Source organism: Triticum aestivum, chromosome 5B, assembly GCF_018294505.1.
Source record: "Triticum aestivum cultivar Chinese Spring chromosome 5B, IWGSC CS RefSeq v2.1, whole genome shotgun sequence".
In the NCBI taxonomy this organism is placed as follows: Eukaryota; Viridiplantae; Streptophyta; class Magnoliopsida; order Poales; family Poaceae; genus Triticum; species Triticum aestivum.
The window spans coordinates 565,041,228-565,185,406 of NC_057807.1; positions in this window are offsets into that span (position 1 = coordinate 565,041,228).

The window sequence follows — 144,179 nt, forward strand, 5'->3', positions numbered from 1 at the left end:
ATATTGCGAAGCTTAGGGAGGCTAGGTATCTGACCGCCGATGTCAAGCACATGCTTCCTGCTCCCGAATAGGTTATCCCCACTCCCAAGACTAACGAGAGCGTCGTATTTGTCTCCCACTTCCTCCGGGGCTTAGGTCTTACTCTTGATCCCTTCGTGAGGGGGCTCATGCACTACTACGGGCTAGATTTCCATGATCTAGCTCCGGATTCCATCCTCCACATCTCGTCATTTATCGTTGTGTGTGAAGCCTTTCTTCACATTGCCCCCACTTCGGCTTATGGCTCAAGACTTTCAATGTGAACCCGAAGATAATTGAGGAGTGACACACAGAGTGCGGAGGTGCCATAATAAGCAGGAACGCTGATGCCCCGTGGCCCAAAGGCTCCTTCTCGGAGGTATCTGATTTATGGCAACGAAGGTGGTTCTATGTCACAGCTCCCCGAGGCTCAAAGTGGGCGGCCGCGCCTGCCTTCCGCTCGGGCCCTCCAACTCAACTGGCATCGTGGGCCAACGTGGGACTAAAATGGGGGCCTACGAACGATGTACTAATGCTACAAAGCCGCATTCGGGAGCTCCTTGAGAGGGACATTAGTCTTGTCAGAATAATCCAAGTAATGCTAGTCCGACGTATCCTGCCGTGCAAATGCCGGCCTCCCCGGATGTGGGAATTCAATCCAGAAGGTCCGCAGACCATTCAACACTTCCTCGGTGTGACGCCCGAAGGGATGTATAAGTTGTTCTTCGGACCACGAATAAAGTGTCCGGACACCACCGAGGATGCGGGCCTAAGCTGCAATCACCTCGATACCCAAGTAAGTAACCCTATAATCGAACACCTTGCTTATATTTGTCATAGTATTGATCTGAACACTGTCCGCAACCAGGATTGGCTTAGTAAGGCGGAGAGGATCAGGTGTCCGGCCCCTCTTCCCGAAGGTTCGCCTGGCCTGGCAATGGCTAGGATCCTTGAACGGACACTAATTCGGGTGCCACCAGAGAGAGCTGAAGGGGAGAGCGTTGAGGCCAAGAGTGGGCCTCACACGTTGCACATCTGAACCGGGGGAATCAGCACCTCCATGAAGGAGGAGAATCGGGGAGGTGATTCTGGGGTTTCCTCCCCCCGCAGGAAGAAGAGGGCCGCCTCCGAAGATTTGGAGACGCAGGCGCCTAAACAAGGGAAAGGAACTTCGCCAAAGGGCCCTGCCTCGAAAGGCGTCCTCACCGCACAGTGCCCGCAAACGGGCCAGCCCTCCACCGAGCTGTAAGTTTAATTAAGCCAGGATCTTATTGCTTTTTCCTCTGAGAGTAATAACCGGGACCTGTTTTTTGTAGCCCGGCCAGGAGTTCATCTCAACAGGGTTCGTCTTCGGGGGATCTTCTTCCAGAGATGATGGAGAGTGAAACCCCACCTGCTTCTCCGCCCCGTGAGGCGGGCGACCCTAAGGTATCGTCACGGAAGAGTCTGGATCCAATGGGGCCGGAAGCTAACACTTCGGCCGCCCCAAGCCCAGCGCGTTCGGCTCTTGTGGCGGACAATGGAAAGGGTCCGGGAGAGTCTGGTGTCCGGCCGAACACGCTGACGGGCCTCCTGGAGTCAGTTGATCTCTTGGAGGATCATCGTACCCTAATGGGTACGGTGTTGGAGAAAATTTCCTCCACCACAAGCGGTTTAAACGAAGCTTTTAGGAGCCTGCTGAAAGGCTTTGAGGTAAGCTGCAATTTTTGGTTGAGCCGCACATGATACATGCGCGCTGTGTAGATAGTAGCCCCTGAGACTGCGGATGCCATCCCATGGCGGCAACCGGAGGATCAAACTCCCAGATAATGATCGCACTTGCATTGATGTGCAGGTTACTAAGGGTTCAGCAATAGACCAGTCCGCTGAATGCACCGAATTGAGGCGGCAGAGTGACGTTGTGGAGGCCGACGTCACGCTTGTCAACAAGCGATTCGAGGAGTCGCAGAGTATGCTTTCCTATATCCACATCTATTTTTGCAAGAAGGTTGAAATATTAATGTGATGTTATGTAGTTGCAGGCGGAGCTGCTGCCATTGAGGCCCTGAGGGCGGAGCTTGCTCTAGCCAAGGAACAAGCTCGGATTAGCAATGCGGCTGCTCTTAAGGAAGCCGAAGAATTAAAGCCCGAACATGCCGCTCGTCTCCGAAGCGAGGAGAAGATAGCCGAGATGGTTGTGGAGCTGAGGGACGCCGCCGGACGGTATGAGCTTCTCGAAAAGGAGAATCAAACAAGGGCGGCCGACCTAAAGAAGGCGATGGATTCGGCTAAAGAGATGCGCTCTCAGATTAGAGACGCACGGGAGGAACTTCGACAAGCCGGAGAAATCGCGGCCGGAAGTCCTTATGTGTTGCGGATGAAGTTTTTAGATCCAAAGTATGCTCCGTTGGATAAGCTATGGAGCGCCGCAGATGAGTATGCGGACTTGGCGAAGAGTGCGGCTGATGCGACCAAGTTATTCAAGGATCATGAGGATAACAAAATGGAGAGGCTATTCTGGTTGCAATTTAATGCTCCAGCGCGCTCCTTGCCCTTGAGTGAGAAAATGGCCGCTATAGCCGAGCTCCATAGGCTGTCCGGCCTTGCAATGAGGTCTGTAATAGACCATCTGTGGCCGAAGGAGCCGAAGCCGGACAGTTACTTTGGTTTGGTGCAACGATTATTTTCCGCCAGAGCGCAGATTGATGCTGTGAAGAGATCGGCGTGCATAGAGGGTGCACGGATGGCCTTTGCCCGTGTGAAAACATATTGGGCGGATATGGAGGCCACCCGTATTGCAACCCGGTATCCGGCAGGAAGCCAAGACCCGGCCGAGCACTATTTTGAGCAGGTCATAGAAGGTGCTCGTAGAATAGGGGCCCAGTGCTCCAAGAATGTCATGTTTGAGTGATGAAATTGTAAACAACTATGTGTTTGATTAGATAGGCTCCTTCTTTTTTGTTATATACTTTTGCCTAAAGGTATTATAGTGTCTCCTGTGCAGCTATTTATATATGCATCGTGAAAGTTAGCAGTCGTTGGCTTCAGCCCCCACACACATAATGCGGGGGTGTTTGAGAAAATATGCGTGAACACACTTGATCCAACGTCTTGGTCCATTAAGGAGGTGATCGCACGTCGAACCAGGCAACCGGACTATATAGCTGTAACACTTTCGCTTAGCCATAGGAGTTGAAAGGTGGGGTTACTATATAGCCCCTGGTACTTCCGCGTGCATCCGGATATGGTGCGCGTACTTGACCGGTAGACCAGTCCTTCGTTAATGCGGGGGAATCCTATAGATTACGATGAGTCCTCGAGTGGTTGATCTGTCTCTTGCTATATCATGACAGTCAGTTTCCGGCTTTCTCTACTGAGGTGCTCATCCGGAATAACCAGGGCACAATCGCAGTAGTTCTCCTTTGGCCGCCTTAGCCGATAGGACAGAATGTAAGGCAGCAAACCCAGGAGCTGGGCTAACCCAACATTTGACCAAAGACAGGATTCAGAGCTGATGCATATAAGGCCAAACTCGTGACGCCAAACACTCCTGAAGGTATTCGGACTTTATAACATATATTGGGCTGAATAATGCCCTTGATGTTGGAAATATGCCCTAGAGGCAATAATAAAAGTATTATTATATTTCATTGTTCCTGATAATTGTCTTTTATTCATGCTATAACTGTATTATCCGGAAATCGTAATACACGTGTGAATACTTAGACCACACAATGTCCCTGGTGAGCCTCTAGTTGACCAGCTCGTTGTGATCAACAGATAGTCATGGTTTCCTGACTATGGACATTGGATGTCGTTGATAACGGGAGCACATCATTAGGAGAATGATGTGATGGACAAGACCCAATCCTAAGCATAGCATAAAAGATCGTGTAGTTCGTTTTGCTAGAGCTTTGCAAGTGTCAAGTATCTCTTCCTTCGACCATGAGATCGTGTAACTCCCGGATACCGTAAGAGTGCCTTGGGTGTACCAAACGTCACAACGTAACTGGGTGACTATAAAGGTACATTACAGGTATCTCCGAAAGTAGCTGTTGGGTTGACATGGATCGAGACTGGGATTTGTCACTCCGTATGACGGAGAGGTATCTCTGGGCCCACTCGGTAATGCATCATCATATTGAGCTCAATGTGACCAAGGTGTTGGACACGGGATCATGCATTACGGTACGAGTAAAGTGACTTGCCGGTAACGAGACTGAACAAGGTATTGGGATACCGACGATCGAGTCTCGGGCAAGTAACGTACCGATTGACAAAGGGAATTGCATACAGGGTTTGATCGAATCCTCGACATAGTGGTTCATCCGATGACAACATCGAGGAGCATGTGGGAGCCATCATGGGTATCCAGATCCCGCTGATGGTTATTGACTGAGAGAGTCTCGGTCATGTCTGCATGTCTCCTGAACCCGTAGGGTCTACACACTTAAGGTTCAGTTACGCTAGGGTTATAGGGATATGTATATGCAGTAACCTGAATGTTGTTCGGAGTCCCGGATGAGATCCCGGACGTCACGAGGAGTTCCGGAATGGTCCGGAGGTAAAGATTTATATATGGGAAGTCCTGTTTCGGGCATCGGGACAAGTTTCGGGGTTATCGGTATTGTACCGGGACCACCGGAAGGGTCCCGGGGGTCCACCGGGTGGGTCCACCTGTCCCGGGGGGCCACATGGGCTGTAAGGGGGTGCGCCTTGGCCTAATGGGCCAAGGGCACCAGCCCCACATTGGCCCATGCGCCTAGGGTTTAAGGGGGCAAGAGTCCTAGGAGGGTAAGGCACCTCCTAGGTGCCTTGGGGGGGAGGGAAAACCCCCCTTGGCCGCCGCACCCCCTAGGAGATTGGATCTCCTAGGGCCGGCCACCCCCCCTTGGCACCCCTATATATAGTGGGGGAGAGGAGGGACTTCATACCTGAACGCCCTGGCCTTTGGTTGCCTCCTTCTCCCTCCCCAACACCTCCTCCACCTCCATAGTGCTTAGTGAAGCTCTGCCGGAGTACTGCAGCTCCATCAACACCACGCCGTGGTGCTGCTGCTGGTGCCATCTCCCTCAACCTCTCCTCCCTTCCTTGCTGGATCAAGAAGGAGGAGACGTGGCTGTTCCGTACGTGTGTTGAACGCGGAGGTGCCGTCCGTTTGGCGCTGGTCATCGGTGATTTGGATCACGTCGAGTACGACTACATCATCACCTTGCAAGCTTCCGCACGCGATCTACAAGTGGTATGTAGATGCAAACTCTCTCCCTAGACTCGTTGCTTAGATGAACTCATAGATGGATCTTGGTGAAACCGTAGGAAAATTTTTAATTTTCTGCAACGTTCCCCAACAGTGGCATCATGAGCTAGGTCTATGCGTAGTTCTCTTTGCACGAGTAGAACACACCTTTGTTGTGGGCGTGGATTTTGTCATCTTACTTGCCTCTACTAGTCTTTTCTTGCTCAACGGTATTGTGGGATGAAGCGGCCCGGACCAACCTTACACGTACTCTTACGTGAGACCGGTTCCACCGACTGACATGCACAAGTTGCATAAGGTGGCTGGCAGGTGTCTGTCTCTCCCACCTTAGTTGGAGCGGAATCGATGAACAGGGCCCTTATGAAGGGTAAATAGAAGTTGACAAAATCACGTTGTGGTGATTCGTAGGTAAGAAAACGTTCTTGCTAGAACCCAATTGCAGCCACGTAAAAGATGCAACAACAATTAGAGGACGTCTAACTTGTTTTTGCAGCGATTGATCATGTGATGTGATATGGCCAGAAGTTGTGATGAATGATGAATTGTGATGTATGAGATCATGTTCTTTGTAATAGGATTCACGACTTGCATGTCGATGAGTATGACAACCGGCAGGAGCCATAGGAGTTGTCATTATTTTTTGTATGACCTGCGTGTCATTGAATAACGTCATGTAAACTACTTTACTTTATTGCTAAACGTTAGTCATAGAAGTAGAAGTAGTCGTTGGCGTGACAACTTCATGAAGACACGATGATGGAGATCATGATGATGGAGATCATGGTGTCAAGCCGGTGACAAGATGATCATGGAGCCCCGAAGATGAAGATCAATGGAGCTATATGATATTGGCCATATCATGTCACAACTATATAATTGCATGTGATGTTTATTATGTATTATGCATCTTGTTTACTTAGGACGACGGTAGTAAATAAGATGATCCCTTATAAAATTTCAAGAAGTGTTCTCCCCTAACTGTGCACCGTTGCTACAGTTCGTCGTTTCTAAGCACCACGTGATGATCGGGTGTTATGGATTCTTACGTTCACATACAACGGGTGTAAGACAGTTTTACACAGCGAAAACACTTAGGGTTAACTTGACGAGCCTAGCATGTGCAGACATGGCCTCGGAACACGGAGACCGAAAGGTCGAACACGAGTCGTATGGAAGATACGATCAACATGAAAATGTTCACCGACGATGACTAGTCCGTCTCACGTGATGATCGGACACGGACTAGTCGACTCGGATCGTGTAACACTTAGATGACTAAAGGATGTCTAATCTAAGTGGGAGTTCATAATTTGATTAGAACTTTATTATCATGAACTTAGTCTAAAACCTTTGCAAATATGTCTTGTAGATCAATGGCCAACGCTAATGTCAACATGAACTTCAACGCGTTCCTAGAGAAAACCAAGCTGAAAGATGATGGCAGCAACTATACGGACTGGGTTCGGAACCTGAGGATCATCCTCATAGCTGCAAGGAAACAATATGTCCTAGAAGGACCGCTAGGTGACGCTCCCGTCCCAGAGAACCAAGACATTATGAATGCTTGGCAGTCTCGCGCTGATGATTACTCCCTCGTTCAGTGCGGCATGCTTTACAGCTTAGAACCGGGGCTCCAAAAGCGTTTTGAGCATCACGGAGCATATGAGATGTTCGAAGAGCTGAAACTAGTTTTTCAAGCTCATGCCCGGGTCGAGAGATATGATGTCTCCGACAAGTTCTACAGTTGTAAGATGGAGGAGAACAGTTCTGTCAGTGAGCACATCCTGAAGATGTCTGGGTTGCACAACCGTATGACCCAGCTGAACATTAACCTCCCAGATGAGGCGGTCATTGACAGAATCCTCCAGTCGCTCCCACCAAGCTACAAGAGCTTTGTGATGAACTACAACATGCAGGGAATGGAAAAGACCATTCCTGAAGTGTTCTCGATGCTGAAGTCAGAGAGGCTGAAATCAAGAAAGAACATCAAGTGTTGATGGTCAATAAGACCACTAAGTTCAAGAAGGGCAAGGGTAAGAAGAACTTCAAGAAGGACGGCAAAGATGTTGCCGCGCTTGGTAAGCCAGTTACCGGGAAGAAGTCAAAGAATGGACCCAAGCCTGAGACTGAGTGCTTTTATTGCAAGGGGAAGGGTCACTGGAAGCGGAACTGCCCCAAATACTTAGCGGATAAGAAGGCCGGCAACACCAAAGGTATATTTGATATACATGTGATTGATGTGTACCTTACCAGTACTCGTAGTAACTCCTGGGTATTTGATACCGGTGCCGTTGCTCATATTTGTAACTCACAGCAGGAGCTGCGGAATAAACGGAGACTGGCGAAGGACGAGGTGACGATGCGCGTCGGGAATGGTTCCAGAGTCGATGTGATCGCCGTCGGCACGCTGCCTCTACATTTACCTACGGGATTAGTTTTGAACCTTAATAATTGTTATTTAGTGCCAAGTTTGAGCATGAACATTGTATCTGGATCTCGTTTAATATGAGATGGCTACTCATTTAAGTCTGAGAATAATGGTTGTTCGATTTATATGAGAGATATGTTTTATGGTCATGCTCCGATGGTCAATGGTTTATTCTTAATGAATCTCGAGCGTAATATTACAAATGTTGATAGTGTAGATGCCAAAAGATTTAAAGTTGATAACGATAGTCCCACATACTTGTGGCACTGCCGCCTTGGTCACATTGGTGTCAAGCGCATGAAGAAGCTCCATGCCGATGGACTTTTAGAGTCTCTTGATTATGAATCGTTTGACACGTGCGAACCATGCCTCTTAGGTAAAATGACCAAGACTCCGTTGTCCGGAACAATGGAGCGAGCAACCAACTTGTTGGAAATCATACATACCGATGTGTGCGGTCCAATGAGCGTTGAGGCTCGCGGAGGATATCATTATGTTCTCACTCTCACAGATGACTTGAGTAGATATGGGTATGTGTACTTAATGAAACACAAGTCTGAGACCTTTGAAAAGTTCAAGGAATTTCAGAATGAGGTGGAGAATCAACGTGACCGAAAGATAAAATTCTTACGATCAGATCGTGGAGGAGAATACTTAAGTCACGAATTTGGTACACACTTAAAGAAATGTGGAATCGTTTCACAGCTCACGCCGCCTGGAACACCTCAGCGAAACGGTGTGTCCGAACGTCGTAATCGCACTCTATTGGATATGGTGCGGTCTATGATGTCTCTTACCGATTTACCGCTATCATTTTGGGGATACGCTCTAGAGACATCTACATTCACTTTAAATAGGGCACCGTCTAAATCCGTTGAGACGACACCGTATGAATTATGGTTTGGAAAGAAACCTAAGCTGTCGTTTCTAAAAGTTTGGGGATGCGAAGCTTATGTCAAGAAACTTCAACCTGAAAAGCTCGAACCCAAGTCGGAAAAATGCATATTCATAGGATACCCTAAGGAAACTGTAGGGTATACCTTCTACTTAAGATCGAAGGCAAGATCTTTGTTGCCAAGAACGGATGCTTTTTGGAAAAAGAGTTTCTCTCGAAAGAAGTAAGTGGGAGGAAAGTAGAACTCGATGAAGTACTACCTCTTGAGCGGGATAGTGACGCAGCGCAGGAAACCGTTCCTGTGATGCCCACACCAACTGAAGAGGAAAACCATGATAATGATCAAGGTACTTCGGATCAAGTTACTGCTGAACTTCGTAGGTCCACAAGGACACGTTCCGCACCAGAGTGGTACGGCAACCCTGTCCTGGAAATCATGTTGTTAGACAACAATGAACCTTCAAACTATGAAGAAGCAATGGCGGGCCCGGATTCCAACAAATGGCTTGAAGCCATGAAATCCGAGATAGAATCCATGTATGAAAACAAAGTATGGACTTTGACAGACTTGCCCGATGATCGGCGAGCGATAGAAAACAAATGGATCTTTAAGAAGAAGACGGACGCGGATGGTAATGTTACCATCTATAAAGCTCGACTTGTCGCTAAGGGTTATCGACAGGTTCAAGGGATTGACTACGACGAGACATTCTCTCCCGTAGCGAAGCTAAAGTCCGTCCGAATCATGTTAGCAATTGCCGCATACTATGATTATGAGATATGGCAGATGGACGTCAAAACAACATTCCTTAACGGGCATCTTAAGGAAGAACTGTATATGATGCAGCCGGAAGGTTTTGTCGATCCTCGGAACGCTAACAAAGTATGCAAGCTCCAGCGATCCATTTATGGACTGGTGCAAGCATCTCGGAGTTGGAACATTCACTTTGATGACATGATCAAAGCGTTTGGGTTTATGCAGACTTATGGAGAAGCCTGCGTTTACAAGAAAGTGAGTGGGAGCTCTGTAGCATTTCTCATATTATATGTAGATGACATACTCCTGATGGGAAATAATATAGAATTTCTGGACAGCATTAAGGCCTACTTGAATAAGTGTTTTTCAATGAAGGACCTTGGAGAAGCTGCTTATATATTAGGCATCAAGAACTATAGAGATAGATCGAGACGCCTCATAGGTCTTTCACAAAGCACATACCTTGATAAGATTTTGAAGAGATTCAGAATGGATCAGTCCAAGAAGGGGTTCTTGCCTATGTTACAAGGTATGAGACTGAGCTCAGCTCAGTCACCGACCACGGCAAAAGATAAAGAAGAGATGAGTGTCATCCCCTATGCTTCAGCCATAGCATCTATTATGTATGCCATGCTGTGTACCAGACCCGATGTAAACCTTGCCGTAAGTTTGGTAGCAAGATACCAAAGTAATCCCGGCAAGGAACACTGGACAGCGGTCAAGAATATCCTGAAGTACCTGAAAAGGACAAAGGACATGTTTCTCGTTTATGGAGGAGACGAAGAGCTCGTCGTAAAGGGCTACGTCGACGCTAGCTTCGACTCATATCTGGATGACTCTAAGTCACAAACCGGATACGTGTATATGTTGAATGGTGCAGCTGCAAGCAAAGCGTCGTGGCGGGATCTACGTGTGAAGCGGAGTACATGGCAGCCTCGGAGGCAGCACATGAAGCGATTTGGATGAAGGAGTTCATCACCGACCTAGGAGTCATACCCAATGCGTCGGGGCCGATCAAACTCTTCTGTGACAACACTGGAGCTATTGCCCTCGCAAAGGAGCCCAGGTTTCACAAGAAGACCAGGCACATCAAGCGTCGTTTCAACTCCATCCGTGAAAATGTTCAAGATGGAGACATAGAGATTTGCAAAGTGCACACGGATCTGAATGTCGTAGATCCGCTGACTAAACCTCTCTCACGTGCAAAACATGATCAACACCAGAACTCTATGGGTGTTCGATTCATCACAATGTAACTAGATTAGTGACTCTAGTGCAAGTGGGAGACTGTTGGAAATATGCCCTAGAGGCAATAATAAAAGTATTATTATATTTCATTGTTCATGATAATTGTCTTTTATTCATGCTATAACTGTATTATCCGGAAATCGTAATACACGTGTGAATACTTAGACCACATAATGTCCCTGGTGAGCCTCTAGTTGACCAGCTCGTTGTGATCAACAGATAGTCATGGTTTCCTGACTATGGACATTGGATGTCGTTGATAACGGGATCACATCATTAGGAGAATGATGTGATGGACAAGACCCAATCCTAAGCATAGCATAAAAGATCGTGTAGTTCGTTTTGCTAGAGCTTTGCAAGTGTCAAGTATCTCTTCCTTCGACCATGAGATCGTGTAACTCCCGAATACCGTAAGAGTGCCTTGGGTGTACCAAACGTCACAACGTAACTGGGTGACTATAAAGGTACATTACAGGTATCTCCGAAAGTAGCTGTTGGGTTGACACGGATCGAGACTGGGATTTGTCACTCCGTATGACGGAGAGGTATCTCTGGGCCCACTCGGTAATGCATCATCATATTGAGCTCAATGTGACCAAGGTGTTGGACACGGGATCATGCATTACGGTACGAGTAAAGTGACTTGCCGGTAACGAGACTGAACAAGGTATTGGGATACCGACGATCGAGTCTCGGGCAAGTAATGTACCGATTGACAAAGGGAATTGCATACAGGGTTTGATCGAATCCTCGACATAGTGGTTCATCCGATGACAACATCGAGGAGCATGTGGGAGCCATCATGGGTATCCATATCCCGCTGATGGTTATTGACTGAGAGAGTCTCGGTCATGTCTGCATGTCTCCTGAACCCGTAGGGTCTACACACTTAAGGTTCAGTTACGCTAGGGTTATAGGGATATGTATATGCAGTAACCCGAATGTTGTTGGGAGTCCCGGATGAGATCCCGGACGTCACGAGGAGTTCCGGAATGGTCCGGAGGTAAAGATTTATATATGGGAAGTCCTGTTTCGGGCATCGGGACAAGTTTTGGGGTTATCAGTATTGTACCGGGACCACCGGAAGGGTCCCGGGGGTCCACCGGGTGGGTCCACCTGTCCCGGGGGGCCACATGGGCTGTAAGGGGGTGCGCCTTGGCCTAATGGGCCAAGGGCACCAGCCCCACATTGGCCCATGCGCCTAGGGTTTAAGGGGGCAAGAGTCCTAGGAGGGTAAGGCACCTCCTAGGTGCCTTGGGGGGAGGGAAAACCCCCCTTGGCCGCCGCACCCCCTAGGAGATTGGATCTCCTAGGGCCGGCCACCCCCCCTTGGCACCCCTATATATAGTGGGGGAGAGGAGGGACTTCATACCTGAACGCCCTGGCCTTTGGTTGCCACCTTCTCCCTCCCCAACACCTCCTCCACCTCCATAGTGCTTAGCGAAGCTCTGCCGGAGTACTGCAGCTCCATCAACACCACGCCGTCGTGCTGCTGCTGGTGCCATCTCCCTCAACCTCTCCTCCCTTCCTTGCTGGATCAAGAAGGAGGAGACGTGGCTGTTCCGTACGTGTGTTGAACGCGGAGGTGCCGTCCGTTTGGCGCTGGTCATCGGTGATTTGGATCACGTCGAGTACGACTACATCATCACCTTGCAAGCTTCCGCACGCGATCTACAAGTGGTATGTAGATGCAAACTCTCTCCCTAGACTCGTTGCTTAGATGAACTCATAGATGGATCTTGGTGAAACCGTAGGAAAATTTTTAATTTTCTGCAACGTTCCCCAACACTTGACCCTGTGGTTCCAGTTACGTGCACTTATCTGTCGTGGCAAAAAGCCTAAAACGCCAGTGTCCCTTACAGGTGTATGAAATAACCAAGGGACGTTGAGCAATAAGAGACAGTAAAGAAGGTTTACGCACGGGCTTAATCTAAATAGAAACCTATGGGCGGGGCCCTGTTGCACGTCTGCGCCTGTGTCTCCGTTGTGCCGTATCCTGGAAGGGTGTCACACTGGTAGTGTCTGTGAAAATGAAAGAAAAAGAAAATGTGCGAAAAGTTAGTTATGCTCGAGAAATGTTCGAGATCCGGCCTATTAACGAGGCAAGCCGAACTGTGGGATTGTGTTACAAGTTTTCAGCCCCTCATATTATTTGTGGGTACACATGTGCAACCCCTGGCTCATGTTTATCCAAGCCATTGTGAAGAATGGTGTATTGGACTCGTCTAACCGTGTCCGTGGTCTTGACGACCGGTCATGCGTTCCGGTGGGAGAGGCCACCTAGTGTCCGGTAGCGGGAACTGCCGCATACTGTTCTGTGTTTCCGCTAACTGGGATGATGCCGCGTGGACCAGGCATTTTGAGTTTAAGGCAGGCGTAGTTTGGTATTGCGTTAAAGCAAGCTAAGGCCGGTATTCCAAGCAATGCATGATAGTCGCTCCTGAAGGGAGCGATGTTGAAGAGTAAGTTCTTGCGTCTGAAATTGTCACGAGAACCGAATGTTACTTCTAAAACGAGGGAGCCCCAGCAATGGGCCACGACGCCTGGAATTACTCCATTGAAGGTGGCGTTATTTTGATTTATTCTGGATGGGTCTATCCCCATCCTGCAGATGGTGTCTTGATATATATCAAATTAAGACTACTACCGCCGTCCATTAGGACGTGAGTAAGATGGTATCCATCAATTATTGGGTCGAGCACCAAGGCAGCCGATTCTCCATGCCGGATACTGGTCGGGTAGTCGCTGTGATCAAAAGTGATCGGGCATGTTGCCCAGGGATTAAATTGGGGGGCTACGAACTCTGCGTGAGTTGCGTGTACCATGTTTACTGTTTTGACTTTCGGTGGGAATTGTTTCTGGCCCCTAGTGTTCGGCTGGCGAGGCTCATCCTCGTCGTCGCTTGGTGATTCCCTTCCCTTGTTTTCGGCGTTTAACTTGCCGGCCTGCTTGAAAACCCAACATTCTCTGTGGGTATGATTTGCAGGTTTGTCGGAAGTGCCAGGGATTTGGCACAATCTGTCCAGGACTTTGTTCAGGCCGGATGGTTCCTCTTTACTGTCGTTAAATGCCTTTTTCCCTTGACCAAGTCGAGGCCCCCTGAATCCAGTGTTGATCGTTGTGCTGTCTGGACTGTCATTATTTCGATGTTTGTTCTTAGTGTGCCGTGGCTTCCCGTTGCCGTCTCGGGTTTCAGATGTGCCTGGGTCGCTGGTGCCTTTACGGGCCAACCAGCTGCCCTCGCCCACACAAAATCGGGTGATGAGGCTTGTTAAGGCTGCCATCGTTCTTGGCTTTTCTTGGCCGAGGTGTCTGGCAAGCCACTCGTCTCAGATACTATGTTTGAAGGCCGCTAAGGCTTCGGCGTCCGGACAGTCGACAATTTGATTCTTCTTAGTGAGGAATCTGTTCCAAAGCTTGCGGGCTGACTCTCCGGGCTGCTGTATTATGTGACTTAAACCGTCAGCATTTGGAGGCCGGATGTAGGTCCCTTGGAAGTTGGCCCTGAAAGCATCCTCAAGTTCCTCCCAACTTCCAATTGAATATTTGGGGAGGCTTTTCAGACAATGATGAGTTGGTCCTTTTAACTTGAGGGAGAGGTATTTGATGGCGTGGAGGTCGTCCCCACGAGCCATGTGTATATGGAGGATAAAATCTTCAATCCAGACCCCAGGGTCTGTCGTTCCGTCATATGACTCTATATTCACGGGTTTGAATCCCTATGGAAATTCATGATCCAGCACCTCGTCCGTGAAGCACAGGGGGTGCACAGCCCCTCTATATCTGGGCATGTCGCGGCCTGCTGCCGGCTATTGTTGCTCCCAGTGTTGATTCCAGACTGGTATTCGATCAGCATGGTCGTTGTGGTGACCATAATCCCGCGTCAGAGCCTGTCCTCTGGACCCATAGATGGACCTGGCCGCACTAGCCTTTTTGTCCAGGAGCTCTCGTAAATCGTGTGCGGTATCAGTGGTTGCTCTATCGCGGCCATGAGTTGGCTGGTCTGGCTGAGTAGCCGTATTTTTTTTGGGCCGAACAGGTGTTGCGGCTTCATTGTCGAATTCGGGTAGTAGTTTGCGCTTTGGGTAGCTCTTTGTGTGGCGATTATCGCCATGTTTTCTTTCGGTGTCCAGCAGCTTATTCCATTGTCGGTTGAGCGTATCCTGCATGGCCTTAAGCCTTTGCTTCTGCTTCTTCAGGCTCCGTGCTGTGGCCAGGAGTTTTCTATGGAGTTTGTCTTGTTTTGACTGTTCTTCCAGGATGATGAACGCATCATCAACCGGATTGTTATCTTCTTTGGAGGTAGCGTGATGAGTTCGGCCCTCTGAATTGTGATCGGGCGTCTGCTCCGGGCTGTGTTCGGCATGACCTGGTTTATCTTGCTCCATCGCAAGGTCCCTATGGTCGTTGTTGCCTTCGAAATCAACAGGAGTGTCATCCTGTTTTGGGTTGTTATCGCTATTTTACTGTGATTGGACCTAAGGCGGCGCCTACACCGTCGTTTTTGCTTTTTCCCGGGGGGTTTATCCTCCGTTGTGTCCTTTTTGTCAACATTGTCCTCTTTGGTGGTGTCCACCATGTAGACGTCGTATGATGAAGTGGCAGTCCAGTTCCGCGTGGATGGTGGTTCTGGATCTTCCCCTGCATTAACGTCCATACCGTCGATGTTATTGGGGGTGATGTCAAGCATGTCTGTTATGTCATCGAAAGTGGCTATAAAGTGGGTGGCGGGTGGGCTGCGATTTTCTTCGTCTTCTGTATCCCACACGGGCCGGACATAGTTCGGCCAGGAGTCTTCTGACAGAGAGAGAGAGACTTTAATGAGTTTAGCATGTCTCCAAAGGGTGAGTGCTGAAAGATATCCGCGGCAGTGAACTCCATGACTGGAGCCCAGTTGGATTCAATGGGCATGGAAATGCGCGGTCTGGAACACACGGCCGGAGTTGAGTCCGGTGGTCAGGAGACACAGATCCCTTTAGGAGAGGAGTCTTTGTTTGGCTCCAACGCCGAGGAGTATGCGGCCTCCGGGGCAGGGTCCATCCACCCATCCTTGGGAGGCACGACCCGCTCTGGAGCAAAGTTCAGAGCGGTAGTAGGTGAGATGTTCTGAATATTGTCCGACTGCCGATCTAGGTCATGCACATCGTGATTGTTCGACGCTCCTGACATAGGCCCGAATCCGTCGAAGATCAAGTCTCCGTGGATGTCGGCGGTGTAGTTTAGGTTTCCAAACCTGACATGATGGCTGGGGGCGTAGCTACCGATCTGCTCCAGATGGCCAAGCGAATTGGCCCGTAGTGCGAAGCCGCCGAACATGAAGATCTGTCCGGGGAGAAAAGTCTCACCCAGGACAGCGTGGTTGAAGGATGGAGGAGCCATCTAGCCTTGTAGCGACGACACAAAGGAACTCTTAATGAAAGCACCAATGTCGGTGTCAAAACCGGCGGATCTCGGGTAGGGGGTCCCGAACTGTGCGTCTAAGGCTAATGGTAACAGGAGACTGGGGACACGATGTTTACCCAGGTTCGGGCCCTCTTGATGGAGGTAATACCCTACTTCCTGCTTGATTGATCTTGATGATATGAGTATTACAAGAGTGGATCTACCACGAGATCAGAGAGGCTAAACCCTAGAAGCCTGCCTATGGCACGATTGTTGATGATAATGATGATGAGTCCTACGGACTAAACCCTCCGGTTTATATAGACACTAGAGGGGGCTAGGGTTACATGGAGTCGGTTTACAGAGGAGGAGATCTACATCCGGATCGCCAAGCTTGCCTTCCACGCCAAGGAGTGTCCCATCCGGACACGGGACGAAGTGTTCCATCTTGTATCTTCATAGTCCAATAGTCCGGCCAAAGTACATAGTCCGGTAGTCCGGATGCCCCCTTATCCAGGGCTCCCTCAACGGTCCAATACGTACTCCAAATATTATACACAAACTCCAACAATGCAGCCAAATACGAGGCTCTGTTGCATGGTCTTCGGATGGCAGTCTCCATGGGCATCCAACACCTCAAAGTGCACGGGGACTCGAACCTCGCAATATCTCAGATAAAAGGAGACTTTGATGCCAAGGATCCGAAAATGGCGGCTTATCGCAATGTCGTCCTCAAAATGTCAGCTCGGTTCGAGGGGCTCGGATTCCACCATGTGGTCAGAGAAAATAATCAAGCGGCCGATATCCTCGCCCGCATCGGTGCTAAACGCGACCCCGTCCCACCTAATATCTTCTTGGAAAGGCTGTTCAAGCCGTCCGTGGTATGGGAAGGGAATCCGGCAATATTAGTCCGGCTCTGAATACAACACCAGATTCTGAACCATCTGACGTAATCGGAGGCTCTGCCACCGAAATAACACCTTTGGCCCACGAAATCATGAGTGTTATCGCCCCGTGGACCGAGCCCTTCTTGGCCTACCTAAATAGGCAAGAGCTCCCCGAAGACCAAAATGAGGCACGTCATATTGTGCGACATTCTAAGGCCTACAAAGTCCATGAAGGAGAGCTCTACAAGAAGAGCACCACCGGAGTACTCCAACAATGCATCTCCGAAGAGGAAGGGCGGCAACTCCTAGCCGAAATCCATTCCGGACTCGGCGGGCACCACGCTGCAGCCCAGGCACTTGTAAGCAAAGCCTTGTCAGCCTAGGCACGCTGCAGGCCGGACTCGGACAGGTTTTTACTGGCCGACAGCCCGGGCAGATGCACAGGACCTTGTCCAACACTGCGTTGGTTGCCAACTATTTGCCAATCAGATCCATATGCCCCCTACCGCTCTCCAAACAATCCCCATAACTTGGCCCTTCGCGGTTTGGGGGATGGATATGGTGGGACCCCTTAAAGGGGGGAGCCATCAGAAAAAATACTTATTGGTCATGGTGGACAAGTTCACCAAATGGATAGAAACCAAACCAGTTAAAATGGCCGAATCTGGACCAGTGATAGACTTCATATCAGGGGTTGTACACCATTACGGTGTCCCCCACAGCATCATCGTTGACAATGGCACGAACTTCACAGCCGATGAGGTGAGAACTTGGTGCGACAAAATGGGCATCAGGCTCGACTACGCCTCTGTCTATCAGCCCCAAAAAAACGGTCAAGTCGAACGTGCAAATGGTCTCATCATGAGCGGCATCAAACCCAAACTATTGCGATCCTTGAAGGAATCAGACACACATTGGGTCGAGGAGCTCGACTCCGTACTCTGGGGGCTGTGGACCACGCCGAATCGCACCGCCGGATACACACCATTTTTTATGGTGTACGACACAGAAGCAGTGCTACCCTGCGACATAATCCATGGCTCACCTCACGTGTGCATGTACGAAGAGAAGGAAGACAAGCTAGATCGGCAGGACAACTTAGATGCTTTGGAGGAGGAGGTGACGTTGCAAAAGCCCGTTCCGCATTCTATCAGCAATAGGCTCGAAGGTATCAAAGCAGAGAAGTACGGGCCAAAACTTATAACATTGGCGAACTAGTTCTACGCCTCCCCGAGAAGAAGAAGGACAAGCTGAAACCCAAGTGGGAGGGTCCCTTCATCATTGATAAAGTTCTCACCGGAGGAGCGTACCGTCTGTGCAGTGCATCTGATAATAGACTCGAGCCGAACCCATGGAACGCGGCCAGACTCCGAAGATTCTACGCCTAGTGCCGAACTCAGTGTTCGTCTCCTTGCCCCCGCTTCTTTAATTATGTTCTCTTTCTTCCTTTCTCGCCCTCTTTTCCCTTTTAACTTATAGCCTTAAAAACTGTATGGATGCCCTGATCGCTCCAGCCGCACTATGCGTGCACACTATACCTGGGGGCTTCCTATTCGGAAGCTAAATATAACTACCTTAATGGCTTCCTGCTAGCCACATATGGATTTTTCTTTCCATATGTGCCTTTTCTTCATCATTATATGCATTCATATGACTTAAGTTTTGGCCATGCTGAGTTGCCTGGCTCTTGTGTTTATGCCCTACATTCCCGTTAATTCGGCTAGGGCATAAGGGGAGCACCTCTGCGATTGTTACTGCCGGTTGAGCCGGATGTGTACCTTAGACTGGGTGAAGTCGAAAGCTAGCATTCTTAAGGGACTATTCGGTTGGTGAAAAAAAGATGCTCTTGTTCATTACAACGTAAATCCCCAGATGTTTTGTTTCCTGCGATTCAGTTCGCAGTTTAGACATGCATACCCAGTGAAAGGAACCCCTAACGGAACTATTCTCGCTGGAAGATGTTTCTTACTATCCATGTAATATAACATAACTAGTTGGGTACTTGTCTGTTCACGCACTTATGACCCCTACGCCTGGTTTCCATGCATACCCTGGTTTTTCATAACTGCGAGGGTATTCGGATACACCCCGGACTGTCGGGTCCGGGGGCTGAAGCGAAAAGGTCCGCCATGACAAATGATTGTCAATCCGGCTAGGGACTACATAGGTCAATTTAATTACATAGTCTGTCTAGCCTACAATCCTGTTGGGAGTACTTTGCAGCTAACGCTACTTGGTCATATACCAGACTAACGGGTACCTCTTGCCCATCTGACTCCACCGGTCCGACTTCGGCCATATGGTTCGGGTCAGCCTTCGTGTATCGCGTCTTCACCATGGCCCAAGCATCCCTCACACCTTGCTAGCAAGCTGATATCTTCCATAATCGGAAGTGCCGCCGTGCTCCTTTGAGCGTCTCCACAAGCTCGCTCATGCCTCCTGGCAGGGAAGCGGATGGCCACAAGGCATGGGCAATACCTTGCATCATCTACCGAGCTCATTCGTTCAATTGTGAAAGCTCTTGCAGCATATCGCCTGCAAATCCGGGCATCTCCTCTTCAGGACGGTCCGTCAGCATACCTACAGACTTAACTCTGTCAATACGCTTCCTTGCCGAACTGTGCTATAGTTCGTTTAAAAGCACTTACTATAAATGCCACGTCGAAGCCTCATGTTCTCCTTCACGGAGTCCGCGAGCTGAGCCCGAACATCTTTCAATTCGACGCTCAGTCGGATATTAGCATCTTGGAGATTATTTTTCTCTTGAATAGCCTGCATCAGGACACGCTCGCCCGCCTTCAGTTGATTTCGCAGATGCGACTTGCTGTCTCCCGCAGTCTTCGGATTCTCTCCGGGATTGTCTGCAGAATCTTTTGTTAGATTTATAAACCATGCCGAACAAACAACTGGTACCCATCCTTGCATATACCGTTAAGAAGGAAAATATTACCAAAAGAGGCCTTTTTGAATTCGTCTTGTTCGGCAACATTGGCCTTCAGTTGGGCCTTACATTCCTCTAGCTCTTGAGACAAATGGGTATTCTTCTCTACAAGAACCTATGCATACAATGATCCTTAAATCAGTTGTGCCAACTATTTCAAGTCTTAGGGGCTACTACTACACATACTTATCAAATTTTCTTACCCGTATATCCTTCACATATTAGTCCATTGCTCTGGCAAGTCCATCTTGAGTAGCGCAAATATATGCGTCTCCGGAGTTGAAGGCATTGAACACCTCCTCGGAAAAAAATACCACCATGGAGTACGGCCCGTCGGCTCCGGTGATTCATGGCACTCTCCACTTCAGAATTTTTGGCGGAAAGCCTATCTGTATCCTCTGCATGAGGACAGTTCGGTGTTATCCCCACATCAGCCTCCGCCCGTGAATCCGGTTCAGGAACCCGGCTGCTGGAGGTGTGGCCGATAGGGTCTCGGGATATAGTCCGGCGATTACTCTTTCTGCCAGGACATAATTAAAGCTGTCAAGTCTCGGCAAAAGACAAAATAACCACGGGGCAAGTTTAATGAATACCTCTGCGCCTGTGTCTCGATCCTAACTACCTTCCTTTTAAGCCTTCCTTGTCCAGGCGCCCCTTGCTAAGGAGCCCCCACGGGTTCCGCGTGGCATCCTGATGGCCGTCTCTATAAAAATGCGACATGTGTGCATAAGGTATGACATAACGAAGGAATCCTTTTCGGAAAGTCGGGACCCCGACTTTACTTACATGCGACACAGGAAGCAGTCCGGGATAATCCGCGATTATGGCCAGTAAAGAGCCGCCACTGCTTGCCTGGTAGAAAGTCCCGTTGACAAACTCCACGGATATGTCCGAATCTTCTTCAAGTCTGGGGTCTAGAGCCCGGCCGGGATCCTCTGGCTGCGGGGAGGGGCTGTTGAACTCTTTCACTGCATTCCTTAGTTCCTGCTTTGAAACAACAAGGTAAATGATTGTGACAAAGGAGGTAAGAATGGACAGAGTCGAGTGAAGGATGTCAGGACCCCGACTCAATGCCACATCAATCTAGCATGTAACACCTCATATCACTTTGCGGCCTCACGCACGGTATTCCCACGGGTGTCGCCTTACCTTTGCCCGGGACCGTTTGCGCCTTTTGGCACACGTATATGACAGTGTCGCTAGCATCCATATGATAAGGAGCCCGGGCTGACATGGCTAGTCGTAAACCCAAAGTGGCACAGACTTACAGGGACAGGCATCCATGACCCAGCATCGAACGTGTCGGTCATCAGCGAGCGAATCCAGGCTGTAGCACTGGGCTAGCAGGACTCCGGTGAACCGGGCTGTAGCGGGCTAACAGGACTCCGGTATTCATCGCGTGACATTTCCCCGAAGGGACAGACACAGGAACGAAGAAGGACACATGCCGGCCAGCCTAAGTGTTCCGGAGCAGTAGCAAGCTACCATGGCTCAGTGAAACACTAGGATACATTTCCCGGTAAGAGAGGCTACTAAAGATAAACAACTAGATGGTCAGATCCCACACATACCAAGCATTTCAATAACATACACACAATATGCTCAATATGTGCAATACAACATGGCATCACAAAATGACTCTACGACTCAAGTAGTTTATTCAATAGGCTCCGAGGAGCGAGACATTACAAACATGGGTCTCATGACCCAACAATCAGAGCATACAAGTCAAAGCACAAGCGGAAGCTATCATGTCTGAGTACAGACATCTATAAATGAAAAGGCTGAGAAGCCTGACTATCTATCAGATCCTGCCGAGGGCACAAGATCGTAGCTGAGGTATCAAGCTAAACGTCGAAGTCCAAGCGGAACTACTAGTGAGACTGAAGTCTCTCTGCAAAAACATAAAATAGGCAAATGTGAGTACAAATGTACCCAGCAAGACTTACATCAGATCTATCTACACATGCATCATTATCAACAAAGGGGATGGTGGAGTTTGACTGCAGCAAGCCAGCTTTGACTCGGTGGCTATCCTGAACTACGACTGCAAGTAACTCTTTTGAGGTGGCGCACACGAGTCCACATATTCACCATATCAATACACCACTATGGATCCGCCCCCGTCTCCCTATGAGAACGCCATCCATAGCACTCACGCTTATCTTGCGTATTTTAGAGTATCCACTTTCACTTGTCTATGAACTGATATAAGCAACCCAGAAGTCCTTTTCCGCGGACACGGCTATTCGAATAGTTGATGTTAACCCTGCAGGGGTGTACTTCTTCATACATGTTTCCACCACTTAGCGTCTGCACACGACATGTGCTCGGCAGACATCAAGCGAAAGCCGACGTGGGTGTAGACCACGACCTACCTAAACACTCAAGTCTCTAGTCCAGGTTTATCGCCTATTCGGGTTCCATCCATGAGGAGATCCGGCCGGAGTTTCGCTCACAGCCCCAAACGATGTGAACAGGGTTCCCGAGATACCAAACGGGCATCCGGTACACCGTGCCACGTACCTACCGCATCACAGCCCACCCCTACGGTCAGCGCTGTCCACGGCCTCCAGTAAGCTACAAACACCAGAAACTACTTGCAACTCCTGGACAGAGGACTAGGGTGAATAAGAAGTCGAGCGGGGTCATATTTCAGGGCCCAATGTATGGTAGTAGCTGAATCATGGATCACAAACACAGAACTCAGTTCCTGAGGACGGCTGCAATGAGACAACCCACCATGTACTCCTACATGGCCTCTCACCGCTACCTTTACCAAATCATGTTCACACGCTTAGCTCACACACCGTAGGACATGTTCACACACCTCTGATTCATCCCGGATGAATCAGACCTGACTCAACTCTAAGCAGTAGCATGCATGACAAACAAGCATGAATGAGTAGGCACATCAGGGCTCAAACAACTCCTACTCATGCTAGTGGGTTTCATCTATTTACTGTGGCAATGACAGGTCATGCAGAGGATAAAGGGGTTCAGCTACCGCAGCAAGTAACAGATGAATCGATGTTGTCCTAATGCAGTAAAAGAGAGCAGGAGCGAGAGAGTGGGATTTTATCGGAATGAACAAGGGGTTTTGCTTGCCTGGCACTTCTGAAGATAACATTGAGTCTTCATCAGTGTCAACGATCACATCATCGGTATCACGTCTATCGAGAGGGGACAAATACCGGCAACACAGAAGGGAACACAATCAATGCAATGCACAATATGATGCATGATCATGACATGGCAAAATGAATGTGTTTTGGGCTAATGCATCTAAAACCAGATTAAATGAAGTTGGTTTGAATCCAAGATTCAAATTCAAACTCCATATGTGGTTATTTAAATGTCATTCACTTCATTTGCCCTAAACAGTAGTCATAAGTTGTTCTAACATGCATGTAAATGGTACAGATGGATTCCTTGAATTTTTCTGATAATTTTTCATATATAAATTATTTAATTTGGAGCTACGGTTGATTTTCTATGAATTTTTGAAGTTTGTGGTATTTTCTGGAATTATAAATCATTTCCTAATTTATTTTAATTCCAGAAAGGAATTATTGCGTCAGCATGACCTCATGCTGACCTCAGCAGGTCAATGGGCGCCGTCCAGGTCAAACTGACCTGTGGGCCCTGCGTGTCAGTGTCTGGACTAACTAACCTAATTAAGATTAACCCTAACTAACTTGGTTAGCCGGGCGGGGCCCGCATGTCAGTGAGTCAGTGTCTTAGTTAAAATTAGTTATCATCTTAACCAGGAGTTAGCAGGGGACGGGCCCACACGTCAGTGACCCAGGGGGGTCAAATCCCTGGTCAACCGGGGCTAATCCACCAGCGACATGACGCCGGCGAGGCCAACCGCGGTGGCGAGCCTCGGGTTTTGCCCACAGGGCTTGGTTTGGCGCGCGGAGCACAGCTTCGGGATGCGGACGCTCGTCCGCATCCAACTGTGGTGGTGGCGCGGCCGGGAAGTGGCCGGAGTGGTGCCGGCGACGAGCTCGGCGGCGGCGAAGATTCGGCCATGGCGGGGCTACAGCGTAGAAAGCGGGCGCGACCAGGGGAGAAGGGGGAGACGATGCGGGTGCTCACAGCGCGTCCGATGGCGTCGTCGGCGAGGTCGGGGGCGGTCGGGTTGCTGCGAATCGACGACGACGGCGGTCGGTGCAGAGGACGAAGGCAACAACGATGACGGTGCTGCGGGGCGCTCCGGCGTCGTTTGTCTCCGCGAAGATGAAGAGCAGGTCATGGCGGAGCTCCTGGACCGCTCGAGAGGACGAGGGGGAGGCGATAGCCGCGGTGGTGCTCGTCGGTAGCGTCGACGCGGTCCGGTGAGGTGGGGAACAGCGAGGGAGAGAGAGCCAGGGAAGGGGAGAGAGCTCCAGGGAAGAGAGGAAGGGCTGGACGGCTCCAGGCGGCTGTGTGGCGTCTCCACGCATGGATAGGCTCGAAGGGGAGGCCTCCAGCACGAAGTAGGAGGTGGCCGGCGTCGGCGCGCGTGCGTCCAGCACGCAGCTGCTTCGGGGCGAGGGGGAGGAAGATGACTGGCAGCTGGGCTGCACAGTAACGGGTCGCGCAGAAGCTGGGCCGGCTGGGCTACCAGGTGAGCAACAGGTAGGTCTTCTGCTCTTTTTTTTATTTACTGTTTTCTATTTTCTGTAGTTTGTTTTGATTTAGTTTAGCAACTAAATCATTTAAATAAATTCTGTAGATTTTTATGTGGCTTGCTAAAATATATACAAAGCCACTCACAAACTTCCAGAATTATTGGAGTCATATTTAATATATATTATATTAAATATAAATCCAAAGCAAATAGTTATTGGATTAATTCAAATGACCAAAATAATTATCTCTGTGACTCCAAAAATATTGGTTTAAATTTTACCTCTTACCAATATTTCCATGGAATAACAGGAACATTTTCTTGGACACATTTGAGAAGATTTAATTGTTGGTTATTTTTAGAGGTTTCTGAGGCTTTGAAAATTCCTCAATTCAAATTTCATTTGAAATAAAACATGATGCTCACAAGAGGTCTAGCCTAGTGCATTACCATAAGCTAGGGATGTGACAAAGGATGACAGCTTACCCAGCTCCGGTGGTTGTACATGGAAAATCCGTCCCGCGGTTTGATGCGGAGGAACTCCTCTTCTTCTCCTTTATACAAACCGGACAATATTCTCGCCAGAGACGTGGCGGAGTTCGAACCTTTGCGACGGCAGCGGGAGGCATCGTCTTCTCCATTGAACTGCCACATGGGTTTCCCCCGATATTGAAGTGGCTGCACTCCCCGTATTATGCATATTGACATAACTCTGGTTATAGTCAGTCCTGATTTAGCCAGGGTTTTATCCTGCTCATCAGATAAAGGACTTCTCTGTTGTCTTCCTCCTGGGGGCTCCGAGGGCGCCAGCTTTGGCGTTTCTTCAACGGAGTATTGGTAAACTCAGGAAGGCCTGTCCAGACTGGGTCCGGAAGGGGAACGTCATCAACATAAAACCACTCTGAAGGCCAGTCTTCGGGCGCCATCTTTGGAGTACCGGACAGGTATCCGGTCTGGGCGATTTGCCATATTTCGGCTCCGCCCACTTGATATATGGATCCCTCCTGGTTGCGGGGGACGAGGCAAAATAACCTCTACCATAGCTTGAAATTAGCTTTGTAGCCTAGGAACAACTCGCAGGGGGCAACATAACCCGCGATGTGCAGTATGGAGGCGGGGGTAAAGTTATGCAGCTGGAGGCCATAGAACTTCGGGAGCCCGCGAAGGAATGGGTGGATTGCAAACCCGACTCCTCTTAGCAGATATGGGATAAGGCATACCCGCTCCCTCTGAGATGGGTTAGGAAATCTCTCCACTTGCTCCCCGCCATTATAGGTGGCTAGTCCGGATCAGACAGGGACCATGTATGCGGGCGGAAGGAACCCTTGGGTCTGCAGCTCTATTAGGCGTCTGTGAGGAACAGAACATTTTTCCCAATCCCCTGGTTTCGAGCTAGGGGAATGCGAGGAAGAGCTGCAGTGACCGGTCATGATGGGATGGTCTCTTTCGGACGCGCTCTACGGAATGCTTGCTCGGGAGGAGATGGTGTGATTTGGATCTGAGGATCCCCGTCTCTTCAAATAGACGGCTCGCTTACGGGATTAGGGTGGCAAATGTAAAAATTCCCCGGCCCCTCGTCTTCGCTCAACACGTGGAGATGGCCATTATTGAAACACATAAGCCGAGGAGTACAACATTGATGGGAGGCCAGACACTGTTCGCTACGACGGGTACGCCGGATTCGGAGAAGAACCTGCCTTGCAATGCTGAAGACAATCTGTGCGCCGGACTCATCATCATTGAAGCTTGGTTTGGGGGCTACTGAGGGAGTCCTGGATAAGGGGGTATCTAGACAGCTAGACTGTATACTTTGGCCAGACTGTTGGACTATGAAGATAAAAGATTGAAGACTTCGTCCCGTGTCCGGATGGGACTCTTCTTTGCGTGGAAGGCAAGCTTAGCGATCCGGATGATAGATCTCCTTCTCTGTAACTGACTCTATGTAACCATAGCCCCCTCCGGTGTCTATATAAACCGGAGGGTTTTAGTCCGTAGTACAACACAATCATAATCGTAGGCTAGCTTCTAGGGTTTAGCCTCTACAATCTCATGGTAGATCAACTCTTGTAATACTCATATCATCAAGATCAATCAAGTAGGAAGTAGGGTATTACCTCCATCGGGAGGGCCCGAACCTGGGTAAACATCGTGTCCCCAGTCTCCTATTACCATTAGGCTTAGACACAGTTCGGGACCCCCTACCCGAGATCCGCCGGTTTTGACACCGACACCCGTATCAGAGGAACATCGTACCTTGATGGGTACGGTAGTTGAGAGGGTTCTATCAATGAAAAGCGGATTGAATGAAGCCTTTATGGGCCTGCTAAGAGGCTTCGAGGTAAGTAATGTAATATTTTCAACTGTGCTATAAACGTAAAATGCACCTGTGTACAGATAGTAGCCTCTGAGACTCTGGTTGGCATCCAAAGGGAGGCGCTCAGAGGATCAAGAAAGATATGCCCAGGAAATAATCTAACTAATTGAAACACAGGCTGTTACATGCCTAGCGACTGCCCAAGCTACAAAGGTTGCATATCTGAAGCAGAAACTTGATGTGGCGGATGATGACATCACGCTTATTAATAGGAGGCTCGACGAGGCGCAATGTATGTCTTTGGGGCAGTCAGTATATGCAAGTATTATAGTATGAGCATGACGCTGAGAATTGTATACTGAGATATGCATAACTGCAGATGGTGTTGTCGTAGTTGAGACCCTTCGGGCTGAGCTTTCCCGGGCCAAGGAGAAAGCAAGATGAGTAATGTGGCTACCGAAAAGGCAGCTGCTGAATTAAAGGCCGAACAGGCTGCTCGGCGCTAGAGCGAGGAGATAATATCTACTATGGCGCTTGAGCTAAAGGATGCCACTAGCCGATGTGAATTCCCCGAGAGAGATAACAAAACCAGAGCGGCCGATCTTGACAAGGCCTTACAAGAGGCGAGGGAAGCACGGTCCGAGTCTAGGGCGGCTCGGGAGGAGATCCGACAAGCTGGGGAGATCGCGGCTGGGAAGCCCTTCTTATTACGAACTAAATTCGGCGATCCGAAGTATGCCCCGGTTAATCAAATGTGCAGTTCTCCAGACGCATTTTTGGGCTTGCCGAAGAGTGTCTCTGATGCGGCGCAATTTTTACAAGCGCAAGAAGGGCATGTGACGAAAAAGCTTTTGTGGTCGCAATTCAGCATGCCAAAGCGTCCGCTGTTGCTGAACGAATAGATGGCCCAATGGGCCAAGCTCCACAGGATATCCGGATCTACCATGAAGGACGTCGTGGTCCGCCTGTGGCCGACTGAGCCAATTCCGAATAGTTATTTCAGTTTGCTGCAGCGACTTGTTGATGTGGCGCCGCGTATCGACGATGTTAAGTGGTCAATGTGCATAGAAGGTGCACGGATGGCCTTTGCCCGCGTCAAGACGTACTGGGCGAAGATGAAGGCCACCGATATTGCAGTGAAAAGTCCACCCAAGGGCAAGGACCATCACACGCCAGAGCATCATTTTGAGGATGTCCTGGAGGGTGCCTGCTTGATAGAGGGTCAGTGCTCGAAAGATTTTATGTTCGAGTGAAATGTACCGAAATTGTAAAAATAATATTATGATATATTAGGGCTATGTTTTTTATACTTTTGCCTAAAAGTTTTTGGTGCCTCGTGTGCGGCTGTTTTTTGTATATAATCTGAAAGTTTACCAGTCGTCGGCTTCAGCCCCCTTGCATATAATGCAGGGGTGTTCGGAAAAGCTCTTGATCACTCTTGACCCAACGTCTTGGTCCATTAAGGAGGTGTCAACACGGAGAACCAGACAATCGGACTATAGGGCTTTAACACTTTCACTTAGGAGTTTGAAGGTGGGTCTATAATATATCCCCTGGTATGTACGCGGTTATCTGAATACTGTGCATTTTCATACGTGACCAGAAGAACGGTCCTTCATGTAATACGGAAGGAATTTCGAAGATTCCGGTGAGTCATCGAGTGGTTGACCAGCTCTCGCTGCATCCTGACAGTCAGTTTTGGGCTTTCTCTACTGAGGTGCTCATCCGGACGAACCAGGACACAATCATAGTAGTTCTCCCTTTACTACCCTAGATGATAGAGCGAAATGTAAGGTAGTAAGCACAGGAGCCGGGCAACCCAACTATTGACCAAAGACATGATTCGGAGCTGATGCATATAAGGCCAAACTCGTGACGCCTAGGTGTGCTATAAAGCTGTTCGGACTTGTCGGCAACTAATATGTTGCCATATCGAGCCCCTGGCAATATATGCCGAGGTGCATGCATGAAATAACCATGGAAGCAAAATTCAGTTCTGTGAGAAAAGCGAATATTGAATGCGGGTTATGTTGGCTAGCATCTGAATGATATTTCAAGCGCGACCTTTACAGATTATAATGCTACTACCAAGGCTATTTGACATGTCGGGGGTCGAAAGCTGAGAAAAAACGGCACTTTACAGGTTTGAAATAAAGAGCACGGTCTACAAAAAACATTTGGACCTCTTGTCGCATGTCTGCGCTGCCTTGCCTTGGTTAAAGGACTTCTCAGCAAATATAGTCACCTGTGGTAAAAGATAAAAAATGGTTAGAAAAATAAAAAGGCTAAGAGAGTGCGGATAGTGTTATAGGTCTGTCTGCATTGTGCCTCCTCCGGTGACCAGGGTATTATAAGTGTATAATTATGTGCGCGGGACAGACTTCGTAACTATATGGGGCGGACGATGGAGGCCTAACTGCTAATCCAGCTCTGAGATTGATTGGTCCTGTCTAATAGAGACCGGCGTCTTGATGGTCGACGAAATGTGCAGCTTGATAAGGCCGCTTTATAATTTGGCTGTAATAGCTGTAGTATGCTCGGATGTACGGAGGGAGCATTCCGTATTTCCATTTATCGTGATGGTGCCACGTGGATCGGGCATCTTAAGTTGGAGATAGGTGTAATGTGGGACCGCATTAAAGCGAGCGAAAGCGGTGCGTCCGAGTAGTGCATGGCAGCTACTGCGAAGCGGGACAATGTCGAAGGTCAAGCCTTCACTTCAAAAGTTGTTCGGCGAGATGAAAATGACTTCCAATGTGATCGAGCCCGTGAAGTGAGCTTCTACACCGAATATTGTTCCCTTGAAGGTAGTTGTGGTGGGCTTGATTCTTGAAGGATCAATTGCCATTTTGCGGACAGTGTCTTGGTAGAGTAGATTAAGGCTACTGTCAGTGTCCATAAGGACTTTCGTGAGATGGAACCCATCGATAATTGGATCGAGGATGAGAGCTGCCAGGCCTTCGTGAAGGATACTGGATGGGTGTTCCTTGCGATCAAAAGTGATCGGGCAGGCCGCCCATTAGCTTAATTTTGGGGCGGCTGGCTCTATGACGCCGGCATCCTGTAGCGCGCGCTTGTAGTCCCCTGTAGGGGTGTGCATCACGTATACCATGTTCACTGTCTTTACTTCGGGCCAGGGGGGGATTGCTTCTGACCCCCGGTGTTCAGTTGGTGAGTCTCTTCATCATTGCTATCATTGGGCGGCCCCTTCACCTTGTGTTCGGCATTAACCTTTCCGACTTGTTTAAAAACCCAATAGCTCCTGTTGGTGTGATTGGCTGGTTTAACGGGGGTGCCATGAATCTGGCAGGGCCGATCCAGTATCTTGTCTAAATTGGACGGTCCATCTCTGTTTGCCTTGAATGGCTTTTTCTGTTGACCGGGTTTGGAACCACTGAATCCGGCGTTGACCACCTTGTCTTGCGTTCCTTCATTGTTATTGTGATGCTTATTGTGTCGTGGCTTACCATTGCCATCTTGAACTTCGGAAGTACGCGGATTATCGGTGTTGTTGCTTCTATGAGCGAGTGAGCTGTCTTCTCCCGTGCAAAAACAGGTCATCAGAGTGGTAAGGGCCGCCATGAATCTTGGTTTTTCTTGACCAGGGTGGCGGGCGAGCCACTCATCTCGGACGCTATGTTTAAATGCCGCTACGGCTTTGGCGTCTGGACAATCAACAATTTGGTTCTTTTTGATTAAGAACCTAGTCCAGAGCTTCCTGGTAGACTCCCCGGGCTGCTGGATGATGTGACTTAGGTCATCGGCGTCCGGAGACCTTGGAAGTTAACGCGGAAGGCGGCTTCCAATTCTTCCCAGCTGCCGATGGAGTTCTTAGGGAGGTTGTTCAGCCAGTGCCGTGCTGGCCCCTTCAGTTTTAGTGGGAGGTATTTGATGGCATGGAGGTCATCACAGAGGGCCATGTGGATATGGAGGAGGAAATCTTCAATCCATATTGCGGGGTATGTTGTTCCATCGTATGATTCGATGTTCATGGGTTTAAACCCTTCCAGGAATTCGTGTTCCATTACTTCATCAGTGAAGCAAAGGGGGTGTGCGGTGCCTCTATGTCGGGCCACATCGCGACATAGCTCAGATGGAGTTTGTCTGTGGTTTTCGGCCAGGGCATGGTTATGTTTGTCATGTCTGGCCGGATGGCCATCTTTGCGCATCGGAGCACGCCCCTATGATCCATAGATCAATCAGGTCTGACCTGCTCTATTTTCCAGGTCATGCCACAAGTCATATGTGTATCCTCGGGCTGTTGTATCTCTGTTTTTACGGTGAGGTAGTGCGGAGTGGTGTTCGGCTTGAGTTACCGCTTTGTCCCGGCCACGTAGTGGTCGGGTAGCTGCATTACGAGCTATTATGATGGGCTCTGGTGCCTCGTCATCGGATTGGGTAACAATTTGCGTTTCGGGTAACTTTTGTTTGGGCGCTCGAGGCTGTATTCCTCGGCTGCTAGGACATTAGTCCATCTGTCTTTGAGTAGGTCTTGATCAGCTTGAAGCTGCTGCTGCTTCTTTTTCAGGCTCTTTGCAGTGGCTATTAGCTGGCGCTTAAAGCGCTCCTGATCGACGGGCTCCTCGGTCATGATAAAGTCTTTGTCGCCGAGGCTTGCTACCTCTTGAGCATGCGTTGGTTTTTCCCTTGAAGAGAAAAGGGTGATGTAGCAAAGTAGCGTAAGTATTTCCCTCAGTTTTGAGAACCAAGGTATCAATCCATTAGGAGGCTCCTCACAAGTCCCACGTGCCTACACAAACAACCAAGAACCTCGCAACCAACGCGATAAAGGGGTTGTCAATCCCTTCAGGGACACTTGCGAAAGTGAGATCTGATAGAGATAATATGATAGGATAAATATGTTTGGTATTTTTATGATATAGATTGAAAAGTAAAGATTGCAAAATAAAGTAGATTGGAAACTTATATGATAGAGAATAGACCTGGGGCCATAGGTTTCACTAGTGGCTTCTCTCAATATAGCATAATTATTATGGTGGGTGAACAAATTATTGTCGAGCAATTGATAGAAAAGTGCATAGTTATGAGAATATCTAGGCATGATCGTGTATATAGGCATCACATCTGCAACAAGTAGACCGACTCCTGCCTGCATCTAATACTATTACTCCACACATCGACTGACTCCTGCCTGCATCTAGAGTATTATGTTCATGAAGAACATAGTAGCACATTAAGAAAGATGACATGATGTAGAGGGATAAACTCAAGCAATATGATATAAAACCCATCTTTTTATCCTCGATGGCAACAATACAATACGTGCCTTGCTGCCCCTGCTGTCACTGGGAAAGGACACCGCAAGATTGAACCCAAAGCTAAGCACTTCTCCCATTGCAAGAAAGATCAATCTAGTAGGCCAAACCAAACTGATAATTCAAAGAGACTTGCAAAGATAACCAATCATACATAACAGAATTTAGAGGAGATTCAAATATTTCTCATAGATAAACTTGATTCCCACAATTCATCGGATCTCGACAAACACACCGCAAAAAGAGTTACATCGAATAGATCTCCAAGAAGATCAAGGAGAACTTTGTATTGAGATTCAAAGAGAGAGAAGAAGCCATCTAGCTAATAACTATGGACCCGAAGGTCTATGGTAAACTACTCACAACTCATCAGAGAGGCCTTGGTAATGATGTAGAGGCCCTCTGTGGTCAATTCCCCCTCCGGTGGAGCGTCGGTGAAGGCTCCAAGATGGGATATCGCGGATACAGAAGGTTGTGGTGGTGGAAATAGTTTTTCGTGGTGCTCCTGGGTGGTTTCGGGGTACGAAGATATATATAGGCGAAGGAGGTAGGTCAGGGAGCCACGAGGGGCCCACGAGGCAGGGCCCCCCCTAGGGCGAGCCTAGCACCCTCGTGGCCGCCTCAGCTGCTTCTTGACATCCACTCCAAGTTTCCTGGATTGCGTTTGTTCCAAAATGATCGCTCCTGAAGGTTTCATTCCGTTTGGACTCTGTTTGATATTCCTTTTCTGCGAAACACTGAAATAGGCAAAAAAATAGCAATTTGGGTTGGGCCTCCGGTTAGTAGGTTAGTCCCAAAAATGATATAAAACTGTATAGTAAAGCCCATAAACATCCAAAATAGGTAATATAATAGCATGGAACAATCAAAAATTATAGATACGTTGGAGACGTATCAAGCATCCCCAAGCTTAATTCCTGCTCGTCCTCGAGTAGCTAAATGATAAAAGCAGAATTTTTGATGTGGAATGCTACCTAGCATATTTCTCAATGTATTTCTCTTTATTGTGGCATGAATGTTCAGATCCAAATGATTCGAAATAAAAGTTCATATTGATAAAAGAATAATAATACTTCAAGCATACTAACTAAGCAATCATGTCTTCTCAAAATAACATGGCAAAGGAAAGTTCATCCCTGCAAAATCATATAGTTTGGTCATGCTCCATTTTTGTTACACAACAATGCTCTCATCGTGCACAACCCCGATGACAAGCCAAGCAATTGTTTCATACTTTAGTACTCTCAAACTTTTTTCAACCTTCACATAATACATGAGCGTGAGCCATGGATATAACACTATGGGTGGAATAGAATATAATGATAGGGGTTATGTGGAGAAGACAAAAAAGGAGAAAGTCTCACGTCGACGCAGATATTCAATGGGCTAGGGATATGCCCATGAATTCATGTCAATGCAAGGATTAGGGATTGACATGCAATGGATGCACTAGAGCTATAAATGTATGAAAGCTCAACAAAAGAAACTAAGTGGGTGTGCATCCAACTTGCTTGCTCATGAAGACCTAGGGATTTTATGGAAGCCCATCATTGGAATATACAAGCCAAGTTCTATAATGAAAAATTCCCACTTAGTAAATAAAAGTGACAACATAGAAGACTCTCTATCATTAAGACCATGGTGCTACTTTGAGCACAAGTGTGGAAAAATATAGTAGCATTGTCCCCCTTTTTTTGGGCCTTCCTTTTTTTATTTGGCCTTTCTTTTTTGGGGGGACAATGCTCTAAAAATGATGATCATCAGACTTCTATTTACTTACAACTCATGAATTACAACTCGATACTAGAACAAAATATGACTCTATATGAATGCCTCCGGCGGTGTACCGGGATATGCGATGACTCAAGAGCGACATGTATAAAAAATTATGCATGGTGGCTTTGCCACAAATACGATGTCAACTACATGATCATGCAAAAGCAATATGACAATGATGAAGCATGTCATAATAAACAGAATGGTGGAAAGTTGCATGGCAATATATCTCGGAATGGCTATGGAAATGCCATAATAGGTAGGTATGGTGGCTGTTTTGAGGAAGATATAAGGAGGTTTATGTGTGATAGAGCGTATCGTATCATGGGGTTTGGATGCACCAGCGAAGTTTGCACCAACTCTCAAGGTGAGAAACGGTAATGCACGGTACCGTAGAGGCTAGCAATGATGGTAAGGTAAAAGTGCGTATAATCCATGGACTCAACATTAGTCATAAAGAACTCACATACTTATTGCAAAAAGCTACAAGTCATCAAAAACCAAGCACTACGCGCATGCTACTAGGGGGATAGATTGGTAGGAAAATACCATCACTCGTCCCCGACCGCCACTCATAAGGATGACAATCAAAGAACACCTCATGCTTCAAATTTGTCACACAACGGTTACCATACGTGCAAGCTACGGGACTTGCAAACCTCAACACAAGTATTTCTTAAATTCACAATTACATCAACTAGCATGACTCTAATATTACCACCTTCATATCTCAAAACAATTATTAAGCATCAAGTTGATCATAGTATTCAATTCACTTCTTATAATAGTTTTTATTATACCCAACATGGATGCCCACCATTGTAGGACCAATTTTATAACCATAGAAAATACCATGATGTTCTAAAAGACTCTCAAAATAATATAAGTGAATCATGAGAGATTAATAATTTCTACAAAATAAAACTACAACCGTGCTCTAAAAATAAATAAGTGAAGCACTAGACCAAAACTGCATAGCTCAAAAGATATAAGTGAAGCACATAGAGTATTTAATAAATTCCGAATCATGTGTGTCTCTCCCAAAAGGTGTATACAGCAAGGATGATTGTGGTAAACTAAAAAAACAAAGACTCATATCATACAAGACGCTCCAAGCAAAACACATATCATGTGGTAAATAAAAATATAGCTCCAAGTAAAGTTACCGATAGACGAAGACGAAAGAGGGGATGCCTTCCAGGGCATCCCGAAGCTTAGGCTTTTGGTTGTATTTGAGTTATCTTGGGGTGCCATGGGCATCCCCAAGCTTAGGCTCTTGCCACTCCTTATTCCATAGTCCATCAAATCTATACCCAAAACTTGAAAACTTCACAACACAAAACTCAACAGGAAATCATGAGCTCCGTTAGTGCAAGAAAGAAAAACCACCACCTAAGGTACTGTAATGAACTCATTCTTTATTTATATTGGTGTTAAACCTACTGTATTCTAACTTCTCTATTTTCATTACCCCCCCCCCCGATACTAGCCATAGATTCATCAAAATAAGCAAAGAACACACGAAAAACAAAATATGTCAAAAACAGAACAATCTGTAGCAATCTGTAACTTTCGAGTACTTATGGAACCCTAAAAATCCTACCGAAATAATTAGTCCTAAGTAATTTTTCTATTGATCTACTTCAAAAAGAATGAACTCAAAAGCACATTTCTGTGATTTATTGGATTTTCTTTCGTGAGCGCAAAAGTTTCTGTTTTTCAGCAAGATCAAATTAACTTTCACCCAAGATGATCCTATAGGTTCTACTTGGCACAAACACTAATTAAAAAATAAAACCACATCTAACCAGAGGCTAGATGAATTATTTATTACTAAACAGGAACAAAAGGAAAGGAACAAAAACAAAATTGGGTTGCCTCCCAACAAGCGCTATCGTTTAACGCCCCTAGCTAGGCATAAAAGCGAGAATAGATCTAAGTGTTGACATCTTTAGTTTTCAGTTTTTTGGTGGAGTCGTGCTTGAATCCGGGAGGTTCTTTACATTTCCCTTCATACTCGGAAATTTTTAGATCTAAAGAATCTAGCCGCTTATTACAAAGAGTAATCAACATATTCATACAGTGAAGATTCCCGTTAACACTCTTAAGAGGTTCAAGAGACTTTTGTTAGATTTTTGTTACTTCGCAAATCTTTTTAAAAACTTGTGTCTCTTCTTGGGTATAATGTGGCCCCCCCTTTTGAGGTAGTGTTCCCACTATTCCCTCTATAATTTCATGTGCAATACTGGGATCGATTTCAATAAAATTTCCTTTGGCAATGCAATCCAAGAGTTGTCTATCAGACATATTTAGTCCAACATAAAAGTTGCAAAGTAAAATTGTAAAATTCACCTCTAAAATGAAATTACGATAAGATTCCATCATCCTATACCAAGCATCTTTTAGTTTTCTCCTTGCCTTTGCTTGAATTGAAGAACTTCAAACTCGGGAGACATAGGAGCGGATAAGGGACTTGTCACGATGACGAAAGAAACAAACTAACACATGAGCACACAAGCGGCAAGCAAAAAAGAGGCAAACAAAAAAGAGAGGGCGAATAAAATGGCAAAGGTGAAGTGGGGGAGAGGAAAACGTGAGGCAAATGGCAAATAATGTAATGCGAGGGATATGAGTTTGTGATGGGTACTTGGTATGTCTTGACTTGAGCGAAGACCTCCCCAGCAACGGTGCCAGAAATCCTTCTTGCTACCTCTTGAGCATGCGTTGGTTTTTCCCTTGAAGAGGAAAGGGTGATGCAGCAAAGTAGCGCAAGTATTTCCCTCAGTTTTGAGAACCAAGGTATCAATCCAGTAGGAGGCTCCTCACAAGTCCCACGCACCTACACAAACAAACAAGAACCTCGCAACCAACACGATAAAAGGGTTGTCAATCCCTTCATGGCCACTTGTGAAAGTGAGATCTGATAGAGATAATATGATAAGATAAATATTTTTAGTATTTTTATCATATAGATTGAAAAGTAAAGATTGCAAAATAAAGTATATTGGAAACTTATATGATAGAGAATAGACCCGGGGGGCATAGGTTTCACTAACGGCTTCTCTCAAGATGGCATTATTATTACGGTGGGTGAATAAATTACTGTCGAGCAATTGATAGAAAAGTGCATAGTTATGAGAATATCTAGGCATGATCATGTATATAGGCATCACGTCCGCAACAAGTAGACCGACTCCTGCCTGCATCTACTACTATTACTCCACACATCGACCGACTCCTGCCTGCATCTAGAATATTAAGTTCATGAAGAACAGAGTAACGCATTAAGCAAGATGACATGATGTAGAGGGATAAACTCAAGCAATATGATATAAACCCCATCTTTTTATCCTTGATGGCAACAATACAATACGTGCCTTGGTGCCCCTGCTGTCACTGAGAAAGGACACCGCAAGATTGAACCCAAAGCTAAGCACTTCTCCCATTGCAAGAAAGACCAATCTAGTAGGCCAAACCAAAGTGATAATTTGAAGAGACTTGCGAAGATAACCAATCATACATAAAAGAATTTAGAGGAGATTCAAATATTTCTCATAGATAAACTTGATCATAAACCCACAATTCTTCAGATCTCAACAAACACACCGCAAAAAGAGTTACATCAAATAGATCTCCAAGAAGATCAAGGAGAACTTTGTATTGAGATTCAAAGAGAGAGAAGAAGTCATCTACCTAATAACTATGGACCCGAATGTCTGTGGTAAACTACTCACAACTCATCGGAGAGGCCTTGGTGATGATTTAGAGGCCCTCCATGGTCGATTCCCCCTCCGGTGGAGCACCAGTGAAAGCTCCAAGATGGGATCTCGCGGATACAGAAGGTTGCAGCGGTGGAAATAGTTTTTCGTGGTGCTCCTGGATGGTTTCGGGGTACGAAGATATATATATAGGCGAAGGAGGTAGGTCAGGGGAGCCACAAGGGGCCCATGAGGCAGCCCCCCCCCCCCCGAGGCGCGCCTAGCACCCTCGTGGCCACCTCGGCTGCTTCTTGATGTCCACTCCAAGTCTCCTGGATTGCGTTTGTTCCAAAAAGATGGCTCCCGAAGGTTTCATTCCGTTTGGACTCCGTTTGATATTCCTTTTTCGTGAAACACTGAAATAGGCAAAAAAACAGCAATTCGGGCTGGGCCTCCAGTTAGTAGGTTAGTCCCAAAAATGATATAAAAGTGTATAGTAATGCTCATAAACATCCCAAACAGGTAATATAATAGCATCAAACAATCAAAAATTATAGATACGTTGGAGACGTATCAAGGCTCGCCTCGTCCTCGGAGGGTGGAAGATAATTACTGTCCTTCGAGTCTTCGTTAATGGCCTGTTCATTACGGCTGACTCGCCCATCCTTTCGTTCATCCGGTTCGGAATTTGGCTCAATGGGATCTTCGTTGTCTTCGGCATTGTCCGGAGTATTATTTTCTCCTATGCCGGTATTGCTGTTTTTCCCACGGCATGGTCTAGAGCGGCTCTGCTGACGTCGGCGCTTCGGCTGTATCTCAGGAGGCTTATCCTCGACTGGATCCTTTTCATTGTCACCATTGTTATCTTTGGGTGTATCCACCATGTATACGTCATACGAGGAGGTGGCTATCCAACACCCTGTAAGCACTGGTTTTTGTGCCTGCTCCTCTCCGGCATCATCATACATACCGTAATCGAGCATGTCGGTTAAGTCTTCGACAGTGGCAATGACGTGGGTGGTGGGTGGGAAGCGGAATTCTCCGTCATCAGCTTCCAATCCAAACTGGATGTAGTTCAGCTGAGAGTCCCCTGATAAGGAGAGGGCTTTTAATGAGTTTAGCACATCGCCTAAAGGTGAGTGCCGGAAGATGTCCGCGGAGCTGAACTCAACAATCGGCGCCTGATTAGGTTCGATGGGCACGGATGCACGTGGTTCAGAACCTACAGCCGGAGATGAATCGGAGGTTCCGATGACACAGGCCTCGCTTGAGGTTGGAACTGTGTGCGGCTCTAACGCCGCTGAGTCTGCGGCTTCCACAGCGGGGTTGAGCTTCCCGCCCTCGGACGATGCAATCTGATCCGAATCTAGGGCCAGAGCAGTTACAAGCGCTGTCTCCTGGGCACGGTCCGATGACAGATTTAGGTCATGTTCATCATGGTGGCAGGGAGCGGCTGCCATGGGCTCGAATCCATCGAATACCAAGTCTTCGCGGATAAAGGCAACATAATTCAAGCTTCCAAACCTGACCTGATGGCTAGGAGCATAGCTGTCGATCTGCTCTAGATGGCCAAGCGAGTTGGCCCGCAGTGCGAGGCCGCTGAATATGAAGATCTATCCGGGGAGGAAAACCTCCCCCTGGACTGCATTGTTATAGATGATTGACGGAGCCATCAGACCTTTTGGTGACGATGCAGCGGACCTCTCAATGAAAGCAGCAATGTCGGTGTGAAAACCAGCGGATCTCGGGTAGGGGGTCCCGAACTGTGCGTCTAAGGTTGATGGTAATAGGAGGAGGAGGACATGATGTTTACCCAGGTTCGGGCCCTCTCTATGGAGGTAATACCCTATTTCCTGCTTGATTGATCTTGATGAATATGACTATTACAAGATTTGATCTACCACGAGATCGTAATGGCCAAAACCCTAGAAGTCTAGCTTGTATGATTATGATTGTCTCTAAGAACTAAGCCCTCCGCTTTATATAGACACCGGAGGGGACTAGGGTTGTACAAAGTCGGTTACAGAGAAGAAATCTTCATATCCGGACGCCAAGCTTGCCTTCCACACCAAGGAGAGTCCCATCTGGACACGGGAGAGAGTCTTTGGTCTTGTATCTTCACAGCCCAACAGTCCGGCCCGTGCTACATAGTCCGGCCGTCCGAGGACCTCTTAATCCAGGACTCCCTCAATTGCCATGCAATGGATGCACTCCAAGCTATAAGTGTATGAAAGCTCAAAAATATAACTAAGTGGGTATGTCTCCAACTTGCTTACTTATGAAGACCTAGGGCACTTGAGAAAGATCATTGTTGGAATATACAAGTGTCGGAGTAATGGGCCACAGGTAGGCTAACCCGAGCCCTTGAACCTTTCAAAAACATCGGGGCAGACTGCGCCCCTCAAGACTCCGTGATAAGAAGCCGCCTTCTAGGAGTCGGCGGCAAGGCCGCCGACTGTCCCTCACGGCCGAGTCCCAGGGACGACTTCGAGATAAGCCGACTCCTATTGGCGGCTTCCAGAGAAGCCGGCTATGGGGAGTCGGCCCGCGACTCCGACTACCTCCTGCCTTCGCCACGATGGACGGGACAGGGTACGGCCACCGCATGGCCCATCCCTCTCCCGCTTACGAAGGGTCGGCATGGCTACAGTGCGCGGTATCGATGGAGATCTCCATCCGGCGCGGCACTGTTGCCATGCCTGCCCTGACCTCAGCCCCCGTGGGCGGCACACTGTGCCCACGATGGCCTGCCTGTACGGCCCAAAGACAGCGGGTCCCATCCGTCAGTGGGGGTATAGAAGATGGCGAGAGTGCCACAAGACGGACCCGTTGGGAGTCAGCCCCCGGGAGTCGGCCGGCCCCTCCCACGGGCCCCACACGCCATTAACCAGACAAGACGGGAAATGGCAACAGTGATCGCCCATCAGGCGGCGGCACTGTTACCACGACCCCATGACCAAGCCAGCGTCATTAGAAGCACGACTACAGTAATAGGCCTGTCGGCGGGGCCCGCCAGTCGGCGGTCCCCAGTAGTCGCCGGAGAAGACGGCGGCCTGAGAGACAGACGGCTGGGACCCGCGCCCAGCCAGATTACCATTGTATCCCTGGGGGACGGGCCTATATAAGCCCCCCGGGGCACCCATGCAAGGGGGTCGCTCCTTTAGACTAGACCAGATCATATAGGAAGGAGGGAGCTAGCCTCACCTTCTCCTACCTCCAGGAAATAGCTCAAGGAGCAACCTTGTACTCACTTTGCCATAGTGATCATGCGGAGACCCCACAGAGCAGCTGTAGGGGTGTTATCTCCACAGAGAGCCCTGAAGCTGGGTAGGATTTGCCGGCGTGCATGCCTTCGCCTCATCCCGTTTCCAGGCACCGGCGACGTTCTACTCGCCCCCACCATGATAAGACATCCTTTGGCATATGTCGCACCCAACCCCCGACATTTGGCGCCCACCGTGGGGCCTGGTGCACCATCGTCCGGAGACCTGGTGCACCATCCTCCCCAGCAAGCGTAGCCAGCCTGGCACGCCCGATGGCGCTTGCCCCGACGCGCTGCAAAGCGTCGATGACGCCTGCGCGGTGAGCGGCCTTGCCGATCTTCTTGGCGAGGCTCGCATTTCCGACGAGCCCGCATTCGATGCGGGCACGGGCTGCCCTGAGCGCCGCCTCGTCAGCCTCCTCGACCAACTCCACGTCTCCGGCGAGCCTACCGCGGACTTGGAGTCGGCCGGCTTCACCGACCCGATGCTTGTCGATTCCGACACCGCGTCGCTCGACGCCTTCCCCTCCGACGTGATCGTCTTCGACGATCCTCTCCCACGAGCCGACAGTGGCGACAGGACCATCACCGAAGTATTTGTCATCAGCCACGGCGCCGCCTCCAATGAGAACGGCCATGACGCCCTATAGGCCACTTTGCACGATATGTCCTCCCCCATCCCGGCGGACGCTGACACCGAGGCACTGGAGGCACGCCGCCTTGCCCTCCTTGTGGAGGGCCAGAAGATTGCCACCATGAGACACCTCACGGAGGCCCACCAGCGTGAAGTCGACCGCGCTGCCTTCGGCACGCCGCCTCCAGAAGGGCCAAGCCGAGTCGGCATCGTCAAGAAACGCGGCGCGACCATCGCCAGCATGCTGGGAGCGGACCGCCCGGTCTACGCCACACCCCTCGAGAACCGAGGCGCCGTTCAGTCGATCATTGATGAGCTCAACGGACTGGGGGCCGAGGAGCTCCCCTACATGACCAGACGCATCCAGCATCTGATCGATGAGGCCGCAACCCGGCATGAAGCCGACGTCCAAGCTGGAAGCCCCCCTCGCCGAGAGCACGACGCGATGTCGCGTACGCCGACTGCGGGTGGCGCCCGTACCAGACAAGAGAAGGAGCCGGCTGCTAGCCGCAGCCGGACTCGTATTACCATCGAGCGTGATGCAGAAGGCCGCCCCCGAGGAGTGGAGCGACGAGGCGACCTGCCGCCTCCTCCACCTCGCGGGGAAAGATATCCTACCCCGCCGCCTGTCGAGCATCCGACTCTCAGCGGCCGACTTGGTCGCCGCGAAGGAGTCGGCGAGAATGATGCCCGCCATCGGATCGACCGCCTAGCGCGATCCTTGGCCCTAGAAGAAGAAGATGATGTCGGCCCGCCATGTTTCGGCCCCCGCATCTGCGACGAGCTCTTTCCCAAAGGGTTCTCGCTCCCAAGAGACATACCCAAGTACAACGGCTCCATGAAGCCGGAAGACTGGTTGATCGACTACTCCATCGCCGTTCGCATAGCGAATGGCAATCGACACGTTGCCATGAAATATGTCCCCCTGATGCTCCAAGGCACGGCGCGCACCTGGCTCAACAGCCTCAAGCCTTATAGCATCAACAGCTGGCTAGACATCACCGAAGCCTTCATACACAACTTCACCAGAACATACAAGCGGGCTCCCAAGCCCCGACTGCTCTCCTTGTGCGTACAAGGGCCCAGCGAATCGACCCACGACTACCTCACGCGTTGGGCCGAGCTCCGCAACTCCTGCAAAGGAGTGCACGACGTCCAGGCCATAGAGTACTTCACCGCCGGGTGCCACGAAGGCACTCTCCTCAAGCACCGACTCCTCTGCGATGAGCCGGTAACCCTTGACGAGCTACTGGTCATCACAGACAAGTATGCCATGGCCGACTCCTCAATGAAGACCGAGCTCTGGGTAGACGCCTCTGGAAAAGTGCTGATGCCCACTCCCAAGACGCCGGCTGGAGAATCAAGCCGGCGCCCGTATCAAAATGATCACAAGCGCAAAGCCCCTCAGTCGGCTTCCAACAGTCGGCAGGTGGCCACGATCGAAGAAGAGGGGCCTGAGGGACAGCCGGCTCCGAAGAAGCAGAAGGGCGGCAGACCGGCTTGGCAGCCGGCCTTCTCCTACGAGAAGAGTCTAGATGGCCCCTGCAAGTTCCACAGCGGCGCGAAGCCGTTGAATCACACACCCGGAAATGCCACTAGCTCACCAGAATCGCCGAGGGACACGGCCTCCTGCCTCCTCCGCCTGCTGGACCGCCGCCTCCACCACCGCCCCAGCAGCCGGCAGCCAGGCTAGTCGGCGCAATACAAGACGAGTATCCAGAAGAGCATGGAGCCTACGTGGTGTTCACCAGTGTGGCTGACGATCAACGCAGCCGGCGGCAGCAGCAGCAAGAGGTGAATGCAGTAGCATCAAGTACTCCAGAGTTCATGCACTAGTCCGAGAAGCCTATCAGTTGGAGCAGAGCTGATCACCCAGAGGTGATGCCGAGTCCGGGATCCTATGCCCTGGTCTTAGGTGCCACCTCTGCCACAGATAGGCGGGCCGCTCGCTTCTCGCGAGTGCTGATAGACGGAGGCAGTAGCATCAACATTCTGTACAAGGGTACCATGGAGAAGTTAGGAATCAAGCAAAGACAGCTTCAGAGCAGCCGGACCGTGTTCCACGGCATTGTTCCTGGCCTTTCCTGCTCACCAATCGGCAAGATCCTGATAGACGTCCTCTTTGGAGACAAAGATCATTTCCGCCGAGAGCCAGTCTGGTTTGAAGTGGTGGACCTCGAAAGCCCGTACCATGCGTTGCTTGGCCGACCTGCTTTGGCCAAGTTCATGGCGGTCCCCCACTATGCCTACCTCAAGATGAAGATGCCGAGTTCCAAGAGGATTCTGACCATAGCCGGCGACTACAGAAAGTCGTCCGCTTGCGCGGCCGAAAGCAGTCGGCTAGCCGAGTCCCTGGTGATCGCGGCTGAGAGGCGGCTTCTTGACCGGGTTGCGGCAATGGTCGGCAAGCAGCCTGAGATGTCGCCCAACCCCAAGGAGTCAGAAGCTGAAGGGTCGTTCAAGCCAGCCAAAGAAACGAAGAAGATACCCTTGGACCCGGAGCACCCAGAGAAGTACGCTGTCATAGCTGCAAACCTCGACAACAAATAGGAAGGCGAGCTCGTCGATTTCCTCCGTGAGAATCGAGACATCTTCGCATGGTCCCCTAAAGACATGCGAGGTGTACCGACGGAATTCGCCGAGCACAAGTTACATGTCCGATCTGATGTGAAGCCCGTCAGGCAGCCCTTGCGCCGCCTGTCAGAAGAGAAGAGAAGAGTTGTTGGAGAAGAGATAGCCCGGCTCCTGGCAGTCGGCTTCATTATGGAAGTATTTTTTTCCCAGAGTGGTTAGCAAACCCGGTCCTGGTGCTGAAGAAGAATAAGCAGTGCCGGATGTGTATTGACTACACAAGCCTCAACAAAGCTTGTCCCAAGGCCCGTTCGCTCTGCCGAGAATTGATCAGGTGATAGACTTCACAGCCGGATGCGAGCTATTGAGCTTCCTAGATGCATATTCAGGATATCACCAGATCAAGCTGAACCCGGCTGACAGACTGAAGACCGCCTTCATCACACCGTTTGGAGCCTTCTGCTACCTGACCATGACGTTCGGCTTGAGGAATGCTGGCGCCACCTTTCAGCGTTGCATGCAGAAGTGCCTCCTCAAGCAACTCGGCAGAAACGCCCACGTCTACATGGACGATGTGGTGGTGAAGATGGAAAAGCGTGGAACACTACTGGAAGACCTCAAGGAAACCTTTGAGAACCTGCGTCGATTCCTGATCAAGCTCAACCCTGAGAAGTGCGTCTTCGGAGTACCAGTCAGCCAACTCCTTGATTTCCTGGTCTCTGAACACGGCATAGAGTGCAACCCTGTCAAGATCAAGGCCATCGAGAGAATGGAGGTACACAGCCGACTGCTAGATGTGCAAAAGTTCACCGGCTGCTTGGCGTCCATCAGCCGATTCATCAGTCGGCTGGGTGAGAAAGCTCTCCCTTTATACCAGCTCATGAAGAAGACAACCTTTCACTAGTAGAAAAAGGGCCTATTGTCCCGGTTGGTAAGGGCCTTTAGTCCCGGTTGGTGAACCGGGACTAAAGGGTCGGTACTAATGCCTCCCCCCTTTAGTCCCGGTTCAATCCAGAACCGGGACAGAAGGGCCTCCACGTGGCCTGTCCCCTGAGCCCAGGCAGAAGGGCCTTTGGTCCCGGTTGGTGGCACCAACCGGGTCCAATAGGCATCCACGCGTCAGCGTTTATGTGGCTATGGTTTTTGTTTTTTTTTTGAAAGGGGGGGGGGGTTGGGGGTTTTGGGGGGTTAATTTAGGTGTTTCATATATTGTGCTATAGCTAGCTAATTAATAGAGAGAAGTGTCCTCTCTTTTGTCCGTGCTTGGTCGACGCTACGTACCATACATACATACGTATAGAGAGGACTAGCTAGACACGCTAGCTAGCTAGTAAGCAAACAGAAGATCGTCATGAACATATATGCATACAGAGAGAAGTGATATCGACCACCTCTCATTCTCCGAGAGATTGGTCGAACAAACAAGTTCTCGTATATCTATCCGACACTACCGGCTACATATATACAATAATTATCATTTACAAATATATAATCTCCTAAAATACGGACGCGTGGTCCACATAGTATTCTCCGTCTTCAGCGATCACGTGGTCAAGAAAGAATGCCGCCAATTCCTCTTGAATTGCTCGCATGCGATCTGGTGCTAGGAGTTCATCCCGCATCCGAAACATCTAATTTTAAGAAGGGGGTCAATACATATATATATATATATATGAATGAATGAAACTCAACACAAATGATGGTAATAAAATAAAATTGTGAATATTGTTATTTACGCACTTCATATTGTTTGTCGGAGTAGCCCCGCTCACAGGTCGTGTGGCGGATGGACTCGCAAATGTAGTATCCACAGAAATCATTCCCTTGTTCCTGCCACAACCACTTTACAAGAAATAGAGGTCAATCAAACTGATAATTAGCAAGCATGCTAAATGGTATTGATGAAACTAGCGCTTGAATCACTAGGAGATGCCTGGAATATGCTACTATATAGTACTTACTTTCGGGTGCCTAAATTGCAGCTTCTTCGGTAGTCCCGGAGCTTTTTTGGTGAATTTTCTCCAAGCCCTGCCATACAAAGAAAACAATTACTTGATATCAGAAATGAACAAATTAAGTTGCTGATATGGTGGATAATGATCGATTTAACTTACTTCTCGAGCATTTCAGTCATGTCCGCATACTCCTTGGGATCTTTTTGCTTGGAGTCTAAGACAGTTACTACTCCCTTCTCAAGCTTAATCTCTAGGAGAATATAGTGGTAGCTGCGCACACATGCATAACTCATCAATATTACATTACTATAACCTGGACTAATAAGGAAACTGAATATGCCACAAGACAGTAACACTCACTTGAACCCAGCCGATACTCCCCTTCACCGGTAGGGTGGTCAAGCCAGAGGTCCTCAAATCCCTCCGTTATTTCATCGACCATCACCTTAGCATATCCTTCTAGAATCGGCCGGCAGTGAAAAGTTGAGTCGGGTTTAGTAGGATAAACAGAGCCAACAGCTGCCTTGACCTTCAAATTGCTCCATTGCGCCATAAGGTGGCAATTTTCAGCATCCGTGATAGCATCCACGGGATAGCTGGCAGGAGCCGTCAAGGCATGCTCTGGCTGAAGCAGCTCGGTGGAAGCCACGCTGCTTTTCCGCTGAGATGGCGGGGTAGCTTCGGGGGAAGCTTCGGCAGGTCGTTTGCTGCGATCTGCTTCTCATTCCTCTAGCCCCATTACCCTTTCGTGCAGCGACTGTAGTTGGCTCTGCTCCAGTTTCTTCCTCCTCTCGTGGGTTTTGTAACCCCCTGCGTCCGGAAATCCAGCCTTCCACGAAACGGAGCCTGGCGTGCCTCGTGTCCGTCCAGGGTGCTCAGGATTGCCGAGGGCCATTGTGAGCTCGTCCTTCTCCCTGTCTGGAACGAACGTCCCTTGCTGCGCTGCTTCGATATATTGCTGAAGCTTCTTGACTGGTATGTCCAATTGTTCCTCCGTCCAAATGCACTTCCCTATTATAGGGTCCAAGGATCCGCCGACCCCAAAGAACCAAGTCCGGCAACGTTCTGGCCAGTTCATTGTCTCTGGTTCGATCCCTTTATCAAGCAGATCATTCTCAGCCTTGGCCCACTTAGGCTGGGCTACGAGGTAGCCACCTGACCCCGTGCGATGGTGAAGCTTCTTCTTCTCAGCATTTCTCTTGTTTGTCGTCGACATTTTTTTTACTCTTTTCCGATGTCTTGTGGGCCACAAATGCGGGCCAGTCATCTCTGATCTTCTCATATTTGCCAATGAATTCTGGTATCTCATTTTTTTCGACATACCTATTGAGGTCTTTCTTCCAATTCCTGAATAGGTCTGCCATCTTCCTCAGAGCAAAAGACTTGATTAATGGCTCTATAACTGGCTTCTCCGGATCATCCTCCGGCGGTAGGGTGAAATTTGACTTCAGCTCAGTCCAAAGATTCTCTTTCTGCATCTCATTGACATAAGACACCTCAGGGTCTTCGTTCTTAGGCTTATACCATTGCTGGATGCTGATCGGGATCTTGTCCCTAACCAGAACCCCACACTGACCAACAAATGCCTTCTTTGTCCGGTAGGGTTCAATCGGTTGGCCGTCGCGCGTGATTTGTATGATCTCAAACTTTTCATCCGAGCTCAACTTTTTCTTCGGGCCTCGTCTCTTTACCAAAGTTGTGCTCGATCCGGAGGGCTAGAAAAAAGAACAAAGACGAGAGTTAATTAATATGTGTACATACCCCAAAGGCGGACGAAGCTTTTCTCTAGTTGAAGAAAATATTGACTACTCCCCCTGTGCTGGCGGCCCCGACTCCCAAAGAGCCCATGCTCTTATACATTTCCGCCACCAGCCGGGTAGTCAGCACAGTCATTGTAGTCGAACACAAGTAGGAAGGCAAGGCGCTACCTATCCAGAGACCGGTATATTACCTGAGCGAAGTATTGTCGGCCTCCAAGCAGAACTACCCCCACTACTAGAAGATGTGCTATGGCGTGCACTTTGCCGCCAAGAAGCTAAAGCCTTACTTTCAGGAGCATCCAATCATTGTGGTTTGCACTGCCCCACTAGCCGAGATCATCGGAAGCCGAGATGCTTCTGGCCGAGTGGCCAAATGGGCCATTGAGCTGGCTCCCTACACCATCTACTACCAGCCCGCACCGCCATCAAGTCGCAAGCACTGGCCGACTTCCTCGTCGACTAGGCCAAGACCCAGTACCTGCCGCCAGCGCCCGACTCCACTCATTGGCGGATGCATTTCGACGGCTCCAAGATGCGCACCGGCTTGGGAGCCGGCGTTGTCCTCACTTCCCCCAAAGGCGACAAGCTCAGATATGCGCTGCAAATCCATTTCGCCGCCTCCAACAACGTTGCTCAATATGAGGCGCTCATTCACGGGCTCCGGCTTGCCAAAGAACTCGGCATTCGCCGGATCCTGTGTTATGGCGACTCCGACTTGGTGGTCCAGAAGTCTTCTGGCAACTGGGACGCCAAGGATGCAAACATGGTGAGCTACTGTTTCCTTGTACAGCAACTCAGCGGATATTTTGAGGGGTGCGAGTTCCTTCACGTGCCAAGAAATGACAACGACCAAGCAGACGCCCTGGCACGAATCGGCTCCACCCGCCAAGCAATACCATCTGGCGTCGCCCTTCGGCGCCTCCTCAAGCCGTCTGTCAAGCCTTCACAAAATCAGACTCCATCTTTGTGCCGGCTCCCCCCGAAGAAGTCGGATCCGACTCAAGAGCCCCAGCAGGGGGCACGACAATTCTCGCAAATGACTCCAAGAACGCCGCAGTCGAAGCCGGCCCGAGGACTTCAGAACCCGGCCCGGGGACTGCGGCGACCAGTCCAAAGACTCTAGATCTCGGCCCGGGGACTGCGCCAGTCGGCCCGGGGACTTCATCAATCCAGCAAGCGGCCGTAGACTCCATCCCACTGCCTCCCAGCCCAGCCACCCTCGTCCAAGTCGCAGTATTGATGGTTGAAGAAATAGCAGCACCCTCATGGGCCCAGCCCATCCTCAAGTTTCTAGTGAGCAAAGAGCTGCCAACTGATGAAATCCTGGCTCGGCAAGTACAACACCGAGTGGCAGCTTACACCATAGTCAACAAAGAGTTGGTCAGGCGCAGCGTCACTGGTGTCTACCAGCGTTGCGTCGAGCCAGAGCAAGGCCAAGCAATTCTCAAAGACATCCATCAAGGCGAGTGCGGCCACCATGCAGCTTTAGGAGCACTCGTCGCCAAAGCCTTTCGCCATGGTTTCTTCTGGCCAACCGCCTTGGAAGAGGCCAAAAAATTGGTCCAAAAGTTCAAAGGGTGCCAGAAGTTCCGCTCCAAGCCACATCAGCCGGCTTCCGCACTCAAGACTATCCCCATTGCCTAGCCCTTTGCGGTTTGGGGCCTGGACATGGTGGGACCATTCAAAACAGCACGAGGCAGCCTAACTCACTTACTTGTCGCGGTGGACAAGTTCACCAAGTGGATAGAAGTAAAGCCCATCAAGAAGTTGAATGGTCCGACTGCAGTGACTTTCATCGCTGACATCATGACTCGGTACAGCATACCACACAGCATCATCACCGACAATGGCACAAATTTCACCAAAGGTGCCTTGGCCCGTTTCTGCGCGATACAGGGCATCCGACTGGACTTAGCGTTCATTGCCCATCCGCAGTCAAACGGCCAGGTAGAGCGAGCAAACGGCCGCATCCTGTCCGGCATCAAGCCTCGGCTGGTCGAACCACTGGAGCGTTCGGCCAGCTATTGGCTTGATGAGTTGCCAACCGTCCTCTGGAGTCTGTGCACAACTCCAAACAAGTCAACCGGCTTCACACCTTTCTTCCTCGTCTACGATGTTGAAGCCGTCATCCCGACGGACATAGAGCTTGACTCCCCGCGAGTCACCATGTACACTGAGGAGGAGGCAGAAGAAGCATGTCAAGACGGTGTCGATCTGCTGGAAGAGGGTCGACTGTTGGCACTCAGCCGGTCCAGCATCTACCAGCAGAGCTTGCGCCGATACTACAACAGGAAGGTCAGGCCGAGATCTTTCCAAGAGGGCAACCTTGTGCTCCGACTGATCCAGCGAACAGCCGGCCAGCACAAGCTGTCGGCACCTTGGGAAGGCCCCTTCATTATCAGCAAAGTGCTGGGCAATGACTCCTACTACCTGATCGACACTCAGAAGCCCCGAGCACGCAAGAGGGACGACTCCAACAAAGAGACAGAACGCCCATGGAATGCAAATCTTCTCCGAAGATTTTACAGTTGATGCAGTATGTATCACGCTACCCTTTGTTTTAAAGTACCAAGACTTCGGGCCCCCCGAGACAAGCTCGGGGACTACCCTTTTTGTTATCTGTGTGATAAGAATTATGCCTTCAGAGTATACTACTCTTTGTTATGCCGCTTGGCACCGGGCTCGACTACTCGGCCCGGGGACTCGCCGCCTCGCGCTATGAAATGCTTCCTGCAGTCGGACAAGTAGTGTGTGGTGCCTAAGCCATCTCCTGTCAGAAGCCGCTGCTCGCAGAGCGACTCTTTGGTAGGCAGGAGTAAGGAAGAATGGGCGCCCACATGAAAAATGGCTAAGGACTCAAAGCATAAGCATAGCCTAAGCCGGCTTCTAGCCTCTCTTAGCAAAGCCGACTCTTGAGCAGTCGGCTTGCCGCTTTCTATCCGACTTGTTAAAAGACTCTAAAAAATGGCCAAGTACTTGCCTTCCCAAAATAGCCAAGCATTTGACCCAGAGGCGGTCCGCAGAGCGGCCGCCCGACTGGCAAGGCGGCGACTAAGGGAAGGCGGCAAAGGAAAAATCCAAAAGAGCAATGAGCAAGGAAAGATAGAACTCGGATAAATATTTACATAACATAGGCCCTTGGTCGGATCTTCAAACAGAAGTTCAAAATACACCCCGCGGGTGGAATTGTTCGAATTAACAAGTTCTTCAAAGACCACTAAAACAGATAAAATGAAGGCAAGATGGCAGCCTAGGAAGCGGCAGACGGGTTTGGAGGGTCGGAAGAGACGGCGGTGTCAGGCGCCGGGGCGGCCGGCTGGACGGTCTCGGCTCGGTCGTCTCCGACGGTTGCCGGCTCGGTCGGGCGCGGCCGAGCTGAGGCTGGTCGCCCACTCCGCCTTCTGGTGCCTCCGTCTCACCTCCGTCCTCCGCCTCGCCTTCCTCCTCGGCGCTAGAACCGATCACATCCGTCGAGTCCTTGTCGTAATCCGGGTTCATCCCGAACCACTCCGGCGGCGCCTCCCTGCCGTCTTCAGCCCGATCAGGGATGAAGATGCTGGTGTCGGCATAATCAGCGATCGCCGTAGCTGAGCAACGAGGGCGTCTTCCACGGCTACTAGCTCTGTCTGGGCCTCTGACCGGAACGCGGCCAGTCGGTCCAGGTCCAGCCCTGGATAGCACGCCTTGATGAATTCCAAGGCCCGACGCGCTCCAACCTAGGCCGAGGAACCCTTCCAAGCCTCACGACGATCAACCGCGACCTCCAGCTAGTCGGCAGTCCGACTGGCAGTGCGCTGAACCGGCATGTCCGGCCACAGGGCGGCAATCGCCTCGGCACCGGCACGTTGAAGCCGACGCAGCATCCGATGGGCCGCCCGCAGACAAGCCTCGATGCTCAGAAGCTGCTCATCGACGGTCCGGGGGACGTTGGTGGCAATCTCCGCACCATCTGCCCTCCACGCCTCGCGATCAGCCTCGATGGCTTGAGTGGATGCCTACGAGTGGACAGGGAAGAAGTCTACGAAGACGAAAAAGAAGCAAGTCAAAATCAAGAGTCAGCCCGACCCACAGTCGGCGGCTCAAAGAAAACAAAGAAACTCACCGTCGACGATGTACTCAATCTCATGGAAGCCGGAGGTCAGCTGTGCCTCCTTGTCTGTCCAGGAGGAGCGCTCGCTTTCAAACTCGGCCAGGAGAGCAGTCTCTCTCTTCTCTGCCTCGTCCTGCGCCTTCTTGAGCAGCTCCCTCTGCTCCGCCAGCTGCGTGGCCAGCAGGTCGCGCTCCGCGGCGAGTTTGCTGCACTCCTCCCCCTTGGCACGCAAGGCAGTGTTGGCCTTGCCCAGCTGCTGCTGGAGGGTGGAGTTGGCCTCTAAAGAATAAAAAGGAAAAGACGTTAAGTCATCAACAAAGAAGGTCGCCGGGAAGATCCGGCCCGACTGCTCAGCAGTCGGCCCGAATCTCGGGGACTACAGCCCGTGGGTGCGCCAGCGCGCCCCCGCAAAGAAGGAGGACTCACTCTGACTCTCCGACAAGTCGGCAGTCCGCCTGCCCAGCTCCTCGACATTGCGGTTGAAGGAAGTAACACGGAGATTTTATACTCCTGTGATAAGTATTGGAACTCGCCAGAAGGAGTTCCGAGCCGCCTGCTCAGCAGCCGGCCCGAAACTCGGGGACTACACCCAGTGGGTGCGCTGGCGCGCCCCCACAGAGAAGAGGAAGGAAAAACAAAGTCAAAAATGAAAGCATACCCGGACGGCTACTCGGGACGCCAGATGCGCCTTGGTGCAGGTCTGGATGGTGTCGCCCTCGGCTCGCAGTTTCGCCTGAACATCCAGAAGCGCCTGGTTCAGCGGGCTCCGCCTCCTCGCACCCACCCAACGGGCGCGGCGCTCGTCGCCTCGGCGTCTGGGATGGCCGAGCTAGCAGCGCCGGTCTCCAGGGGGCGTGGCGCCGAAGTCGCCTTCTCAAGGCGGCGGCACGCTGGCGAGGCAACTTGGAGGAGCAGCCTCGCCATGGACTCGTCCTCAGTCAGCAGCACCGGCGGGCCTGCCGGCTGTTTACCCTGCACACTCACGGACGGCGGTGGAGGCGGCGGTGGCGGCACGGCCGTGTCCGACATGGAGGCCTCACCGCTTTCCCTCTCCAAGATGGGGTTCTCGCCGCGGGCTTCCCCAGTCTGCCCCGTGAACTCCGGGGGCGGCGGTGCGGAGTTCAGCGGGATGACGAGCAACGCCGATTGGCGGTGCGCGGCCTCCTCAGCTTGCCGCCCTGCCGCAACGGCGGCTTCAGCCTCTTCCAACTTCCTCTGGGCTGAGGCCGCCGCCTTTTCCGCCTTCTCCAGGCGGGCGGCCTCGTCCTCTTCGCTCTTCTCCCGCGCGTTCCGCTCCGTGGCCTCCCGGAGGTCGGCGGCAGGGTCAATCCGCCGAGTAGTGGCGAATGTCTCTGTCGACCCCATGATGGAGGCGGCAGCGACCCTCTCGAAGGTAAGAGGAGCCCTAAAGTGAGGAAGGCATGTAAAAGATTTGGACAAGACTCACCAGTAGAAAACAAGACAAAGCCGGAGGCACTTACGCGGAGACCAGTGGCAGCTTCTTCACTTCCTTACGGAAGCGGTTGTCCTTCGCGATCGCCTCCTCCCGCTTGGTCGCGGCGGCCGCCCCCTTGAACTTCTTCGACCGGCCGCCAAGCAAGCTCGACCCGGCCCGGCGCCTCTTCACGCCGCCTTGACCATCCAAGCCGGCGGAGGAACCCGCGCTCGGCTGGCCGGCTCTTGGTTGGTGGCATGGGGCGACTTCCCCCTCGGTGTCGTCATCAGGCCAGTCGGCAAAGGTGGCTGAGGGCCTGAAGCCTCCTCCTCTCCCTCCTCCTCCTCCTTCGGCGTCGGCTTCCATCGCTGCGGCCCCCAAGTCAGGGTCGTCGATGTCGCTCTCCGCTCGGTCGGGGACGAACTGACGGGACGGGCCCGCGGTGCTGGCTGAAGGCTGGATGAGGGGATTCTGACTCGAGAAAAACCAAGAAAATCAGAAGTCGGACTCGGCTGCGAAGAAAACAAAAGAAGAAGAGAGATGACTTACAGCAGGCGGGGGGTTGGCGCGCGAGTACGGCTCCTTGCCGAACCGCCAATCCGCCGTAAGACTGCAGTTCATGATATAATTCACCGTGTCCGCTACCTCCGCGTGGGGCATGTCCTTGGAGCACAGCCGACTCGGGTCTCGGTGGCCGCTCATCTGACAGATCAGATGAGGTCGGCCTTGAAGCAGGAGGACTCGGCGCGCCACGAAGGCGGCCAGCAGGTCGGCCCCGGTCAAACCTGCGACTGCGTCAGCACTCGGAGTCGCGCAACAGCGGCGGCGCCAGTGGGAGTCAGCGTCTTGACCCGGTGAGACCAGCTGGGAAGCCTCCCAGCCGGTGCGCCGGCTGCGTAAGGTGGCAGATTGACCAAGTCGCCGTCGGAGGCGACGTTCTTCACATAAAATTATGACCGCTGCCACATCTACACTGACTTAATCAGCGGGATGGTGGGAAACGGCTTGTCGGCCACCGATCTCCACATCGCAATGAAGGCACCACACTGGGCCGGCACGCCGGCGACGTGCGCGCCGAGCTTGGACTGAAAGAACTCCCCCCACAACTCAATGGTGGGGAGAACACCGAGAAAGCCTTCGCACAGGGTGGCGAAGGCGGCCAGCAGCACCACCGTGTTTGGGGTAAGGTGGTGCGGCTGGAGCCCGTGAAACTCCAAGAAGGAGCGGAAGAAGATGCTCGCCGGCAGCCCCAGGCCGCACATGAGGTGCGAGCGGAATACGACTCGCTCTCCCTCCTCCGGCGCCGGCGATACCTCCCTCTCCGGCGCAGCACGGGCTCGCACTAGGTCCGCGCCAGGGAGGCGACGTGTCTTGCGGAGGAATTCAATGATGTCGTCGTCCACCTCGGAGCCGTCCCACACGCGGGAGCGCACGGCAGGAGGTGCGGTGGCGGAGGAAGAGCTCATCACCGTGGGCGTGGCGTGGTTCGGCACGGTGGCGGCGAGAGGAAGAAGAAGCAAGAAGAAAGCAAGGGGAGTAGGGGAAATGGGCGCGCGTGCTCCGCTGCCCCCCTCCTCCCGCCTACTTATAGGCTCGTGGGCTGAGAAGCCGATGAGGCGGGCGTGGGATTAACCGTGCATAGGACCCAACGCCCCCCACGATTTACCACATGGAGTAACTGCACGTAGTTACAACGTGGGAATCCCAACCGTCCGCCCGGCCGCAGCGGATCCGTTCGTGTGCCGAGGCGTGGTAGTGGCGGGCCCCGCCTGAGGCCCTGTCCTGTCGCGCGCATGGGTGGGCAGACTAACCCTACCACGTGGCGCCACGCGACGAATCCGCAATGGGCGGCCGCCCGGAAGCTTATCAGGCACGCTGCCTGGATTCCGCTACGACCTTCAAACTCTTTAAGGGGCAAGACGGCCTTCTTCGAGTCCGGCTCCAGCTAGTCGGCCTAGAGGAAGACGGCGAGCAAGGTCCAGATTCCACCAGAAGGAAGAAACTATTGAGACTACTCGACATATCACCCTCGGCGCCTCACCAGCTTCGGGGACTACTGTCGGAGTAATGGGCCACAGGTAGGCTAACCCGAGCCCCTGAACCTTTCAAAAACATCAGGGCAGACTGCGCCCCTCAAGACTCCGTGATAAGGAGTCGCCTTCTAGGAGTCGGCGGCAAGGCCGCCAACTGTCCCTCATGGCCGAGTCCCAGGGACGACTTCAAGATAAGCCGACTCCTATTGGCAGCTTCCAGAGAAGCCGGGTACGGGGAGTCGGCCCGTGACTCCGGCTACCTCCTGCCTTCGCCATGATGGACGGGACGGGGTACGGCCACCGCATGGCCCATCCCCCTCCCACTTACAAAGGGCCGGCATGGCTACAGTGCACCGTATCGATGGAGATCTCCATCCGGCGTGGCACTGTTGCCATGCCTGCCCTGACCTCAGCCCCCGTGGGCGGCGCACTGTGCCCACGACGGCCTGCCTGTACGGCCCAGAGATGGCGGGTCCCATCCGTCAGTGGGGGTACAGAAGACGGGGAGAGCGCCACAAGACGGACCCGTTGGGAGTCGGCCCCCGGGAGTCGGCCGGCCCCTCCCACAGGCCCCACAGGCCCCACACGCAATTAACCTGACAAGACGGCGAATGGCAACAGTGATCGCCCGTCAGGCGGCAGCACTATTGCCACGACCCCATGACCAAGCCAGCGTCATTAGAAGCACGACTACAGTACCAGGCCTGTCGGCGGGGCCCGCCAGTCGGCAGGCCCCAGCAGTCGGCGGAGAAGACGGCGGCCTAAGAGACAGACGGCTGGGACCCGCGCCCAGCCGGATTACCATTGTATCCCTAGGGGACGGGCCTATATAAGCCCCCCGAGGCACCCATGCAAGGGGGATCGCTCCTTTAGACTAGACCACATCATATCGCAAGGAGGGAGCTAGCCTCACCTTCTCCTACCTCCAGGAAACAGCTCAAGGAGCAACCTTGTACTCACTTTGCCATAGTGATCATGAGGAGACCCCGCAGAGCAGCAGTAGGGGTGTTATCTCCATGGAGAGCCCTGAAGCTGGGTAAGATTCGCCGGCGTGCATGCCTTCGCCTCATCCCGTTTCCAGGCACCGGCGATGTTCTACTCACCCCCACCATGATAAGCCATCCTTTGGCATATGTCGCACCCAACCCCCGACAACAAGCCAAGTTCTATAATGAAAAATATTCCCACTAGTTATATGAAAAATGAAAGCATAGGAGGCTCTCTATATGAGCAACATGCTGCTACTTTGAAGCACAAGTGTGGAAAAGATGGTAACTTTGCCCGTTCTCTCTTTTTCTCTCATTTTTTCTTTCTTTGTTGGTCTCTTTTTGGCCTCTTTTTATGGGCTCTTTTTGGCCTCTGTTTTTATTTCCTCACTTGGGACAATGCTCTAATAATGAAAATGATGATTATCACACTTCTATTTACTTACAACTCAAAAGAAAATTACAACTCGATACTAGAACAAAATATGACTCTATATGAATGCCTCCGGCGGTGTACCGGGATGTGCAATGATCTAGCATAACATGTATAAAAAAAGATGAAGGTGGCCAAGCCACAGATACTATGTTAGCTATATTATCATGCAAATCAATATAACAATGATGATGTGTGTCATAATAAAACGGAACAGTGCAAGTTTCATGGCAATATATCTTGGAATGGCTATGGAAATGGCATAATAGGTAGGTATGGTGGTTGTTTTGAGCAAGATATAAGGAGGATTATGTGTGATAGAGTGTATCATATCACGGGGTTTGGATGCACCGGCGAAGTTTGCACCACATCTCAAGGTGAGAAAGGGAATGCACAGTACCGAAGAGGCTACCAAATTGCGGAATGGTGAGAGTGCGTATAATCCATGGACTCACATTAGTCATAAAGAACTCACATACTTATTGTAAAAGTTTATTAGCCCTCAAAGCAAAATACTACTATGCATGCCCCTAGGGGGTAAATTGGTAGGAAAAGACCATTGCTTGTCCCCTACCACCACTCATAAGGAAGACAATCAATAATAAATCATGCTCCAACTTCTTAGCATAACGAGAGACCGTACATACATGATTCGGGAATCACAAACCTTAACATCAATATTCTTACTAAACCACAATTACTCACTAGCACAGCCCACATATTACTATATTTATATCACAAAACTGTTGCAAGGAATCAAACTTATCATATTCAGTGATCTACATGAATGTTTTTATTATATATATCCCTCTTGAATACCTATCATATTAGGACCGAATTCATAACTTGCATTATGTGACATTAGTATTATCATCTCAAAAAAATATATAAGTGAAGCATGAGAGTGCAACTATTTCTTTAACATAAAACCACCACCGTGCTCTAAAAAATATAAGTGAAGCACTAGAGCAACTGCCTAGCTCAAAATATATAAGTGAAGTACATAGAGTATTCTAATAAAGCATGATAAATGTGTGTCCCTCTCAAATAGGTGTGTCCAGAGAATATGATTGTCACAAACTTAAAATCACACAAAGCAAAGACTCATATAATACATAACGCTCCAACCAAAACTCGTATCATGTGATGAATAAAAATATAGCTCCAAGTAAAATTACCAATAGTTGCTACAAGAAAGAGGATGCCTTCTGGGGCATCCCCAAGCTTAGTTGCTTGGGAGTCCTTCAATATTACCTTGGGGTGCATCGGGCATCCCCAAGCTTAGGCTCTTGCCACTCCTTATTCCTTCATCCATCACGATCTCACTCAAAACTTGAAAACTTCAACACACAAAACTCAACAAAACCTTCGTGAGATCCATTAGTAGAACAAAGCAAATCACCACTTTAGGTATTGTTGTAAACCCATTCATATTTTATTATTGAATTATACCTACTATATTCTAATTTCTCTAGGGCTTACACTACAAAAAAAACACATCCGTGACATTTTGGGCCGAACGAAAAAAATTCTGCCATACTTATGACACTTCTATGCCGATAATTGTGACAAAACCCGGTAACATCATAGATGTGGTGGGCTCCTACTTCTATGACAAAAAAATCATGACAGAAAAATGGGCTTTTCATCCTGGGCAGGCCGGAGACGCAGCTGCATGACATTCTTTGGGCCGTCCATGATGGAAAAAACCGTGGTAGAAGCGAGGGCGAGGAAAATATCGGGGTGTTCCCGGTTACGGTGGGTGGTCGGGGCCGAGCGATGCACGAAGAATTGCGTGTTTCTCTTGTACACGCATGCGCGCGGGTGCGAGGCGTTGGGCTCTAACTGAACCCAAGCGAGGTGTTCGCCTACTGAACCCGAGCGATTGCACTACAGGCTATACGTTACTGAACTCGAGCGATCGATCGATGGTTGTTAACTGAACTCGATCAAGCGATTCCTTCGCTACTGCTGCTAACTGAAGCCGATCGATGCTGCCTCTAGATGAACAGTGAGCGTTGGGGGGGGGGGGGGGGTTGGATGAACAGTGAGCGGTGGGGGTGGATGAACAGGACCCTGTGGTGTTGCCTCTGGATGAACAGGACCCCGTGGAGGCCTGGCTGAACAGGACGACCCCGTGGAGGGCTGGATGAACAGTAGACGATGGAGGGGTGGATAAACAGTAGCCCATGGAGGGATGGTTGAACAGGAGACCGTGGAGAGGGGTGGTTGAACAGTAGCCGGTGGAGTAGCGCACGGTGGAGGCTGGATGAACAGGAGCCCGTGGATGAACAGTAGCAAGTGGAGGCTGGAGGAGGTCAACGGTGGATGAACAGTATGTGGAGGCTGGAGGAGGTCGACGGTGGAGATGAACAGTATCCCATGGAGTCCCATTTTGCGGTACGCCACACCCCGCCCGATGAACAGGACCCCCATTTCGACCGTAAGCGCTCCAACTCAAGTCCGTTTCGTCCGTTTTGCGGTACGCCACACCCCTCTCGATGAACAGGATCCCCTTTTCGACTGTAGCGCTCCAACACAAGTCTGTTTCGTCCATTTTGCGGTACGCCACACCCCTCTCGATCAACAGGACCCCATTTTGACCATAGGAGGTCCAACACAAATCCGTTTCCTCCATTTTGCGGTACACCAGACCCCTCCCGATGAACATGATCCCGTTTCGAATGTGGTCGGTTGAACACAAGGCCATTTCCTCCGTTCTGCGGTATGCCAGGCCTCGTTTCCATCGACTGTTCCGTCCAAGCCAGTTGGCCCCCACGCATTCCGTTGCCTCCTAATGAACACGACGCATTCCGTTGCCTCCCGTTGAACATGACGCATTCCGTTGCCTCCACATGAACATGACGACGCTGTTTCTCCGTTCCGACCCAGCCATGTACACGAGCCCTGGCTATATGTATGTGCGAGTAGGCGTTCAAGACCCCGCCCGTATGTACGTACATGGCCGTATTTTCTTTCTTGCACACTGGCCGATGTACGTACATGTACATGCTACATGCGCTTCTCTACTATGACACGTGTGCGCCTCTACATCGACCAGTATGTACGTACACGTTCACGACCAGAATGACAATGCTACATACGCTTCGACCAGGTGGGTCCCGACTGTCAGGCACTTCCTTGCATGCGAAGATGTAGATGGTGGGTCCCAGCAGTCAGGGGGGCAAATTGTTTTTGTTTTTTTGCCCGGACGCACTTCCTTGCGTGCAAAGATGTAGTTGGTGGGTCACAGCAGTCAAGGGGAAATGTTTTTTTTGCAAAATACGGCGGCCCGTCCAGTGGGTCTCTACTGTCAGGTGGAGGAATAATTATTTTGCGCGTAATAAGGAGGCACTTCCGGTGGGTCCGAGCTGACAGTGGGGGAAATGTTTTTTCACAAAATACGGTGGCCCGTCTGGTGGGTCACATCAGTCAGGGGGAAACATTTTTTTGTGCAAAATACGGTGCTACATCTTGAGCTTGCGTTGGTTTTTCTTGAAGAGGAAAGGGTGATGCAGCACAGTAGCGTAAGTATTTCCCTCAGTTTTTGAGAACCAAGGTATCAATACAGTAGGAGGCTCCTCACAAGTCCCGTGCACCTACACAAACAAACAAAGAACTCGCAACCAACGCAATAAAGGGGTTATCAATCCCTTCAAGGACACTTGCAAAAGTGAGATCTGATAGAGATAATATGATAAGATAAATATATTTTTTGGTATTTTATGATATAGATTGGAAAAGTAAAGATGCAAATAAAAGTAGATTGAAAGCTTATATGATAAGAGATAGACCCGGGGGCCATATGTTTCACTAGTGGCTTCTCTCGAGATAGCATAATTATTACGGTGGGTGAACAAATTATTGTTGAGCAATTGATAGAAAAGCGAATAATTATGAGATTATTTAGGCATGATCATATATATAGGCATCACGTCCGTGACAAGTAGACCGACTCCTGCCTGCATCTACTACTATTAATCCACACATCGACCGCTATCCAGCATGCATCTAGAGTATTAAGTTCATGAAGAACAGAGTAAAGCTTTAAGAAAGATGACATGATGTAGAGGGATAAACTCATGCAATATGATATAAACCCCATCTTTTTATCCTCGATGGCAACAATACAATACGTGCCTTGCTGCCCCTACAGTCACTAGGAAAGGACACCGCAAGATTGAACCCAAAGCTAAGCACTTCTCCCATGGCAAGAAAGATCAATCTAGTAGGCCAAACCAAACCGATATTTCGAAGAGACTTGCAAAGATAACTTAATCACACATAAAATAATTCAAAGGAGATTCAAATATTTCTCATAGATATACTTTATCATAAACCCACAATTCATCAGATCTCGACAAACACACCGCACAAAGAGTTACATCGAATAGATCTCCAAGAAGAGGGAGGAGAACTTTGTAGTGAGAATCAAAGAGAGAGAAGAAGCCATCTAGCTAATAACTATGGACCCGAAGGTCTGCGGTAAACTACTCACAACTCATCGGAGAGGCCTTGGAGTTGATGTAGAGGCCCTCCGGGGTGGATTCCCCCTCCAGCAGAGCGCCGGAGATGGCTCCAATATGGGATCTCACGGATATAGAAGGTTATGGTGGTGGAAATAGTTTTTCGGTGGCTCCCCTGATGGTTCCAAGGTACATGGGTATATATAGGAGGAAGAAATACGTTGGTGGACGCTCAAGGGGCCCACGAGGGTGGGGGGCATGCCGGGCACCCTAGTGGTCGCCTTGCTTGTTTCTTGACTTGCACTCCAAGTCCTCTCGAGCACGTTTGTTCCAAAAAGATCACTCCCGAAGGTTTCATTCCGTTTGGACTCTGTTTGATATTCCTTTTCTTCGAAACACTGAAATAGGCAACAAAAAAACAGCAATTCGGGCTTGGCCTGCGGTTAGTAGGTTAGTCCCAAAAATGATATAAAAGTGTAAAGTAAAGCCCATAAACATCCAAAATAGGTAATATAATAGCATGGAACAATCAAAAATTATAGATACGTTGGAGACATATCAAGCATCCCCAAGCTTAAAGCCTGCTCATCCTCGAGTAGGTAAATGATAAAAATAGAATTTTTGATGTGGAATGCTACCTAGCATATTTCTCAATGTATTTCTCTTTAATGTGGCATGAATGTTCAGATCCAAATGATTCAAAATAAAAGTTCATATTGACATAAGAAATAGTAATACTTCAAGCATACTAATAAAGCAATCATGTCTTCTCAAAATAATATGGCTAAAGAAAGTTATCCCTACAAAATCGTATAGTCTGGCTGTTGCTCTATCTTCATCACACAAAGTATTTAATCATGCACCACCCCTATGACAAGCCAATCAATTGTTTCATACTTTAATAATCTCAAACTTTTTCAATTTTCACGTAATACATGAGCGTGAGCCATGGACATAGCACTATATGTTGAATAGAATGGTGGTTGTGGAGAAGACAAAAAGGAGAAGATAGTCTCACATCAACTAGGCATATCAATGGGCTATGGAGATGCCCATTAATAGATATCAATGTGAGTGAGTAGGGATTGCCATGCAACAGATGCACTAGAGCTATAAATGTATGAAAGCTCAACAAAAGAAACTAAGTGGGTGTGCATCCAACTTGCTTGCTCATGAAGACCTAGGGCATTTTGAGGAAGCCCATCATTGGAATATACAAGCCAAATTCTAAAATGAAAAATTCCCACTAGCATATGAAAGTGACAACACAGGATACTCTCTATCATGAAGATCATGGTGCTACTTTGAAGCACAAGTGTGGTAAAAAGGATAGTAGCATTGTCCCTTTTCTCTTTTTCTCTCATATTTTTATTGGTGGGCTTCTTTGGCCTCTTTTTTTATTGGGCTTCTTTGGCCTCTTTTATTTTTATAAAGTCCGAAGTCTCATCCCGACTTGTGGGGGAATCATAGTCTCCATCATCCTTTCCTCACTTGGGACAATGCTCTAATAATGAAGATCATCACACTTATATTTATTTTCAACTCATAATTACAACTCGATACTTAGAGCAAGATATGACTCTATATGGATGCCTCCGGCGGTGTACTCGGATATGCAATGAATGAAGAGTGACATGTATGAAATTATGAAGGTGGCCTGGCCACAAATACGATGTCAACTACATGATCATGCAAAGAGCAATATGACAATGGTGGAGCGTGTCATAATAAACGGAACGGTGGAAAGTTGCATGGCAATATATCTCGGAATGACTATGGAAATGCCATAATAGGTAGTTATGGTGGCTGTTTTGAGGAAGGTATATGGTGGGTGTATGGTACCGGCGAAAGTTGCGCGACACAAGAGAGGCTAGCAATGGTGGAAAGGTGGGAGTGCGTATAGTCCATGGACTCAACATTAGTCATAAAGAACGCATATACTTATTGAAAAAATCTACAAGCTATTGAAAACAAATTACTACGCACATGCTCCTAGGGGGATAGATTGGTAGGAAAAGAACATCGCTCGTCCCCAACCGCCACTCATAAGGAAGACAATCAATAAATAAAATTGTGCTCCAACTTCATCACAAAGCGGTTCACCATAAGTGTATGCTATGGGAATCACAAACTTCAACACAGGTATTCTTTAAATTCACAATTACCCAACAAGCATGACTCTAATATCACCACCTCTATATCTCAAAACAATTATCAAGTATCAAATTGATCATAGCATCCAATTCACTTTTTATGATAGTTTTTATTATACCCAACTTGGATGCCCATCATTCTAGGACCAATTTTATAACCATAGCAAATACCATGCTGTTCTAAGAAACTCCCAAAATAATATAAGTGAAGCATGAGAGATTAACAATTTCTACAAAATTAAGCCACCACCGTGCTCTAAAATATATAAGTGAAGCACTAGAGCAAAAATTATGTAGCTCAAAAGATATAAGTGAAGCACATAGATTATTCTAATAAATTTCAAATCAAGTATTTCTCTCCCAATAGGTGTGTACAGCAAGGATGGTTGTGCTAAACTAAAAAGCAAAGACTAATATAATACATGATGCTCCAAGAAAAACACATATCATGTGGCGAATAAAAATATAGCTCCAAGTAAAGTTACCGATAAACGAAGACGAAAGAGGGGATGCCTTCCGGGGCATCCCCAAGCTTAGGCTTTTGGTTGTCCTTGTATATTTCCTTGGGGTGCCATGGGCATCCCCAAGCTTAGGCATTTTCCACCCTTTATTCCATAATCCATCAAATGTTTACCCAAAACTTGAAAACTTCACAACACAAAACTCAACAGGAAATCTCATAAGCTCCGTTAGTGCAAGAAAGAAAAACCACCACATAATTTACTGTAATGAACTCATTCTTTATTTATATTGGTGTTAAACCTACTGTATTCCAACTTCTCTATTGTTCATACTCCTACATACTATCCATAGATGCATCAAAATAAGCAAACAACACACTAAAAACAGAATCTGTCAAAAACAGAATAGTCTGTAGAAATCTGTAACTTTCGAATACTTCTGGAACTTTAAAAATCTTACCAAAATAGGACATCCTAAGCAATTTTTATATTGATCTACATCAAAAAAGAATCAACGCAAAAGCACATTTCTGTGATTTATTGATTTTTTTCTCATGAGCGCAAAGTTTCTGTTTTTCAGCAAAATCAAATTAACTCTTACCATAGGTTATCCTATAGGTTTTACTTGGCACAAACACTAATTAAAACAAGAAAACACATCTAAACAGACTAAATAAATTATTTATTACTAAACAGGAACAAAAATAAAATTGGGTTGCCTCCCAACTAGCGCTATTGTTTAACGCCCCAAGCTAGGCATAAAAGCGAGGATAGATCTAAGTAGTGCCATCTTTCGCACTTGATTCATAAGTAACTCGCATGATAGATTCATAAGGTAATTTGACTTTCTTTTTTGGCAAGTGCTCCATGCCTTTCCTTAATGGAAATTGGAATCTAATATTCCCTTCCTTCATATCAATAATCGCACCAATCGTTCTAAGGAAAGGTCTACCAAGAATAATAGGACATGAAAGATTGCAATCTATGTCAAGAACGATAAAATCTAAGGGCACATAGTTCCTATTTGCAATAATAAGAACATCATCGATCCTTACCATAGGCTTTTTAATGGTGGAATCCGCAAGGTGCAAATTTAAAGAGCAATCATCAAGATCATGGAAACCTAGAATATCACATAAAGTTTTCGGAATTGTGAAAACACTAGCACCCAAATCACACAAAGCATAACACTCATAATCTTTAATTTTAATCTTTATAGTAGGTTCCCACTCATCATTAAGTTTTCTAGGTATAGAAACTTCCAAATTAAGTTTTTCATCATAAGATTGCATCAAGGCATCAAGAATATGTTTGGTAAAGACTTTATTTTGACTATAAGCATGAGGAGAATTCAACACGGATTGCAACAAGGAAATACAATCAACTAAAGAAAAATTATCATAATTAAATTCTTTGAAATCCAAGATAGTGGGTTCAATGCTATTTAAAGTTCTAATTTCTCCAATTCCACTTTTACGAAATTTAGCATCAAGATCAAAATACTCCAAATTATCGGAACGCTTTTTAACCAAAGTTGATTTACTTCCAGTCCCCTCATTATCAAGATTCATATTGCAAAACATAGATTTAATAGGGGACACATCAATAACTTTTAGATCTTCATCATTATTTTCATGGAAACTAGAAGAACATGCCTTAACAGAACAATCTTTCTTAGCACGCAATCTAGCGGTTCTTTCCTTGCACACATCAAGGAAATTCACATAGCTTTGAGGGACTCATTGATATCATGCTTAGGAGAATTAGATCTAAGTTTCAAAGAATCAACATCAAGCGAATGTCTATCAACGTTCCTAGCAAAATCATCAACTTTAAGCAATTTTTCTTCAAGCAAGGCATTAAAATTCTTTTGATAGACCATAAATTCTTTAACGCTATTCTTAAAATCAGAGGGCATCTTATCAAAATTACCATAAGAATTATTGTAGGAATTTCCATAATTATTAGAGGAATTACTATGGAACGGTCTAGAATTAAAGTTTCCTCTATAAGTATTGTTACCAAAATTATTCCTACCATCAAAATCCACATCCATAGATTCATTATTATTCTCAATCAAAGTAGACAAAGGCATATCATTGGGATCAATAGGAGCACTCTTAGTAGCAAACAATTTCATAAGTTCATCCATCTTTCCACTCAAAATATTAATTTCTTCTATAGCATGCACTTTTTTACTAGTAGATCTTTCGGTGTACCATTGAGAATAATTAGCCATAATATTATCTAGGAGTTTAGTAGCTTCTCCTAAGGTGATTTCCATAAACGTGCCTCCTGCGACCGAATCTAAAAGATTTCTAGAAGCAAAATTCAATCCGGCATAAAATTTTTGTGTGATCATCCATAAATTCAAACCATGAGTAGGGCAATTGCGAATCATCAATTTCATTCTTTCCCAAGATTGGGCAACATGCTCATGATCAAGTTGTTTAAAATTCATAATATCGTTCCTAATAGAGATAATCTTAGCGGGAGGAAAATATTTAGAGATAAAGGCATCTTTGCACTTATTCCATGAATCAATACTATTTTTGGGCAAAGATGAAAACCAAATTTTAGCACGATCTCTAAGTGAAAACGGAAATAACTTCAATTTAACTATATCATTATCCGTATCTTTCTTCTTTTGCATATCACATAAATCAACAAAGTTGTTTAGATGGGTAGCGGCATCTTCACTAGGAAGGCGTGAGAATTGATCTTTCATAACAAGGTTTAGCAAAGCAGCATTGATTTCACAAGACTCAACATCATTAAGAGGAGCAATTGGAGTACTAAGGAAATCATTATTATTGGTATTGGAAAAGTCACATAATTTGGTATTATCTTGCGCCATCGTGACAAGCAATCCAACACATAAGCAAACAAAAAGGCAAGCAAAAGAGAGAGGAGATTGGGAAAGAGAGGGCGAATAAAACGGCAAGGGTAAAGTGGGGGAGAGGAAAATGAGAGGCAAATGGCAAATAATGTAAATGCGAGGGAGATGAGTTTGTGATGGGTACTTGGTATGTCTTGACTTGAGCGAAGACCTCCCCGGCAACGGCGCCAGAAATCCTTCTTGCTACGTCTTGAGCTTGCGTTGGTTTTCCTTGAAGAGGAAAGGGTGATGTAGCACAGTAGCATAAGTATTTCCCTCAGTTTTTGAGAACCAAGGTATCAATCCAGTAGGAGGCTCCTCACAAGTCCCGCGCACCTACACAAACAAACAAAGAACTCGCAACCAACGCAATAAAGGGGTTGTCAATCCCTTTAAGGCCACTTGCGAAAGTGAGATCTGATAGAGATAATATGATAAGATAAATATATTTTTTGGTATTTTATGATATAGATTGGAAAAGTAAAGATGAAAATAAAAGTAGATTGAAAGCTTATATGATAAGAGATAGACCCGAGGGCCATAGGTTTCACTAGTGGCTTCTCTCGAGATAACATAATTATTATGGTGGGTGAATAAATTACTGTCGAGCAATTGATAGAAAAGCGAATAATTATGAGATTATCTAGGCATGATCATGTATATAGGCAGCACGTCCGTGACAAGTAGACCGACTCCTGCCTGCATCTACTACTATTAATCCACACATCGACCGCTATCCAGCATGCATCTAGAGTATTAAGTTCGTGAAGAACAGAGTAATGCTTTAAGAAAGATGACATGATGTAGAGGGATAAACTCATGCAATATGATATAAACCCCATCTTTTTATCCTCGATGCAACAATACAATACGTGCCTTGCTGCCCCTGCTGTCACTGGGAAAGGACACCGCAAGATTGAACCCAAAGCTAAGCACTTCTCCCATGGCAAGAAAGATCAATCTAGTAGGCCAAACCAAACCGGTAATTCGAAGAGACTTGCAAAGATAACTTAATCACACATAAAATAATTCAGAGGACATTCAAATATTTCTCATAGAACTTGATCATAAACCCACAATTCATCGGATCTCGACAAACACACCGCAAAAAGAGTTACATCGAATAGATGTCCAAGAAGAGGGAGGAGAACTTTGTATTGAGAATCAAAGAGAGAGAAGAAGCCATCTAGCTAATAACTATAGACCCGAAGGTCTGTGGTAAACTACTCACAACTCATCGAAGAGGCCTTGGAGTTGATGTAGAGGCCCTCCGTGGTGGATTCCCCCTCCGGTAGAGCGCCGGCGACGGCTATGGGATCTCGCGGATACAAAAGGTTACAGTGGTGGAAATAGTTTTTTGATGGCTCCCGTGATGGTTCCGGGGTACATGGGTATATATAGGAGGAAGAAGCACGTCGGTGGACGCTCGTGGGGCCCATGAGGATGGGGGCGCGCCCAGCCCTAGGGGGCGCGCCGGGCACCCTCATGGTCGCCTCGCTTGTTTCTTGAATTGCACTCCAAGTCCTCTGGATCACGTTTGTTCCAAAAAGATCGCTCCCGAAGATTTCATTCCGTTTGGACTCTGTTTGATATTCTCTTTCTTCGAAACACTGAAATAGGCAACAAAAAAACAGCATGCCGCGCCACGTACAATACTCTTCCGATGGAAGTCGGTCGTTGACCACATTGACCATGCCGCGCCGAGAACACCACGGCGGTGGACGACGGCGGGGAATAGGAAGGGGGCGACATGGAGCCAGGGAAGACGCGGTAGTGGATGCCCACGCGGAGAGGAGTACGAGGGGTTCACTGGTTCAGCTGCGGTGTGAGGCTGTCGTCGCCGCAGAATAACAGGGGGTCTGGGTGAGTGGAGGGATGGCCTGGCCAGCGGTGGGAGTAGTATGGGGGCGGTGAGTCCTCCGCGGCGGCACAGCCGGCCACGGGAGGCAGGAGCAGGCGGCACGACCGGCGCTGCTTTGGGCGGCTGGAGCAAGAAGACCAGAGGTTGAAGAAGCACTACGGCCGTTGGATGGACATCGTACGGTCACTAGAGCTAGAATCATGCATATTGACTAAGTTGACAAAGCCCTCCGTCCCCGTCAACTTAGTAGGCCCACTATACTGGGTCCCAGCTAGGTGGGGAGTATTAATATTTTGTGCGTAAGAAGGAGGCACTTCCTTGCGGGTGAAGATATAGCTGGTGGGTCCGAGCTGTCAGCGGCGGTAACTTTTTTTGCAAAATACAGAGGCCCTTTTCGTGGGTCCCATATGTCAGGTGGAGGAATCATTACTTTGCGCGTAATAAGGAGGCATTTCCTTGTGTGCAGTCGTGGACCCAGCTGTCAGCCTCTCCACGTATAGTCCACTTCAGATGCATGTCGGTCGTTGACCACGTTGACCATGCCACACCGAGAGCACCAGGGCGGTGGACGACAGCGAGGCCTAGGAAGGGAATGACACGGAGCCAGGGAAGACTCGATAGTTGATTCCCACGCAGAGGGGAGTACGACTGTACGAGGGTTTACTAGTTCGTCTGCCGTCGCCGGAGAATAATAGCAGGTGTGCGTGAGTAGAGGGATGGCTAGGCCAGCCATGGGAGTACGATGGGGCGGTGAGGCCTCCGCGACAGCACAGCCAGCCGCGGGGAGGAGGGAGCAAGCAGTCCCGCCGGCGCTTGTTTGAGCTGCTGGAGCAGGAAGAGCAAAGATTGAAGAAGCACGACGGCCGTTGGATGGACATCCAACAGTCACTTCTTGTGCGTCAACCTTTTTTTAGGAAAGCCTCAAATCTGTGGAAAACAGCATACAACCCATCTGCCATTATTTCTAATAATTTACATCCTATTTGCTAATTCTTAAGGTTTTTCTGGAGCCCATATTCTTTTTTTTAGCACTACAGCCCATATTGTGGCCACGGTTGAAAAATTGTACGAAATTTTGCATATTTCGGTGCGGTCCAACTGTTTTTAATCCCGAAATTTCGAGTCACATTCAAACTGATTTTAAAAAGAAATGTATATCGATATAAAATCCAATAAATTGTCCACGCATAAAAAGCAATGCAATTTAAAATCTTGAAATGAAAAAAAGAAATTTGAAACTAATTGTTGGTTTGATGTGTTTTAAAAATGTACAACCCATTTCTCATTACTGATAGGCCATTTTCTCGGTCAGCCGAATGAAGCTCTCCTCGTCTTGAAAGATTTGCAGCCCAACACGCCTAACAAAGCGACTTACTTGACAAATCGAAAAAAAACTGGGCTAGCCATTTTCAGAAGAAAAAAAACTACTGGGCTGGTCTGTGGTAAACATAAAAGAAAAGGTTGTCTAGACAGGCCAGAACGCCCCGCACACCCAGTTGATACCCGGCTTCCGTCTCAAAAATAAATTAGATAAATGCTACTCTAATTATGGCGATTCATAAAAATGCCACTGCAATTTCCAAACTTTGGAAAATACCACTGCAATTTTTGCAAACTTTGAAAAACGCCACTACAATTTGCAAGCTTTGAAAAACGTCACTCCAGACTTCGAAAAATGCCACTAGAAATGGCATGAAATGGAAGTTTTCAAAGTTTGGAAATTGTAGTGGCATTTCTCGGAAACACCAGATTTGGAGTGGCATTTATCAAATTAACCCAAAACAAAAAAAACAGGGCGAGCTGCTGGGTCCCTGGTGTCAGCCGCTCGTTGTGCAACTCTCTCGTTTATTGACTACGTTGACAATGGCATGGGACCCAGATGTTAGAAATCCATTAGGAGGAGCCATTTTTTTATTGGCTTGAAATAAGGAGGCACTTGCTTGCGTACTGCCATGACCTTGGCGGGTCCCAGTTGTCATCCTCTTCACGTACAATCATCTACTGATTGTGTACACGTCAACTTGGTAGACCCACAAGTCAGCCTCTAAACCCGTGGAGGACAAATACAACCCATTTAAAAAAATAACAGCCCATTCCATACGTTCAAACTTAAAGTTCAACATTTAGAGCAAAGTAACAGGTCTGATCCACATATAGAGTACTGAACTTCCACGTTGACAACCATCATATCCAAGTTAACTATCTTCTCCCACTAGTACTCTAGTAGCGTACAAGTACTAACTTACTCTTAGCTAACTAGACGATGCCAGCTGCCATCTGCGGTACACGCTAAACGCCGGCACCAGCGTCCTCCGCCTCGCCTCGGACTTGCCAGAGGTGCGATAGGGCGCGTTGCTCGCGCGCGTTGGCCCTTTCCATGCCGGCGTGGTCCACCGAAGCTTTGGCTTCTAGGTGGGAAACCCACTTGACGAGCTGGTAGTAAAAAGCGGCGTCATGAACGCGTGCGTGCCTGACAGCCTCCAGGGCTATTTGCCGGGCGCCGGCCTCCACGTAGTCGGCCCAGTTTTGGGCGCTCTGCTCGCGACTCACAGCATCGGTGCGCTATTGCTCCATGTCCCGCTGGCAGCGCAAATCGGCGATACGCTACTTCTCCGTCAGGCGGTCGCGCTCCAACAACTCCTGCTCCTCCACCAGGCGGTCGCGCTCCAACAAGTCCTTGATCTCCGCATTGCCATCTAAAGACCGATAGAATGCCTCCTCCCTCCTCTGCCTTCTGGTGAAAAACCGAACACTAGTTCCGGCGGTGACCGCCTCCGGCCTCGCCTATCACGGACGGGCGGGGGCATGGCAGACATGGCGAGAGCGAGGATAAGTGGCGAGCGATGTCGGGCCGGTGGGGCTTATGAGGACATGGCGAGTTGGGTCATGGTGCCACCGGAGAAGGCTGGGAAACAGTACTTATAGGCGGAAGGTAGCGCGACGGTCATCGGAAATCAATGCATAAGCAGGCATGGCTTAGCGTGCTAGCTTGCCGTGGAAAACTAGAGAAACTGAAATTATGAATGTGTCGTCCCGTCCCATCCGTACTGGGACGCACGCCGGCATGACGGTCAAAGGAGTGCACTCGAATCATCTCCCTCCTTGTCAATAATGATTCCATGGATTTAAAAGGCCCGCAACAATTAAAGCGCATCTTTTTCGCATTAGTTAGCTGCCTTAATTACGGCCGACTGCATGCAGGCACTCAGAATCGCTCGCAGCCAGTAGGGCTGCAAGAAAAGCTCGAGGCTCGTGAGCCGCTCGAGATCGACTCGTTTTTTGACTCGAATCGAGATCGACTCGAAAAGAAACGAGTTGAGTTTGAACACTTTATGTAGATCGATCGAGAAATGAGCCGATCTTGAGCTGATGTTGGCTCGCTCGATTTTAGCTCGATAGCTCGATAGAATATCATTGCCTTAAATGACCGTGCCATATATTAAATGGAAATAAGATAATTTATTACCATATATGTTGTCCATAATTATTTTATTTTATTTACCAACAAACATGGAACTTAATTAAGTGCGGAGAAGATTTAGGCCTAATTATCGCACGTGGTTGACTATGTGTTAAATTGTCACACCCTAGCTAGTCATGCATCAGAGTGTGTGCATCATGTTTAAAATTCCATTTAATTTTGAAATGGGGAATTGTGAAACCCTCAGAATCATTTTTGAAAATGACCCAAATAAAAATTTCTCCAAAAGGGTCCAAGAAAATGCTCATGTTGCTCTCTGAAAATATTGGACAGAGATAAAAATCAAACCAATATTTTTAAGAGCTCATAGGTATTTATTTTGGGCATTTGGATTTAATGCATAAATATTTGCATTGGAAATATATTAGTTATATATATTAATATATGTCCAAAAATTATGCCACCTGTTGGGGAGCTCTGGAATAATATATCTAGCTCCTGCAAAATTGGCATAAGGTAAATAAATGATTTAATATTTTATTTAAATCAAAACAAATGTCAGAAATTAGAAAACAGAAATAAATAAAAGGAGAAGCTTACCTGGGGCTCCTCCCTGTGCAGCCCAGCAGCAGCTGGCCCAGCCCGCCTCCCTCCTCTGTCGTCTTCGTCCTCGACAGAGGGAGGGGAGTGTGCCCGGCGCGCGCGCGCGCCACCGCGCCACGCCACCAGCTCGCCTGCCCCTCCCCTCCTCGTCTGGATGGCCTGGAACGACGCCACCCCCCCTCCCCGTACTCTCTCACTCTCCCCTGGTTCTTCCTCTCCTCTCCCTCCTTCTCTCTCTCCCGTGTCCGAACGCACCCGTCGCCGCCGTTCGCCATAGCCGCCGCCACCGGCCTCCCCTCGCCTCCCCGACACGCTCCCCAGCTCCGCCGCGATCCCCTCTACCTCCTCGTCAAGCCACAAGACGCCGGACGCCCTGTGGAGCCGCCGTCGCCATCGTCTTCCTCCTCGGGCTCCGACCACCATCGCCGTCGATTCGCCGTCTCCAGCGCGTCCCCGAGCCCGCTTCGACGCCCACTGCAACCGCGGTGAGCTCCGCCACCGTTTCCCCCTCTTTTCCCCCTCGTTCCCGCGCCGTAACCCTGTTTCCCACCACGGCCGAACCTCCACCGTCGCCGAGCTCGCCGTCGACGCAGCTCCGGTGACCATTTGGTCACCCCGGCGAGTACAACAAGTTCGTAAGGCCCCGTAGAGCATCCCTAGCGCCTTGCTTCGCTCGCCTTCGAGCTCCAACCCCGTTTCCGTGCACGACCGAACCCCGGCGGCCGCAGCCGAGCTCGCCGCCGTCGACTCCGGCCACCCCAGGCCCAGCCACGGCCACCGCCCGACGCGCCATCGAGCTGGCTTTCCAACGCACCTAGCCGCACGCCGTTTGGAGCACCACAGAGGAAACCCGAGGCACTTGTACGCCGCGGACCTCGCCGGCGACTAACCGCCGGCGGATTTGACCTGTTTGACCTGGGGTTTGACCCCCCTAGAGTCACTGACGCGTGGGCCCCGTCGGCCAGGTGGTTAGATTAGCGCTAATCACTGTTAGTTAACCCCCGTGACACTGACAGTGGGCCCCAGCACCACTAACTCCTAATTAGGATTAAATTAACCCTGTTAAACCCCCCTGTCACTGACGTGTGGACCCCACACGTCAGGTTTGACCCCAGCCAGCCGCAGTTGACCGCTGACGTCATGCTTACTCAATGCTGACGCAATATATATATTTCTGGGTTTAAATTAAATCAGGAAATTCCAGAATATTATTTAAACTTCAAAAATTCATAACTTTTATTCTGTAACTCCAAATCAGACAAATTATATATGAAAAATGATCAGAAAAATCCAATCTATCCATCTGTACTATTTTCATGCATGACTAAACAAGTTAACTTGATGTTTAATGCAGAACAAGGAAAAGCACTTTAAAAGGCCATGTTTGAGTTTGAAATTTGAATCTTTGATTCAAATTGGTTCAAACCCTTCTGGTCTTAGTTGCATTAGCCCAACACACTCATATTGCCATGTTTCATGCATGCATCATATTGTTGCACATTGTTTGGTGACGGTTGTGTATCGGTGTCCTTGCGACAGGTTCTGCCTCCGAAGAGTACCGTGATTACCCTAACGAAGAACCGTATCAGTGCATCGAACCATCAGGCAAGCAACCAACCATTTGATCATATCGATACAATCCCATGTTCTCGCTCCTGCTCTCTTTACTGCATTAAGACAACGCGATTCAAACTGCTGTGTGCGACGGTAGTTGAACCCATTTCCTCTGCATGACCTGTCATTGCCACAGTAACTAGATGAAACCCACTAGCATGTGTAGGAGTTGATTGAGCCATATGTATGTGTTGTTCCTACCTTGCTATGCCTGCTATGCTTAGAGTCGGGTCAGGTCTGGTTCATCTGGGTGATGGGCTAGAGTGAAATGATTATGTCGGTAATGAGAGTGGTGTGGTGAACACGATTTGGTAAAGGTATCGATGAGAGGCCATGTAGGAGTACATGGTGGGTTGTTTCATTGAAGCCGACCTTAAGCACTGAGATCTGTATGTGTGATTTAAGAATCAGCTACTACCATGCATTGGGCCCGAAACCAATGGACCCTCTCGGCTTCTTATTCACCCTAGTTCTCCGTCCAGGAGTTGCAAGTAGTTTCTGGTGTTTGTAGCCTACTGGAGGCCGTGGACAGCGCTGACCGTAGGGGTGGGCTATGATGCGGTAGGTACGTGGCCGGGTGTACCGAATACCCGTTAGGTATCTCGGGAACCCTGTTCACATCGTTCGGGGCCGTATGGGAAACCTCGGCCGGACTCCCTGCGGATGGAACCTGAATAGGCGATAAACCTGGACTGGAGGCTTAGGTGATTAGGTAGGTCGTGGCCGACACCCACGTTGGGCTTCCGCTTGAAGGTTGCCGAGTACATGTCGTGTAAACGACGGTAAGTGGTGAGAGCGTGCATGAAGAAGTACACCCCTGCAGGGTTAACATGATCTATTCGAATAGCCGCGTCCGCGGTAAAGGACTACTTGGTTGCCTATACAGTTCATAGACAAGTAAATGGAAACTACTAAAAGCCTCAAGATAAGTGTGAGTGCCGAGGATGGCTCTTCCGTAGGAAGACGGAGGCGGATCCTCGGTAGTGTATTGAAGTGGTGAGTGGTGGACTCGTGTGCGCAAAACCATTTCAAGTTGGAGTATCGTAGGATAGTCTAGCCAAGAGTCAAAGCTGGCTTGCTGCAATAACTCCACCAACCCTTCTTGATAATATGCATGTATGTAGGATCTGATGTAAGTCTTGCTGAGTACCTTTGTACTCATGTTGCTATAATTTACATTTTTCCAGAAGACGCTGCAACCCCTTCTGATGGGTTCTATGTAGACGTTGACATCAACGAGTAGGCTAAAGGCCCAGGTGGTGATCCTGAGCTTGTGAAGGACCATGTAGTATAGCTAGGCTTTCCAAGCCTCTTTTATTTTACTAGTTGTCTGTACTCAGACAAGTTACTTCCGCTGCTGGTTTGTATGACTGTATGACTTGAATGTTGGGTCATGAGACCCGTACCTTTGTGTATGTTATGTATGGCTCCCTGAGCCTTAAATAAAGTACTTGTGTCATAGAGTCATGTTGTGATGCTTCGTTGTATTTGCACATATCGAGCATATTGTGTGTATGATTGAAATGCTTGGTATGTGTGGGATCTGACTACCTAGTTGTTTATCTTTAGTAGCCTCTCTTACCGGGAAATGTCTCCTAGTGTTACCGCTGAGCCATGGTAGCTTGCTACTGCTCTGGAACACTTAGGCTGGCCGGCATGTGTCCTTCTTCGTTCCTGTGTCTGTCCCTTCGGGGAAATGTCACGCATTGAGTACCGGAGTCCTGTTAGCCCGCTACAGCCCGGTTTACCGGAGTCCTGCTAGCCCAGTGCTACAGCCCGGACCCACTTGCTGATGACCGACACGTTCGAAGCTGGGTCATGGATGCCTGTCCCTGTAAGTCTGTGTCACTTTGGGTTTACGACTAGTCATGTCAGCCCGGGCTCCTTATCATATGGATGCTAGCGACACTATCATATACGTGAGCCAAAAGGCGCAAACGGTCCCGGGCAAAGGTAAGGCGACACCCGTGGGGATACCGTGCGTGAGGCCGCAAAGTGATATGAGGTGTTACCGGCTAGATCGATGTGACATCGAGTCGGGGTCCTGACAGCGTTGGCATCAAAGCCGGACTGCCTGTAGGTTCTCCAAGCCAAACTGGTCGATGTTGAGTCTAGAAATTCTTTAGTTATATGTAGGGGAATTGTTTGTGGGTTGGAACGTAAGGCTCTTTTTACTCCTTTATCTAATGACATTCTGATCTGAGTCAGTCTATTCTTCCACCGGGGGTTAAGGAATTAGGATATGTTCTCTCTATCAGGATCACGTGTTACTAATCAGTAGTACCTTATAGGTTTGATGGATACAAGCCCAGTTCAATTCTATTATCACATTATGTTGCTAGGATGGACTCAGAACTTGATATGATGATGTTGAGTGTGTATGTAATCCTTTGTCAAATGTCTCAAAATCCTTCTTGAGCATTTACAGCTGTTATGCTGCCGAAATTTTGCTAGAAATTCTAATGCCTTTGCATTATGATTATGCTTTCAGATGGCCACTCGCGACCTCAATCAAGTGGTTCGCCTGACTCGATGCCTAGATGTACCCGGCCATACTGCCATGTTGGTCAGGGTAATGACTGAGGCCGGATACCGCTGGTATCCTGAGTACACGGTCGAAGAGCAATTTCGGGACTTCAATCAAAGCCAGTATCTCGGCACTGTCAGGATATTTCCATCTTATCCTGGATCCACTGAGCCCCTTCACTGCTCCTATGGACTCGGGGTTACTATTGAGATGGCTGTGCAGGACGCCGCCTACTCTATGATGACCATCATGCGAGTCAGGTCTGGTCTATTTCGGGACTCTGATTTCCGGTATATGCCAGGATCACTTCCGGGAGCACAAGGGTATCTCCAGGCTATCTATGCTGACCCCACCCAGAAGGATTAACGGACTCGCACCACTGCTGAGATGCTCGAGGATAAGGACCGTGAAAATCGGGCCTTGAGGTTAGAGCTCTTCAATACCCGTGCTGACCATTGGGCCACATTGACTCAGTTCGCACCGGCGGTGCAAGCTGGATATTCGGATATGCGCGATCTCTATCCTGTGAGATCTGCTCTGCCAGACATGATGGGTTGGCGTGATGTAGGAGGCATCACCCCACCTCGCGGTCCCCGCAGGCCACCGTCTGTTGGTCCAAGACCTCATCCTAGCCCCTATGGTCCACAAGCTCCGCGAGATCGTCTGTTTCCGGATGATCATGTTGAGCTTCCAGGCTATGGAGGTGACTTCTACGAGGACTACTACGGATTGGTCTGAGTTAGTGGTAGTATCACTAGTTCGCACTAGCTGTGTCGTCTATCGTCCCGCGTGACTCGTGGGATATGACCTAGTTTGTACTCCTTCCGGAGGTGTAGAAAAATAATGTATAGGAGCTTGGGATGCCTCCGATGACATGTAATCCTCTTTTCACCGTAATAGTACTTTGTTTGGTCTTGTACTAAACCCTGTATGGTGTGTATGACAATGGAATAAAGAAGTAGTTTCTGTATTTACCATGTCATACGGATGATCATCTTGCATTTCGAGTTATTCCTTACATTTTATATCCTATGTCGGAATTTTATCATCCTGACTAAATCATTGTCTTGTTTACCTAGGATGGTCAACACGCGCACTAACCCTGCTCCTCAAGAGCAGGCCGAAGGCAGTGAAGTCAGGGATGCAAATCTGCCTCATCCTCCTTCCCTAGCCGAGGTTATGATGGAAGCTGAGAGAAACAAGCGGGAGACCAACCGTTTGTTGGAGCGTATTGAACAGAACACGGCACACCATCAGAGGACTAACGTGGTGTCACTCAGTGATTTTATCAAATTACATCCACCCACGTTCCACCACTCCGTCGAGCCTCTCGACGCTGATGACTGGCTTCGCAGTATCTCTCACAAACTGCGTTCCGCGCTGGTAGCGGAGGCTGACAAGGTCACCTTTGCTGCATATCATCTTGAAGGCCCCGCCAGTCTATGGTGGGAGAATTATGGAGCTATGCGCCCAGCGGGCCATGTCACTACTTGGGCTGAATTCAGTGAGGCTTTCCGTGAACATCACATTCCAGAGGGTCTCATGGACCGTAAACGTGAGGAATTTTGCAGTTTCACTCAGGGCCGACTTTCTGTGGATGCTTACAGCAGGGAGTTTGGTAACCTCGCACGATATGCAACTGAGGAAGTTTCTACTGATGCCAAGAAGCAAGCAAGGTTCCGTAAGGGGCTTAGTCCTGAGCTTCGCCGTGACCTCCGTCTGCATGAGTGCACATCTTTTCAGAAACTTGTTAACAAAGCCATCAGTGCTGAAACTGGTCAGACTGACTATGACGCAACACGCAAGCATGGCCGTGACATGGGTTCCTCATCCGGTGCTGGTCCTCAGAAGCGCCGCGTGTGGGTGCCCAACACCGCCCTGCCACCCAGGTTCACACCGAGGCCATCTTTCCAGGCGCCTCGCCCTGTTCAACAGTCTGCACCGGCCAAGCCCTATGGGGGTCCAACCAACAATGCTCCTCCACGTACCAGTTCCGTGACTTGTTTCAAGTGTGGGGAATCTGGCCACTATATGCGTGAGTGTCCCCAGACCAACCCCAACCAGTCTACTAAAGCCGTTGGCCGTGGCAAGCCGACAGGGAAAGTGTTCCACGCCAAGCCGGCCACCGCCTCACGTGGCCATGTCAATTGTATCTCTGCCGAAGAAGCTCAAGAGGATCCCAACGTCGTTCTCGGTACGCTTCTTGTTAATTGCCACCCGGCATCTGTTCTTTTCGATACAGGAGCCTCCCATTCATTTATATCTGAAAACTATGCTTGTTTGCATAACACCGCATTCTGTGACATGCCATCCACTATGGAAATTTCTACTCCTGGTTCTAGATGGCAGACCTCTAGGGTAAGTTATGGAAATGAAATCCAAGTCGACAGCCTTGTTTTCCTTGCATCGTTGATAGCCCTTAAATCTTCAGATATTAATATCATTTTGGGTATGGACTGGATGTCAGCTCATCATGCCAAAATTGATTGCTTCTCTAGGACTGTTCAACTCACTCACCCTTCGGGCAAGATAGTCAATGTCTTGACCCGAATAGCCAAGCGACAATTATATTCTCTTAACGCCAGCCCTTTGCCAAACCTTGAGGACGTTCCGGTAGTCCGTGACTTCCCGGATGTCTTCCCAGAGGAATTGCCAGGTGTTCCACCTGACAGGGATGTTGAGTTCGTAATAGACCTCATTCCAGGAACCGTTCCGATTGCTCGAAGACCTTATAAGATGGCACCCCTAGAACTAGCCGAGCTTAAGAAACAACTCGATGAGTCCTTAAAAAGGGTTTCATCCGACCTAGCTCATCTCCGTGGGCTTGCCCCATCCTATTCGTCAAGAAGAAGGATGGTACGGACCGGATGGTTGTAGATTACCGACCTGTCAATTTGGTCACAATCAAGAACAAATATCCGCTTCCCAGGATCAACGACCTGTATGATCAGCTCGCTGGATCCTCAGTCTTCTCCAAGATGGATTTGAGGTTGGGCTACCATCAAATCAAAATCAGAAACGGGGACATTCCTAAAACGGCCTTTGTTACTCGTTATGGCCAATACGAGTACACCGTCATGTCCTTCGGTTTAACCAACGCTCCAGCCACCTTTTCTCGGTTAATGAACTCAATCTTCATGGAGTATTTGGATAAATTCGTTGTAGTTTATCTCGATGATATACTCATCTACTGTAAGAACGAGGAAGAACATGCCGAACATCTAAGGCTAGTGTTGAAGAAACTTCGAGAGCATCGCCTTTATGCCAAGTTTTCCAAATGTGAATTTTGGTTGTAAGAAGTGACCTATCTAGGTCATGTAATATCTGGTAAAGGTATTGATGTTAACCCTGAGCGAGTTCAAGCCGTCCTTAATTGGACTCCACCTGAATCGGTCAAGCAAGTTCGGAGTTTTCTGGGCTTAGCGAGCTATTGTCGTCGCTTTGTCGAGAACTTCTCCAAAGTTGCTAAACCTCTAACCGAACTCCTCAAGAAAGATAAGAAGTTCGAATGGACTCCACAATGTGAGCACAGCTTTCAGGAACTGAAAAGATGCCTGACCTCTGCTCCCGTACTGGTACCGCCAGACTTCTCCAAGGACTTTGTTATCTACTGCGACGCCTCGCGACAAGGACTAGGTTGCATTCTCATGCAAGATCGACACGTAATTGCCTACGCTTCACGGCAATTGCACCCACATGAGGAGAATTATCCTACTCATGATCTAGAGCTTGCAGCCGTAGTCTATGCACTCAAGACCTGGCGACATTACCTCCTCGGTAACCGTTGCGAAATATTCACTGATCACCAAAGTCTGATGTACATTTTCACCCAACCGGATTTGAATCTCAGGCAAAGACGTTGGGTTGAGTTGATCACAGACTTCGACTTAGGAATCTCAGGCAAAGACGTCATGGCTGATGCGCTAAGTCGTAAATCTTATTGTAACAACCTGATGTTACAACAAAGTCAACCGCTTCTCCATGAGGAATTTCGGAAGCTTAACCTTCGCATTGTTCCTCAAGGTTTTCTTTCCACCTTGGTGGAAAAACCTACCCTTACGGATCAGATCATCAAAGCACAGAAGGTAGATCCGGGAATCTCCCGCATCAAGAGAAACATCCAGAAAGGAATTGCGAATTGCTTCTCCATTAATGATCAAGGGGTCGTATACTTCGGGAATCGACTAGTGGTTCCCAAAGTGCGAAACCTGAGGCGATTGATCCTTAAGGAAGCTCATGAATCTCCTCTCTCCATTCATCCCGGTAGTACTAAGATGTATCAGGACCTACGCCAGAGGTTCTGGTGGACTAGGATGAAGAGAGAAATTGCTCAGTATATTGCTAATTGCGACGTCTGTCGCCGTGTAAAAGCAGAGCATCAACGGCCTGCTGGCACCCTTCAACCCTTAGCTATTCCTGAATGGAAATGGGATAAAATTGGTATGGATTTCATTACCGGTTTTCCCAGGACCAAGAGAGGGAATAATGCTATCTTCGTCATTGTCGATCGTCTTTCCAAAGTAGCCCATTTCCTACCTGTTCGTGAGAGTATAACCGCTAGTCAGCTGGCAGACTTATACATCTCCCGTATAGTGTCTCTCCATGGTGTTCCTTTGGAAATTAACTCGGATCGAGGAAGTTTTTTCACCTCTCGATTTTGGGAAAGTTTCCAAAATGCTATGGGGACCCGTCTCTCCTTTAGCACCGCTTTCCACCCTCAGTCGAGTGGTCAAGTGGAATGCGTCAACCAGATTCTAGAAGACATGCTTCGAGCCTCTGTTATCTCATTCGGAATGGACTGGGAGAAGTGCCTTCCATTTGCCGAATTCGCTTACAACAACAGCTATCAATCTAGCTTGGGTAAAGCCCCTTTTGAAGTTCTCTATGGACGACGGTGTTGAACACCCCTTAACTGGTCAGAGACCGGGGAAAGACAATTCTTTGGCCCGGATATGATTCAGGAAGCAGAAGAACAAGTTCGTATCGTTCGTGAAAAGTTGAAAACAGCCCAATCTCGTCAAAAGAGTCAATATGACCGAAAACATAAGGCTATGACTTTCGAGGTTGACGAGAAGGCTTATCTTCGGGTCACCCCTCTGAAGGGAACCCATCGTTTCGGTATCAAAGGCAAATTGGCTCCTCGTTACATTGGACCTTTTCGCATTCTCGCCAAATGAGGAGAAGTTGCCTACCAGTTGGAACTACCTCCGCACCTCTCCAGAGTCCACGATGTCTTCCACATTTCTCAACTTAGGCGTTGCTTCTCGGATCCTATCCGTGGAGTGGACCACGAAACACTTGATCTCCAAGATAATCTTACATATCGAGAGTACCCCATTCGTATCCTCGATCAGGCCGAATGTACCACCCGACGTCATAATATCAAGTTTCTCAAAGTCCAATGGTCGCACCATTCTGAGGATGAAGCAACTTGGGAAAGGGAGGATCGTCTTCGACTCGAGTATCCCGCCTTCTTCCCGGAGGAACCCAAATCTCGGGACGAGATTCTTTTGAGTGGGGGTGAGTTGTCACACCCTAGCTAGTCATGCATCAGAGTGTGTGCATCATGTTTAAAATTCCATTTAATTTTGAAATGGGGAATTGTGAAACCCTCAGAATCATTTTTGAAAATGACCCAAATAAAAATTTCTCCAAAAGGGTCCAAGAAAATGCTCATGTTGCTCTCTGAAAATATTGGACAGAGATAAAAATCAAACCAATATTTTTAAGAGCTCATAGGTATTTATTTTGGGCATTTGGATTTAATGCATAAATATTTGCATTGGAAATATATTAGTTATATATATTAATATATGTCCAAAAATTATGCCACCTGTTGGGGAGCTCTGGAATAATATATCTAGCTCCTGCAAAATTGGCATAAGGTAAATAAATGATTTAATATTTTATTTAAATCAAAACAAATGTCAGAAATTAGAAAACAGAAATAAATAAAAGGAGAAGCTTACCTGGGGCTCCTCCCTGTGCAGCCCAGCAGCAGCTGGCCGGCCCAGCCAGCAGGCGGCCCAGCCCTCCTCCCTCCTCTGTCGTCTTCGTCCTCGACAGAGGGAGGGGAGTGTGCCCGGCGTGCGCGTGCGCCACCGCGCCACGCCACCAGCTCGCCTGCCTGCCTGCCCCTCCCCTCCTCGTCTGGATGGCCTGGAACGACATCACGCCCCCCCCCCCGTACTCTCTCACTCTCCCCCGGTTCTTCCTCTCCTCTCCCTCGCTCTCTCTCTCCCGTGTCCGAACGCACCCGTCGCCGCCGTTCGCCATAGACGCCGCCACCGGCCTCCCCTCGCCTCCCCGACACGCTCCCCAGCTCCGCCGCGACCCCCTCTACCTCCTCGTCAAGCCACAAGACGCCGGACGCCCTATGGAGCCGCCGTCGCCATCGTCTTCCTCCACGGGCTCCGACCACCATCGCCGTCGATTCGCCGTCTCCAGCGCGTCCCCGAGCCCGCTTCGACGCCCACTGCAACCGCGGTGAGCTCCGCCACCGTTTCCCCCTCTTTTCCCCCTCGTTCCCGCGCCGTAACCCCATTTCCCACCACGGCCAAACCTCCGCCGTCGCCGAGCTCGCCGTCGACGCAGCTCCGGTGACCATTTGGTCACCCCGGCGAGTCCAACAAGTTCGTAAGGCCCCGTAGAGCATCCCTAGCGCCTTGCTTCGCTCGCCTTCGAGCTCCAACCCCGTTTCCGTGCACGACCGAACCCCGGCGGCCGCAGCCGAGCTCGCCGCCGTTGACTCCGGCCACCCCAGGCCCAGCCACGGCCACCGCCCGACGCGCCATCGAGCTGGCTTTCCAACGCACCTAGCCGCACGCCGTTTGGAGCACCACAGAGGAAACCCGAGGCACTTGTACGCCGCGGACCTCGCCGGCGACTAACCGCCGGCGGGTTTGACCTGTTTGACCTGGGGTTTGACCCCCCCAGAGTCACTGACGCATGGGCCCCGTCGGCCAGGTGGTTAGATTAGCGCTAATCACTGTTAGTTAACCCCCCTGACACTGACAGTGGGCCCCAGCACCACTAACTCCTAATTAGGATTAAATTAACCCTGTTAAACCCCCCCTGTCACTGACGTGTGGACCCCACACGTCAGGTTTGACCCCAGCCAGCCGCAGTTGACCGCTGACGTCATGCTTACTCAATGCTGACGCAATATATATATTTCTGGGTTTAAATTAAATCAGGAAATTCCAGAATATTATTTAAACTTCAAAAATTCATAACTTTTATTCTGTAACTCCAAATCAGACAAATTATATATGAAAAATGATCAGAAAAATCCAATCTATCCATCTGTACTATTTTCATGCATGACTAAACAAGTTAACTTGATGTTTAATGCAGAACAAGGAAAAGCACTTTAAAAGGCCATGTTTGAGTTTGAAATTTGAATCTTTGATTCAAATTGGTTCAAACCCTTCTGGTCTTAGTTGCATTAGCCCAACACACTCATATTGCCATGTTTCATGCATGCATCATATTGTTGCACATTGTTTGGTGACGGTTGTGTATCGGTGTCCTTGCGACAGGTTCTGCCTCCGAGGAGTACCGTGATTACCCTAACGAAGAACCGTATCAGTGCATCGAACCATCAGGCAAGCAACCAACGATTTGATCATATTGATACAATCCCATGTTCTCGCTCCTGCTCTCTTTACTGCATTAAGACAACGCGATTCAAACTGCTGTGTGCTACGGTAGTTGAACCCATTTCCTCTGCATGACCTGTCATTGCCACAGTAACTAGATGAAACCCACTAGCATGTGTAGGAGTTGATTGAGCCATATGTATGTGTTGTTCCTACCTTGCTATGCCTGCTATGCTTAGAGTCGGGTCAGGTCTGGTTCATCTGGGTGATGGGCTAGAGTGAAATGATTATGTCGGTAATGAGAGTGGTGTGGTGAACACGATTTGGTAAAGGTATCGATGAGAGGCCATGTAGGAGTACATGGTGGGTTGTTTCATTGAAGCCGACCTTAAGCACTGAGATCTGTATGTGTGATTTAAGAATCAGCTACTACCATGCATTGGGCCCGAAACCAATGGACCCTCTCGGCTTCTTATTCACCCTAGTTCTCCGTCCAGGAGTTGCAAGTAGTTTCTGGTGTTTGTAGCCTACTGGAGGCCGTGGACAGCGCTGACCGTAGGGGTGGGCTGTGATGCGGTAGGTACGTGGCCGGGTGTACCAAATACCCGTTAGGTATCTCGGGAACCCTATTCACATCGTTCGGGGCCGTATGGGAAACCTCGGCCGGACTCCCTGCGGATGGAACCTGAATAGGCGATAAACCTGGACTGGAGGCTTAGGTGATTAGGTAGGTCGTGGCCGACACCCACGTTGGGCTTCCGCTTGAAGGTTGCCGAGTACATGTCGTGTAAACGACGGTAAGTGGTGAGAGCGTGTATGAAGAAGTACACCCCTGCAGGGTTAACATGATCTATTCGAATAGCCGCGTCCGCGGTAAAGGACTACTTGGTTGCCTATACAGTTCATAGACAAGTAAATGGAAACTACTAAAAGCCTCAAGATAAGTGTGAGTGCCGAGGATGGCTCTTCCGTAGGAAGACGGAGGCGGATCCTCGGTAGTGTATTGAAGTGGTGAGTGGTGGACTCGTGTGCGCAAAACCATTTCAAGTTGGAGTATCGTAGGATAGTCTAGCCAAGAGTCAAAGCTGGCTTGCTGCAATAACTCCACCAACCCTTCTTGATAATATGCATGTATGTAGGATCTGATGTAAGTCTTGCTGAGTACCTTTGTACTCATGTTGCTATAATTTACATTTTTCCAAAAGACGCTGCAACCCCTTCTGATGGGTTCTATGTAGACGTTGACATCAACGAGTAGGCTAAAGGCCCAGGTGGTGATCCTGAGCTTGTGAAGGACCATGTAGTATAGCTAGGCTTTCCAAGCCTCTTTTATTTTACTAGTTGTCTGTACTCAGACAAGTTACTTCCGCTGCTGGTTTGTATGACTGTATGACTTGAATGTTGGGTCGTGAGACCCGTACCTTTGTGTATGTTATGTATGGCTCCCTGAGCCTTAAATAAAGTACTTGTGTCATAGAGTCATGTTGTGATGCTTCGTTGTATTTGCACATATCGAGCATATTGTGTGTATCATTGAAATGCTTGGTATGTGTGGGATCTGACTACCTAGTTGTTTATCTTTAGTAGCCTCTCTTACCGGGAAATGTCTCCTAGTGTTACCGCTGAGCCATGGTAGCTTGCTACTGCTCTGGAACACTTAGGCTGGCCGGCATGTGTCCTTCTTCGTTCCTGTGTATGTCCCTTCGGGGAAATGTCACGCATTGAGTACCGGAGTCCTGTTAGCCCGCTACAGCCCGGTTTACCGGAGTCCTGCTAGCCCAGTGCTACAGCCCGGACCCACTTGCTGATGACCGACATGTTCGAAGCTGGGTCATGGATGCCTGTCCCTGTAAGTCTGTGCCACTTTGGGTTTACGACTAGTCATGTCAGCCCGGGCTCCTTATCATATGGATGCTAGCGACACTATCATATACGTGAGCCAAAAGGCACAAACGGTCCCGGGCAAAGGTAAGGCGACACCCGTGGGGATACCGTGCGTGAGGCCGCAAAGTGATATGAGGTGTTACCGGCTAGATCGATGTGACATCGAGTCGGGGTCCTGACATAAATATCCTATATTTTTCCCAAAGGTTCCCAACATATTCACCTTAATTTTTTTGTTTTTCTGCCATAGTTTTATAATTTTTACCATCTCATTTAGCTCGAAACTAGCTCGAGATCGACTCGGGATCGTTACAAGCTGAGCACGAGTCATGTTCTACAGCTCGGTCATGATCTTCACTCAGTTTGAGCTCGCTCGAATTTTCATTTGAGCTGAGCTGAGCCAACTCCAACTCGCTCGAGCTCGACTCGTTTGCAGCCCTAGCAGCCAGTACGCGGAGCAGCATGAAATGAGTCGCAGCCGAGGGCACGCAAGCAGCCACTTAAATCGCTGGAATTAACTAGGCTTAAACTTCTGCATGCAATTAATTATTGCCATGCCTTGGTCTTGCTGCTTTGCTCACGGGACTAATAAACCCGGACGGAGGGAGTACCTTGGTTGGTGAGATTTTTGAATTAAGCCCTGCAAACCAAAAAGGAGGTAATAGTACGTGCGTGATCCGCTCTTTATTCGTGTAGGATCGAGTAGGTGGTTTCTTGAATTGAGCCCTGCAAACCGGAAAGGAGGTAGTACGTGCGTGATCCGCTATTTATCCGTGTAGGATCGAGTAGGTCAGATACTTTACGTGTAGGATCGAGTAGGTCGGATGGTGTACGTGTACGATCGCATTAGTTGATGAACGTTAGCTGGGAGATAAGGCATTTGCGAACGTTTTTGCTGGCAGTTTCTTCAGATTCGCATGGCATTTTCTTCAGAGCAGCTTGTCAGTTTCTTCAGAGATAGGCATTTTTATTCAAAAAACTGCCACTTCAGATCTTGCGTCGCAACTAAAACTGCCAGGAGCGCATTAGTAGGCTAGCTAGTGATCGATCAGTAACTTGTAAACACTGACCGAACAGAAATAAGGAACTGTTAATGCATCTCAATGATTCACAGATCATATACAAATATGTAGCTCCAAAAGCAAAGATCAGCCACTTCGGATCTTGCGTCGCAACTAAAACCAACTTGTAAGATTCCCATACATAATATCCAGATGTTAATGCATCTCAATGATTCACAGATCATATACAAATATGTAGTTCCAAAAGCAAAGATCTAGAAAAAACATTTGTTCTTCCTACTAACATGGATGCTTCTCTTGGCCAACATTCAGTATAGACTGAAAGACAAATTTGTTTGTGAAGTCTACAATTCCTCTTGCAAACGTAAGGGGTTTCACCAACAGCTGGAACCATGAGAATGAACCACACATGATGGAGGAACATCCACTGCATTGGTCTTCTCTCGATCACACGGCGAGACTATTTTTGGAATACAAACTTTAACTTAGGCAAAATGATGCCCATTGTATAATCAGACCAAAGCAATGAAGCACCTAGTGTTGGCCAATAAATAGTACAGTACTACTTTTCTGCAGTCCATGAAGTGACTACCCAATCTTTTTGTGTCTATTTTCAAATGGCACTGCATGCAGTGACTATACTATTCTCTTGTGCAGTTCAACCAAAATTGCAGTCACTTTGTTTGTTTGCCAAATAGCAACGGGCAGACATCTCTATCTGCACAAATATCTGTTGGGGAACATAGTAATTTCAAAAAAATTCCTACATGCACGCAAGATCATGGTGATGGCATAGCAACAAGAGGAGAGAGTGTTGTCCACGTACCCTCGTAGACCGTAAGCGGAAGCATTATGACAACGCGGTTGATGTAGTCGTACATCTTCACGATCCGACCGATCCAAGTACCGAACGTACGGCACCTCCGAGTTCAGCACACGTTCAGCTCGATGACGATCCCCGGGCTCCGATCCAGCAAAGCTTCGGGGATGAGTTCCATCAGCACGACGGCGTGGTGACGATGATGATGCTCTACCGGCGCAGGGCTTCGCCTAAACTCTGCGACGATATGACCAAGGTGGAATATGGTGGAGGGGGGCACCGCACACGGCTAAGGAACGATCCATAGATCAACTTGTGTGTCATGGGGTGCCCCCCTGCCCCCGTATATAAAGGAGCAAGGGGGGAGGAGGCCGGCCCTAGGAGGGGGCGCGCCAAGTGTGGAGTCCTACTAGGACTCCCTAGTCCTAGTAGGATTCCACCTCCCTTGTTGGAGTAGGAGAAGGGGAAAGAGGGGGAGAGGAAGAAGGAAAGGGGGGCTGCGCCCCTTGTCCAATTCGGACCAGAGGGGGGCGCAGGCCTCCTTCCTTTTGGCCTCTCTCCTCTATTCCCGTATGGCCCAATAAGGCCCATATACTCCCCGGCGAATTCCCGTAACTCTCCGGTACTCCGAAAAATACCCGAATCACTCGGAACCTTTCCGAACTCCAAATATAGTCATCCAATATATCGATCTTTACGTCTCGACCATTTCGAGACTCCTCGTCATGTCTCCGATCTCATTCGGGACTCCGAACTCCTTCGGTACATCAAAACTCATAAACTCATAATATAACTGTCATCGAAACCTTAAGTGTGCGGACCCTACGGGTTTGAGAACTATGTAGACATGACCTAGAACTATTCTTGGTCAATAACCAATAGCGGAACCTGGATGCCCATATTGGCTCCTACATATTCTACGAAGATCTTTATCGGTCAAACCGCATAACAACAAACTTTGTTCCCTTTGTCATCGGTATGTTACTTGCTCGAGATTCGATCGTCGGTATCCAATACCTAGTTCAATCTCGTTACCGGCAAGTCTCTTTAATCGTTATGTAATGCATCATCCTGTAACTAACTCATTAGCTACATTGCTTGCAAGGATTATAGTGATGTGCATTACCGAGAGGGCCCAGAGATACCTCTCCGACAATCGGAGTGACAAAACCTAATCTCGAAATACGCCAACCCAACATGTACCTTTGGAGACACCTGTAGTACTCCTTTATAATCACCCAGTTACGTTGTGACGTTTGGTAGCACCCAAAGTGTTCCTCCGGTAAACGGGAGTTGCATAATCTCATAGTTACAGGAACATGTATAAGTCATGAAGAAAGCAACAGCAACATACTAAACGATCAAGTGCTAAGCTAACAGAATGGGTCAAGTCAATCGCATCATTCTCCTAATGATGTTATCCCGTTAATCAAATGACAACTCTTTTGTCCATGGTTAGGAAACATAATCATCTTTGATAAACGAGCTAGTCAAGTAGAGGCATACTAGTGACACTATGTTTGTCTATGTATTCACACATGTATTATGTTTCCGGTTAATACAATTCTAGCATGAATAATAAACATTTATCATGATATAAGGAAATAAATAATAACTTTATTATTGCCTCTAGGGCATATTTCCTTCAATCTCCCACTTGCACTAGATTCAATAATCTAGTTCACATCATCATGTCATTTAACACCAATATTCACATCTATATGTGATTAATACCCATAGTTCACATCGTCATGTGATCAACACCCAAAGGGTTTACTAGAGTCAATAATCTAGTTCACATCGCTATGTGATTAACACCCAAAGAGTACTAAGGTATGATCATGTTTTGCTCGTGAGAGAATTTTAGTCAACGGGTCTGTCATATTACAGAGTCGTATGTATTTTGCAAATATTCTATGTCTACAATGCTTTGCACGGAGCTACTCTAGCTAATTGCTCCCACTTTAAATATGTATCTAGATTGAGACTTAGAGTCATCTGGATCGGTGTAAAAGCTTGCATCGATGTAACTATTTACGACGAACTCTTTTATCACCTCCATAATCGAGAAACATATCCTTATTCTACTAAGGATAATTTTGACCAATGTCCAGTGATCTACTCCTAGATCACTATTGTACTCCCTTGCCAAACCAGGGCAGAGTATACAATAGGTCTGGTCCATAGCATGGCATACTTTTATAGAACCTATGACTGATGCATAGGGAATGACTTTCATTCTCTTTCTATTTTCTGCCGTGGTCGGGTCTTGAGTCTTACTCAATTTCACACCTTTGCAACACAGGCAAGAACTCTTTCTTTGACTGTTCCATTTTGAACTATTTCAAAATCTTGACAAGGTATGTACTTATTGAAAAACTTATCAAGCGTCTTGATCTATCTCAATAGATCTTGATGCTCAATATGTAAGCAGCTTCACCGAGGTCTTTCATTGAAAAACCTTTTATTCAAGTATCCTTTTATGCCATCCAGAAATTCTATATCATTTCCAATCAACAATATGTCTTGCACATATAATATCAGAAATGCTACAGAGCTCCCACTCACTTTCTTGTAAATACAGGCCTTTCCAAAAGTCTGTATAAAACCATATGCTTTGATCAACTCATCAAAGCGTATATTCCAACTCCGAGATCCTTGCACCAGTCCATTGATGGATCGTTGGAGCTTGCACATTTTGTTAGTACCTTTAGGATTAACAAAACCTTCTAGTTGCATCATATACAACTCTTCTTTAATAAATCCATTAAAGAATGTAGTTTTGACATCCATTTGCCAGATTTCATAACATGTGACAATTTCTAACATGATTCGGACAGACTTAAGCATCGCTACAGTTGAGAAAATCTCATTGTAGTCAACACCTTGAACTTTGTCAAAAACCTTTTTCGACAAGTCTAGCTTTGTAGATAGTAACACTACTATCAGCGTCTGTCTTCCTCTTAAAAATCCATTTAATCTCAATGGCTTGCCGATCATCGGGCAAGTCAACCAAAGTCCATACTTTGTTCTCATACATGGATCCCATCTCAGATTTCATGGCCTCAAGCCATTTTGCGGAATCTGGGCTCACCATCACTTCTTCATAGTTCGTAGGTTCATCATGATCTAGTAGCATGACTTCCAGAACAGGATTGCCGTACCACTCTAGTGCGGATCTTACTCTGGTTTACCTACGAGATTCAGTAGTAACTTGATCTGAAGTTACATGATCATCATCATCAGCTTCCTCACTAATTGGTGTAGTAGTCACAGGAACAGATTTCTGTGATGAACTACTTTCCAATAAGGGAGAAGGTACAATTACCTTATCAAGTTCTACTTTCCTCCCACTCACTTCTTTCGAGAGAAACTCCTTCTCTAAAAAGGATCCATTCTTAGCAACGAATGTCTTGCCTTCGGATCTGTGACAGAAGGTGTACCCAACTTTCTCTTTTGGGTATCCTATGAAGACACATTTCTCCGATTTGGGTTTGAGCTTATCAGGATGAAACTTTTTCACATAAGCATCGCAACCCCAAACTTTAAGAAACGACAACTTTGGTTTCTTGCCAAACCACAGTTCATATTGTGTCGTCTCAACGGACTTAGGTGGTGCCCCTTTTTAATGTGAATGCAGCTGTCTTTAATGCATAACCCCAAAACGATAGTGGTAAACCGATAAGAGACATCATAGATTGCACCATATCTAATAAAGTGCGGTTACGATGTTCGGACACACCATTACATTGTGGTGCTCCAGATGGCATGAGTTGCGAAACTATTTCACATTGTTTCAAATGAAGACCAAACTCATAACTCAAATATTTGTCTCCATGATCAGATCGTAGAAACTTTATTTTTCTTGTTACGATGATTTTTCCACTTCACTCTGAAATTCTTTGAACTTTTCAACTATTTCAGACTTATGTTTCATTAAGTAGATATACCCATATCTGCTCAAATCATCTGTGAAGGTTAGAAAATAACGATACTTGCCACGAGCTTTAACACTCATCGGATCGCATACGTCGGTATGTATTATTTCCAATAAGTCAGTAGCTCGTTCCATAGTTCCGGAGAACAGAGTTTTAGTCATCTTGCCCAAAAGGCACGGTTCGCAAGCATCAAATGACTCATAACCAAGTGATTCCAACAATCCATCTTTTATGGAGTTTCTTCATGCGCTTTACACCGATATGACCCAAACGGCAGTGCCACAAATAAGTTGCACTATCATTATTAACTTTGCATCTTTTGGCATCAATATTATGAATATGTGTATCACTACGATCGATATCCAACAAACTATTTTCATTGGGTGTATGACCATCGAAGGTTTTATTCATGTAAACAGAACAACAATTATTCTTTGTCTTTAAATGAATAACCGTATCGCAATGAACATGATCAAATCATATTCATGCTCAACGCAAACACCAAATAACACCTATTTAGTTTCAACACTAATCCCGAAAGTATAGGGAGTGTGCGATGATGATCATATCAATCTTGGAACTACTTCCAACACACATCGTCACCTCGCCTTTTTACTATTTTCTGTTTATTCTGCAACTCCTGTTTCGAGTTACTACTCTTAGCAACTGAACCAGTATCAAAATGCCGAGGGGTTGCTATAAACACTAGTAAAGTACACATCAATAACATGTACATCCAATATACCTTTGTTCACTTTTGCCATCCTTCTTATCCTCCAAATACTTGGGGTAGTTCCACTTCCAGTGACTAGTCCCTTTGCAGTAGAAGCACTTAGTCTCAGACTTAGGACCAGACTTGGGCTTCTTCACTTGAGCAGCAACTTGCTTGCCATTCTTCTTGAAGTTCCACTTCTTCCCTTTGCCCTTTTCTTGAAACTAGTGGTCTTGTCAACCATCAACACTTGATGCTTTTCTTGATTTCTACCTTCATCAATTTCAGCATCATGAAGAGCTTGGGAATCGTTTTCGTCATCCCTTGCATACCATAGTTCATCACGAAGTTCTACTAACTTGGTGATGGTGACTAGAGAATTCTGTCAATCACTATCTTATCTGGAAGATTAACTCCCACTTGATTCAAGCGATTGTAGTACCCAGACAATCTGAGCACATGCTCACTAGTTGAGCGATTCTCCTCCATCTTTTAGCTATAGAACTTGTTGGAGACTTCATATCTCTCAACTCGGGTATTTGCTTTAAATATTAACTTCAAATCCTGGAACATCTCATATGGTCCATGACGTTCAAAACATCTTTAAAGTCCCGATTCTAAGTCGTTAAGCATGGTGCACTAAACTATCAAGTAGTCATCATATTGAGCTAGCCAAACGTTCATAACGTCTGCATCTGCTCCTGCAATAGGTCTGTCACCTAGCGGTGCATTAAGGACATAATTCTTCTGTGCAGCAATGAGGATAAACCTCAGATCACGGATCCAATCCGCATCATTGCTACTAACATTTTTCAACACAATTTTCTCTAGGAACAAATCAAAATAAACATATGAAAGCAACAACGCAAGCTATTGATCTACAACATAATTTGCAAAATACTACCAGGACTAAGTTCATGATAAATTAAAGTTCAATTAATCATATTACTTAAGGACTGCCACTTAGAAAGACATCCCTCTAATCTTCTAAGTGATTACATGATCCATATCAACTACACCATGTCCGATCGTCACATGAGATGGAGTAGTTTCAACAGTGAACATCAATATGTTGATCATATCTATTATATGATTCACGCTCGACCTTTCGGTCTCCGTGTTCCGAGGCCATATCTGTATATGCTAGGCTCGTCAAGTATGACCTGAGTATTCCGCGTGTGCAACTGTTTTGCACCCGTTGTATTTGAACGTAGAGCCTATCACACCCGATCATCACGTGGTGTCTCAGCACGAAGAACTTTCGCAACGGTGCATACTCAGGGAGAACACTTCTTGATTATTAGTGAGAGATCATCTTAAAATGCTACCGTCAATCAAAGCAAGATAAGATGCATAAAGGATAAACATCACATGCAATCAATATAAGTGATATGATATGGCCATCATCATCTTGTGCTTGTGATCTCCATCTTCGAAGCACCGTCGTGATCACCATCGTCACCGGCGCGACACCTTGATCTCCATCGTAGCATCGTTGTCGTTACGCCATCTATTGCTTCTACGACTATCGCTACCGCTTAGAGATAAAGTAAAGCAATTACAGGGCGTTTGCATTTCATACAATAAAGCGACAACCATATGGCTCCTGCCAGTTGCCGATAACTTCGGTTACAAAACATGATCATCTCATACAATAAAATATAGCATCACGTCTTGACCATATCACATCACAACATGCCCTGCAAAAACAAGTTAGACGTCCTCTACTTTGTTGTTGCAAATTTTACGTGGCTGCTATGGGCTTTAGCAAGAATCGTTCTTACCTACGCATAAAAACCACAACGATAGTTCATCAAGTTGGTGTTGTTTTAACCTTCGCAAGGACCGGGCGTAGCCACACTCGATTCAGCTAAAGTGAGAGAGACAGACACCCGCCAGCCACCTTTAAGCACGAGTGCTTGCAACGGTGAAACCAGTCTCGCGTAAGCGTACGCGTAATGTCGGTCCGGGCCGCTTCATCTCACAATACCGCCGAACCAAAGTATGACATGCTGGTAAGCAGTATGACATGCTGGTAAGCAGTATGACTTGTATCACCCACAACTCACTTGTGTTCTACTCGTGCATATAACATCAACGCATAAAACCTAGGCTTTGACACCACTGTTGGGGAACGTAGTAATTTCAAAAAAATTCCTACGTGCACGCAAGATCATGGTGATGGCATAGCAACGAGAGGAGAGAGTGTTGTCCATGTACCCTCGTAGACCGTAAGCGGAAGCGTTATGACAACGCGGTTGATGTAGTCGTACGTCTTCACGATCCGACCGATCCAAGTACCGAACGTACGGCACCTCCGAGTTCAGCACACGTTCAGCTCGATGACGATCCCCGGGCTCTGATCCAGCAAAGCTTCGGGGATGAGTTCCGTCAGCACGATGGCGTGGTGACAATGATGATGCTCTACCGGTGCAGGGCTTCCCCTAAACTCTGCGACGATATCACCGAGGTGGAATATGGTGGAGGGGGCACCGCACACGGCTAAGGAACGATCCGTAGATCAACTTGTGTATCATGGGGTGCCCCCCTGCCCCCATATATAAAGGAGCAAGGGGGGAGGAGGCCGGCCCTAGGAGGGGGCGCGCCAAGTGTGGAGTCCTACTAGGACTCCCTAGTCCTAGTAGGATTCCACCTCCCTTGTTGGAGTAGGAGAAGGGGAAAGAGGGGGAGAGGAAGAAGGAAAGGGGGGCTGCGCCCCTTCTCCAATTCGGACCAGAGGGGGGCACAGGCCTCCTTCCTTTTGGCCTCTCTCCTCTATTCCCGTATGGCCCAATAAGGCCCATATACTCCCCGGCGAATTCCCGTAACTCTCCGGTACTCCGAAAAATACCCGAATCACTCGGAACCTTTCCGAACTCCGAATATAGTCGTCCAATATATCGATCTTTACGTCTCGACCATTTCGAGACTCCTCGTCATGTCTCTGATCTCATCGGGGACTCCGAACTCCTTCGATACATCAAAACTCATAAACTCATAATATAACTGTCATCGAAACCTTAAGCGTGCGGACCCTACGGGTTCGAGAACTATGTACACATGACCTAGAACTATTCTTGGTCAATAACCAATAGCGGAACCTGGATGCCCATATTGGCTCCTACATATTCTATGAAGATCTTTATCGGTCAAACCGCATAACAACATACTTTGTTCCCTTTGTCATCGGTATGTTACTTGCCCGAGATTCGATCGTCGGTATCCAATACCTAGTTCAATCTCGTTATCGGCAAGTCTCTTTACTCGTTACGTAATGCATCATCCTGTAACTAACTCATTAGATACATTGCTTGCAAGGCTTATAGTGATGTGCATTACCGAGAGGGCCCAGAGATACCTCTCCGACAATCGGAGTGACAAAACCTAATCTCGAAATACGCCAACCCAACATGTACCTTTGGAGACACCTATAGTACTCCTTTATAATCACCTAGTTACGTTGTGACGTTCGGTAGCACCCAAAGTGTTCCTCCGGTAAACGGGAGTTGCATAATCTCATAGTTACAGGAACATGTATAAGTCATGAAGAAAGCAAAAACAACATACTAAACGATCAAGTGCTAAGCTAACAGAATGGGTCAAGTCAATCACATCATTCTCCTAATGATGTGATCCCATTAATCAAATGACAACTCTTTTGTCCATGGTTAGGAAACATAATCATCTTTGATAAACGAGCTAGTCAAGTAGAGGCATGCTAGTGACACTATGTTTGTCTATGTATTCACACATGTATTATGTTTCCGGTTAATACAATTCTAGCATGAATAATAAACATTTATCATGATATAAGGAAATCAATAATAACTCTATTATTGCCTCTAGGGCATATTTCCTTCAATATCAAGCAGCTAGTAAACATATACCCCACCTTATATTTTCGGTTTAAACATGTCTCTTCTGCTTAGCATCTGTCATGTTTTGCACTTGACAATTTGACACAGTCATGTTTTGCCCTGGACAATTTCATACTGAATTGATTTGCTAGTTCAGAGCAGAAATATAGCGCCTATTCTTCATCAGACCAAGGATATCCATGTTCGCAGTGATGGAAGAGGTGATATCGATACAACCAAAATTGAGCATCCAATCATTGAATCTTGTCCTGCACCTCCAATGCAGGTCCACCCTGCCAATAAATTCACATGCAAACCACTAGTATTACTATCTAATAACAGTACAAAAAGAGTAGCAAGATAGTAGAAAACCATGTACCTTCGTAATGAACAGCTCATAGTGCCACCAATTGGATATAAAGGTTTGGAAGAAAACATGCTCCTAATGTTGAACCACTTGGACTTTTTGTGCAGTTCCACTAAAATTGAGCATCCCTATTTGCATAGATATTGAAAGTGTGATTACTATAAAAATGACACTAGTTGAAGCATAGACTCAAAAATATAAGCATTCCAATTTCTTAATGGTAAAAGGTAACAAGACAGTTTCTAACCACCTGTTTGAAGGAATAAATAAGGCAACAGCGGCTGATGTCAGAAGGGCATATATAGTTCTTTCTGCAAGAAGGATCGACTCCTGACCTTTCCTCTTCTTTTAAGCATATTTTGTGCAGTTCAACTAAAATAAAATGCCATCCCCGCCTTGACAATTCAGTGACACTGTACAAAAGGAAATGACTTAACATTACATCATGATGTCAGGTATCTAGTTGACAGGCATTAGAGACAAACATACAGACCTCCTCCGATAACATAATGAACATTAATTTTAACAAAGGTGTGACTAGTTTTACCGGGATAATTTGAGTTAACTCTACACCCTTTGTTCCTTATATAAGATGTTTTTGCAGTTCAATTTAAAGTACCCAAACATCTAGTATTTAGGAAAATAGGTAGTAATTTTCTTGAGCACATATCTGGGAAAGCTTGCCACACTTTATTTATGTCCATACGCTAATGCAACACCATTTGAATACTACAAATATACACTAATCCAGTGGCTAGTGCAACAGTAGAGTAGTTATTTTATTACAGGGTACAATACAATAGTTTTACTGAACAGATTTCAATAAACTCTAGCACTGGAAGATTTCTATAAGAATTAACAATACAAAATGTAAAGGTAACAAGTTTCAGCATTGGTATACTAGCTGTGCATGAGCATTAAACCAAATACAAAAGTCTGAAGGTAACTAGCATTATTAACTAATGACAGTATAAAAAAATTGCAAACCATGTACCTCCAAGGTAATATCATTTCGAACTCGTGGGGACCTTAAAAATTGCTATCCCAATCTTGATAATCGATCAAACATAAAAACTTGATCGAACGAATAAAGAGAACAGCCGGAGGAGGAGGTGCCCACTCTTGACCTTTCCTCTTGTCTTCATAATTTTTTGAGCAGTTTAACCAAAATAAAATGACATCAGCGCCTTGGCATTTTGGTGACACTGTACAAAAAAATTAACTTATCTCATGAAAGTGAGGTATGTAATCTATAAGCATTAACAATGCAAAAATCTGAAGGTAGTAACAAGTTTCATCATTGGTATATTGGTTGTGCAACAACATTAGAATGCCTTAGATGAAAAATCTTTAATACATCCACAATCAACAGCTAACCCTGAAATAATCCAGTGACATTAAATGGCATTGCTTAAATTTATCGGTGGCATTAGACTGAGTGTGGCATTAGTTAAATGTGGCATCACTTTAGCAGTAGCATTGCTTGACTTGACTGCTGGCGTTATACTAACAGCAAAAAAGTGCAAATAAGAGCATGGGAGGCCCATTCGGATAGTGGGCGCACCAGTACGATGTACCTCCATGGACGCATAGAGTGGTGAGGGAGGAATGGTTGCCCAGAGCAACAAATATCTAGGCAGCATATGTGGATTATGTCCCATTTTTGTTCTCTTTCGCCACCTTTTTCCTATGTGAGGACAACAAACCGATCGGCCTGGTCATTCTCTATTGCGTTGTCATACCTTTCTACCCGTCTTCAACCAAGAGACACGAGACTCGTTCCTTAGCTACTAATTTTTCCCTTTTCAACCTAGATGCGGGTTCGATGCCTACTCTCTTGGACAGTACAGTCTCCATTCCTTTCCTTATTCAACCCAGACATGGATTAGTCTGCATGAAGTAGGGTTTCCTTTAATAGTGCAAATTAAGGTTTTCGCCTGCGTGACCAGCAGAGCATAGGATAGCAAATTGGGAAGATGGTGGAGTGGAAAAAGATCCACATGCAGCGACGTGGCAGATGGGGCAATAGAACAAGGGTATGGTTCGAAAATAGGTAGCATACCTGAGGGTCGGTGGGAAATGGCTTCGCTCGTGGTCGTCGTCCTCCGCACACACTACAGCAGCGAGCTTGGGACGGAGGCCATCCCGTGCGGGCGCTAGGTCTGAGAGGACGGCCTTGTCGTCAGTGCGTGACCTCGCTCACCGACGACGAGTGTGTCAATGTTGCATGTCCTTTTCTTCCTCGGCAGATCTATGACCACCGGTGAGGAGGGAGAGAGAGGCCGTCTTTTTTAGATCTGGAGAGAGGGTGATAGTGTGAGAAGCAAGTGGGCAGCCCTTAGCAAGAAAGCGCTGAAGCTCTAGCCTATATATATTGTTTATACTACTAGTACTAGAGGTGGAGTAGTGGTAGAGTAGTTAATACTTTCTCTGCATATACAGTACCAGTTAGTGTGCTTCAAAACTGAACGGCACGCCATTAAAAAAATAAAGGTCGATAACTAATGCGGCACCTCGGGCCAACGCATCCAGATCACATTTTGCACTAGAAATTACACACCATGTTTCATTGACATGTGGTCCCGTTCCAACATGTTAGTGAGACAACGGCGAGTCCTTTTCTACTAGTATTTCCGAACGAACGTGTAGGCCGGGGCGCCTCTTCGTGTACCGTGGCAAACTGGCAACCGTCCATCGACTCTTCGCCTTTCCCTCTTGATTTGGAACTATTGTCGCACGCTCTTCCTCCCTCCTCCATTTGCCTTCACCCTTCCTCCTGCCATTGTTCGATCGTCTTCTCCATGGAGGGAACAGGCCGGAAACGACCCCGTTATTCTTGCCCCAATCTGAAAGATGACGTGGTGGAGGAACTCATTGATCGGTGCGACGTCATAACCTCGGCTAGCATGGCAGGTTCGTTCAAGACCATTCTTGACTCAACTAATAACATCATTACAAGGAACCCAAGGGTCCAGGAGCGGTTTGATCTCCCCTATCTTCTTCTCTATAAGCATGTTCGCATGGGCGCGGACGACGGAGGCCTCACCTTCTGCAAGTTGATGCCGCTTGATAATGATATATGTGATGTCAAGATGCCATCGCTTAAGGGTAAGGCCTGGGCTGGCGCAAATGGAGATTGGGTTGATTATATTGGGTACAATTGCGAGTGGGAACTTGTGAATGTGTACACTCGTCAGCGGATTCCACTTCCAAAAATCCTAGAGTGCCCTGAGGTTGAGCACACAAATGATCTACGTACGTTCAAATACGATCATGGTGGTTGTCGTCTACGGAAGATAGCAATTTGTCGAGTTCCCAACCGCTCTTGGAATTACAAGAACTATGAAGTTGTTGCTATCTTCAACAAGCTTGTTGTCGTTGTTACTGATTCCACGGTTCGTCCATGGATATTGCTCAAAAATCAGTTTTTGTACACGGATGATGAGTACTATGATGCAATTGAATACGAGGATCTTGTGTTTGCTTCCACCACTCATGGCACTGTTTTTGCATGGGATCCTCGTACTTTCGTTATGTTTGTCTTCCACCGTATTTATAATTGTTCCATCAACATGCCTACGGGTTAGCAAGTTTCCCTTTACTAATTAACCTTCTTCTTGTGTTTCCAAGGTCCTGTGAACATTCCACCACCTATACTTGAAAATTTTATAAGCAAGGGGGAGATGACGATGGTGATGATCACGAGCATGAGGATGAGCAGGACTTATATACTCAGTGGCGCCTGGCAACTAATTCTGATGGATCACCTCTTCTTGTCTGTATACAGTGCACTGAGATTGTTACTACTGAGGGAGCATGTGTTGTCTCCCATGGTCACCCTCTCCGAACCTATCCCAACACCCGTTGCAAGGTATTCGGGATGGATACTAGTGTGCTAGCGCCAACACCTTCTCCTTAGTTCAGTATTGATAGTCTTGGAGAAAACTCCCTCTTCCATGGACTAAACTATCCAATGATGGTTAAAGGAGATCCAGCTATTGTTGACACAACATTACTACCATTTATGAGAAGCAATTTTATCTATACCTCGGACATTGTGGTGGTTCCCTACCCTGCTCCTGATATATGCCGCTTCAGCCTGGATGATCAGTGTCGGTGTCAAAATCGGCGGATCTCGGGTAGGGGGTCCCGAACTGTGCGTCTAGGCGGATGGTAACAGGAGACAAGGGACACGATATTTTACCCAGGTTCGGGCCCTCTTGATGGAGATAAAACCCTACGTCCTGCTTGATTAATATTGATGATGTGTGTTACAAGAGTGGATCTACCACGAGATCAAGGAGGCTAAACCCTAGAAGCTAGCCTATGGTATGATTGTTGTTCATCCTATGGACTAAAGCCATCCGGTTTATGTAGGCACCGGAGAGGGCTAGGGTTACACAGAGTTGGTTACAATGGTAGGAGATCTACATATCCGTATCGCCAAGCTTGCCTTCCACGCCAAGGAAAGTCCCATCCGGACACGGGACGAAGTCTTCAATCTTCTATCTTCATAGTCTTGGAGTCCGGCCGATGATGATAGTTCGGCTATCCAGACACCCCCTAGTCCGGAACTCCCTCAGTAGCCCCTGAACCAGGCTTCAATGATGATGAGTCCGGCGTGCATGTTGTCTTCGGCATTGCAAGGCGGGTTCTTCCTCTGAATAATTTATAGAAGATTGTGAACAACAGGATAGTGTCTGGCTCTGCAAAAATAAATTCCACTTACCCCCGTAGAGAGAATAATATTATTCAAGTTCAATCTGCTGACGTATTTTGCGGCGTAACGTCACACCACTACCAAGCCCTCAAATTGTTTTTATTGTTCCACCTCAGCGCGTTTAGCGAGGCGGTTTCCTTGGCACGTCTTGTCGAAGCAGAGATCGTGTTCCCCTTATTTCGGGATTCCCATCAATACGGACGTGGGTAACCCAACCGCGCCCGTTGCCACGCCCCCTCCATTGAAGGTGGGTTCCAAACGGTCACGGGGACGGCTCTTGTTATTCTTCCTCTTTATAATGAGACCAAGGCCCGTTCTTCTTCTTCAATCCTCTATCGAATCCGCCCCTCGCCCCGAGTTCCAACACCCAAGGCTCCATATTCGGGTATCTTCGATCTTCGAGAATTACCGACCCCGACCTACGAGGCCGGTGGATGCCCTCCTCCGTCATGGAGGAGGACGTGCTAAAGCTAAGAGATGCCAGGTACTTAACCTACGAGATTTCGCATAGGCTGCCTGCCCGAGGGCAAGTTATTCCTACTCCCGAGCGCGGCGAGACCATCGTGTTTGTGTCTCACCTCCATCGGTGTTTAGTCTTCCCGACGGATCCCTTCATGAGGGGGCTCATGTTTTACTATGGGCTGGAATTCCATGACTTTGCTCCGGAGTCTATCCTCCACATCTCATCATTCATTGTCGTCTGCGAAGCCTTCCTCCGCACTACCCCTCAATTCGGTTTGTGGCTCAAAACCTTCAACGTGGAGCCGAAGGTGATTGAGGGGCGTCAGGTAGAGTGCGGAGGGGCGGTTATAAGTAAGAGGGCCGATGCTCCATGGCCCGAAGGCTCTTTTCAGGAGGAGCCCGGCTTGTGGCAACAGGAGTGGTTCTATATCACCGCTCCCAGGGGAAGCAGGCAGAGGCTGCCGCCCGTCTTCCGCTCGGGCCTCCCACAGCGGCTGACGTCATGGGTCAACAAGGGGCGTGACTGGGGGCCATCCAAGGATGTTCCCCTATTGCAGGACCGGATTCGAGGTCTCCAAGAAAGGGAGATCAATCTGGTCGTAGTGGTCCAGGTTATGTTGATCTGGCGCTTACCGCCCTGCAAACGTCGCCCCCTCCGTCTGTGGGAATTTAATCCGGAGGAGCCACGAGCTCTCCAACACTTCATGGGTTCGACACCCGTGGAGATGTACAAACTGTTCTTCGGATCCCAAGAAATGCGTCCGGAATTGACCGAGGATGCTGGCCTAAGCTGCAATCGCCCGGATACTCAAGTAAGTAGCCCTGTGTCCGGACACATCGTCCATTTATTTACTGTGGGTTTGCCTTTTAACCAGCTATCCCTTGGACAGGAGTGGATAACGCAACCAAAACTGATACGGTGTCCGGCCCCCCTCCCTGAGACCACATAGGATCCCGTGTTAATCAAAATGTTAGAGGTTGTACCTTCGGAGGAGGGTGAAGGAGGACACAAGGGATCTACCACCTCAGCCACGGAGGCTTTCAGTAAGGGAGGAATCGAGAGTCCCTCCTTCCAAGGAGAGAAGAGGACCGCTTCCGAAGACCCAGAGCTCAAGGCCTCAAAGCGGGGGAAGAAATCTGTACCGGAAGGTCCCGTGCTGGGAAGAGCCCCGGTCGAACTGTCTCCTCGGAGGAATCAGCCCTCTAGCGAGCCGTAAGTAAAAAGGGGGAATTTTGTAATAGTGAACATCCCTGTTTAATTTCTAAGGGTAACCGAAGTTTTCACCTTGTAGTTCGGATCTCAACCCATCTCAGCATAGCTCATCTTCGGGAGACCTTCGTCCGGGTATGATGGAGAGTGAAACGCCTCCATCTGTCGCCCCATCATGCGGGGCGGACGACCCTGATGTGTCGTCACGGAGGGTCTCCCCGAGTCCAGCGGGGCCAGAGAGTTCGGCACCCATTGGAGTACGGCCGGTGGAGCTGCAGGATTTTCTTGAGAGGGCATCCATCTCAGAAGATCACCGCACATTAATGAGTATGGTGATTGAGAGGATCTCGTCCGCCGAAAGCGGGTTGTGTGAGGCCGTCGGAAGTTTGCTGACGGGATTTGAGGTACGCAAAAAATGATATACCTTCTGACAGTTTTTGCACATGAAGTGCGACCTGTATAGATAGTAGCCCCTGAGACTTGGTATGCTGTCGAAAGCGGCAGCGTGCCGAGGATCATAATCTCAGTTATATAATGTCGCCTTTCCTATGCAGGTGGCGAAACGTTCGGTGGCTAGCCGGACTGATGGAGTTGCCGAGGTTAAGAGGCAACTCGACGTTGTGGATGTGGACATCTCGCTGGTCAATAAATGACTCGATGAGTCACAAGGTGCGTGGTTGCTCTATGGTCGCCTAGTAAGGGAGCTGACGCCCATTCCTTACAATTTGTATGCCTGATGCAGATAGTGCTGCCGCTGTGGAAGGCCTTCAAGCAGAACTTGCTCGGGCCAAGGAGCAAGCCAGAAAAAGCGAGGCGGCTGCCTCGAAGGCAGCGGGAGAGCTAGAAGCCGAGAAGGCTGCTCACTGCCGAAGCAGGGAGGAGATGGCCGGAATGGCCACAAAATTAAAAGTTGCTACCGACCGCCTAGAGGTTCTTGAAGGAGAACGCCGAGCGGAGCAAGAGGACCTGAAGAAGGCCGACGCCGAAGCCAAGGATGCCCGTAGTGCGATGCAGGCTATGAAGGAGGAACTTCGTCAGATTGGAGACATTGTGGCTGGAAAGCCCTTTATGCTGCGTAGGAAGTTCACGGATCCGAAGTATGCTCAGCTAGGCCGATTGTACGGTGCGGAGGATCCTTATCTGGACTTGGCGACAAGTGCGGCGGACGCAGTCGTGCACATTCGAAGCCAGGAGGATCATGAAATGGAAGAGCTTTTCTGGTCTCAATTCCATAGTCCGGAGCGTCCACTTCCATTGAGTGATCGGCTGGTTGAGTGGGCTGAGCTAAATAGATTGTCCGGACTTGCCATGACGGATGTGGTCGCTCATCTGTGGCCGAAAAGGCCCAAGCCGAAGAGTTATTTTGGCTTGTTGCAGCAATTCCTTGGGGCGGTGCCGCGTATTGGGGCGATGAAGCGGTCGGCATGCATAGAAGGTGCACGGATGGCTCTCGCCCATGGTAAGACATACTGGGCGGAGATGGATGCCACCACTGTTGCATCCCGGGGTTCGGACAAAAGTCGATTCCCCACCGAGCACTATTTTGAGGAAGTCCTGCAGGGCGCTCGTATAATAGAGGCACAGTGCTCGAAAGATGTTATTTTTGAATGATATGTATGATTTCTGAGATCATGTTTATAATGCAATAACTTTTTATACTTGTGTGCTCAAGTACTGAACTATCTCCTGTGCGGCCGTATATGTATGAATAACCTGAAAGTTGCTGTCTTTGGCTTCAGCCCCCACCACATGGTGCGGGGGTGTTTGCAAATAAAAAGGCGCTTTTTCACACTTAATCCAACGTCTTGGTCCTTTTAGGGAGGTGATAGCGTAGCAAACTAGGCAACCGGACTATAATGCTTTATCACTTTCACTTAGCCGTAGGAGCTCGAATGTGGGGCTACTATATAGCCCCTAGCGGCACCGCTCCTCTCCGAACTTCGGGGCGCGTATGTGCCTGACCGGGAAGCAGTCCTTCGTCAAAGCGGAGGAATTCTAAACATTCCAATGGTCGATCGAGTGGTTGACCAGTCTCTCGCTATATCATGACAGTCAGTTTTCGGCTTTCTCTACTGAGGTGCTCGCCCGGTCGAACCGGGGCACAATCATAGTAGTTCTCCTGGTGCCGCGTTAGCCGATGATACGGAACATAAGGCGGCAAAACATAGGAGTCGGGCAAACCCAACATTTGACAAAAGACATAATTCGGAGCTGATGCATATAAGGCCTAACTCGAGACGCCGAACACTCCCTGAGGTGTTCGGTCTTTATGATATTGGGCAGAACAATGCCCTAAGCCCCTAGTGTCTAGGTACGGGCGGGAACTTCTGGCGCGGCCGATGCCAAAACGCCAGCCTCCTCCTCGGCTATTTTGGGAAACAGGGGGATGTGTATCAACAAGAGACAGTAATAAAGGTTTACGCAGGGTCTTAATCTGAAAAGAATCATTGCAACGGGTCCCTGCTGCACGTCTACGCCTGTGTCTCCGTTGTGCTGTATCCTGGACGGGTGTAGCACGTGCTTCATCTGTAAAAGAGAAGGACTTAGTTTCTAAGAAATATCGTGCAAAAAATTGTATGAAATAAAGTATAATTTGGAAGATGAAGAAAGTTGAGCTTTATACGAGCAGCCCCTTGTAAAGGGGATATGCGGCTAGAAGCCCCTTTTTTAGTTAAGCCGGACTCGCCTAACCGTGTCCGGGGTCTGAATGACCTGTGGTTAGGGGCCTTGACCTGCAAGGTCGGAGTGGCTGTCAAGGCAGCCCCACGCTCTCTGTTGTCGAGGGACACTCGTAGTTTCTCTTAAATGAGATTATGCCGCGTGGACCGGGCATTTTAAGAATTAGAGGCGTGTAGTGTGGTATGGCGTTAAAGCAGGCGAAAGCTTTGTGCCCCAGTAGTGCTTGATGGCCACTGTGAAATGGGGTGCTGCGAAGAATGGGCCTTTCGCGACGGAGGTTGTTGGATGAACCGAACACGAACTCTAGTGGTACAGAGCCCGTATGATTGGCTTAGAGGCCTGGCATCACTCCTTTAAAGGAAGTGCTGTTATGTCGAATGTTGGTATGGTCTATCCCCATTCTGCAGACGGTCTCCTGGTATGGAAGGTGCCGCACTCTGTTTTCGTGTTATCACATGAAGTGAGTTCACTGTTTTGACTTCTAGTGGGAAAGTCTTCTGTTGTCCGGAGTGCTGCTTTTGGGGTTCGTCACTTCCACTTGGTGTGTCGAGCCCCTTGTGTTCGGCATTAAGTCGGTCGGACTGCTTGAAGACCCAACAATCTCTGTGGGTATGGTTTGCAGGCTTTCCGGAGGTACCGTGTATTTGACATAGCCTGTCCAGAATCTTATTTAGGTTCGATAGCTCGTCACTGTTGTCCTTGAGGGGAAGTGTTTTGTTATTCGGCCGAGAGCTTTTGAATCCGGCGTTGACCGCCGTACTATTTGGCCATTTTCCTAGTTCCGTCGCTGATCTTTTCTGCGTCGTGATTTCCCATTTCCATCCCTGACTTCGGATGTACTCGGGTCGCCGGCGCTACATCTAGCCAGCGAGCTGTCCTCCCCAGCAAAAAAGCGGGTCATGAGGCTTGTTAGTGCGGCCATTGTTCTTGGTTTTTCTTGGCCGAGGTGTCTAGCGAGCCATTCGTCTCGGACATTGTGTTTAAAGGCTGCTAAGGCTTCAGCGTCCGGACAGTCGACTATCTGGTTCTTTTTAGTGAGGACCCTGTTCCAGAATTTGCATGCTGACTCTCCGGGCTGTTGAGTTATGTGACTTAAATCGTCTGCATCCGGAAGCCGGACATAAGTCCCCTGAAAATTTGCTCGAAACGCATCCTCAAGATCTTCCCAACTTCCGATGGTATTTTCTGGAAGGCTTTCAAGCCAATGCCGAGCTGGCCCTTTGAGCTTGAGGGGTAGGTATTTAATGGCATGGAGATCGTCTCCTCTAGCCATATGTATGTCTAGCATATAATCCTCAATCTAGACTCTGGGGTCTGTTGTTCCGTCATATGCCTCTATGTTTACGGGTTTGAATCCCGCTGGAAATCCATGATCCAGCACCTCGTCGATGAAACATAGTGGGTGTGTGGCGCCCCTATATTTGGGTGTGTCATTGTCTTCAAATGCTCGGCGGGTTATGTTGCTTCCTGGAGTCTTCTTTTTTGGTCCATAAATAGATCTGACTGGGTAATCTTTTTTCCGAGGATCTTTATGCTGATCGTGTGCCGACTTGTGTGCGGCGCCCCTTGTTGCTCTTGGCCTGTCATCTGGTCGTCTATCCGGCCAGGCGGCTTCTTTCTTTTTTGACTGCGGGGGCTCTAAGGCCTCCTCGTCAAATTCGGGCAACAGCTTGCGCTTCGGGTAGCTCTTTGTCTGGTGACTAGCGCCATTTTTATCTGCGCTATTGAGTACTTTGCTCCATCTCATTCTGAGTGCGTCCTTCGCTGTTTTGAGCTTCCGCTTTTGCTTCTTCAAACTTCTTGCCGTGGCAACGAGCCTTTTATGAAGATTCGTGTGCTCTAGTGATGTGAGATCATCTTCGCCGGGGATGGGTTGCTTGTCCAGTTCATGTCCGGCTGGCTGCTTGGTGACATGTGCGTCGTCCACTGCTTCGCCCTGCTCTAGGGCCTTGTCCGTATGGGTGCCGTTTTTATCGAGGCCGGTCTTCGGGCGGCGCTTGCGTCGCCGTTTTGGTTGTTTGTTGGGGGAGTTGTCCTTTGCCACGTCCCGTTTTTCCTCATTGTCGCTTCCTTTTGGTGTATCCACCATGTATACGTCGTGAGTAGGGGTGGCTTTCCAGTTCCCGGTGGGCGCTGGTTCTTGGTCGTCTCCGGCATCATCGTCCATACCGTCGATGTCTTCGGAGTCGTAGTCTAGCATGTTGGTTAGATCGTCGACAGCGGCTACCAAGTGGGTGGTGGGTGGGTTTTGAATTTCTTCGTCGTCCGCATCCCAACCATCCTGACGTAGCCCGGCCAGGGCTCTCCTGATAATGAGAGATACTTTAGCAAACTCAAGATGTCGCCAAAAGGTGAGTGTTGAAAGATGTCCGCTGCGGTGAACTCCATGATTGGCGCCCGATCGGATTCGATCGGAGGGGGCGCGGGAGGTTTGGAGTCCGGCAAGGAGTCCGGCGCCTTGGAGCCACAAGCTTCATGAGGGACAAGGTCACTGTTCGGCTCTATCGCCGTAGAGGTTGCAACCCCCGAGGCGGTGTCTAGCCATCCGTCCTCGATCTGCACAGCCGGCTCCGAATTGAAGATCGGAGCGGGTTCTAGTGTGGCCTCCAGGGTACTGTCCGGCTGCAGAGCTAAATCATGCTCGCCGTGACAGTGCGGCACGCTCGGCTGTGGCTCGGATCCGTCGAAGATCAAGTCCCCGTGGATGTCGGTCGTGAAGTTTAAACTTCCAAATCTGACTTGACGGCCAGGGGCATAGCTTTCGATCTGCTCCAGATGGCCAAGCGAATTAGCCCGCAGTGCAAAGCCGCTGAATACGGAGATCTGTCCGGGGAGAAAAGTCTCACCCTGGACTGCATCGTTGATGATGATCGAAGAAGCCATCGAGCCTATCGGTGACGACATAGAGGAACTCTCAATGAAAGCACCAATGTCGGTGTCAAAACCGGCGGATCTCGGGTAGGGGGTCCCGAACTGTGCGTCTAGGCAAATGGTAACAGGAGACAAGGGACACGATGTTTTACCCAGGTTCGGGCCCTCTTGATGGAGGTAAAACCCTATGTCCTGCTTGATTAATATTGATGATGTGTGTTACAAGAGTGGATCTACCACGAGATCAAGGAGGCTAAACCCTAGAAGCTAGCCTATGGTATGACTGTTGTTCGTCCTATGGACTAAAGCCATCCGGTTTATATAGACACCGGAGAGGGCTAGGGTTACACAGAGTCGGTTACAATGGTAGGAGATCTACATATCTGTATCGTCAAGCTTGCCTTCCACGCCAAGGAAAGTCTCATCCGGACACGGGACGAAGTCTTCAATCTTCTATCTTCATAGTCTTGGAGTCCAGCCGATGATGATAGTCTTGGAGTCCAGCCGATGATGATAGTTCGGCTATCCGGACACCCCCTAGTCCGGAACTCCCTCAATCAGTCTTGCGTTGCTCTCGATATTGACAATAGCTGGCCCTTCCCAGAGCACCTATGGTTCAAAGCAAGTGTTTCCAATGCTGAGGATTGGTTGAGTTAAAGTTCATTTCATTGCTTGTTATTTGTTGTGTGATGAAAACTTCAATACTTACTAGAATGTCTGTTGGAAATAATCTATAATCCAACATGTATCCTTGTTGTCGTTGTGTGTTGATGACTTGTTCTATGTAACGAATGGTACATTTGCAAATGCATGTAATAGGCTCAATTGATGAATGGTTTTCGAGTCACTTCTTGGAGTGTGAGTACCATAGTAGTATAGCCAGCATCCGCTTGGTACATGAAGTTGCCACATCACATAGAGCCAACCTAATATTTTAGTATGCTAGTCCTCCACTAGTGTGCCGCTTCAAATGGAGGATGAAGTGAGAGGTCGCGTCACCTTGTGTCCAGATCTGAGATGCCACGTGTACCAGATGAATGACTCCAAGTTCGACCACCGTGATACTAGGTGCGAGCCGAGGAACACTGTTGGAGAGACCCCCCCCCCTCATAATTTTCCTACATTGGTCGTTTGATTCATAGGATAGAATGCTATAGGATTTTTTTGATATGTAATCATGTTTTAATTGGCAATCTAGCATCCACTCCAACTTTTGTTTCACTTCCTTTGTTCCTACGAAGAGAGTACTTGCTCTAAATGATGTGCCGCTGCAAGAGCCGCCTATATTAATTAACCACGCTCTAAAAAGGTGGACCAGCTTTGGCTATAGTAGTACTATACTAGGTTAGTAGGTGACCTTGGGCTTGGCTCTTATCCACTTCCGGAAGTCAAACAATAATGATGGTACTACAGTAGTACTTCTGGGAATCTGATACCAAATGAACTGCTGGACGTCCACCACTTGTAAGCAAAAGTTTCTCCTCGTGCTATGAGCCACCACGCACGCGTTGACGAGGGAGAAGGTAAGCAAGCTTCTCGTCGTTCTGCGAGTTGATGGGACACATCAAAGTTATTTATTAGTACCCTCTTCAAAAAGGGCTAACCATGTCCATGGCTACCATCCCGTGCTCTGTCATTGAGTACGTTCACTATTCACGTGCCATCGAGGAGAAAAAATATTGCGTAGTACTAGGTGCCATCGAAGTGCACGACTCACTTACCACTGCATATCTCCATTTTCTTGCATGACACGCCACCTTGATGCTAGATGTCCCGTGTGTCATGGAGGCATATAGTATGCTTTTTAAAATGGAGGCATATAGATGTCCCGCGTGTCGGCAAAAGGATGAACAAAGCTCATGTCTTAAACGAAAGAGTGGAAGAACATAGATTCCCGACGACCGAGAAGGAGCATATAGTACATAACTATACGTGCATTACAACAGGTTATCGGATGAGGCCAATCAACAATAGTACACTATTTGTACTAGCTTCACATGCTTTGCGCGTCGGGCGGGTGTCTTTACTGTAGCTGGGAATCCCATCATCCTAGTTCCTCAGATGAGTCCAGTAGAAATTGCATTCTGATGTTTGGGTTCACACTTTCAGAACTGTTGCACTATCTCTATGTCTACGCATACGTAATACAACACGTTTTAAACTTGAGACCAGCCACCCACCCTCACAAAGAACACTTTTTAACGTAGCACAGACTCCAGGAAATTTGGCCACAGTGTGAAGTGGGCCATATGTTAATGTGTTCGCTGTACGTAACCAGCACCTCGAAACCTCAATACTACTACTATAAGTAGTAGTAGTAGTAGTAGTAGTAGTAGTAGTAGTAGGGTGGCATGGGCCAGAACAAGCATTCACGTCCAGGAGTACGGCACACGCCACCAGCACGACTTCCATCTGACACCATATTTCTTGGAGTCTGTGCTACAACAACCTCTTCAACCTCGTCGTTTCTCTAACTCAGCCATTGCATGGTGGGCGAGGTGGGGGTTTGCCGATAGTTGGTTTCCTCAACTGCGGTCCCACTTGTAAGGCCAACTCCAACGCACGACCCCAAACGGACCTCCGTTTTGCTTGGATTCTGTCCGTTTGGGTAGGGCAATGGGGTCGTGTCCGGGCCATTTCTTGGATGCGGTGGACGTGCTCTTCTTCCCAATACCAAAACTTGCATCCATTCTACACAATAAAATTTTAAGTTAGCACAACTAGTCTAATCCGAGAGCAGAACCCAAGATTTGGTCTGGTTCTTCCTCCTTTTGCCGACACGTGGGACATCCAGCATCCAGGCCGTGTCATGCAAGAAAATAGAGTGGTAGTTGAAGCCACGTGATGTGCATCTTGAGTTAAACTGTAAATAGAATCTTACTACTCTCGAGTAACTCCTAAAGCAGCCACCGAAGATCTTTATTGGACTTGTTTTTCATCACCAACACGTCGAGGTGAAAGATGTGCAGCTTTAGTGGGTCCTCTTGCGTTTTCACTGACATGTGGGACCGCATATGAGCGAACAGACGATAGGCTCCATGCATCCGCTGGCTGGCTGAGAAGAGAGATAGAGGAGGGATGAGCATGGACTCCGGGAAATTTGTTCTACGTAACCAGCACCTCGACATAGCTCGATATAGTGGGGTGGCATGGGCCATAACTAGCATTCACGTCTAGCAGTACGGCACACGCCACCCACATGAGTCCCATCCGACACCAATTTTCTTGGAGCCCGTGCTACAACCATCTCTTCTCCCTCATGTTTTCTCAGCCATCGCGCGGTGGGCGGGGTGGGGGTTTGCCGATAGTCCGTTTGCTCAACTGCGGTCCCACTTGTAAGTGAAAATTCAACACCGCACGCATTCCCCCTTGAGCGGCGTGCCGGACCAACCGTGTCGGGGTGCGATGCAAACACGGAAGGCTTTTCCTTTTGAACTTGTAACTTGTAAAATATGGTTCTGCTCCATGGCGCGACCGATAGATACAAATAACGATTTTCCCTAGAGTAATGAGAAGTCTGGTTCTGGCGCGGTTCATGCATGGAGTACGTACAAAAATTATGAAGTTGATGCGAAAGGTAAGATAATTAGTAGTAGTACCATATACTACTACATGGACTTGACAAAAACATAAAAATACATATGGATCCATCAACGACATCCTCACGCCCTAGTGCCGGGTCACCAACCAACGTGTGAGGAGCAGCAGCGTTGGCGGCGAGCTCAAACAACGCCGTCCAAGATTGCCATGTGGTCCATGAAGGCCAGCGTCCTATCGTCCTCCTCTTGCATGTAGTATTCCTTGTGGACGATTTGCGCGTAGACGTGGGTGAATATGTCGATGGTGTCTTGCTGCGCCAGGCGCTGCACGGCGAGTGTGACCTCGAGGTGGACATTCTCCAGCGCAACGGCGGGCAGTCTCAGGGCCACCAGTGCGTCGAAGAGGTTGTCACCATAGTGGTTGTTGAGGGTGGCGGGCATCGCAGAGCCCGGGTGCATCGGCTGGAGGCGTACGTCAAGGTCGTCCGCGAGCTTCTTGACGATGGTGAACTTGTCGAGGAAAACAACGAGGACCTCGTCAAACAAGGAGACGAAGCTATCGTCCAAGCGACCACTCGCCCTGGCGGCCTCAAGCACTACTTGGAGACGTTCCTCGGTGTCGGGCCGCAGGCCGGCGTCGTGGACCATCTAGCACAGCTGGCTGAGCCTCCATGGGTCTAGCTTAGAGGGTTCTTGGATCCTAGGGACTTCTAGTCAACTAATCTTGCAATTCGAGTGATCACTCTTTCCCTTGGTTAGCGTGCGTAGGTGCGTACAATTTCGTACTAGATTGGACTGGCGGGGAGCCTTTATATGAGAAGTGTAGACTGCATTGAATTCACGTGCGTGTTGGCCATCTACTCCTCGGCCCTCTACTGCACCTACCTTTGGCTGTATGATAGGTGGGCCAACCACCCGTTGGGCCCACATGTCATTCACCCAAAGGCAGTTGTAGTAAGTCAATGAAGCTGCATCCCCCTCCATGCCGGTGCAGTATAGTCACCTCACCGGACCTTTAGTTGGGGCCAAACGAGAGAAGTTTGATGTTTACCAGTTTATTGGTCCCCTTTGCATTTTGCGCCAAGTTTTGACCTTTGATTTAACTAATAAAATGTTAATGCATGTAAACAAATATGTTGGGTAAGTCACCTTACGAATACCAAATAATCCCAAAACACTTAGGCACAATACATTAACTCCCTCCTCGTTTCTTATTTCGTGACATATCAACCAATGAGAGATGTGGGTCGTGCATGCTTTCAATGACTTGAGACTACCAAACATGACATGTAGTGTTTAGTTCATTGTATGTAATCCTATTAATTAGCAAAAAGACATTAAGTTCACTCGCTGATAGGAATAAAACAATACACCATTTATTTATTTACAGAGGGAGTAGTACATTTTTTGAGACATGCATTACTAGATATTGCTAGCCAAATACTAAAATCCAGATGGACGTGGTAGTACTCCTAAATCCAAACGGTGGTGCTAGTAGTACTAGTAGTATTAGTACCAATGTAGTAGCACTGTACTACTCGTTGGTCAAATTATTACGTGCTGCTCCTCACAGTGAAGTGACAAGACCGTGCGCCGAAGATGACACCTGAGTATAGGCCCCGTGTTCGGCATACCATAGTCGGCCTCACCGTCTGCAGTCACTATCATCATGGCTGTAAAGCTAGCCTGCTTACAACTAGCCGTGTTCGACATAATTTCCCGTGGGTAGATGCCCGTGCATTGCACGGAACACCAATATTGGGGGTGGATGGTGCCGGCAGCGGCCATCACGCCAGATTTTTTCATGGCCTTCTAGATGTGGTGGGGAGGAGATAAGGCTGATTGTGAGAGACAAGGAGTTGTTTGTAAATAGGGAACAAGTGCGGGCATCTTTTTGCAAAAATGGAGAAGTTTGGTTTGTATGTGTCAGATCTAGATCCGACGGCTATTGGTGAAAGATGGGAGGCACAACATCATCACCAACTCAGGACCTATTTGATTTGCAGGATTTTGAAAACGCGGGAATAGGACACGGCAATATTACAAGTTCCAAACTGATATTACAAATGTTAGGAGTAATGATGCAGCTACAAGGAGGGAATTACTACGAAGTTTACGTAAGAACTTTCGTTACTTTAGGTGGATGCAGCATTATCGTACAAACTAAAATCCACCGCCCTGACAAGTCACTAATGTGCAAATAAGTTTTCGAGTCTCTGGCCACTTGATGTTTCAAAAACAAATTCAGCTTCTGCGGATACTTTGTCATTTAAGCTTAGACGCTTGCGGTGAACAGCATGCCATTCATTGTTGCGCCAGAGAACGCCAAACCTCATTACCTTGTACACACTTGCCTCCAGAATAAAGAACCTGGCCAATTTAATCTCAGATGTGCTGCCACTTGATGTTTCAAAAACAAATTCAGCTTCTGCGAAGACTTTGTCATTTAAGCTTAGACGCTTGTGGTGAACAGCACGCCATTCATTGTTGCACCAGAGAACGCCAAACCCCATTACCTTGTGCACACTTGCCTCCAAAATAAAGAACCTCGCCAATTTAATCTCAGATGTGCTGCCTCAGTAGTCAATCAAATCAATTTCTGTAAGATGGAGATCAAGGCATTCGATGAGATTGTTATAGTTCAGCACATTTTTCACTTTCGAGTCTTTTTTATCTGCAAAAGAAGAAAACATATTAGAGCAGTTGGCTGTATAAGATTGCCGTGTCATCAAGAGGTACCAATATCATTCGCTCATACGATAGGGTTGACTGGCTAGTTATATTTTTTCACTCTCTCTCTCTCTCTCTCTCTCTCTCTCTCTGTGTGTGTGTGTGTGTGTGTGTTTCCTCTCATTTACCTAGGAGCACGTGAAGAGCTTGGGTACTTGTTGCCTTCCACTATGTGGCCGATGCCATATTTCGCAAAAGTATGCCACATAATACGCATTGATGTCAAATCAAAAGATTTTGGCACCGCCCTCGCGATGTGAGAGAGTTGGCACCGTTGTGCACACAGACCCACATGTATAAACAAATCAATCAAACCAACTACACCAGCCTCTCACTCTCCCAAAAGCGTTTTTTTATTGCATCAGTCCTCTCTCTCTCCCAAACAAGCATTTTTTTTATTGCGTGAGTTAATTTGGTACCGGAGCAAAGTAGGTGATCCAGATTGGGGCACCAGGGGAGCAATGGAGGGGCATCGATGCCAAATGCATAACAAGTGAATTTGGCACGTGTTTTGGCCTACATAGTGGAGGGCCGTTATAGCCTACTTTTGTACTACCTCGTATTTAGTACTCCCTCCGTCTCAAAATAAGTGTCTCAACTTTGTACTAGCTCTAGTACAAATTTGTACTAACTTTAAGACACTTATTTTGGGACGGGGGGAGTATAAAATTTTGACCATAGATTTACCTAAGAAAATGCCAATGCATATCACTAAAAATGACACCATTTGAAATTATGTTCAAATACGGATCCAACGATATAGTTCTTAGTGACATGCATTAACATTTTGTCAGTTAAATCCATGGTCAAATTTTGATACTACAAAATAGGAAGAGTAAACCAGGACGGAGGTAGTACTTGCTCTTAGGGTAACCATAGAGTTACTGGAGTTGTCTAAGTTACTTTCCACTATGACTAGCCTAGGCTACTATAGTAGTACAACAAAAAATGATGCAGGTGATCACGTGAGAAAAAATACTAAAAACATTTCTTTCGATGCAGTGCGTAGATGCAGTTTTGAACACTACACTTGTCATCGTAATTTGGGAAAATTACGAAAAAATTGAGCTACGTTGTGATTACAGTTTACTAATAGGAAAGAAGTTTCACCTCGATGAGTAGCTTCTCCATGCACGGAAAGCATGTAAGGAATCCAACAACTTGATCCAGATTGGGGCCGATAGATTTTATTGCCAAGATCTTCATTGTGCGCATAGACTGGGTCAAGCTTGTGGGAATCATTTTCTAGAAGACGGTCGTAAATACATCAAGAAGAAATTTAAAAATGTGAATTTCAAGAAGACTGAGAAGAAGATGAGTGTTGTACCTGAACGATTATGGATCCAATAAAGAGTTCGGAGAATTTGGCAGACGAATACACCAACGCTGTCAATTTCGGCGTGTCAATGACCCTGGTTTTTGTTGGACCTTCTAGATCTGATACAAGCAATCTCTCAAGGAAAGGCGCATTCTCAATGACAATAACGTGGAAAAGCTGGAGTGATCTCTTCCCAATTGATGTCTTGTTGCGGGGCCAGCAAGACACATAAATCCATTGGAGATTCGTCGAGGCGATGTGGAGGCTAATGAACCCGTGGATCTGCTCAAGACGAAGATACTCGAGCGCAGTACAGCTACGGAGCAGGTGCTCCATAGCCCTCTTCGAGATGACAACGTCGAAGAGGTTGAGCTGCTTGACTTGAGGGAGAAGAAGGTTGGGCGCGACATTAATCTGGGGAAGATAGCAGGAGCTGAAGCTGGCGTGGTGCAGCAGCGTTGGCGTGAGGCAGAGCGCGGACGGCGGCAGAGAGCAACAACGTCCAGCTTCAAAGCTGAGCTCCTAGAGCTGATCTAGAGCGGGGGATAAGAACCACTCGTCGAACTTGGGTTGGACCTTGCAGTTAGTACTGAACATGCGGATGTCAAGGCGTCTGGCTGGCCCAAGGTGCGATGAAAGGATCTTGGAGACTCTGGCCATGCTTTGCAATCACCGTCACAGAGGCAGCTATCGACGGTGAGGTTGAGGGGGACGCGGCGCCAGAGGGGGCGCCACCACCGGGAGAGCAGGGCGGTCCGCATGGCAGATTTGGTGGGGAGGAGGCCGATGATGACGAGCAGCATGTCATCGGGGAGGCTGCTGATGAAGTCCAGGCTCGCCGAATGCGGTTTTGGCTCGAGCCGCCCCCGCTTGTTGGCTGCCTCGCTGTCCATCTCAACCGGCGGCGACATCGGTGTACACGTGTGCTGGTGTGTGTTGTGTGTTGGGTGTGCGTGAGTGCGTCCTTCTGTGCATGCCGCCGCGTAGTGGTGAATTGTGTGTGAGTGTGTCCTCCACGCGGAAAAATGTGTCCTCAATGCGCCCTCAATTTACTAGCGTGCGGGGTGCTACCCCGAGTGGTTTCAACTTTGTTTACTTCACCGCATGTCAGATGGGCCTCTAGTTTACTTATTTTCACCCACTGCCACATGAGCCACCACACAAAGATACAGAACACGAGCTGACAAGGCAGCATGTGGACTAGTTTATCGGTCAACTAAACAATATACGAAGCTATACGCTAACACAGTGAGCGTATAATCCGTCGGTATAGAGAGTTCGAGTGAGGGGGGAGGCCCGTGAGAGATACTCCCTCCGTTTGATAATGTAGTTCCAACATTTTTTTTAAAGTCAAACTTTTGAAATTTTGACCAAGTTTATAAAGAAATTACTTATATCTACAATACCAAAGATAAATGATAGTATGAAGTAAGTACATGTTGTGAAGAATCTAATGATCGTTCCAGATGTAAATGTTTTTCTTCACATATACCTGGTCAAACTTTTCTGAGATTTGACTTTTCAAAACATCCATATGCTTATGGACATGAGAGAGTCCCTAACGAGAGAGAGAGAGAGAGAGAGAGTGAAATATAAAGAGTGAGTGAAAAAAGTGTGTGTGCGTGTGTGAAAGAGACATGGACAACACACGATAAAAGTAGAGAAAAAGTGTGTGTGCCTTATGCAAGCATATCACACATGCATCTTCGACAACGGAAGCAAGGTGAGGAGATAGTGTGTGGTTGTTTGCAGCCGAGAGAGCAAGACCCCTAGCACGTGGCCAAGAGGGGTCTGACAAACAAGGAAGAGAGGTCGAGAGAGACGTACGGAGAAAATGCAGACATGGGGAGGAGAGAGTGTATGTTTATCATAGAGAGATCTCCTGGAGATCTTGATGGGCTTACATGGGTGGGAGACCGAGTGACAAGGTGTGTGCGCGATAGAAGATACCCCGAGAGATATCGAGATAGACGTATGGATGGAAGGAGACAATACGTGTGCTCTTGATGGCTAGTGAGAGATAATCATACTTAGGGGGGGAGTGCTTGCGCCTATGATGGAGTGAGGGATTGGTACTTAGGGGGGCGCGTGTCACATAGAGAGAGGACAAGGGCGGAGAGTGTTGGATGGGTCTATATGATAGCGCGAGCGAGACATGTGTATGTGTGAACCAGGGAGATATAAAGTTTGAGAGAGATTGAGGAGCCCCGATAAGGCTGAGTGGTGCGTCACATAGCTGAGAGGGGGAAAGAGATATTCCATACGCTCGATAATGCAATGCATGTAATTTTTCAGAAGTCAAACTTTGGAAACTTTGAACAGGTTTACGCAAATGTTATTTATATTTACAATACCAAAGATACATCATACGAAACTACATCTCATGGTGAATCTAATAGTATATGTTTGTCGTTCTAGATGTAATTGTTTTTCTCCACGTACATGGTCAAACTTTGTGATGTTTGACTTTTCAATAAATATATATGCTATGGACCGAGGAGAGTGCCTAAGTCGAGAGAGATCAAGTGTGTGTGAAGGAGAATGAGTAAGTGTGCAAAAAGAGTATGTGTCTGAAAGAGAAAGTGACAACAAACGATAAATTAGAGACAGAGTGTGTGTTTTCATTTCTTATGCGAACATCTCACGCATGCATCTCCGAGAAAGAAAAGCGAGGTGAGGAGATACACAAAGATAGCTAGTGTGTGATTGTTTGCAACAGAGAGAGACAGCCCTATAGCACATGTCCAATAGAGGTTTGGCCAACAAGGAACAAAGGTCGAGAGGGACACATGGAGAACATGGACGCATGGGGAGGGAGAGAGAGTGTGTTTGTGATAGAGAGATCCCCTCGAGATCGTGAGGGGACTATATGGGTGGGAGATCGAGGGGGTGCGTGCATAATATTAAGATGCCCCGAGAGAAACCGATATAGACCATGCACATGTTTGTGATGGAGACTAAGGCCCAGTTCTTTGCCAGAATCTGGGGATTCTCCCAGAATCCAACCCCGACCAAGCTTCTCCCAGAATCTTTGAGCCTCATTTGTTTTACAATCCTATCTAGTTAGGGTCTAATTAGACAAGATTGTAAAACAAATGGGGCTCAAAGATTCTGGGAGAAGCTGGGTAGGGGTCGGATTCTGGGAGAATCCCCAGATTCTGGCAAAAGAACAGGGCCTAAGATTAGCTAGTCATATACATATAGGGGGCATGTGCCTACAATTGAGTGAGAGACCATCAGACTTGGCTAGCAAGGCATGAGATTATGTGTGTGCGTGTGAGATGGAGAGAGAACAAGGGAGAGAGATAGAGTTTTAGATGGGCCTATCGAGTGCGAGTAAGATATGCATGTGTATGTGTGACCCAGGTAGATGGAGAGTTTGAGAGAGAGGGGGAAGAGCTCTGAGACGACAGAGTGGTGCGTGAGAGAGTTACGGGAAACGAGCCAAGGAATTTGTGTGCGTACGATGAGTGCACCCAAGATATCTAGCTTGGACTAGAGTATCATACATAGTGTGCGAGAGATACCTATAGATGGAGTATATATGCATGCGAACTAGAAAGACCCCCCCCCCACACACACACACACACAAAAACAAAGAGAGAGAGAGAGAGAGAGAGAGAGAGAGAGAGAGAGACAAAGAGAGAGAGAGAGAGAGAAAGAGAGAGAGAGAGATGGAGAGAAAGGGAGAGGGACCAACAAGGTTTGTGTGTTGGATGCGTGCGATAGAATTGAAGATTGTCGGCGAGAGAGAGAGAGAGAGAGCAGGAGTCCGGGAGAGGGGGGGTCTTGTTTTATGCATGAAAGACTAACATAAACCATGTTTCGATATAAACTTGCATTCAAATATTTAAACTAGAGAACATGTTGTCTGCAATCCACACATGAACGGATATATGCGTATATCAAACAAGTTCATTAATTTGACTTTCAACATGTTCATGGAGTACTATAATATTGTACAACATGCTACTCGATTGAGGTGTTCAATTTTGGATTTAGTTCACTATTTTGACCTGGTGAACGAGCTATTTCATTGAATCGAGATATTTCATTTTGGGTTTGATTCCCGTTTTGAGTGGGTCAACTATTTGTCATATAGTAAATCGCTAGCAACGAGCATGTAAAAACACATTACTCCCGAGCATCATCTCTCCATCTAAACAAGAAGTGGCAAGCTAATATTTCAAAATTCGATTCGAATCAACTTGGTAAGGTAGACTTGGATGCTCGTTCTCCCAAAATTTGAACGAACCGATAAACATCCTCTGCTCGGTGGAATTCACCCGAGCAAATAAATGGGAGATGCGAAATTACCGTCCTATGTGGGACATGCATCAATTGGCCCGTTGTACATCGAGTGTAGGTTCGTAACTTCACCCAAGCGCGCCTTCTCCTCGGCCGAAATGACATGTGCCAATAGTTCATAAATCATGGTCGGCAAAACACACTCTCCTCGCCCGAAATAGCTCGCGCCCACTATTTCAAAACACGCTCTCCTCACCCGAAATTGCTCGCGCCCACTATATTTCAAAACACGCCCTCCTCGCCCGAAATCGCTCTCGCCTACTATTTCGGGAGAAGCAAAGTTACTCTACTATCCCCGACCCTCAGTACACAGACCCAAGCTGAAAAGCCTAAAGGCAGGGGTAGAACTGTAACTCCCCCTCACATTTCAGACAAATGCGTCCATAAGACATGGTTCCACTCCCCTACCATTCCCCACCCCCCATTCATACCTCGTGGGTGCCAAATCACCTTCTCCCCAGAAGCTCCCTTCCCCCAAGCCGCGAAACCTCAGCCCCTCCTCCCTGGCGCCTCCCACCGCACCAATTTCATAGCCGCCCTCCTCCCTAATGCCGGAGACATCGTCCATTTTCCATCGTGCACTGGGTCGTGTGCCTCTTACTCCATGCTGCTGGAGCTGCCTCGATGACGGCTGTGTGAACCATACCGGAGCCGATTCATCCCTGCCGTTGTTCACGGTGCCGGAGCGGCTCCAACTTCGGATCCATCCAGAGTCCCGGCGCTGCTTCCCCGTAGCCATCGAACGTCGCAACATCGTTGTTTCCCTGTCGTCGGTCGCCCCCGCAACCGCGCCGGCCTCACCGACTCGGTAGCTGGACCTGCCTACTTCACCATGCTGCCAGATAGGTCGGACCCTCATCTCAAATCACTCTATTTAGGCGTCAATTGTCTGAATTTTTATTCTGGGCCAATCGATTCCAAACAAGAAGCACCACCCCTCGAGGCGGCGGAGCTCCTAGGCTGCCGGTTGGCTGGTGTCTAACGTAAGGGTGCGGGGCCGCAAGTTCGCCGCGGAAGCAGTGCTTAGATGGCTATCTTAGAGTTGCGTGGGTTGAAGGTACTCCCGCCGCCGGATCTGGATGACAGGGAGTCTTTGTGGATTGGCCCGGGGGCGGCGCAGCCACGGCAATTCGGTGGGGCAGGGAGCATGGTTTTGGCCGGGGCCACGGATGGCGGAGGCAGGCTACTCTGCCGTTGGTCGCTAGCTCTTCGGGGAAGATTCTGAACAGTGTCAGCCAGGAGGCACAAGACGGCCATCAAGCCATCCGGCGTAGATCGGACAGTACCAAAATAAAATAAAATCGTGTGACCCCAATTTAGTCTTCAGTCAATAGACGTGTGACCACTCTCATACCTTGTTGTTGATCTCTTAGTGTATTTCTAAGAGATGTTTCATTCTTAACATTATGTATTATCTGCATCTTCAGCCACACCATCTTCCGACTCACACAGTTGCTCCAACAAGGGAAGCTTACACCAAAAGGGAGCTATAGTCCCCACTCAACAGTTCCCTGCATCGAATGCGTGTGCCCCACATGGACAGCCACAACAACTGCAGGGCCATCGACAAGTCAGCACATGGTGCTCACTCCTATGGATGGAGGCCAGATAGGTTGTACCCTCATCTTACTTGTGTGCAACATTTATGGATTTGTTATTCATCTGAGCATGGGAAATAGATTATCACATTTCACTGTATATTCATGCTGATCTCTTACGGTTCTTGTTCAGGAGTTAACGTTGTTCCATAGTTCAGCTAAGATACTTGTTCTTTAGGTAACATTGTTCCATAGTTATCATCCATCAGCCAATGCTATCCCACAGGCTGGTGATTATAGTATTATACCACTTCTAGTATTACCTATGTTATTCTTTAATACTTTTGTGTGCCATCTAGTTAATCTGGAGTACAAACGATACATATTCTGTAGCTTTCATATGTGTTCTCCCTTTAGTTTTTGAGACCTGTTGCTGCTAGTTCACCCCAGTCGTACTATTTATGTCGTCTCCTACAGGCACTCATTACATAAATCTAACTACTAGTTGTCTTCCATACATGTCAGATATAATTGCACACACTGATATATCCACAGGAACCTCACGGAGCAATGTAAAGGCCAATAAACTTGATGTCAATGATACGCAATATGATGGGACATGTAAAGACAGTTCTTCAGAAGACTTGCAGAAAGATGGTGAATCCTCTTCACCCCACAAGGTCCTTGCTCTAACTTGGCTCGTGATATGGGTAGAACATTCATATAATGTCCTGGAGTGTATCTACTCTATTGCAATGCCATGTGCTTAGCATGTTGATCATGCATGTAAATATGTCATGCCTTCCTGTTTTTCAGTACCTATTCCATTCATGATAACATGTTTTCAAATTCAAGTACTGTCATTCTACTCTATCGCAATGCCATCTGGTTAATTTGGACATCATACTTCTGAATATCTTATGCATTGTTATTCATCAGTATGTGCTTCATCTGTCTACCAAACCATGTTTTTTACATTGAAGTGTTGTTCTAGTGCTCTGTTGCAATGCCATCTTAGTTTCCCAATCATACATGTGTATGTTGCCTTAGTTTTTTCTATACGTATTCTGCTAGCATACAGTTTTACATTCAACTAGTGTTTTTTTACTGTGTTGTCCTGTCGTATCCCTAGCTCTTACACCATACTCCCTCCGTCTGGATTACATGTTGTCGAAATGGATAAAGAAGGATGTATCTAGAACTGAAATACGCCTAGACCCATCCATTTTTTTCTGGATGCAGAGAATACATGTCAATATGTCATGCCTTTCTATTCTTCAATACCTATTCCATCTCTCTGCTGTAGCATGTTTTATAATTGAAGCACCATTCTTCTATACAAGGCATGCAAGGGGAAGACGACTATGTTAGAATCTGAAGGGTTACAAACAATGTCTTTGCAAAAGATCCAAACACCAGGAGATAATAAACCAACTCTAGTTTTTATAGATACTGCTCTAGCATAGAGAAACCCAACTCCTACTGATAACAAGCAGATTCCAGTGGCCAAAGTACTAGTCCGTTGTCCAGCAAAAATATGTCAACTCCATTCTAAGAAGCGTGTGTGTATCCTTGCATCATGAAATTTTATAGCATGTTGATCATATTTTCTACATGTTTCTTACCCATCTCTCTTTTAGAAAATAAGATTAACAGATAGAAGAATTTCTGCACTGGTATCATCTATGAGGAAAGATTCTTGCAGGAATTCTCTGTGCTCCAATACAGATGTAAGTACTTGTTGTATATCACTATATTTTTACATCAACATGTATTTTGTTAATCGGCGTGAATCCAACCTTTATCTGATCTAAATTTAGTTGTAGCAAAATGTATGATTAAAGGCCACAATGTTGATTTTTGTAAGGAAAACTGTCTGCTAGTTTTGCATCCTGAGCTGCATGAGTGTACTATCTCATATAAGTGTGTTTGAATAATTTGGTTCTGCAGTGGGTTTTCAGTGTTTTTTTTAGTGTGTTGTCCTGTCGTATCCCTAGCTCTTACATCATACTCCCTCCGTCCGGATTACATGTCGCGGAAATGGATAAAACTGGATGTATCTAGAACTGAAATACGCGTAGACCCATCCATTTATTTCCGAATGGAGGGAATACATGTCAATATGTCATGCCTTTCTATTCTTCGGTACCTATTCCATCTCTGCTGTAGCATGTTTTATAATTGAAGCACCATTCTTCTATATAAGGCATGCAAGGGGAAGACGGCTATGTTACAATCTGAAGGGTTACAAACCAGGTCTTTGCAAAAGATCCAAACGCCAGGAGATAATAAACCAACTCCATTTTTCATAGATATTGCTCCAGCACAGAGAAACCCAACTCCCACTGATAATAAGCAGATTCCAGTGGCCAAATAACTAGTCCACTCCAGTCCAGCAAAAGAATGTCAACTCCATTCTAAGAAGCGTGTGTATATCCTCGCATCATGAAATCTTATAGCATTCTGATCATATTTTCTACATGTTTCTTACCCATCTCTCTTTTAGAAAATAAGGTTAAGTGATAGAAGGCTTCCTTCATTGGGATTGTATTCGAGGAAAATATCTTGCGGGAATTCTCTATGCTTCAATGTTGATGTAAGTACCTGTTGTATATCACTATATTTTTACATCAGCATGTATTTTGTTAATCGGTGTGAATCCAACCTTTATCTGATCTAAATTAGTTGTAGCAAAATGTTAAAGGCGCCAATGTTGATTCTTGTAAAGAAAACTGCCTGGTAGTTTTGCATACTGAGTTGAATGAGTGTACTATCTCATATCATGCACATTACTGAATTGTAGTGCTGCTCTGGTTGCCCATTTGTTCATTGTGTCAATGTTGCTTTCATATTACCTTACCTGGCTGATGATAGTTGTGCCATATTGTGTTAATTTGGTGTAGGCTAGTTGCCCAAACGTTAGTTGTGTCAATGTTGCTTTCCTATTATCTGACATGGCCAATGATAGCAATGCCAGTGTCTTAATTTGGTGCAGGCTGCTGAAGATAAGAAGACAAACTCTGAAAACAGCAAGGCAACCCCATTGTTTCTTTCCAATAAATCTAGGCCAGGTAATATGGCGATAACTCATGATTAATCTGTTTGGTTCCCCTCCTAATTTATGTTATGATGCAGTGGTCGAGACACTCTCCACTATCAGATACAAGCCTGCCCAAATCGCCATCTGAATCTGTTCAGTATCCTCTTTCTCGAATGCAACGAAAAAATGTATGTTTGTGAACCAATTAATGGCTGAAGCAATAATGGAAATGGTGGACGAATCAGAGGGGCAGAGTCGTGCGACACAACAACTGATCAATGTTTTTAGAGACAGTGTAGCAAAGCAGCAAGAACTTGCCCACATGCTTATGGGCGTCATCCGTGCTGAGGTTGCAGATTGTGACGTTGTAGATCGTTAGGTTCTGTTCATTTATTTGCCCTGGCATCAATCTTTGATTGCCCAGTGGATGTAATTTCCTGTAATATATGTTGGATGTGCAATGTTTTTTCCTGTATGTCATACCTTTGCTTGATCGGTTTTGGTCATGTGCATAATTGCTCGTTGTAATGGGCTCAAATTATCTAATTTGGCCTAAAGACATGTATGAACTTTAGTGGGCCCGTTAAGTTATTGGGCCGTTACCATGCCGGTTTTTTTATTCAAACTAGGCCGAAATTTAATGGTCGGCCCTCTTACTTTCCGGGTCGTTAACAGGCCATTACTAAGTTCGGCCTACATATGGCCCAACCATACTGTCGGCCTTTAGCAGGCCGAAAGAGACAGCGGGCTTGTACTGGACCATGAAGAGCATGGGCCGCTAAGAGGTCGAAAGTCAGGTTGTATTGTAAATGGCCCAACTGTGTTGTGGGCCTTTAGCAGGCCGAAAGAGAAACCGGGCCGGTATTGGACCATGAAAGGCATGCGCCGTTAAAAGGCCAAAACTCAGGTCCGACTACAAATGGCCCAACTCATTTATGGTTCGTTAACAGGCTGAAAGGCACAGAGGACTGGGAATTGGCCCAACACTTAAATGGGTCGCTAAAAGGCCAAAACTCAGGTCTGACTACAAATGGCCCAACCGATTTATGGGTCGTCAACAGGATGAAAGACACACCGGGACGGAAATTGGCCCAACACTTAAATGGGTCGCTAAAAGGCCGAAACTCAGGTCCGACTACAAATGGCCCAGCAGATTTATGGGTCGTCAACAGGCCGAAAGACACACTGGGCCGGAAATTAGCCCAACATTTAAATGGGTCGCTAAAAGGCCGAAAGATGTACATCCCAAAAATTGGCCCATCCATTGAATGGGCCGTTAACAGGCCGAAATCTCATCAGGCCAATATTGAGCACAAATATATAGCGGGCTCTTAACGGGCTCGAACTGACGATGGGCTGCAATGGTGTCAAATCTTTAACGGGCCGTTGATGGGCCGAGTTGGCACATCTCGTATGGGCCGTGGGCTTAAATGGACCTGACACAAGTAGGCCTTATATGGGTCGGCCTGCTAATTTTTACTGGGCCGGCCTTTTTCACCGGAATGGGCCACTGTTGGGTCGTGCCACGTGTCGACCTATCATAGGAACCTCCTGTCCAGTGAGTGGATGACATCTGTCCCAACCGTGAGGCAACACGTGTTTCCTCCGTCCAATGATGATTTTACACGTGGAAAATACCCATTGTTCCAGCCAGTTAACGGGTTATCGAATCCAAAACCGGATCTGATAGCTTAACGGTGTTCCGTTATGGTGGATGCCACGTGTCGGTCACCCTTGACGAAAGCACTTCTGTGATGCGTGGTTTATCGTCATGGAAGTGGACACTTCCGTGATGATAATTTTGGTAATGTCATGGAACACTTCTACGACAGCACAGGTATGACTATCTTCATTCTGTCATAAAATCATCATGGATGTACATGCATGACAAAAAATGCAACCTACTTTGACAAACACGTATCATCACGGAAGTGTATTTTTTTTGTAGTGTTATACCCCCTGATACAGTCTATAATTTCATCAAAACAAGCAAACAATGCAACAAAAACAAAATATGTCAAAAAATTGAACAGTCTATAGAACCTGAATTATGCTCATACTTTTGTAACTCTATTTTTTGAAAAATTACGACAACGTGGGAAATTTGTATATCAATCATGTGTAAAAAATTCAGATCAAAAGAACGTTCCAATGAATTTAATCAATTTTACTACTGGGCACAAAAGATTCAGGGTTTTTTCCAGAATCAACTCAACTATCATCCAAATCATCCCAAAGTCTTTACTTGGCACAAAAACTAACGACAACACAAAAACACAACCATAACAATAGCATAATTGTGTACACACTCAAAACACAAAAAGAATAAGAAAATCTAAGATAACTATTGGGTTGCCTCCCAACTAGCGCTATTCTTTTACGCCCCTAGCTAGGCGTAATGCATAGTTTCAAGTGTTATCATCTTTTATTTCTAATTCCTCAATCACATGCACATAATTCCTAGGAATTCTAGCATTCATGTTTTTAGTGATCAAACTCCTAGGAACAAAGTTGAGGAATTTATTTTATAGATTGGTTCCTTTCATCAAATCAGCAAAATTGGGGTGAACACTAATCATCTTCAGATCTTCGTTTTCATTACTAGGTGTGGCACCCTTGTTTTTAGGAACATAGATAAATTGACAATTCTTACTAGGAGGAGTCCTTACAATAGTTTTAACGGAATACAAAGTAGAACCCAAACTATTAATAATTTCTTCCAACTTATCAATTCTAGCGAGACTTTGTCCTATCCTCTCGTCAATTACTGAATATTTCCCTTTCAGCTCTTTTAAAGCAATTCCTACATTTGAAAAAAATGAGTAATATGATTATGAATCTTTTGATCCAAGTTTTCTATATGCTATATGGTAGGTAGTTTTATTTTCAATAGGTTCTAGCCTTTGCATAACATGCTCCAAAGTCACCAATGTTTCATTAGTAGTGATAGGTGGTGGTCCTACCAAATTTCCCATAGCATTGAAAGCATCCATAGGGTGAGTACCCAAGAAATTCCCGCCAGTAATAGTATCTAGAACAAATCTATACGGAGTAGTAACATCCACATAAAAATTGCAAAGAACAGTGGTAGATTGCTTACGAGTTGATCTATTTTGGGCATCGCAAATTCTATACCAAGCATCTTTTATATTCTCCCCTCCCCTTTGTTTGCAATTTAGAACTTCATTTTTAGGGGTACATGTGACAAGAGAAGAACTAGCCATAACGATAAAGCAAACAAACACCAAAAAGGCAAACAAAAAATATTTTTGTATTTTTGTGAAAAAGTTTTAGAAGTGGGGGAGATGAAAAAGGGAAGCAAATGGCAAATAATGTAAACACAAGGATATGCGAGTTTATGTGTAGGTACTTGATAGATGTTGATGATGTCTCCCCGGCAACAGCGCCAGAAATTCTTCCTCCTACTTGTGAGCTGCGTTGGGATTTCCCCGAAGAGGAGAGTGTTGGGGAACATAGCACGCAGTTTCAAAAAAATTCCTACTCTCACGCAACTATCTAGGAGATGCATAGCAACGAGGGGGAGAGAGTGTGTCTACGTACCCTCGTAGACCGTAAGTGGAAGAGTTTGACAACATGGTTGCTTTTTCTAGCTCCGACCGATCAAGTACCGAATGTACGGCACCTTTGAGTTCTGCACACGTTCAGCTCGGTGACATCCCTCACCTTATTGATCCAGCAAGGTGTCGAGGTAGTAGATTAGTTCCGTCAGCACGATGGCATGGTGACGGTGATGGTGAAGTGATCCCCGCACGGCTTCACCTAAGCACCGAGAGAATATGACCAGGGGTGTAAACTGTGGAGGGGGGCACTGCACATGGCTAACAATTGATGTTGTGTGTTCTAGGCACCCCCCCCCCTTCCCACATATATATAGGTGGGAGGGGAGGAGAGGAAGCCAGGGGGCGCCCCAAGTAGGATCCGAATCCTACTTGGGGTTTCCCCAAGTGGCGCCCCCCTTTCCTTTTTTCACCCAAGAATAAAGGGAAGGAGGAAGAGAGAATGGAAGGGGGCCGAACCCCCCTTGTTCCTTCTTCAATTCAGCCACATGCCTAAGGGCGGCCCGCCACCCCTTGTGGGCTGGTGTGCTCCCCTCTCATGGCCCATATCTTCTCCCCGAGGGTTCCGGTAACCCCTCCGGTACTCCGATATGTACCCGGTACCCTCCAGAACACTTCTGGTGTCCAAATACTATCGTCCTATATATCAATCTTTACCTCTTGACAATTTCAAGACTCCTCGTCATGTCTGTGATCTCATCTGGGACTCAGAACAACATTCCGTCACCGAATCACATAACTCATATAATACAATATCATCATTGAACGTTAAGCATGCGGACCCTATGGGTTCGAGAACTATGTAGACATGACCGAGACACCTCTCCGGTCAATAACCAATAGCGGTACCTGGAAGCTCATATTGTCTCCCACATATTCTATGAAGATCTTTATCGGTCGAACCGTTATGACAGCACACGTTATTCCCTTTGTCATCGGTATGTTACTTGCCCGAGATTTGATCGTCGGTATCTTCATACCTAGTTCAATATCGTTACTGGCAAGTCTCTTTACTAATTTCGTAATACATCATCCTGCAACTAACTCATTAGTCACTTTGCTTGCAAGGCTTCTTATGATGTGTATTACTGAGAGAGCCAATAGATACCTCTCCGATACTCAGAGTGACAAATCCTAATCTTGATCTATGCCAACCCAACAAACACTTTCAGAGATACCTGTAGAGCATCTTTATAATCACCCAGTTACATTGTGACGTTTGATAGCACACAAGGCATTCCTCCGGTATCCGGGAGTTGTATAATCTCATAGTCGAAGGAATATGTATTTGACATGAAGAAAGCAATAGCAATAAAACTGAACAATCATAATGCTAAGCTAACGAATGGGTCTTGTCCATCACATCATTATCCTAATGATGTGATCTCGTTTATCAAATGACAACACATGTCTATGGTCAGGAAACTTAACCATTTTTTACCAACGAGCTAGTCTAGTAGAGGCTTACTAGGGACACGGTATTTTGTCCATGTATCCACACATGTATCAAGTTTCTGGTTAATACAATTCTAGCATGAATAATAAATATTTATCATGAAATAAGTAAATATAAAATAACAACTTTATAATTGCCTCTGGGGCATATTTCCTTTAGTCTCCCACTTGCACTAGAGTCAATAATCTAGATTACATTGTAATGATTCTAACACCCATGGAGTCTTGGTGTTGATCATGTTTTGCTCGTGGAAGAGGCTTAGTCAATGGGTCTGCCATATTCAGATCCGTATGTATTTTGCAAATCTCTATGTCCCCCTCCTTGACTTGATCACGGATGGAGTTGAAGCATATCTTCATGTGTTTGGTTCTTTTGTGAAATCTGGATTCCTTCGCTAAGGCAATTGCTCCAGTATTGTCAAAAAGGATTTTCATTGGACCTGATGCACTAGGTATTACACCTAGATCGGATATGAACTCCATCTAGACTCCTTCATTTGTTGTTTCTGAAGCAGCTATGTACTCCACTTCACACGTAGATACCGCCATGACACTTTCCTCGGAACTGCACCAACTGACAGCTCCACCATTCAAAATAAATACATATCCGGTTTGTGACTTAGAGTCATCTGAATCAGTGTCAAAACTAGCATCAACGTAACCATTTACGATGAGCTCTTTGTCATCTCTATAAACGAGAAACATATCCTTGGTCCTTTTCAGGTACTTCAGAATGTTCTTGACCGTTGTCCAGTGATCCACTCCTGGATTACTTTGGTACCTCCTTGATAGACTTATGGCAAGGCACACATCAGTTCTGGTACACAGCATAGCATACATGATAGAACCTATGGTTGAGGCATAGGGAATGACTTTCATTTTTTTCTCTATCTTCTCAAGTGGCCGGGCATTGAGTCTGACTCAATTTCACACCTTGCAACATAGGCAAGAACCCTTTCTTTGACTGATCCATTTTGAACTTCTTCGAAACTTTGTCAAGGTATGTGCTTTGTGAAAGTCCTATTAAGCGTCTTGATCTATCTCTATAGATCTTGATGCCAAATATATAAGCAGCTTCACCGAGGTCTTTCATAGAAAAACTTTTATTTAAATATCCTTTTATCCTATCCAGAAATTCTACATCATTTCCAGTCAACAATATGTCATCCACGTATAATATTAGAAATGCTATAGAGCTCCCACTATCTTTCTTGTAAATACAGGCTTATCTGAAAGTCTGTATAAACCATATGCTTTGATCACCTCATCAAAGCGTATATTCCAACTCCGAGATGCTTGCACCGATCCATAGATGGATCGCTGGAGCTTGGACAGTTTGTTAGCACCTTTAGGATCGACAAAACCTTCTGGTTGCATCATATACAACTCTTCTTTAAGAAATCCATTAAGGAATGCAGTTTTGATGTCCATTTGCCAGATTTCATAATCATAAAATGCGACAATTGCTAACATGATTCGGACAGACTTAAGCATCGATACGGGTGAGAAAGTCTCATCATAGTCAACTCCTTGAACTTGTCAAAAACCTTGTGCGATAAGTCGAGCTTTATAGGCAGTAACATTACCATCAGCGTCATTCTTCTTCTTGAAGTTCCATTTATTCTCTCTGGCTTGTCGATCATCAGGCAAATCCACCATAGTCCACACTTTGTTCTCATACATGGATCCTATCTCAGATTTCATGGCCTCAAGCTATTTATCGGAATCTGGGCTCATCATAGCTTCTTCATAGTTCGCAGGTTCGCCATGGTCTAGTAACATGACTTCCAAAACAGGATTACCGTACCACTCTGGTGTCAATCGTGTTCTGGTTGACCTACGAGGTTCAGTAGTAACTTGATCTGAAGTTTCATGATCATCATTAGCTTCCTCTCTAGTTGGTGTAGGCATCACGGGAACGGATTTCTCTGATAAGCTACTTTCCAAATTGAGAGAAGGTATAATTACCTCATCAAGTTTTACTTTCCTCCCACTCACTTCTTTCGAGTGAAACTCCTTATCTAGAAAGGTTCCATTCTTGACAACAAAGATCTTGCCTTCGGATCTGTGGTAGAAGGTGTACCCAATAGTTTCCTTAGGGTATCCTATGAAGACACACTTCTCCGATTTGGGTTCGAGCTTATCAGGCTAAAGCCTTTTAACATAAGTGTCGCAACCCCAAAATATAAGAAACGGCAGCTTAGGTTTATTGCCAAACCACAGTTCATACGGCGTCATCTCAATGGATTTAGACGGTGCCCTATTTGATGTGAATGCAATTGTCTCTAATGCATAACCCCAAAATGATAGTGGTAAATCGGTAAGAGACATCATAGATCGCACCATATCTAATAAAGTACGGTTACGAGTTCGGACACACCATTACGTTGTGGTGTTCCAGGTGGTGTGAGTTGTGAAACTATTCCACATTGTTTTAAATGAAGGCCAAACTCGTAACTCAAATATTTGCCTACGCAATTGGATTGTAGAAACTTTATTTTCTTGTTACGATGATTCTCCACTTCTCTCTAAAATTCTTTGAACTTTTCAAATGTTTCAGACTTGTGTTTCATTAAGTAGATATACCCATATCTGCTCAAATCATCTGTGACGGTTAGAAAATAACGATACCCGACGCGTGCCTCAACACTCATCAGACCGCATACGTTGGTATGTATTATTTCCAATAAGTCATTAGCTCGCTCCATTGTTTCGGAGAACGGAGTTTTTGTCATTTTGCCCATGAGGCATGGTTCGCAAGTATCAAATGATTCATAATCAAGTGATTCCAAAACTCCATCTCCATCGAGTTTCTTCATGCGCTTTACACCAATATGACCTAAACGGCAGTGCCACAAATAGGTTGCACTATCATTATCAACTTTGCATATTTTGGCATCAATATTATGAATATGTGTATCACCACAATTGAGATTCAACAGAAATAGACCACTCTTCAAGGGTGCATGACCATAAAAGATATTACTCCTATAAATAGAACAACCATTATTCTCTGATTTAAATGAATAACCGTCTTGCACTAAACAAGATCCAGATATAATGTTCATGCTCAACGTTGGCACCAAATAACAAATATTCAGGTCTAAAACTAATCTCAAAGGTAGATGTAGAGGTAGCGTGCCGACGATGATCACGTCGACCTTGGAACCATTCCCGACGCACATTGTCACCTCGTCCTTAGCCAATCTTCGTTTAATCCGTAGCTCCTATTTCGAGTTACAAATATGAGCAACCGAACCAGTATCAAATACCCAGGTGCTACTACGAGCATTAGTAAGGTACACATCAATAACATGTATAACAAATATACGTTTGTTTACTTTGCCATCCTTCTTATCCGCCAAATATTTGGGGCAGTTCCGCTTCCAATGACCAGTCCCTTTGCAGTAGAAGCACTCAGTTTCAGGCTTGGGTCCAGCTTTGGGCTTCTTCCCGGGAGTGGCAACTTGCTTGCCATTCTTCTTGAAGTTCCCTTTCTTTTCGTTACCTTTTTTCTTGAAACTAGTGGTCTTGTTAACCATCAACACTTGTTGCTCCTTCTTTATTTCTACTTCTGCGGCTTTGAGCATTGCGAAGAGCTCAGGCATTGTTTTCTCCATCCCTTGCAGATTATAGTTCATCACGAAGCCTCTGTAGCTTGGTGGCAGTGATTGGAGAACTCTGTTAATAACACTACACTACTAGGGAAAACCCTAGCAGTAGCGCTGGTTTTGTGCTCACTGGTAGCGCAGGTAGGCGCACTACTAATAAGGCGCTACAGCTATTGCTTAGCAGTAACGCGTCCTGGCGTGCGCTACTGCTAGGACAAATAGCTGCAGCGTTTGTTCACCCCCACGCTACTGCTAATGAAACTAGTGGCAGCGCGTTTTCCCTCCATCGCTACTAGTATTCATTTTTATTTTTTTATTTTTAGTGTATTTATGCGGTTTTCTCTCCATCGTACAAATATTGGTACAATACCAGTTATGAGGTTTACATCATTATGTCCACAATAGTGTGTCAAATGAAGGTGGATTAGGTTCACGTGGAGGCAATATGTGGTGCATGTCAAAAGTATACTACTAATCCAAACTTGAGTAGTACTTTCGATGTGCACCACATGTTGCCTCCACTTGAATCTAATCCGCCAGCACAAGCTATTTAATCATCATCATAGTCATTATCACCAACAATATTTATTTAATCACCACTAACACTAGCTAATAATAATCATCATAGTCATTACCACCAACACTAGCTAGTTGTGACTTACTGTATCCACTTCGAAGTTCTCGTCCAGCTTGATGTTGAAGCGCCTATCATCATCTAGGAAGATTCCATCGCACAGGCCGCGCTCGTCTTTGCAGTATTTGCAAATACGAAATCCTTTTCGTCGTCAGACATTTCCTATGTTTATAGTTAAAACATTAATTGAAAATCGATCAAAGACAACTACCAGGATACTCAACACACAAATCCGGGGCACTCGATATTTCCTACATATTCTGGCACAACTCATGCCAAAATTCACGGAAAAATCCGGCATGACCTTTGCTAAAATAGGACATATCGAGCGCCTGAAATTTGCTGGAACGGAAATGAATCAACACTCCGGCAAAACATAGGCCACTCGGAGGCATAACCTGCAAACATGACCGGCCACTTGTGCAAGCACATATCCTATTTGAGCAACACAAGATATACATTTCAAAATATCTTATAGGACTCAAATTAGCATGCATTGAATAAGCAAAAGTAAATCATCTCATGCGTGTTCGTACATCATCGAATATTATCACTAATACATCCCGAATAGTGTCATACATATAACATCACTAATAAAACTAAAACCCTAGCACACGACGGGTATCGGCGCGGGCGGTGGACACCCACAGAGAAGGAACCATCACGGGATCATAGCTCCAGTGAGATCCCTGGAGAACCTGCCAGGTATTGGAGAACCTGTGCTCCAAGGCAAACAAGTAGCGACGGACGTGTGCGTCCTCCTCACTGACATGGTGATGCACCACCTCCGCGGGGTCCTCGAGCCTCTGGACCGTCACTGGCCCACGCGACCGCCACCAAAGAAGGTTCGGGTCAACGATAGGCTGGCTCCTCACTAACTTGCGCCCCCCGGTAGGTAGCGCCTCCCAGTACCACCCCAGCGGAGCCCAGTCCCGGACATGGCCCATCTGGTCAAGCAGGTGTCGTCCTCCGCCGACTCGACGACGAGGATGCGGGATAGGCATCATCCACGTCGATGCGGGAAAAATTGCTTTAACTAAAAAAATAGCAACAAGTTCTTACTAACTAGTTCTATTAATTCAATTAGTTCTTACTGAAAATAAACTTACTATAAATAAAAATAAACTAGTACCTAGCTAATTAGTACCTAGTTCTTACTAACTAATTAGTACCTAGGAACTATTGTCCTAATTAAATAGGGTTAATACTAATTGTAATTAACTAACTAGCACTAAAAATAGCCTAGGGTTCATACTAACTAGCACTAAATAGCTAGGGTTCATACTAAGCAAACAAGAGGGATCAGAAGGGGAGAGTGCCTACAGAGGGCAGAGAGAGAGATGGGATCGGGGGAGACGGCGGCACCGAGGCGCAGTGAGGCGGGGTCGGGGGAGGCGGCTGCGAGCCGGGGTCGGGGGAGACGGCGGCGAGGTGGGTCGAGGGAGACGGCGGCGAGGCGGGGCCAGGGGAGACGGCAGCGAGGCGGGGTCGGGGGAGATGGTCGCGAGGCAGGGTCGGGGGAGACGGCGGCGAGACGACGGCGACGAGGGGGGGAAGATAGAGTGGGGAATTGGGGGAGGAAGCAGAGGAGAGGGAATCAGGCCGCGCGGGGGGTTAGGTGAAAATAGGTTTAATAGTAGCGTGGGGAGGAAAAACGCGTTGCTGCGAAAATCCGTAGTAGTAGCGCCGTTTCTAGAAGGGAGCTACTACTATACCTACCACGTCGGGAACGGTGTGGCAATTATAGTACTAGCGCGTTATGTTCCTGCCGCGCTACTGCTAAGGGGGTAACAATAGCGCAGTTTTAGCCGACGCGCTACTGCTAAGTAGCAGTAGCGCCTCATTTTAACACGCTACTGGTAAGATTCTGTGTATAAGGTTTTCCCTAGTAGTGCTATCATCTGGAAGATTAACTCCCAGCTGAGTCAAGCGATTATGATATCCAGACATTCTGAGTATGTGTTCACTGATAGAACTGTTCTCCTCCATCTTGCAGCTATAGAACTTGTTGGAGACTTCATATCTCTCAACTCAGGCATTTTCTTGAAATATTAAATTCAACTCTTGGAACATCTCATATGCTCCATGACATTCAAAACGTCTTTGAAGTCCCGATTGTAAGCTGTAAAGCATGGCACACTGAACTATCGAGTAGCCATCAGATTGAGCTTGCGAGACATTCAAAACATCAGCATCTGCTCCTGCAACAGGCCTTTCACCTAGCGATGCATCAAGGACATAATTCTTCTGTGCAGCAATGAGGATAATCCTCAAGTTAGGGACCCAGTCTGTGTAGTTGCTACCATCATCTTTCAACTTAGCTTTCTCTAGGAATGCATTAAAATTCAGGGGAACGATAGCACGGGACATTAATCTACAACATAGATATGCAAAATACTATCAGGACTAAGTTCATGATAAATTAAGTTCAATTAATTAAATTACTTAAGAACTCCCACTTAGATAGACATCCCTCAAGTCATATAAACGATACGTGATCCAAATAAACTAAACCATGTATGATCATCACGTGAGATGGAGTAGTCATCAATGGTGAATATCTCTATGTTGATCATATCTACTACTCCCTCCATCCCAAAATAAGTGTCTCAAGTTTGTACTAACTTTAGTACAAATTTGTACTAAGCTTAAGACACTTATTTTAGGACGGAGGGAGTATATGATTCACTTCAACCTTTCGGTCTCCAGTGTTCCGAGGCCATGTCTGTACATGCTAGGATCGTGAAGTTTAACCCGAGTATTTCGCATGTGCAAAACTGTCTTGCACCCATTGTATGTGAACATAGAGCCTATCACACCCGATCATCACGTGGTATCTCAGCACGACGAACTGTCGCAACGGTGCATACTCAGGGAGAACACTTATACCTTGAAATTTAGTTAAGGGATCATCTTATAATGCTACCGCCGTACTAAGCAAAATAAGATGCATAAAAGATAAACATCACATGCAATCAAAATATGTGACATGTTATGGCCATCATCATCTTGTGCTTTTGATCTCCATCTCCAAAGCATCATCATGATCTCCATTGTCTCGACACTTTATCTCCATCGTTGCGTCGTGGTCGCCTTGCCAACTATTGCTTCTACAACTATCTCTACCACATAGTGATAAAGTAAAGCAATTACATGGTGTTTGCATTTCATACAATAAAGAGACAACCATAAGGCTCTTGTCGGTTGCAGATTACTTTTAAAAAACATGATCATCTCATACAATAATGTATACCACATCATGTCTTGACCATATCACATCACAACATGTCCTGCAAAAACAAGTTAGATGTCCTCTACTTTGTTGTTGCAAGTTTTACGTGGCTGCTACGGGCTTCTAGCAAGAACAGTTCTTACCTACGGTAGAAAATCACAATGGTGATTTATCAAGTTTGATGTTTTAACCTTCAACAAGGACCGGCTGCAGTCAAATTCGATTCAACTAAAGTAGGAGAAACAGACACCCGCCAGCCACCTTTATGCAAAACTAGTTGCATGTCTGTCGGTCAAACCGGTTTCATGAACGTAGTCATGTAAGGTTGGTCCGGGCCATTTCATCCAATAATACCATTGAATCAAAATAAGACTTTGGTGGTAAGCAGTATGACGGTCACCGCCCACAACTCTTTGTGTTCTACTCGTGCACATCATCTGCGCATAGACCTGGCTCGGATGCCACTATTGGGGAACATAGCATGCAATTTCAAAAAAAAATCCTACGCTCACGCAAGATCTATATAGGAGATGCATAACAACGAGGGGGGGAGAGTGTGTCTACGTGCCCTTGTAGACCGTAAGAGGAAGCGTTTGACAACGTGTTTGATGTAGTCAAACTTCTTCTAGCTCTGACCGATCAAATACCGAACGTATGGCACCTCCGAGTTTTGCACACGTTTAGCTCGGTGACATCCCTTGCCTTCTTGATCTAGCAAGGTGTCGAGGTAGTAGATGAGTTCTGTCAGCACGACAGCATGGTGACGATGATGGCGAAGTGATCCGTGTAGGGCTTCGCCTAAGAACCGTGAGAATATGATCGGGGGTGTAAATTGTGGAGGGGGGCTCCACACACGGCTAACAATTGATGTTGTGTGTTCTAGGCGCCCCCCCCCACATATATATATAGGTGGGAGGGGAGGAGAGGCATCCAAGGGACACCCCAAGTAGGATCCGGATCCTACTTGGGGTTTCCCCAAGTAGCGCCCCCATTTTCTTTTTTCACCGAAGGAGAAAGGGAAAGGGGGAAGAGAGAAAGGAAAGGGGGTGAGGGGCCATTGTTCCTTCCCAATTCGGCCACATGCCTAAGGGGGGTCGTGCCTGATACGTCTCCAACGTATCTATAATTTATGAAGCATTCATGCTATATTACTATGTGTTTTGAATGATTATGGGCTTTATTATACACTTTTATATTATTTTTGGGACTAACCTATTAACCGGAGGCCCAGCCCAGATTTGCTGTTTTATGCCTATTTCAGTATTTCAAGGAAAAGGAATATCAAACGGAGTCAAAACGGAACGCAATCAACTGGAGAAGTTATTTTTGGAAGGAAAGCCACCCGATGGACTTGGAGTGCACGTCAGGAGATACGGGAGGTGCTCACGAGGGTGGGGGTGCCCCCCCCCTGGGCGCACCCCCCTGCTTCGTGGGACCCCTGTAGCCCCTCCGACGTACCCATTGCACCCATATATACCTACGTACCCTAAAACTTCCAGAACAGAAGATAGATTGGGAGTTCCGCCGCCGCAAGCTTCCAGAGCCACAGAAAACCAATCGGGACCCTGTTCCGGCACCTTGCCGGAGGGGGGATCCATCACCGGTGGCCATCTTCATCATCCCGGTGCTATCCATGACGAGGAGGGAGTAGTTCACCCCAGGGGCTGAGGGTATGTACCAGTAGCTATGTGTTTGATCTCTCTCTCTCTCTCGTGTTCTCTCTCGTGTTCCCTCTATGGCACGATCTTGATGTATCCCGAGCTTTGCTATTGTAGTTGGATCTTATGATGTTTCTCCCCCTCTACTCTCTTGTGATGAATTGAGTTTCCCCTTTGAAGTTATCTTATCGGATTGAGTCTTTATGAGAACACTTGATGTATGTCTTGCCGTGATTATCTATGGTGACAATAGGATATCATGTGCCACTTGATGTATGTTTTGGTGATCAACTTGCGGGTTTCATGACATTGGGAACCTATGCATAGGGGTTGGCACATGTTCTTGACTCTCCGGTAGTAGCTTTGGGGCACTCTTTGAAGTACTTTTATGTTGGTTGGATGAATCTGAGATTGTGTGACGCATATTGTATAATCATGCCCACGGATACTTGAGGTGACAATGGAGTATCTAGGTGACATTAGGGTTTTGGTTGATTTGTGTCTTAAGGTGTTATTATAGTATGAATTCTATGATGGATTGAGCGAAAAGAATAGCTTTATGTTATTTTACTACGAACTCTTGAATAGATAGAACAGAAAGGATAAATTTGAGGTGGTTTCGTACCCTACCATAATCTCTACATTTGTTCTCCGCTATTAGTGGCTTTGGAGTGACTCTTTGTTGCATGTTGAGGGCTCGTTCTATGATCTATCTATGTTATTATTGTTGAGAGAACTTGCACTAGTGAAAGTATGAACCCTAGGCCTTGTTTCCTATCATTGCAATACCGTTTACGCTCACTTTTATCACTTGTTACCTTGCTGTTTTTATTATTTCAGATTAAAAAACCTATATCTACTATCTATTTTGCACTTGTATCTTCATCTCTTCGCCGAACTAGTGCACCTATACAATTTACCATTGTATTGGGTGTGTTGGGGACACAAGAGACTCTTTGTTATTTGGTTGCACGGTTGTTTGAGAGAGACCATCTTCATCCTACGCCTCCTACGGATTGATAAACCTTAGGTCATCCACTTGAGGGAAATTTGCTACTGTCCTACAAACCTGTGCACTTGCAGGCCCAACAACGTCTACAAGAAGAAGGTTGTGTAGTAGACATCAAGCTCTTTTCTGGCGCCGTTGCCGGGGAGGCTAGGTAAAGGGTACTCACACTTCGTCGCTAAGCTCTTTTCTGGCGAGGTGAGTGCTTGAAGGTATATCTTTAGATCTTGCAATCGAATCTTTTTGTTTCTTGTTTTAGCACTAGTTTAGTTTATAAAAGAAAATTACAAAAAAAGGAGTTAAGTTTGTCTCATACGCTTCACCTTTTTAATACCTTTCGTGAGTACGATGGAAAAGAAAATTGTGCCAAAGTGTTAGAAGAAGAATGCATTAAATTGTTTGGCACTAAATCTTTGAATGATGAGCATGATTGCAATGTAGTTAGTACGAATTCTTTAAATATCCATGATGCTAGTGATGATTGCACTAGTTATGATGAAAATATCTCTTATGAGCATGTCAACTTTTGTGGAGTGCATGTTTGCATGAACATACCAAATAGAGAAGATATTTATTGCAAGAGGCATAAGTATTTAGAAACCAAATTGTTACAAGAAGAGCTAGATGAATGTGCCGAAAGACTCAATATTTTTCGCGCTCCTTGTGAACTTTGCAATGAACATGGTCATTTAAAGATCCAATGCTATTTGTTTCATGATCAAGTCATGTCCAAATATTGTGATAATTTGATTACCCTTGAGCGTCATAAAGAGCTTAGCCTTCTTTTGGGTTACGAAGAAATGAAACGTATAACTGAGGGTATTCCAAAATTTAATCTTGATAAAATTCTTGATTTTGATCTAGAGAAAATTTATATGTATTGTGCGGAGAATTGCATTGAAAATCCTTATATTGCCAATTACCTAAAGAAAAGGAAAGAAATAGAAGATGATGAGAATACTAATGAAAGGGATGAGACTTCCCAATATCTTCCTATTATTTCTCATGATTAATCAGCTAATGAGGAGGAGCTTTCTATTCAACCAATCTCATCAATAAGGAGTTCAAAGAGGAAGGTTGAACCTACACATAATGTGAAGAAGAAAAAGAAAAGAAGGAGAAACAAAGGTAGAAAGGTATCCCTCCCAAATGATGTTGCTCCTACTACTCATTGTGATGATGATAATTGCTATACTATTGGTGCTATCAATATTTTTAAAGATGAGAGTGATTATGCTTATGATATGAAAGGGCCCAAGCTTGGGGAAGCTATGTTTGATTGGGATGGAATTTTTGAGAATATATTTGCTGGAATTAATGTTTGTCCCAAGCTTGGGGATGCTATGTTTAATGAAGATGATATTATTAGCATCCCAAGTTTTGATATGCAAAGTTGTTATGATGATAGCATGCCTCCTACTTATGATGATTATATTGATGAAAGTGGGTTCGGAAGAGAGTCAACTTTAGGAAGTAGTGATACCACTATTTTGGAGGATGTTTAATCTTATTGTGATGAACATGAAAGTGGATTTGGAAGAGTGTCAACTTTATTTAGTGATTCCACTATCTTGGGAGAGGTTTCAATCGATTATGATGAGAACGAAGTTGCTACTTATGATGATTATTGTGATGAAACTTATGCTATAAAAAGTAGTAAGGATTATATTTACAAATCTTGTCATGATTATGATTACCCTTTTTCTGAACATTATTCTTTTAATGTGGAAACAATTTTTAGTGTTCAAGTCTCTCATGATACTCCCACTACTATTCCGAATGAGAAGAAATTTGCTTATGTGGAGAATAGTAAATTTTCTATGATTGTAGATCATGAAAGAATGCTTTAGGTGCTGGTTATATTGTTGAATTCATTCATGATGCTACTGAAAATTATTATGAGGGAGGAATATATGCTTGTAGGAATTGCAATAATATCAAGTTTCCTCTCTATGTGCTTAAATTCTTGAAGCTATGCTTGTTGTACCTTCCTATGCTAATTGATTATTGTTCCCATAAGTTGTTTGCTCACAAAATCCCTATGCATAGGAAGTGGGTTAGACTTAAATGTTCTAGTCATATGCTTCATGATGCTCCCGTTATGTTTCAGTTCTTATCTTTTATGTGAGCATCATTGTCATCGTCATGCCTAGCTAGAAAGGCATTAAAGAAAAGCGCTTGTGGGGAGACAACCCAATATTTATCCTTAATGTTTTTATGTGTAAACATGATTATGCTACTGTAGTAATCATGTTTTATAGCTTTTGTTTCAATAAAGTGCCAAGTAGAACCTTTGGGAAGACTTGGGTGAAGGTTATATGATCTTGCTGTGAAAAACAGAAACTTTAGCGCTCACGAGAATAGCTGCCATTTTTTACTGAAGAGTGCTTTTAGGTTGATTCTTTTTTAAGATGATTAATAGACAATTTCCTCAGGTTCAGAAATTTATTTCATAATTTTTGGGGTTCCAGAAGTATACGTTTGATACAGATTACTACAGACTGTTCTGTTTTTGACAGATTCTGTTTTCATTGTGTTGTTTGCTTATTTTGATGCATCTATGGCTAGTATTAAGTGGTATGAACCATATATAAGTTAGAATACAGTAGATATTACACCAATATGAATTTAGAATGAGTTAATTACAGTACCTAAGTGGTGGTTTTATTTTCTTATACTAACGGAGCTTACGAGTTTTTGTTTTGAGTTTTGTGTGGTTGAAGTTTTCAAGTTTTGGGTAAAGATTCGATGGACTATGGAATAAGGAGTGGAAAGAGCCTAAGCTTGGGGATGACCAAGGCACCCCAAGGTAATATTCAATGACAACCAAGAGCCTAAGCTTGGGGATGCCCCGGAAGGCATCCCCTCTTTCGTCTTTGTTCATTGGTAACTTTACTTGGAGCTATATTTTTATTCGCCACATGATATGTGTTTTGCTTGGAGCGTCATTTTATTTTGCTAGTTTTTGCTTGATGTTAGTTATAATAATGTTTTGCATCCTTATTTTCAATAAAAAAAGTCAAGGATAGCCTTTGCCATGCTTATTTTGCTAGTATACATGTTGCTGTTTGAAAACAGAAAGTTTACCGCTGTTGCAAAAATTCCCTAGAAAAATCAGAGAATGGTATAACATTGAATATTTTTGCATATTAAGATCTGATAAATTTATTACAGTGGGAATTTTAGTTCATAATTTTTGGAGTCAGGGAAGTATTGATACTCTTGCATTCTTTACAGACTATACTGTTTTGACAGATTGCTGTTATAGTTGCATTACTTGCATATGTTTGCTTGTTTAATGATTCTATTTGAGGATAGGAGTATTAAATATGCACAGGTATTTAGTATTCAATGTTGAATAATAATGTTAGTGATTTGTTACAGTAGAAAATGATGAGGTTTTGCATTGGCTTATACTAACCTATCTCACGAGTTCTTGTTGAGTTTGTTGTGAATGAAGCTTTTGATAAAAAGAGAAACCATGATGAGAGGAATTAAGGAGACACAAAAGCTCAAGCTTGGGGATGCCAAAGGCACCCCAAGATAATATTTCAAGAAGTCTCAAGCATCTAAGCTTGGGTATGCCCCATAGGCATCCCACCTTTCCTCTTCAACAACTATCGGTTAGTATCGGTTGAGCCTAAGTTTTTGCTTCTTCACATGAGTTGTGCTATCCTTACATTGTAGTTTTCTTTAGCTTTGCTTGCTGCTTGAATACAATACCAAGATCTGAAATTCTTTTATGAGACACATAGTTACATAATTATTTAGCTAC